Source organism: Stigmatopora nigra, chromosome 14 (genome assembly GCF_051989575.1).
Source record: "Stigmatopora nigra isolate UIUO_SnigA chromosome 14, RoL_Snig_1.1, whole genome shotgun sequence".
Lineage (NCBI taxonomy): Eukaryota > Metazoa > Chordata > Actinopteri > Syngnathiformes > Syngnathidae > Stigmatopora > Stigmatopora nigra.
This window is the reverse complement of record NC_135521.1, coordinates 9,183,190-9,327,368: the sequence shown is the minus strand read 5'-3', so window position 1 is coordinate 9,327,368 and position 144,179 is coordinate 9,183,190. Positions and strand designations below refer to the sequence as shown.

Sequence of the window (144,179 nt, the reverse complement as noted above, 5' to 3'; positions counted from 1 at the left end):
AAGTGTGTTCAGCTTGTATTGCTTTGCACAACACACGCTTGCGTTTTGGCCCATACTTTGATTGCAAATTGCTGTGCTCGCTCCTTGTTAAGCAATTTTCTGTCTGTCCATATATGTGATTGAATTGGCGGAAAATGCACTACGATAAAAAAGGTGCCAAAACAAAACAGTTTGTGTTTGTGTGTGAGGGGGAGCCATGCAGGCTCTTTGAGATAGTCTATTTAAAAGTTTCCCACTTCAACCATCCACTACAATACATTCTAGAACACGTTTTTATCTCATGTCCCAGCGTTAGCGGTCACATTTGAAACCAAGTGTTCCACATGTGAACTTTTGATCTAATTTAATTCATAAAAATGAAAATAAATCATTGTTTTTTTTTAATATTTTAAGACTATCAAGACAGTAAACCGAGATGCTGCGCACACCCTATGTTAAATTAAAAATAAGAGTAAGGCTAATTCAGTGTGTCCGCCGCCTCATGCCCATCGGTAGCTCGGATAGGCTCCAGCACCACCCGCGAACCTTGTGAGAAAAATGAATACATGAGTGAGGAGATTTCAACATTTTTCTGTTATTGTCTGATTTCTTTTTTCAGTTGTTTAAACGTTTTAATCTTGTGTCTGTTTCAGGAATTGCTGGTTAGTCAGCCGAGAATTGTGGAGTAAATCCTGAATCCATTTATGGACAACACCGCTCCAGCCACGCCCGAAACAAGTCGTCATTTGCGGGCGTGTTTCAGGCTCCCTGCCCGCTTGCCAGGAAGTTCAGGAACTCGGTCACCGCCCAATAACCCCCCTCCTTCTCGACTATTGTTGAGAAATAACTCGGACACAGCGAAACCGTCGTCATCGAAACTTTTAAGGTAACATTCTGCCCGATCTCTTTGAATTATTTTAAGTGACCAAAGAAATTCCGAGTCGAGATACTTGAAAGAGTGAAAAAGTCTCGCGATCGCCGTGAAAAGGGAGGAAAACTTTGGAAATGAAGCGTTGTCATTCCTCCATCTTGAAACTTTCCGAGTGAATTGTTATTTGTGAGTTAAATTGACTCTGTGAAGTTTCTTTGGTGTCATCGCGTTTGAGGATCAAACGCTGGAATTTGAGTTTTTTTAATACGATTTTATTGATCGCGATTTTTGCCATTGTTTAACAAACAGTGTACGGAAGAGTTGTGTGGCATTTGTTTGTCTACTAGCATTAGCTTTAGCAAAGTGACGCCTAGGACAGCTAAGTACATTTGCAGGTAAGCTGAATGAGCATAAATATATGAAAACTTTAATTATTTTGACATCACAAACTCCGATCTCGGTCGTTTTTGTGTCAAGCCTCGCGATCGCATTTTATTTGTCAACTTTGATTGTTCCAAGGCCACAGTTTCAGTTGAAGCCTAGTGTTTGTTAGGTGACTAGTTTGACACACCTTGCTATGTTCACTAAATTTAAAACGTTCTTTTTATGCCGATCTTTAGTTTGGTGGTAAAATTGCTGCTTGCCGCATTTGAATGTGTTGGATTGTTTATTTGTAAGGTGTTTGATCCACCAGAATTTCTAATTATCATTAGTAGGAAGTAGAAATATGTCAAGTATTTCTCTGCTATATGATGGTGATGGGCAAATAGAGTGGATGTCTATGACTTAAATGCTGTAACACTGTAGGTACTAAACAAATGTAATAGTTCCTGCAGTATTTTTGTTACAAAACTTTGCAAAATATGATCTGTTTTTGCCTGAAAAAGCACTAAGATCACTTTGACAAGCAAAAATATATGTCTATTTGGAATTATACTTGATGGGGGCAAGCAATGTCACCTATTTTCCAATAAATAAAAACATGTGACCCAAGATATGGTTGGTAACCCATAAATCAGAAAAAAGGTCCTAATTATTCAGATATTCACATAAAATATTCAATGTTTATTGCAACCTCATTAAACATTTTCCAATAATCACCCCTATGAAACAGCAGTCATGAATCAACCTTTTATTACCCAATGATATCAACTGAGACCTTGCATTAATGTTAAAAGTCCCCTTGAATCATTAGGTTACAGAAACCCTAAAAGTGCAGGTGTGATTGCACATCAATTCAAGTTCATTAGAATAGGAAAAAGGACATTTGCATAGATGTGCATGTAAGACCTTCGCAATCTTAAATTTTGTTAACCTTCATGCTAACTCACATGACTCTCATTGCCTTAAATTATGTTTAATTATTTGTTCTTTGATTAAATGTCTTTTGGTTTCCATCGTAGACTTGCAGACATGACGAGCATCAACACACCCAACATTAATTTCAAATGGGATCCAAAGAGTCTGGAGATCAGGACTCTTGCAGTGGAGAGGCTGCTGGAGCCATTGGTCACTCAGGTAATAACAGTGTATACTTGCTTCTGGTTGTTTATCATCCATAGGAAAAAGTCAAGTGGTTAAATATTCAGAATGGATTTCTAAATTTGTATATAAGGCTGCAATATACTCATAGGAGACGTGCATTCCTCTCCCCTTCAGAATAATTAAATAATTGTCGTTTATCCAAACGTGTCTACCCCTTCTAACATAGTGATAATTATAGCCCATAGAGTTGTCAATTAGTCCTCAAAGGTGTTGAAATGTGTGCAATTTTTTCTCACTTTTCACCAATCCACTGTCCTACAAATTTAATCTGGATTGCAACCAGATACTGGTTCTTTCAGAAAAAAACCTAATTGGCGGATCTGTCTGTGCTTTATCAGTTATAACACAAACCAGGGTCCACAGTGACCTATTCTGGAATAATTGCTCGGTTCACAAAAATTGCACTTGGATACTAACCAACCATTCTTTTTGGCACACAGTTGTTCGAACAATTACAAACTAATCTGGTCTGAAAAATACAGGGTGTCGGTTTGCCTTCTACCTTGCTACCTCTAGTTCACATCTTTTTCCATGTAGAGGTTAACATCATATTTGAATATTTTTCTGACTTTTATTCTGGTCATCAGTTTTCCTGTTTAACTTGTTGTTTTCTCACCATAGGTCACAACTCTGGTCAACTCAAGTAACAAAGGCCCTTCTAACAAGAAGAAGGGACGTTCAAAGAAGGCACATGTCCTGGCAGCTTCAGTGGAGACTGCCACTCAGAACTTTTTGGACAAAGGAGAGAAGATTGCAAAGGAGAGTCAGTTTCTTAAGGATGAACTGACTGCTGCAGTAGAGGATGTACGCAAACAAGGTATGTTGGAGAAATAGGTTTTGGGACAGTTTGTTCTCTTGTCAAGTCTTCTTTCAACTGGATATTCAATCAATCATAAACCATACCTTCATAAAGAGTAATAAACTGCAAGAGGCTTTTGCTAATAGGGTTGTTGTGAATTTACTTACTAACAGTCATGACTGAAGTTTTGTGAAAAAGAGGATATGAATCAACTTTTGCAGGCATCCGGGGTACTACGTCAATAGTATTTTAGTTGAGCAGGGATATTTTTTTCTGTGGCAAATGTGGTTTTTGGAATGCGTGTATGTTCAGATGTTTCGCAATCCTGTAGTATGAAGTTCGAGATTGAAATCACATCACCCCAAGTTTTCTTTACTATTTCTTAGTCCGAGAGAAGAAAGGCTTACACCACCTCATTTGACGCTATTTTTTTGTTTTGCAGAATTTGATAGGAGTTTGTTGTTGCACTTGATTTGAACTGCACCACCTTATGAATGAGAGCTTTATGGTGAAACGTGACTTAAATCACTTCATTACAAGTAGCAGTTTCGCTGATAAATAATTCTCAAGGATACGTAATCTTTTGCCCTCTCCGAAGGGCAAATATACATCACTCATTGTCAGTTAGTGTGTAGCCATCAACGTATATCTCATTGTCTTTTTTTGTCACAAACAAAAAACAATGCTACCTTTTAGTGTGATGCCCACTGGAGCTATCTGCTAAGCGAAATGAAATTGGACACCCATTTGCTGAACAGAGAGCTGGCTGTGCACATAATTTTAAGTGAGTTTTCTGCTTCACGAGGCTTTGAGAAGAATATCTAACGTTATTTTTCACCTCATGCCAAGCTTAGCATACGCACACCACTTTTACTTCTCTGTGCCTCGAGCAGAACTTCAGGGAGCCACTAATAAGCTAAAACATGCAACAGCATGATATCTTTTCTGTTTAGTATGCAGTGGATAATGGAAATGAGCAAATCTTATTGGAGATGTTATTTTTCTATTTGGTGGTTTAAATTTTGCCTTTTTATGCCGGATTTCTTTTTCCAGTTGTATATTTACAACACATTTGGAATTATCTTAAGTGAAATAGTCTTGTTATGTCAGGTTCCAGTTAGTTCCAATTTATTTGAGCATGTACTCTGGTAATGGGTTAGCTATTTTTGCATATTGTGACTTGAATGCAGCCGTTATCTCCATTGAAGGTGACAGTTGTGTTATTGTCTTTGTTCCCTCCAGATGCCCAGCAAGTTAAATGTGCCCCTGTTTTAGCAATGCTCTCAATACTTTGGAAGTCGCTGACATGTGGTTAGTTAGCCTGTGTGACACCCACTTTGCAGTGTTGTTACTGTAGTTGGAGTTAGCTGTCACGGGGCTGGAATGTGAACGCTGCGCTTGTGCCTTGTGCAGGTTGTCAGCTAGGCTATGCTGCTCAGTGGAGCGTGACTGGACTGATAATGTAACCATTGAAAAGCCAACATCCCCTCCATCCCCTGGATTCATGTAACCTTTTCCACCCAGCTGTGACCTGCCAGCTGTTAGAATGAGCTGAAACTTTGATGACTTCATCAAGAAATGCTGCACACTTGTTAGATGCTTGTCTCTCAAGGTCTATTTGTTCTATTCCTGCTATTTCAAGTTTAAACGGGAATTTATTTCATTTGCTAGGTTTACCCTAATTTATAGACCATAAGATTATAGTTGAAATGTCAGCCAAATTATTTGTTTTTATTTCATTTAGAATCTTAGTTTATAGTGTTAAAAAGATAAAAGCCCCTATTCACCCAGTGTTTTGTATCGAAGAATAACCACACCTAATACTTAAAGAACTAAACTAAAGCATAATTTTAGTGTTTTGTATCTTTCTCTATGAATGTAATCTATTGACAGATGAACTGGTGTTCATAATGTGAGCAGACAAAGTCAATATGTGCCCAGTCAACCATATAGGCCAAAGTAGGACAAGTTGTGGTGCTGGACAAACAAGATTGAAAGCCTTTTGTTGGGCTTTTTAAACATTACCAAAAAAAAATTCCAAGATATAAGATGTCCCCATGTTGTCTACTGTGCACATTTTAATTTCCTGATAATCTCTCAAACATATATAAATAAGATGCATAATGGGATGATACATACAATGTCAAAAGGATAAAAGAAACGTGTCTCTCTAACCTTGCATGGAAAATGTTGATGCACAGATTTTTTTTTTTTTTTTTTAAACAACTTTTTTTGACGATGTAGGCTTTCTGGTGGTGTAGCGATTCATTCACCTGATTTTGGTGCGGGCAGGCACGGGCTCGATTCCTGCTGCTGGTGGTGGTGTGATTGGGAGTGCGAATGGTCGTTTGCCTCTGTGTGCCCTGGGACTGACAAGCGACCAGTCCGGGGTGTAGTCTGCCTTTCGCCCAACGACAGCTGGGTTTGGCTCCAGCAACCCTTTTGAGGATGGGTGGTATGGAAGATGATTGAATCAATGAATGTAGGCTTTCTATTACCGCCTCAATATTGTGTAGTGATCTTTAAATGTCATGCGTTACAGCTTCCAATTTTCAAGGCAACTTTAGTTGAAATATTACAAAAGTAGACTCCTATTTCTATTTCATTTTCAGGTGATTCAATGAGGCAGGCTTCTGGAGAATTTGCTGAAGATCCCTGCTCTTCTGTAAAGAGGGGCAATATGGTTCGAGCTGCGAGAGCTCTCCTGTCGGCAGTCACTCATCTCTTGGTTCTGGCTGACATGTCTGATGTATACAAGCTTTTGGTCCAACTTAAGCTGGTGAGAGACTCCATGCTCTTTTGATTTTTCTGTTTTGTGTTTAGCAAGTAATGAACCATTGAAGGTGTATGGGCAGGTGCAACAGCTGATTGACATGGTAAAAATACTGTAAGTAAAGTTTCTCTTTTTAAAATGTCATTATTTGTCATTATTGTTCATCTCAGGTGGAGGACAGCCTTGTGAAAGTGCGTAATGCAGGTACAGAACAAGAGTTGGGGATCCAGTACAAGGCCTTGAAGCCAGAGGTGGACAAGCTGAATATCATGGCAGCCAAAAGACAGCAGGTACAGTACGGTTGGAAATATATAGTTTAACTCAGTTTTTTGTTCTTTTTTTTAAATTGGGTCTCATGAATTCACTTAGGAGTTAAAGGACTCCCAGCACAAGGACCAAATGGCTGCTGCTCGCGGTGTTCTTCAGAAGAACATTCCCATGCTGTACACGGCATCCCGCGCATGCCTGCAGCACCCCGACGTGGCTGCCTACAAGGCCAATCGTGACCTCATCTACAAGCAGCTGCAGCATGCAGTTTCGGGCATTTCCAATGCCGCTCAGGCCACTGCCACCGAAGACTCTGCTCTCAATCAGCCGGCTGGTGGTGGAGAGCTAGCGTACGCCCTCAACAATTTTGATGTAAGTACAAGTGATTGTAGAATGATCGTCTATTACTTTATAATCTTCACGGAGAGGGAAATGCTTAAAATATAAAATCCCATATTGTGTTGGTTGTTAAAATATTCAGAACAGCCGACCGTCTTTTACCTAAAGCAATCTATTGGTAAATCTTCAGGGATCCAATTTAACTTGTCATTTACATGCACTTTTAAGCACGAGTGTGGGGCTGCAGTTTGTCAACGCTATAAACATTGACAGCAGACATTATATCTTTGTATATGTACACACATATACATGCATACAGAGTAAGAGAAGTTAGTCTAGGCCCCATGTTTTAGTGGCCAGGATTAGAATACAGTTTCATATCTTGTTTCTCGCTCTGTGATTTGTGAAATGATTGTTATGGATGTGCAGGGTAAAATTAATAGATGAATCATCACAACCTTTGTAAGCATTGCATCCCCATTTTTTTCCTCTGTATTGTCCTGGTTATATTGACAGAGAAGGTCACATTGGATGAAATGCATGGGGTTTGATGTGATTGTTATTGTGGGTGACTAATGAACTACAATTGTGACAGCTAAATAAAGCGCAATGGCATTTTTTTTCATCCTTTTCGTTTCCCCTCCAGAAACAAATCATTGTGGACCCCCTGGCGTTTAGTGAGGACCGCTTTCGTCCATCCTTGGAGGAACGTCTTGAAAGCATCATCAGTGGTGCTGCCCTCATGGCTGACTCTTCATGCACCCGAGATGACCGCAGAGAGCGAATTGTGGCTGAATGCAATTCAGTGCGCCAGGCTCTTCAGGATCTGCTATCTGAGTACATGGGCAATGTAAGTGCACTTTTTTTCCCCTTATTTAAAAAAAACAACAACCTACAATCAGGTTACAAAATTATCTATATGCTACCAACATTATTAACTTTGTAATTTGGTGTAATGATTGTTTTTTTGTTCCGATTTAAAATTTGCAGGGTTTGATCATTGGTTGCAATAATTCCTGAAAGGTATAGCTCTTGTAAAACTGGCAGATTTGAAGTAATCGTTTTCCTCTTGAAAAGCAATTTGCCATTCATCTACCTACCTACGTACTTTGCGATTGGTACCAAACCACTCAACTTGGCTCAGAAGCAACGATCATGCAATACATTTGTGGTTTAAGTGCACTAGAATCGGCAGCTCGGCCCCTCCTAGTCTCCACTTGGTGCCCTAACCCTTCAACTGGTATGAGAAACTTTACAAGCAGGCACTTTACCATCCATAATCGAATGAAGTGACTATAAGTATCTCTATTTGAACGCCTGGTTTCCGCTGCAATAATGTGCAGTTCAATTTAGCATGCCACATATCACTTTTTCTCCATGACTGGTGGCTGGAGGTACTCTTTAACATGAGGCCCCGCTAGATCCATCAGGAATCATTTCGCGGCTGAAAGAAGTCTCTTTGCTTTATGGATCCATGAAGCAAATGCTGTTTGGTGTGAAATGGTGCCTTTAAATGGCTCAAGCCTGTTTTTTTTTTTTAAAGTTCATGTCAGCACACATTGGAACATAGATGACATGTGCGCAAGGGTGTGACAATGTCCAGTTGTAATGTATTGGATAACTTACATGCACTATTTTTTTTTTTTTAGCTATTCTGTACCAAATTTTTTCATTTGTGTTGAATATTTCTTTTTGGTTATATAATGTAACCAACACGGCCACAAATGGAGATAGGTGATGTTGTCCCTTGAAGTGCCACTTAACTATAACCTCAATTGTGACAATGTCATACCAATTTGGAATGGAATATTTGGAGTGTACACGCTTCTGCCACTTTATTTTAGATAAAATCTGGATCTCTAGCTCTGGATCTTGGGATTTTGTGCAAGTGAGGGCTGGTTAAAAACCTATCAGTTACAGAAATGATACATGTTAAAATGGATCAGAGAATACGTGAGAAAAACTCAATCCAAGTGTCTATGTTGGGGCCCACATTTTCTATATGCTTAATGCATTTATGAATTCTTCTCCACTCCTAAAATTTATACTCTGCAAATGACATAAAATCAAGCTTTCAACAGCAGCATTAGTTTTAGTGCGCTTTTATCCTTGAGTATGTTCTTAATACTTGCATGCAACTACCCATGTCCTTTCTTGAAACATATTGTAAAATAAAATTGCAGTATTTAATGTATCACAAAACAATTACATTTATAATTAAAGTAATTTTAATATTTTAGGAAATGAAGCACCAATAGTTAAAAAATGTCATCTTTCCTTAAACAGCTAACGGGGTCATATCTTAATCAGATGATAAATATAAACACTCTCTCCCTTCAGTCCACTGTATATATTTTTCAGTTTTTAAATTGACAGTCTTTCTTTGGATAATAGTTAAACGAACTTAAAATTTGAGCATTCATCAAGTACACTTAGTTTATTCATTTAAAAAAAATCCTGTATTCTTGAAGGATACCTTTTTAATGATTGGCACATCCTATGCACTATACATATATGAAATTTTACATTTACAATAAAAAAAAAAGATGCAAAGCATTCAATTTGCACAGAGATACTGGGAATGAAAGGATGGGATGTCTTTGCTTGTTTTTTTTTCCTTTTATTTTTTTTTCTGGCAGAATAGGGAGCTAGAGGATGACAACGAAACAAAAACATTTTACAAAGAGCCAAAGTGCAGAGGATGCATATTTCTACAAATGTTGTGGCTTTTCAGTCACCTGGTACAACCATAGCTTTTATCAGTGAAATGTTGATCAAACCTTATTGGAATGCCTAAATATCCTTGCTTTTTGTTGTACCATAAATGAATTTCTGTCTCCTGGATGGCACTTTCAAACATGCAAGACGGGTAAAAGATTTGTTGTAATACCAGTGCAAAGCTGAAAGAAAAGCAGAAACAACAGGACCTGCTTCATTTCGGGAACTCATTTTTCCATTGCACTTAAATAAAACAATTTTTGGTGTATAAAAACACTCAATCTATCGTCAACATCTCATGACAATATGCTTTCACACTGACACAAACATGTATTTGGATATGAAATCAAAATTTGGTTGGTACAGAGCCAGAAATGCTACCTCTGGGTTTTTCTGGTCTAACTCGGATAAAGTGAACCATTGATCTGTCACTAGTGTGGAAACAGATTCCCAAGTTTAGACAGGAAAGCCAATTGTAAAATGTTCAATGAAAAACCAAGTATGTTGACATTTAGTATTCAATGTTTATTTAAAGATCAGAAATGTTCGCATTAGGTAAATTAAACAAATACTCAAGAGTTTTTACCTTTTCATGCTCGGCATGATACCTTCTGTGGCACCCTCCATCACCCTGCCCCCCACAACCAAAGTGAGCACAAAGTGCAGAGCTGCGGCAGCAGCAGCTTTAGTCTGATGCTAATGCACATCCTCTCCCTCCTGCATACAAATGTCTCCTGACCCAAGCTTTCTGTTTGCTTATCACTTGATCTCCGTTTGTTTTCAGGGTATTGACCACAGATTTAGACTGAAAACACAGTAACTGTCATAGTGTAGAAGTGTGTACATTGGTTATCTCTGAATAGAAAGTTTTTTTTTTTTTTTTTAATCAAAAGAATCTCATTCGTTTGTGTCATAGGCATGGAGTCTAATACGAACTTATTTGTGTCTGAACAAGCCAAATGTTGCTGGATCACTGGGGTGGATAACAGAATATTTGATTCTTTTGCCTTGCCCTAATTGGTTTAATCTTGGGGCTGTCAGTCCTGATTAGTGTGTTAGCAGTTAGGCGCCTCGGGAACTGAGAAAGGTTTGATTTTCACAATAAAATAGTCCCTTATCTGCTATGTGCGCTATTTAGTAAGTAGACTATCCTTGACTCCATCGACCAATGCAACAACAAGATAGAATTTTTGAGATTGCATCAGCAACTATTGTCAGAATCAAATGAAATAATTGTATTCTTACATTGACAGCATTAACTTTTTTGTTTTTATATATAGCTATACTTGGGTGTACATCAGCGTTACTACAAACATAAAATGCTTAGGAATGGGCTAATCTTTCGAATATCTTCCCCTCCAGATTTTTTTTTAATGTGTTTTATCCCCTAATATACATTTATCCAATTTGTTGTTCTAAATGAGTGTTGACTGCCTTGGTCATAGTGCCTGTGGTGTGGTTAAGACCTCATTTGAAATACCCTTAAATGAAGGACACAATGTTTCCACTTGATGTAGTTTGCAAAGGGTCATTTGACTGTTTGCTTTGTGCTGAGAAAAATTGACAAGGTGGAGACAGATCTCACATTTGACGTGTTTGGTTAAAATGATTGCCCCTGCCTTTTATGAACAACTTCCATTCATAGAAAAATAAATGTATGCCTATGTCTACGTCACCCTAATACTCTCATATGTCATTGGATCAATAAGCAGTTGTCATTGTTTTTTTTAAATCCCAGAAAGTAGAAATTCCTTTTTTTTAATTATTTTTTTTAAACATGATCTGGAAAACGAATTGAAAAAGCAAACCCTGTTTCATCAAATGGTCAGATGGCAAAATGTACGCCATAGAAATAAATTAGTTTACACTTCACACTCTTTGTAAGGCAGTTGCTGACACTTGCACTGCCCATATCCGTTAATGATCACAAGTGCGCCTTCTTCATGGCTGGGCTCGTACTCATTATAGGGCACCTGTGTAGCTAAATCTGCCATAGGCTGCCGCTGCTGGGTCCTCATCTGTCTGCGGTTCTGAATAGCGGAACAGTGGCGTATTCGGCGCAGGGTCGGAGGGCAGCACTTCCGTGAGATATATACAACAAAAATGATGAAAAAGAATGAAAACAGAAGAGCCATAGTCCCCATAATAACCCTATGAGTCATTACAGTGTTGTCCATGATAGAGAAGTCATCTGTCACTGCTGCCTCATCCATTGCAGTGGTGGGTGGTTGAAATATGATAGGTGTTTGTGTTGTGGTTATTGTGGTTGTTAGTGTGGTAAAGCTCCCAAAATCCTCTGCGTAGTCCTGTGTAGGGGTTGGCTGCATAATTCCAAAAAAAAAGCTTGTCATCTCTGCAGCTGTGGTAGTGTCTGTGGTTGTGTAAGTGGTCTGTACAACTGGTGCTGAGAAATTCTGGCAAAGTTGGAAGCCATATACAGCATCGAGAATTTCTTCACCTTGGGCATATTCAGGGCTATGGCAGAGAATTGAATGTTCCCACCTTCCCTTGAAGCTGCTTAGCCAAGTGGCTAGAGAGCAAATCCTTTTGGTACATTCCCAGAGGTTACTAGACAATCCAATAGTACTTAGAGATTGCCACATATCCATGACTTGGACATCCAGGCTACTTAACTTGTTGTTATCCAACAATAATATTTTCAGGTTTGGCAGCGTTTGAAAGACATCCGGTGTCAAGACACGGATTTCATTTCCAGTAAGGTCCAGCTTCTCTAAAGTAGTCCAGGTCCACTCCATGCCACAGGTTATGTTGTTGATCTTATTCCACTGCAGATAGAGAAATTGAAGAGCAACAAGGCGTGGGAAATGGGCCAAGTTGATCTTTGTTAACTGATTGTGCTCCAAATGGAGCTCTTTGAGTTTAATGAGCCCGGCAAAACCATTTCGTGCTAGACTCCGGAGACGGTTACTACTCAGGCCAAGGTATTCCAGGCTTCGACAGTCCCAGAATGCACGAACAGGTGTTGTACGAAGTAAATTGGATCGTAGGTGGAGTATTTGGAGCTTTCTTAATCCATGGAACAGTTCTGGTTCCAGTGCTGTCATCTGATTGAAAGACAGGTCCAAAATTTGCAGATTGATGAGGTGAATGAAGGTTGTATTTGGCAACTTGGTGATACGATTGGAGCTCAGATTGAGGTCCTTCAACTTGTAGAGCCCTTGGAAGGCATCTTCTTGAACTGTTGTAATCTGGTTGTGGTCTAGATGTAACCAGGTGAGTTGACTAAAGCCATAGAATTGATCAGGGCTCAGTTCAGTGATGCTGTTGTGCCGTAAAGAAAGCCCAAGGGCCCCTTTGTCCACGCCATCTGGAGGTGCCTGTAGTCCTTGGGTGTCGCAGTAGAACTGCAGGTCCTCACAGCGGCATTTTTGAGGGCAGGTTGTACATGATGCAGAGGGCAGCAGGCACACAAGGAGCATGCTGATCATATACAGACACAGAGCCGCCGGTGCAGGACCCACCAATGGCCACCTTGAATGAAAACCTGAATGGATTTGAAAATAAGAAAATGAGCATCGTGCATAAGGGCGGGGGGATGGGGGGGGGGGGGGGGTATTTTGACCTAATGCAGAGAATTCAGCAGTTCTTTCTAAATTTGTTTCCATTACCATTCTGAAACCCCATTTTTCAACTTTTTTTGGTCAAATTTTTTGCTAAACTTTTTGCAGCATTCTTTGATTTTACCATAGGGATTTGACCATTAAGATTTTATGATGTTTGGAAAATCTAAGAATCATTTATATATTTAGATTTTTGGGTACATCTTGGGTAACATAGCTGTATAAATAAGCAACCACCCTACCACCCTAGTTATCCCTTAATGCAGATATTATGTTTGAGAGGCTGTCGTTACCGTTTTTCATCTATCAAAAATCGATGCATTTAAAATCAAAGAAAATACAATACCCCTGAAACATCTAATAAATTAATCACTCCCCAATATTATTTTGCATGACACATTTTGTCAAAAGGCCAACCTTTCTTCATTAAAGCAGCATATCCTGTGGTGCAGTTCTATTAGAAGGTTGTTCCAACCAATACGTTGATGACTGTGTGTGCGTGTTTGTCGGTGGATAAGGAAAGAGTGCAAGGATTGTGCTGAAGATATGTCAGTTTTTGGATACTTTACCTTTTGTCTTCCCTGTTCTTATGAAGAGCTTTTATATAAAAAGAGGCAAACTTACCCATTCTTTTGCGCACATTGGAAGCTGCATTCAACTGTCCTTCTCTGCCGCTCTGAGCATTCTTATGGAAGAAAAATCCAAAGGGAATGAACCTTTTTGGAAAAGCACAAAATGAACCAGTCTCTTTTGAAATGAAGCAATGCTGATCCCACGCAAAGGAGAGAAAATATAAATTTCCATGTCCCAAGATGTTTATTCCAGTTTTTCTTTGCTGTCCCATAAAATCCAATATAGCTTTGAATTGACTTCTTTCCAACAATTCCTTTCTATAGCTGATATACATATATGTATATATTTACATATGTATATCTATTTTTTTCAAGTTGAGCAGTCCCTGTGATTCCAGAAAAGGTTCTCCTCCCTTTTTAGTCCTTTACCCTTTCTTCAGCCTTTTTCTCAAAGATCAAGCCTTTTCCCATTCATGACTTAAGTCTGCAACCCTTAACTTGTTGATGGCATCCAAAAATTTTGCTCCTGACGCGGCCAAAGTCCCAACATTGCATCCGCAGAGCCGTGAGCAGAGCCCTCATCTGCTTGCTGAGACGCAAGGAGAGAGGGGAAAAAATCGCCGAGCAGGGATCCGGGGATATTATTCTGTGCTTTCTGTTGCAGCCACTCACTGCTACAGAGTGGTGGCAGCCTGGCGTCGACCATCACTACTCGTTCTCTCTCTCTTTTTCTCTCCCACTCGCACAGCTACTCTCTCTTTTGATTGCGCTCGCGTTCGCTCTCTCACTGGCTCAGTCACTTGCTCCCTGCCTCATACCACTGCTTGAGTGCCTTCAGTTCTCCCTTCCACTCCTTCAGCCTCCCACTGACTTGTCATGAACAGAATATTGATCTTTTGAATGTGTGATGACCTGCTATTCAAACGACTTGCACCTAAACATTCTCATGTTTGTTACTTAGTGCAATATGAACACTGTTTTCCCTTATAAATCATTGGTTCAAACAGTTGCTTGACGTATGCTTAAGCACAATAGGACAAGCTAGCTTCATTTTGGAATCAGTTACTGTGTTCTGATGAAACTAAAGTGGAGTTTTTTGTACATAGGTGGTATAAATCTTAAAATGTACCTTTTCATTTTTGGCATTTAAATCTCATTCCCAATGCCACATGCTCTTGAGTGTCTGATTGGAGGTCTAGGTAAAGAACAATATTGCCTGAAATATGTACTGAGTTTCCCTAAAGGTTTATTTTAATCCTTCCCTACAAAATACAATAACAATAAACACAATACATCATATAAACAAACTCCTTTTCAACGTGATGAGCGACTTTACTAACCCTGGCATGTGTAGAGCGTGAAATTAGCAAATTAATAGACTTGCTTTCTTTACTGGAGTGTACAAAACAAAGCTATTGAATTGTAAGCAGAATACTTTTTATCTTTTTGGTAATATACAACAAGTCCTGTCCAATATTGTTCTTTACCTACTTAAAAAAATTGTCTGTAAATAAAACAAATCAAGCTATAAATAATTTTCTCCCAGTTGGCAGCGAGGCTTAGATTAGCAGGCTGCACTTTTTGCCTATTCAGTTAAATGTCTAATTTACGACTCACTGACTATGGGGGTGTTTGTCTTCGACCAGCATGTAACATACACTCTTTGAATTATTGTCAAAGCCCTAATCACCAACTGTGATGCCTTTTTGAAATGGTAATCGTAATATTAGGAGATTAAAGTAATATTTGGATAAGTCATAAAATTATGCGATTAAAAACATGACTTGACTGACCTGCTGATAAAACTTTGATGAGAATGACTATTGTTAATATAGGCAACATTGTTTTAAACTAAAAGATTTTCAGATGGTGTTGTTCCTTGACATTTTATTTATGCAAAAAGTCTGCCACAGCTCAAAAAAAGGTTGGGAAACGCTGATCTAATAAATAAAAATAGGGATGTTTTTAAATCTCTCCTAAAATATTTGTAAACACAAAAAGTGTCACAAAGAAATTGCCTCCATAAAGAGCACCTCAAGTGTTTTTGAGATCTCTGGTGTGGAAATGAAATATAGGCTAAGCTTGAATAGAGTTGCAGGAATAGGGTCAGTGAAGACTAAAGCCCCTACCACTGAACTGCATCCAACTGGGTTTTTAAGCAGGGGGTTCTCTTGATTAATGGTTCAGGAGATTGCTAGTCTACTTGTGCTCCCCGCTGGGGTGTCCAGATGGTGTCAGTTGCCACTCCTACAATTTGCCTTCCCACTTTAGTTGCCACCCCTACTGTCATCAATGCATATATCAATAATCCATCAGCAATTCAAAGTTTCAAAACTATGCATTCCATTGTCTTTGTAGTTGAAAATAATAATTAGTACCAGGAAAAAAAGCAATATTTTTTCTTGTTACCCTTCGTTTCCATCTAATTTCCCTGTAATGTTACTACTGCTTCTCTGCCTAGCGTTTGCAATTTTGGGAGCCAACCAGTTTGCGGCTGAGTAAGAAAGTTTTAGTTCTGGTACCTTCCACTTGAACAGTCTGGCGAATGAGGCGGAACATCTCCTTACTCTGTGGGGAACAGTGGTTAGGGTTTGAGGACTGCTTGCCACTTAGCTTAGACCTCTGCCAAAAACAGATGAAATGTTTCTGTACATAATTCAAATGCTTCTATTAAGTTGTAGGTTTAAAAATATAGTCAGGAAAAAAATAGGGAATATGATGATAAGATGACTTGCCAAAAATTTACTGGCTCATTTAAACAGTTGCCGACACAATTCCAAGGTAATTTTCCCCTCTTGGAATAAGTTATTTATTGGCTTCAAAATGTCACACCACAAATAGGTCTGTATTAAAATGTTAATTGTTGACTAATAACTCATTACTTTTGTGAATGGTTGACTTATGGGAACCAAGACATTGGTCTTGCATGAGATTGAAGTGTATTCAATAGCACTGTGTAAAAAATTAATTTAGCATCAGGGGACTCGTCATGGCAACGATTGGCAAAAATCCAGTACATTGTTTACACTACCTCCTACTAGTAGTCTGCTGGGATAGGCTTCGATGCCCCTTTGACTCTCGCAAGGATAATGGTGGATGAATGAGGCTTAAATTGGGTAGTTCTTGCAGATTGGCAATTATCTCACAAAACCTTTTGTTTGCATTTTTTTTTTAAACAGGCTGGAAGAAAAGACCGGAGTGATGCTCTAAACACAGCCATTGACAGGATGACAAAGAAAACCAGGGACCTCCGCAGACAGGTATTTTTTCCCCTTTGTTTTTAAACTGCATTATATAAGAACTTGCCGTTTTTTTACATTCTTCAATGAATATGTGACATGCTTTGAAAACTTTTTCTCTTCTATTTCTTACCCTTTAGCTACGCAAAGCTGTTATGGACCATGTGTCTGACTCATTTTTGGAAACCAATGTTCCCCTCCTGGTTTTGATTGAGGCGGCAAAAAATGGCAACGAGAAAGAAGTAAAGGAATATGCACAAGTCTTCCGTGAGCATGCCAACAAGCTTATTGAGGTGAAGTACAATGTTGACTCTTCTTTATAAAACACCCTTAACAACTTTGATTTTCATCCTCTGCTTTCCAGGTTGTGACTTGAACACTGTTAATTTAAAGTTTATTGTGTGTTTATATTTTTTTTCTACTGAGTTAACCAGCATTTGACAATGTTCCTAAATAGTTTGAGGTTCCTCGTGGATAATGACAGAGTTAGGATTAGGGTTATCACATACAGTAGGTCAGATCTTGGCAAGCTATTTATTGACATTTTTCATTTAATATCTTTGGAGGAGCAACAAGCCAGTGTCAGCACTACCTCATCATTAGTGTACTTGACTCAATTCCTCAAGGCACATGTCCTAGCATCAAATGCTGACATTTGAAACGGGACAGATCTCCGTGGGCAGTCAACCACAAGTTTACTGCATTGACTCGTCCATTGAGAACAGAGTAGCATAAGCGTTGCCAAAAAATTTGCTTGTGAGTTGAACTAAATGGCTCACCACATCAGGGAAGGAACCTTTTAAATTCTAGTTGCCTAAAACAGCTTTGACTGAAAGTGTCTTGTATTATTTTTTTGGGAAGGGCTGTTCAAGATTTATATACTATCAACAGTGATTTCCTAGTTAAAACATGACTAATGTTATTTAGCCAATGCATTACAAGCAGTTCCCAATGTTTGGTAGAAATCTGAATTTCTCTTTTAGATGGTCAAAATATGATTTGATAGGTTGCTGGACAAATTTTAAAATCAGTGAGATGGAAATGACTGTTGTTGGTTGGTCATTTCAGTTAAGGTAATTTTGTTTTCATGCCATTGATTGGTAATTTTATCCACAAGTGTATGAAATAAGTATATTTGAAAGTGCTTTACAACAAAAGTTGTTTAATCTGTGCTCTTAAAACCGTCCTCTAACAAAACAGAATCAGTGTTCCACTATTTTGGTCACATGATATGAGCTAAAGAGTTGGTAGCCTAAAGGCAAATGGTCCATTAGTTCATACACATTGTTTAAAACCTGACATTAGGACTGACCCACATTTATCTTTAGATACCATCTAAACTAATCCCACTACCTTCTTTCCTGTGGCTTTTAGTAGGTGGGTAGAGTGAATATTTAAAACTATACACAGACGATCCAGATTTTGCACTTTTCCCCATCATCTGCTAATAAAGTTATGAGTTGTATTAGATTACATTTAAGCACATTGTTGCCTGTATAATCCAATTTTTGCGCAGTTCCTCTCATCACAGACATTCTCTTTATGCATTGTTGTCCTCATATCCAACAGTTGCTGACCTACATTTTTTGGCGAAGCGCAATTTCTCGGGAAGCTGTGAATATTATCTGAAAAATTGGGATGTTTCCATTTTTAGATGTCTTTTCTCATTTCTTTCTCGTGTGTTTTTTTAGGTGGCCAACTTGGCGTGTTCGATCTCCAACAACGAGGAGGGAGTCAAGTTGGTGCGGATGGCAGCATCGCAATTGGAAACACTTTGTCCTCAGGTACTACTGTTTTTAACACTAACTTCTATTAAGATCATCTAATTGTAAAACACAACCAGACATAAAAATGAAAACACATTTCACATAACCCCTAACCCCATTACTATGGTGGCATTAATAAAATGAAAAAAATATATAATTTATTTTCCTGATACAAAATACTTGTACTCTCCAGCCAGCTTTGGTTTCAATGTAGAAAACTCACGTAGACTTGTAGGCTTTTTTTCCCATCAGTTCATTCTGAAATTGTTTCCTGAAAAGGTTTATCTTCAGAGTGCAGTTTCAACACTGGAGTTGTAGATTAGGGTATTATTAATTGCCCAATTAGGCCAAACAGTAGAATGACGTAAACATGTCTGTTGTGATTTGACGATTATAGGTGATTAATGCAGCCTTGGCCCTAGCTGCAAAGCCCAACAGTAAGGTGGCACAAGACAATATGGATTTGTTCAAGGACCAATGGGAGAAGCAGGTCAGAGTCCTTACGGATGCGGTTGATGACATCACATCCATTGATGACTTCCTTTGCGTGTCAGGTAAGTCGTACTTAGGAGATCCCCATACCAAAATGAATGATTTAAATCATAGTTTCTTGTAGGAAAATCTTACTGGAAATACTGTTGTCTTGTTCCCCAGAGAATCACATCTTGGAGGATGTGAATAAGTGTGTTATCGCTCTGCAAGAAAAAGATGTGGATGGTTTAGATCGCACTGCTGGGGCTATTCGAGGCCGTGCTGCTCGAGTAGTCCATGTGGTCACTTCTGAAATGGATAATTATGAACCTGGAATCTACACCGAGAAGGTGTTGGAGGCTACCAAGCTTCTGACTGACACAGGTGCGACTCAGATACAACAACAACAACATTTACTGCACTGTTTAATTTGTTTGCTGTACAAAGGAATATTAATCATGATAGATTGATAAATTACTCCTGGTTCGCTGTTGAATTAGTTGTCGCATGATTACAAATTAATAGAAACATGCATTATATTTCTAGCGCTATTTGTTTTTTTTTTAATTCAGTCAGGCATAATAATAAAATAATTAAAAAAAATGCTTAGACCTCGTTAAAGAAAATTTAAACAGTCGCCTTCAAATGAACTCTCCTTAAATTGACCACACAGTAACAAAGGCATATTACCACTTACAAGATTGAATGAGAAAGGAAACAGACCAACAAGCTAATTAACAACTTGTATTTGTGACCTTGTTTTTGTTCTTGGTGTATTTTTTATTTGTCAATGCACACACTGTGGTTGCCATGGTTTAAGCTCTGTGGTTTCTTCAAAGAAATCTTCCTTAATATTGTATTTTCCACCTTTCATCTCTCCCACCTTCAGTGATGCCACGGTTCACAGAGCAAATTGAGTCTGCAGTAGAGGCCTTGAGCGCAAACCCCACGCAGCCAGTTGATGAGAATGAGTTCATAGATGCTTCTCGTCTTGTATATGATGGCATACGAGACATTCGCAAGGCTGTCCTCATGATTAGGGTAAGGTTGTACACATCTTTTCCTTCTCTCAGGGAATTTATAATGTATGTTATTTCAGAATGACTGTTAGATTCCAATACAGTAATACCTTGAGAAACGAGCTTAATGTGTTCCAGAATCGAGATTGTATGCCAATTTTAGACATAGAAATTAATCCGTTCTCACCCTCTGAAAAACACAAAAAAAAGGATATTACAACGGAAAAACTAATTTTTATTTGTTCTAATTCACCACATATTCACAAACTAACAAATAGCTAGATGTTATGATCAATTATAAAATGTGGCATTCAGTACAGACAGATGGTAGTTTTAATTATCGAACCAGGCATGACTCGCTTTGAAGGGTTTCGCTGGTGTCTTTTTCAGATGCTTGCTTTGCTTTCACATCCATGTAGATTCCGTAGACTTTTTTCAGTCGTTACATTTTCTAACCAAATGTTCAAGAAGAATTCAAGATGGTCAACCTTTTTCAATCTTTAAGATCCATCTCTATAATGTTGCTGCTAGCGTTTAAGAGCTTCTCATGGTCAATTGTCTCAGGGACGTATTTTTCTTGTCATATTTTTATCTTTGAAGACATCCACGTTATACAAATAGAAGTGCAGTGAATTCACAGGCAACATAAACGCCACCATATTATAGCACTACTATACAAAAGGGTTGTATAACAGCTATTTTGTTTGAAAGGAACCTGGCCAGGCAAAGCAATAATACATGGTAAAGAAAACATTGTTTTGCAATGCAGATAGATGTACTAGAATAGTGACTCACATGTGGACTGAAGCAGTCTGAAGCAATAACAGAAAAGTGGCATTCTTTTGTTACTCTTCAGGGAAGCCAATTTCTCTACTCTGTAGGGAAATTGCATAGATACGGAGAAATTCTATGCATGCCCAGAATGTAGGTTGCACCACCACTAAAAATTAATTTCTGTCTAGAACGCTTAGGCCTCAGATTGTTGCATTATCAGCCTTGTCGATCCAAACTCTACAGATATCTGGAAAATAATTTCTGCTTTTGCTACGTTACATTTCTCAAAAGGCACTATTTGGACTGAGCACTTCAAACACCTCAAAATTCTCCATAAAAAAATACAATCTGGAAAAACACTTAAGTGCCTGACATTTGTTTTCCACCTGAGTAATTGCTCAGACTATGCCAACAAATGTCCTTCTACCTCCCAAAATTGGTGGTCAGACTGTATTTGTCAAGCTGAACTGAACACTCTGCCCCCCAACAGTGACATCAGAAAATATACCCCCCCCAAACATGAGCGTACCATGAGAGTGGCTGACAGTTAGAAACAGGTTTTTTCCACTTTCTCAAAAGTATCAAAAAGAGCCAGCAAAAAAAACTGTTCTGTCCAACATAACAACAACTTAAGAAAATGGCACATTATAGATTTTATCCCTTGTTGTAAAAAAAAAAGGAAAATAGAAAATCCTTTTTTTAAGTGCACTATGGTACTCCGATTGCTTAAAAAGGGGCCCCATTTGCTGCCAAACATGAGCTACCATTTGTGAGCCTCCCACATTCATCTGTTGCTCAGGCCATGGCAGGTGATATCTACGCCCCACTGAACAGCATAGTCTAGCTTGAAAGAGATGCTTGTGAGTCAGTACAGCTTTGTACCTGAAAACATATTCATATTCTTTGTGCAAGAATATCACTACATTCAATAAAACAAGAGACTCCCCTATTTTTAGATGGAACTACTCAAAAGCAGTTAACTATGAAGTTAAATCCCCCTAGGTAAACCCAGTCTTGCAATCAGCTTTTTTGGACCAACTTTTAATAATGTGGCTTCCCAAAAGTGCATGAGTAATGAAGTTATACTGTGTTTTGAATGTTTGCTTATAAACAAAAGCATATGGTCGGATTTATATTAAAAGATAGAAGTGGATTAAATTTGAACCGGCAACACAACTCGCACCTCCTTTCTCTATTCCAATAATTCCAGATGGGTCTTTGAACTATTTTCCTCTATTGTTCTACCTATTTCTTCCATTTTCTCTGTTAGCCTGTCTTTTCAGTACTACATGGACTTTTCTCCATAGACAAACTTATCAGAAGATGACCTCATGTCAGTGTTTCTCGTAGATGGTCGGAATTCATGTTTTGGGTAAATTCTCCTCACATCTACATTCCCGTTTTCTTATCTAGACTCCAGAAGAATTGGATGACTCTGACTTTGAAACCGAAGACTTCGATGTTCGCAGCAGGACCAGCGTGCAGACAGAAGATGACCAGTTGATTGCTGGGCAGAGTGCAAGGGTAAGTGTCAGGAATCTGCTTGTAGGAGCCAATGCAGACAAACCAAACAACATTACAAAATTATACAGTGTCATATCTTTATGTAGAATGGTGTCAAGATGCAGAAAATCAGCAGTAGATCTAACTTTCTGTTTGGGAGCTGTCCTTCAATTATACACACACTATTGGTCGATTGGAAACATTTGTGCATGGTATCAAATAGTGTTAAATAAATCTCCATGTATTGATCTTGTGTTGCTTGAGGCAGAGTTAAAATGTTTACCCGCAAATGCTGAATATTATTGATGTGGATTAATGGCTTCTTTTTTTAAACTTGTTCTTGTATATTTTACACTATCTAAAATGTGATAGGTAATAAAGTAAGAGAAAACAATCATAGTGAACTGTCTCGATACACTGATTCTAGCCTCTTATCTCCTGCAGCACCATGCTGGTGATTTCTATAAACTGTAAGAAGGCAGCCACCGTCTGCAATTTTGACCTGTTATCCTTCAATTATTCCTTGCTTTAGGCTATTATGGCTCAGTTGCCACAGGAACAGAAGGCAAAGATAGCAGAGCAAGTTGCCAGTTTCCAGGAAGAGAAGAGCAAGCTAGATGCCGAGGTATCCAAATGGGATGACAGCGGCAATGACATCATTGTTCTGGCCAAGCAAATGTGCATGATCATGATGGAAATGACAGACTTCACCAGGTGAGTTGGATTCTGATTTCTCAAAAACAAATTGAAAAGTACTGTTTTTAGATGGACTCATTTTCTGACCTGTAAATGTGGTCTAAGTGCTTGACTTAGCCGAAATGTTGGTCTTTAAAAACTCTGTTCTGGCGTAACGTCACAAGCAATAGATATTCACTTCATCATATGAACTTCAAATCTGTGGAAAACATTGATTTTATTGGACAGTGCCAATCCATGCGTATGAACATGGATGGACAAAAATACTTCTAGTTGTGCTTGGCAAAACAAAGTATCAAAGGAGAACAAAGATGAAATGAACTTGCATGACACAAAGACATACATGAAAGATTGTGTGATTGAATATATATGTTCATATTAATCTTTCACGCTTTCATGGTATAGCAGCAGACAGAAGGTCAGTAGCTAGCTAATTTCACTTTGCCCAAATTATTGCCCCTATAACCTTGAGCTGGCACAATACCTTGCCAAGGTTAATGCTCTGTGAGATAATTGATCTCGACCTCTCATGACAAATCTGTAGAGTGAGAGTGATTCTTGTTGACTTCCTCCATTGCTTATGGCTCTCTGTTGGCCCTTATGAATAAGGCATTTTGTGGCTTGGAGACATGTAATATATTTGGGGGCCACCTGATATAGAGTTTCAGCTGTCTTGATCAGCTTTTCTCTATTGTGTCTTCCTGTCACAAAGGCTTCTAACTTATCACCATAATCCTCAACTTTAGTGAAGTACCCTTTTAAAAAAATAGGGTTTTGCAGTTAATGCTGAAGTTCCTGCTCAAATCAGACTTTTTTGTGTGTGTAATATTTTGACTTATTTTAGAGCAGCCCACTGGAGAGTACGCAATGTAAACTTGACTCAAAAATCTGTCTTGGATTTAGTTTTTTTAAAACTCCAGTGAGTTGTTTTGACTTGAATTTATGCCTCTTCAACTGTTTCTCTGAATCCCATGTTGGAACAGAGAGGGAAAATAACATTGTTCAGTGATAGACTGGATCAAGGTGCCCGGTTGATGGTATGTAGGGTCAAGAAGTGTTACAATCTATTCTACTGTTGTGCATTGAGGCAGATAAAGTTTAATTAATTGTTTTTCATTACACCAGTGAATATTAAATAGTTATTTCTTTTTAGTTTTTGCCGGCACTGATAACACTTGGATTAGTTTAAATGTGTGGTGTTCAAAATTATCTTTGTTAAATAAATTAATACTATAACAGTACAACATATCAAAAACTGACCTTTCAACTTGTTGTCTCCAGAGGAAAAGGGCCATTGAAGAATACATCTGATGTCATCAGTGCTGCCAAGAAAATTGCAGAGGCCGGATCCAGAATGGACAAGCTGGGTCGCACCATCGCTGACAATGTGAGTTTCTATTTACAAAAAAAAATCCACAAGCATTCGTGCATTGTGACTTTAACAGTCCCACTCTTGAAATATTACTATAGGAAAATGGTTATTGCAATGAATGTTTGAATTTTTCTCTTTTTTTTCCCTCTCGGATTGTTCATGGTATGATGTCATACCCTTACTAGTATTGACCTCTAATTCATTTTTCTTGGGCCTTTTGCCTCCCTACTCCCCAACTCAATTCCATCATCCCTCAGCATTTATTCCTGACCTCCGAGATGATGGCTTTCAACATAGGGAAACATGCATTCAATTATCTATGGCTTCATATTTCACTTAAACACTTGCGTTATACTACTCCTCAGGGAGACACTGTACATGATTTATCCCACAACATATGCATATTCTCTGTCGTGTCTTTAGCAAAATTTTCCATTTTTTCCCTGCAATAGTTACGTTAGTAACGTGGCTAATCTTTTCTGTGACATTTTGTCTAAAAATAATATAATGATACCGATGAAGGAAAGAAGTGATGGCTACATTTCGTAGTGGACCGTACTCATCTCGATGTGGCCATTCCAACTAGTCTCAATTCATTTTTGAGAAGTTTTGTCACAGTGCTATTCATTGTATAATCACAGTATTGACATGGCTACTTGTCAGATTGAGTTCCACTGAGACTGCCTGAGTGGTTAGGATGGACCCACTGGGTTTCCAGTGTCTTTTTTTTTCAGGAGCATGTGGCCACTTAGAATGGACGAGAGTAGCGAGAAAGGCCACCACGGAATTTCAGTTTAGTCAGTCTTGAAAGTGTTGACTTGTTTGCACGACTGAAATCGGGAATGGTGGAAAAGTTCAATTTTAAAATTTAACTTCTACATCAGGGAATTCTACACCACTAGAAGTTCTTATGCATCTGTCACCCTATATAAAATGTTACTATTTTAAAATATAGGTTTTCACAAGCATTTTCTTTAGTTGTCAATTTGCCTTTTAAGAGGCACAACACATACAAATGTTTGCTAAAATGCAACCTTATAACATCATTATATATTAAAAAGACTTATCTATAACTAAGCCAGATACATTATCTCTTAGTACCTTTTTTTAAAACATTCTCATAGTGCCTTTAAATCCGTATTTCTGGTCTACATCGATCGTAATTTCACTCTTCCTAGTATGTCACTTAGTTTTATTTGAACAGTTTCAATTTAAAAGAGCTTCATCTGCTGTGTGTTCTTTTTATGCATCACTGCCACCGTTAGGAGAAGCATATTCACTTATATAAAAACATTATAGTCCCCAAAGAAAACAGATGGGCAAGTGTGCAGGTGTGCCCTTATCTGTGTGTCTCACGTGTTCGACTAAGGTAGCTTGTTTAGTCTCTCATTGACCCGCAATTTATTTTATTTTCCATTTGTGATTAGAATATTTTATGTGAGGGCAATCTATTTTTTTCTGTTCAGTTTGATTAAATGCATCCAATCATTGAAAATGTGACATAGACCTATATAGCACAACCCTATCATATTTAGGCAAAGATTGTAAGAATGGGGTTCCAAAATAGGAAAGTACAGAGAATGGACAGTGCAGTGGATTCCTTTGTAGGAATGAGCATTTCTCCTGAGGGATGAGTCTATTAAGTGTGTGTTGCCCTTTTAATTAGCAGTGTAATTGCCAGGTGGCACTTCCTAAACTGAATGCATTTACTTACACAGTATATGTATATTTAGGACATTTCCCCAATAATGAATGTGGATGCTTCAGGTCTATTTAATAGCAAAATAAAGGGCACCACGTACAATGTCTGAATTGTCCAGCAGCAATTGTTAAGCAAGCGAGTAACCACTAAGACACATACAAAGTGACAGCAGAGCTAAGGCAATGCTGGGCCTGCTCATTAACCTAGGCATATTAATCACATGCACTCTGCGCTTCTGGCATTGAGAGCCTTGAGATTTTACTCATATAAAACATCAGCAGATGGTCCCAGATTGATAGCATAGTATCACACCACTCATTCTCCATCATGAGACTTTGTTGTGCTATATTTCTCCAATCATGTAATTATGGTCAAGTTTTTGTGTATGGGAAAAACAAAAGCCTTAAATGGAGCCCAATTAAAGTGAATAGAAGTAAGACATACTGATGATTGGATTCAGGTCAGTGCCGTCTGTAGGGTCTGCACTGCAGTTTATTAAGAATTTATGACCCTCCTATGCAGGGCATCTTAGAATTCTATCAAAGTCTATTGGTAAACAATAATGCTGTCTAATTTGAGATTTACTTATAACTAGTTTTCTGCCACTATAAGTATGCTGTAGATGTCTGTTTACCACTTAAACATGTATATTTGTTTGTGGTAAGTGAATGCAAACAAGGCTTATCCTCATGATGTATGCTGACAGACATAGTGTACTTTTCCAATTTGCATTCGATCAGTGGAGATTTATAGTCATCCACAGCCTATGTTTCTGGACACAGTCTAATCCTGGCTCTGGCTTGCAATGCTTAACAGCAGACAGGGTTATAAATTACCCACTGCATTGGAGAAGTAAAATCACCCAATGAGCCCATAAATTCTCAGCTCAGCAGTTCAAGGGTCATCTTTCAGTCAGTTGGCATTCAGTTCTACTAAGAGCTCCCCGTATTTGTTGTTTCAGACGTTCATCAATGTACAATTGATTGTTTTGAAAGGTGTTGACCCATACTAATACAGTCTTGGAAGTTTTATGCTAGGGGGATAAAGTCCTAACACGCGCCAAAGCTCCTGATATGGCGGGTTATTCATTGATCTCCCTCTAAAGCAACTTCATCTGGAGTTGTACGTACAATGTACTAATTATGTTAGGAATAAACCATTTGAATTAGAAATGTATTGTATATCGAATTGGTGGATATTTTTATTTAATTTTAGTTTTTTTGGTTTCATAGGCATCCATTTTTGTGTTTGTGTGACCACAATATTGCTTTTCACTTAATCTTAGCAGATAAATAAATTCCCCCACTATAGCCAATAACAGACATAACTATAGACTTGATGTGTGTCCATCATTGTTGATATCTCTTTCACACAAAACAGACCCATTTGACAAATAATTGATTAAATACCTGCTCTGAATCAATGTATTTTAGCGGAATCAAATGGATGCAAAATGCCATGAGTTCCACGTCTAAAAAAAAAACGATAGGTCTAATAGAATAGTGAATAATAATGTTATGTTAATGCCATAGCTTTAACAGATATCTGACCGAAAACACCTTTGGTTTGCTTCCCTGTAACGCTCAACAACAGGTTTTTGGCCGTGGTTCATTAGAATGCTGCTGTGTCAGTAAATATTGGAAATTGGCATTTCCTCTGGGTGAAGCGTTCTTAAAGGTCAGCAGCTCTGCCTCTCTCTCTGTGTCGTATAATTCAGCAAAACTGCGTGGCATTACCAATGATTGGACCTGACCTTCCTGATCATCACTTATATTATTGGCATTAGCCCAGTATATGGCTCAGTTTTATTTCAGTTTTTTGTTTATTTAGTTGATTTTCTTAGTCATCATTTGGATTTTCTGTGTTAACATAACCATGTGAAGTGATTTTGACAATAGTGTTGCGCTTATTGGTACACTTATTGGTCGTTTTGTTCGGCTGAATTGAATTTAGTCTACTTAAGTTGTATAGTGAAGGTTGTCAGAATGCAAAAGACGCGCAGGTACACACACCAACCTTTTATTTAAATTATCCAAACAATCTTAGGGGATCTTGTCGCTTCTGCGCAACTTCTCAATGTGCTTGTCACAGCGAGGGAAGTCTCGCAGAGTGAAGCCAGCAGCTGAGCCGAGCCTGAGCACAAGTGATGCTTTCACAGCGCTCTGCCCTGAGCCGCCCAGATTCTTCCCCAAGCCCTTATTAGCATGGCTGCTGCATTCAGCCTCATTGCAGGTCTTGTCGAGTGAATGTGGGTATGTTTGCACGCACGCACACATGCGAGCATACTATACGCAGTATTCGTGCAAGCTGGACTTGAATCCTTCCCGTTTCCTTTCTCTCCAGTTGGATATTGCTCTTATTTACTCCTGCGTACAATTTCCCCTCTGGCTCACTCTTCATTCTCGTGCATTCTTTGCCTGTTTTCAGTTATTTTTGTTTTTTGGTTCCACCCTGCTTTTTAACCATTTTGTTCATTCTACCATCTATGTATTAGTCCTCATCTGTAAAATGATCGTTCCCTGCAGCTCTTGTTTGCTTCATCTTCTTTTATGCTCTTCTTTAATGGAACTGTAACTCTTACATATTCCTCCCCTCAGCCCATATTTCTTCTAATCAGAAAGAGAGGGTGATGATGAAAGATATTAAGCCGATTTCATTCATACTGTCACAGGGCATCAGGAGAGTGCTCTAAGGGCCTTCAAAGGAATATACTGTTGGGTTCATTTGTTTAAATATCATCCTTTAGGAAATATTAATAATTCCAATGACAGGTGGTTGATAATATCATGTTTTGTCCTTTTTTACCATTTTTTTTCCAACAACCTGTTTGTAAAATGTACTTGCTGACTTAAAAACTGCAATACAAGGCATCCTATGTAGTTTAGAGTTATAATGGTGGTGATGCACTACTAAAATAAGAAAATATGTACACAGCTTTAGATTTTGATGGTGTTATGATGGTTATATGTATTAGCTCCAGAATTGCTACAAACATGCAGGTAAGAGCAGCACCATTGATATAATCATTGATTTTAATTAACAATTCACAGTTACACCGTGTACTTAGATTTGCCTCGCTTAATCTTCAAAATTACAGTGATACTTAGGTATGATCAAACAGGTGTTCTCCTCGGTCTCAGGGGATATGCTTGGCCGTTTTGTGTAATTGTATCCTAGTTTGTCTTGTATATGACATTCTAAAATTTTCATTGTTATTCTCAAGTCAGAGGACTTTGCTACACCATGCATGCCAATGAGTGTTAATGTACTTTAAATACATGCATTAGTTAAGTTTGATTGTTCAGTACATACAGTGAAAACATGGAGTTTGACAGCACACTTCTGCGTTAACTGAGTTATCACCTAGACTTAAAAAGACACTAGAATATAATTGCCTTGATACATGTATTCTAAAGAATGAATGTTTCCTTTTGTTGTCTCTTAAGAGAGACAAATCTTAAATTGTAAGAGCGTAAAAATTCACTTGAGACGATGTTTGTTTATACCACCTACATTGAAATGATAAAATGTGCACTCTATTATTCAAGCCATCTATGATGAAATGAATCATTTCTGTGGGTGTTTTGAATTTATCATTTTGGCTTTAAGCTTGTTGCCAAAGCCGGTCGGTGTCTACCCTACCTGTCACACAGCTGCCAAGTCGTCGTGATAGTGCTGGATTCGTGTGTCTTTAGAAAATCATATCAAGCTTAAAGTGCGAGTAAATGGCCCAAGTGACAAATTTGATTGATTGCAACCACCCACAAGCTGTTAAAATACTAGCAAATATGGAAGTTTTTATATAAATGTATATAGCAGATTTGTGAACATGTTATCTTTATGTTACGCAGTGCCCGGACTCGACCTGCAAGCAGGACCTCCTCGCCTATCTGCAGCGTATTGCCTTGTATTGCCACCAGCTCAACATTTGCAGCAAAGTCAAGGCTGAGGTTCAGAATCTGGGAGGCGAGCTGGTTGTCTCAGGGGTAAGTTCACTATTTTAATCATGGACACCAGGGAGCCTTGTATAATTTATTTTCTTCAATGTACTCAGCCACCCAAATAACGAAAGGCCAGTGGAGCTGTTAAAAAGGTTGAATGACATGAGAAATAAGCTTAACTGTTGGTTGAAATGTTTCGACAACTGCTGAGAGGAGGGAGATGTTGAGCGTCCAAATTTTAAATGTAGCCCAATGAGCCGAAAAATCCAACTCCTTCACCAAAAGATTCTCAAATGCCAAGCGTCGCATATGCTAGTATGGCAAATAGCAGGTTGACAGATCATTGTTTGGCAACTCGAGCTCCTGTCACAGTCATACCTTGCAATACAAGCGTATTGCCTTCCGGGACTGAGATCGTATGTCGATTAACTCTTATCTCAAGTCAACATTTCCCAGAGAAATGTACTAAATAAAAGTTAATTTGTTCCCACCCTCTGAAAAAACACCAAAACAGAATATTTCAGTAGCAAAAACATTTTATTGGTCATCTACTAACAGAGGGACATATAATTTGGTTATGATGTTTAATAAATGAATGAGACATTTTATACAACGTGTAGTTTGTAGATGGCTGGAGGATTGATGGATAGATAGACAGACACAGTTACAGACAGGCGGACACAAAGACAGATGTACGGACAGACAGAGACAGGCAGACTGACGGACATAGAGACAGACAGACGGACAGATAAACGCAGAGAGAGATAGACAGACAAATGGACGCAGAGGCGGACGGACAGACACAGACTGACGGGCGGACAGACGGACACAGAGACTGAGGGGCGGACAGACGGACACAGGGACGGACGGACCCAGGGACGGACGGACACAGGGACGGACGGACGGACACAGAGACGGACGGACGGACAGACGGACACGGCGACTGACGGGCGGACACAGGGACGGACAGACATAGACTGACGGACGGACAGACAGACAGACACAGAAACTGACGGGCGGACAGACAGACGGGCACATTCCAAAAACATGCATGGTAGACTGATTGGACATTCTAAATTGCTCCTAGGTATGGGTGCGTGTATGGTTGTCCGTCTCTTTGTGCCCTGCGATCGGCTGTCCAGCGTCGCAGGCCCGGAGATAGTTGGATCGCCGCCAGCACTCCCTGTGACCCTAATGAGGATAAAGCGGTTTAGAAAATGGGATGAGATAATTCTGAGAATAGAGCTTTTAAACAACAATCCAGTGAAGAGGCGGTGCTTTTAAATCATTGTGGAGAAAATACTCTAGCGGCCGTTCATTTGCTTGTCTGGATTTAAACCAAATTTATCTTTGGTTAAATTGTCTTTGCTTTGTATTAACTAATAAACTAGCAAACTGCTCTGTATGACAGAAAAAAATGAGATACTGCCCACACGCTTCCCCAATTTTCAAGATGAGCAATGTTTACAGGGTTATTAAAGCATTAATTAGCCACTTGCCAGTCAACCTGACTAATAGCAAGCCTTTATGCAAGAAATAATGAATCCTTTTCTCCTTTCAGCAAATGTGAAAGAAGACAGTGCTTTCACACTTAGCATAAGTGTCACCGAGGTCTCTGAGGCTTTTAAATTGTTGGGATTAAATTAGTCTGACCTTTTTCCACTATCCTCCAATTCCCTGCATATGTTTATATGTTCAAATGTGAAAGGTTGTTGATTGGAGGCTCTAAACATTGAAGCCTTTGCTTTTCTCCTTTGCTCCAGCCTCACCTTTTTTTAACTCACCTTGCTTTGTCTTGTGTGATTCAGTTGGACAGCGCCATGTCCCTCATTCAAGCGGCGAAGAATCTGATGAATACTGTGGTGTCCACCGTGAAGGCTTCATACGTGGCTTCCACCAAGTACCAGAAGAATAAAGGTATGGAGGCCCTAAATATGCCAGCTATCTCCTGGAGGATGAAGGCACCTGAGAAGAAGCCTCTGGTGAAGAGAGAGAAACAGGATGATGGCCAAACAAATCGGGTCAAAAGATCTTCTCACAAGAAGCACATCAACCCGGTGCAGGCGCTCAGTGAGTTTAAAGCAATGGATAGTATCTAGATTGGCCCTAATTTGATTTTTTTTTTGTAGAGATTAAGCTTGCCATTTTATCGAAAATATCTTCTTCTTTTTTAATGACAGTGTATGTGTCTGCACATCTCAATTCCATACCACTGCTGTATTCTTGTGTGGAAAATAGTAAAGGGATCAAATTAGATACAGGCATTTTTTCTTTTCATTTACTTTTTTTTTAATGTATATTATCTAATTCCACAATACTATTACTATTGAGGTTATATTACCATATTACTTTTTTGGGGGGAAGGCGTTTTTCCATTATTGGAGGCTAATTGTTTTATCACAAATGTTCAACTATGCAATCTGATAACTGCCTTATTTCAATTTAAGCAATAATTATCCAATACAAAGGGCTAATGTAAACTATAACGAACCAAAGTTTGTGCAATTTTCGTTGTAAACGTTTAGACATATTCTCGATTTTGAGACTAATTGGTGAAGTCTTATAAAACCTGCAGTAGACTAAATAATCAGTTGCTTGTTCTTTCTTTTTTGTCAATAAGAACAACCCTCCACTGACCGAGAATGGGTCCAAATTGCTGTATCAATACCCATCTTCTCATTCTGAGAGGAAGGCATTGAATGAAAGGGTGAGATATCCTCTATTATATGGTTTGTTTGTCCAGACTTGAGGTTTCTGATTCATCTGAAGGAACTCAACAAGCTTTAAATTTGTCCCTTGATCAAAGTGCTTTTTTTGACGATGTCAATTGTGATGTTTTGTCAAAATTTTATACTTTAGTTTCCCACTCAAATTCTATTTTATTTGTGTGGCATCAGCAAACTAATCCCGGATGGCCATGTGTGCTAACTTTATAAATTTTGTTACGCACAGTCAATCATCTCAGTTTTTTTTCTCCTCTAAACCTTGGTTTGTTTGTCTTGCTGTATTTCAGCTTTGAATAGATACACGTAAACAACTTTGCTGTGGATTTTTTTTATAGCTCAAATATAACGGTATTGAATCTGACTGCTCTATTTTGAACAACTGAATAAAGTTATTCTTCATGTATTAATTCTCAGATCAAATCTGTTGGAGAAATTTATATACCATGTCGTTTTTTTTAAAGAAAAAAGCCTAACTATACTATGTCGTTTTCAAGCCTAACTATACTATGTCGTTTTATAAGAAAAAAGGCTTACTATATATTATGTGGTTTTTTAAGCCTTACTATACTATGTCGTTTTTTAAGCCTTATTTTACTATGTCGTTTTTAAGCCTAACTATACTGTCGTTTTATAAGAAAAAAGGCTTACTATATATTATGTCGTTTTTTAAGCCTTACTATCTATATATTATGTCGTTTTTAAGCCTTACTATCTATATATGGCGTTTTTTAAGCCTTACTATATATTATGTTGTTTTTTAAGCCTTACTATACTATGTCGTTTTTTAAGCCTTACTATACTGTGATTTTTAAGCCTAACTATACTGTGTCGTTTTTTAAGCCTTACCATACTATGTCATTTTTTAAGCCTTACTATACTAAGTCATTTTTTTTACCAAAAAAAACCCCTAACTATACTAAGTCATTTTTTTTACCAAAAAAAAAAAAAGCCTAACTATACTATGTCCTTTTTTAAGAAAAAAAGCCTAACTATACAATGTCATTTTTTAAGCCTAACTATACTATGTCGTTTTATAAGAAAAAAGGCTTACTATATATTATGTCGTTTTTTTAAGCCTTACTATATATTATGTCGTTTTTTAAGCCTTACTATATATTATGTCATTTTTTTAAGCCCTTACTATACTAAGTCATTTTTTTTACCAAAAAAAAGCCTAACTATACTATGTCCTTTTTTAAGAAAAAAAGCCTAACTATACAATGTCATTTTTTAAGCCTAACTATACTATGTCGTTTTATAAGAAAAAAGGCTTACTATATATTATGTCGTTTTTTAAGCCTTACTATATATTATGTCGTTTTTTAAGCCTTACTATATATTATGTCGTTTTTTTAAGCCTTACTATATATTATGTCGTTTTTTAAGCCTTACTATACTGTCATTTTTGAGCCTAATAACAATACTGTGTCGTTTTTTAAGCCTTACCATACTGTCATTTTTTAAGCCTTACGATACTAAGTCATTTTTTTACCAAAAAAAACCCTGACTATACTAAGTCATTTTTTTACCAAAGAAAAAGCCTAACTATACTATGTCGTTTTTTTACGAAAAAAAGCCTAACTATACTGTCATTTTTTATAAAGAAAAAAGCCTAACCAGACTAATAGTTTTAACAGACAAAACAATAAATCTTACTACTTATTTTTGGGAGCCTGTGGCCCAGTGGCTAAGTCATTTGCTTCCCACCTCTTTGCACCAGGGTTCAAATCCTCCTTTGTAATCTTACCTAACTTTTCCCCATTTGAAGTTAAGTATAAAGTACTACGTATGACCTGGGAGTGAAAAGAGACAAAACTATAAGTACTACAGCTTTCTCTAATAGGTTGGTGGCCCAGTGGATAAGTCATCAGTTTGCCAACTCTTTGGTCCCTGGTTCAATTCCCAGTGCCAGCAAAGATTTTCCCACAATTGTTCAGGTAAAAGTATAAGTATTAATGCCTAAGTGTCTAACTGAATAAGTCTTCAATGATGGATGAAGCATTTTATCCAAAAAATGACTAAGTGTTTAACCCCATTTCCTGGATAAAACTATAAGTACTACTGCTTTCTCTCATAGGGTGGTGGCCCAGTGGGTAAGTCATCAGTCTGCCAACTCTTTGGTACCTGGTTCAATTCCCAGTGCAGGCAAAGATTTTCCCACAATTGTTCAGGTAAAAAAATAAGTATTAATGTCTAAGTGTTTAACTGAATAAGTATTCAGTGGTGGATGAAGCATTTTGTCCAAAAAATAACTAAGTGTTTCACCCCATTTCCTTGGATAAAACGTTTCAACACCTATGTATAAGTGGGGCACGAGTTGGTGTAGTGGGTTGCATACTCGCCTTTGCACCGAGAGAACGTGAGTTCGCTTCCCGGTGTCGGCGGTTCACTGACCAAGCAAGCGGTCGAGGGTCGGCCGAAGGCCGACCCGAGAACGCCTTTCGCACAGACAGGTCCTTCAAGTGTCTTCCGAACTGCCGAAGGCAGTTCGGAATATAACCTTTTACTAAAAAGTATGACTAAGTGTTTAATATAAATTAAAAAGTTTTTTCTTTTTTTTTTTCCCGTCTTCTTATTCCATTGACCAATTCTTCTTTCCAAGTATTTTCAGCCAAACGACGGCCACGGGAATCGAACCAAGGTCTCCCACACGGGAAACCTGTGAACTAACCTCTGCGCCAACCAAGTGACTACACTTTCCTTAGTAATCATTTGAGTGTCTTTACAAGAAGTACACAGAAACAACTAAGTGAAAATGTGTGCCGTGCCCGGGAATCGAACCAGGGTCTCCCAGACGGGAGTCCAGTGAACTAACCTCTGCGCCAACCAAGTGACTACACTTTCCTTAACAATCATTTGAGTGTCTTAACAAGAAGTACACAGAAACAACTAAGTGAAAAAGTGTCACAACCGGGACTTGAACCCAGGTCTCCCAGACTGGAGTCCGGTGAACAAACCTCTGCGCCAACCAAGTGGCTACACTTTCCTTAGTAATCATTTGAGTCTCTTGACAAGAAGTTCAGAGAAACAACAAAGTGAAAAAGTGTCCTAACCGGGACTTGAACCCAGGTCTCCCAGACAAGAGTCCAGTGAACTAACCACTATGCCAGCAAGTGACCACAGTTTCCTTTCTAATCATTTAAGTGTATTTAGAAGAAGTCCACAGAAACAACTAAGTGAAAAAGTGTCACAACTGGGATTCGAACCCAGGTCTCCCAGGCGAGAGACAGGTGAGTTAACCACTACACCACCATGCTATACTAGACTCAGTAGTTTTCAGCACTATTCATGGTCCATTTTTCAATGAAAGAGCTTTAGTAGTGTCATTTTTTAAGAAAAAAATTCTTACTATATATTATGTCGTTTTTTTATGAATAACAATTAAGGAAAAAAGCCTTGCAATGCTATATTGGCAAAATATACATTCTTAATTATCGGTCCTCAATTGCAATGCATCCTCAGCACAATTCTATTCCACAATTTGTACATTTTGTTATAGCGTGCTATTCATGTAAAATGGTTTTAAGACTAATCCAGATCCTGATGACATTTTCGAGGCCGTGTACTGTGAAGAGAATTAGTATGTGTTGGCGTAAAGCTGACTTAATGTGTTGGGGCAGACCTAATTTGCATGCGCTGTACATCTCTGCCTGCTTTTTCAGCTTGCACCTCACATTAATATGGAGGAGTAGATTCCCAAAATGTCCTATTGAATCTGATTTGTATTCATTTCTTTGGACATAATTTTCAAACTCTAATCCTGTGCCACATCTACGCTATGTGTTAAGTCGTTCTTATGAGTGTGCACGTCGCGGATAATCTCTTTGCAGAATAATAATGTCCAGTGTGGTTTGAAATAGGATACGCACCTCAAATGCGCCGATTCAAAGCATCTTAACTCTTTCAATGGCGTTGACATTGATAGATGTCTCCAAGCTGTGGTTCCAGAGCCACATGTGGCATTCTGCTGTGATTCCAAAATGGATTGGACGTCTAGAATGGAGATGAGAGCCAACGAGTTAAAATGTGTTCTCTTAAGCACATTACTTTTGTGCATGGTCAGGTCAACCGATTGAGCCTATTTTTTGCTAATGGTCATCTATTCCTTGAAATGACAAAGCTCAAGAATAAAAACATTTTTTTTCCTCCAGAAAAAAAGCTTGGAAGAAAAAGACGATGTTGAATTCCAGGCAGTACATTGTGCTGAGTTCTTACATGCATCAACCACAAAATGTCAAATATAACTACATTTATATCCTTGTACATTTTCTATGTTTTACATTGCATTTGTGGTTAACTTCAGATCAACAGTACATTTGTATGGTGTTTAATGTTAAAAGCAAGTCTGCCTGAGGAGTTTTAAGTGAACATTATTGTCAAAGTGGCCTTGGTGTTTGTGTTTGTGCGTTCAAATCCTATTTAAAATGCATATACTTTCTCCGTTGTCGTTATAGTGACAGTTTGTCCCTGGGAGAGATGAATTCCAATTACTCACTCTGTGGGAAATAATTGTATACATTTAGTCGCATCTCTTTTCAATTATGTTTGAAAACATTGCCTTGATCCTATCAGGGTTAAGACCTGTATTATTTGTTCACTGGCACTCTCTTTTTTTGTCATATCTTTTCATCGACAAGATCACAATAAACAGTATATGTATGTGGAACAAATAGAGATGAACTTGTCGCGGGAGATCTTGTCACCCCGGTGATTGTTCCCAGTGAATTTATGATGGCTTTGTGGTGAGTGTGGCAAAAGAAGTGGGGTTCCTGTTTGACACGACTACCTTTGTGCATGTCAAGTCTTTAGTTCACTATATTTATACAAAGGCTTATTTGTTCTCTAGGTTAAGTGTTGGTTTTTACTGTCAAATGAAGCCAGTTGCTGCTACAATCTTACATATTTACATATACACTTTCATTAACATGAATATAAATATGTTCATTAATGTGCTCTCCCTTATCAAATCAATCTATCAATCCGGAAATAACATAATGTAATGAAATTAAGGGGAAAAATACTTTTAAGCATCCAAGCTGCCCAGCATGTTGAAATGTCTTTTTAATCTTGCGTTATTTAAATTTTTCACATATTTAGGATGTGGCTCTTAAGTATTCGCCTGAATTGATATGAAATGTTGTTTTAATCAGCAAGAGACGCTTTATGGTAATTAAAAACAGAGCAAACTTTACCCTTTTGAAGATAAGCGGTATGGCAAATGAATGAATTCATTTAAAAAAAAAAAAGGCGTAAATCGTAATCGGGTGTGAAGAAGGTTTGTGTGATTAAGGAAGTTGTTAGATAGATGGAAAGATAATTTTAAGAGGTGATGAAGGAGGAAAATGAGAGGAAGGAAGTGCTCAAGAGGCAGTTCTGGTGGACCTGGAAGTAGCATTGATTAATAAAAGGACAAAGTAGAAAGGCAGGATGAAAGATGAAAAATGAAAAGGCAAATTTTCCAGATGACATCAATGAAGAATTTCAGTATATAAAATACAGATGGAAAATACAAATACCCTGGATGGACTCGATTGGATTTAAACAGAGAAAATATAGCAATTAGTTGAAATGGCAGGTAGGTGAATGGAAAAAAAACTGAATAGCAGACATGCGTATGTCTAGGATAAAGTGTTTAGAACTACGTGGAAATCTCATCCTCCTTCAACCCAGCAGCTCTGTAAATATGGCTGCTCCCCAGAGACCACTTGAGACTTGACAGATAATAAGTAGATGGGCTCCTGTGATGTGAAGCAGGAGAGTTAAACCTGCCAAGGCCTTGAAGAGCTAACTGAGGCAATGAAATGCAGATGGGATGCATAAGAAAGCACATGAGCTACTTAGTCTCTTCATGTCTGCCCTGATGTGTCACCCAAATGAAGATTTATCAATCACAGTCCTCCAGTGTGACATTAGAATCCATAGGTTAGGTTTTCTCAGGCCTTCTTGTTATATTGCAGTTAATGGGCCGAAGTTTGTGTTTTTAAGAAGAAAGTATTCATGTGTGTGTGGAAGGCGAGGAAACTCAAGATTGATAAAGTCAATCCTGAATCAAGGGTTTATTGCATGGAAAATAAAATAAAACATTTTAAAGTGTTTATAATATATGTGGAGGGATCGTAGCTGTGGTTATGGACGTCCGACTAACAGTTCTTAGATCAAGAGTTCAATCCCGGGTTCAGGCCTCCCTGTGTGGTGATGCAAGCGCTTGAGTGCATTTTCTATGGGTACTCTAGTTCCATTTCACATCTCTAAATTTGCATGGTAGGCTGATTAAACAATCCAAATTGTTCCTCAGTATGAATGTCCAACTGACTGCTTGTTTCTCGCCTTGTGCTCATTATAAACTGGGATGGTCTCCAACACCCCCGTAACCCTCGTGAGGATAAGCGAGGTGGAAAATGAATAAATGCGTGCAATATTTGCAAAGACAAAAGAGCCTAGGATCAACAACTGCTGCCAAGTCTAACATGGTAGGCAGCCAACCGCTAGCCAATTACCAAAATATAACAATTCAATTTAAACACACCAATCAGTCGTCATTGACAATGTGTGATAGTGTTGCTTACAAATTGACTGCATGTCTCGTGTTGAGGTAAAAGCCTAACTATGCTAAGTCGTTTTTTAAGCCTAACTATACTATGTCGTTTTCAAGCCTAACTATACTATGTCATTTTATAAGAAAAAAGGCTTACTATATATTATGTCGTTTTTTAAGCCTTACTATACTATGTCGTTTTTTAAGCCTAACTATACTATGTCGTTTTTTAAGCCTTATTTTACTATGTCGTTTTTAAGCCTAACTATACTGTCGTTTTATAAGAAAAAAGGCTTACTATATATTATGTCGTTTTTTAAGCCTTCCTATCTATATATTATGTCGTTTTTTAAGCCTTACTATATATTATGTTGTTTTTTAAGCCTTACTATACTATGTCGTTTTTTAAGCCTTACTATACTGTGATTTTTAAGCCTAACTATACTGTGTCGTTTTTTTAAGCCTTACCATACTATGTCATTTTTTAAGCCTTACTATACTAAGTCATTTTTTACCAAAAAAAAACCCTAACTATACTAAGTCATTTTTTTTACCAAAAAAAAGCCTAACTATACTATGTCCTTTTTTAAGAAAAAAAGCCTAACTATACAATGTCATTTTTTAAGCCTAACTATACTACGTCGTTTTATAAGAAAAAAAGCTTACTATATATTATGTCGTTTTTTAAGCCTTACTATATATTATGTTGTTTTTTAAGCCTTACTATATATTATGTCGTTTTTTAAGCCTTACTATATATTATGTCGTTTTTTAAGCCTTACTATCTATATATTATGTCGTTTTTTAAGCCTTACTATCTATATATTATGTCGTTTTTTAAGCCTTACTATATATTATGTCGTTTTTTAAGCCTTACTATACTATGTCGTTTTTTAAGCCTTACTATACTGTGATTTTTAAGCCTAACTATACTGTGTCGTTTTTTAAGCCTTACCATACTATGTCATTTTTTAAGCCTTACTATACTAAGTCATTTTTTACAAAAAAAAAAACCCTAACTATACTAAGTCATTTTTTTTACCAAAAAAAAAGCCTAACTATACTATGTCCTTTTTTAAGAAAAAAAGCCTAACTATACAATGTCATTTTTTAAGCCTAACTATACTACGTCGTTTTATAAGAAAAAAGGCTTACTATATATTATGTCGTTTTTTAAGCCTTACTATACCATGTCGTTTTTAAGCCTTATTTTACTATGTCGTTTTTTAAGCCTTACTATACTATGTCGTTTTTTAAGCCTTACTATACTGTCATTTTTAAGGCTAACTATGCTGTGTCGTTTTTTAAGCCTTACAATCATACTGTCATTTTTTAAGCCTTACTATACTAAGTCATTTTTTTACCAAAAAAAACCCTAACTATACTAAGTCATTTTTTTACCAAAAAAAAAGCCTAACTATACTATGTCCTTTTTTAAGAAAAAAAGCCTAACTATACAATGTCATTTTTTAAGCCTAACTATACTATGTCGTTTTATGAGAAAAAAGGCTTACTATATATTATGTCGTTTTTTAAGCCTTACTATATAAAGACAAAAGAGCCCAGGAGCTGCCAAGTCTAACATGGTAGGCAGCCAACCGCTAGCCAATTACCAAAATATAACAATTCAATTTAAACACACCAATCAGTCGTATTGACATGTGTGATAGTGTTGCTTACAAATTGACTGCATGTCTCGTGTTGAGGTAAAATAGCACTGCTTGAAGTGTTTACCGTAGCCCACTTTTTACTCCGAGGAGAGCCGCTACTCGGCATTGGGAGGAAGTGGCTCGGGTATCTGAAATCAATCTCACTTAAATAACAACAACCAAACCCCAAACAGATGGGTGCAAAATGCAAAGCATGCAAATTCTTGCCCATCTATAATTCCATCGAGTGTTGTTTATTTTCAACATGATGGTGAGTCGTCATGGTGGGGTAGTTGTGCAGATGCCAGGGAACAAATGAACTCATAGTCATCTGAGAAATCATTAGCGCTTTAAAAGATGCACGAGTCCAACTGAACACTTTGAGAGATATGAATTTATATCCGAGTTTGCAGCGTGCCCACAAACATACCCAACTGATGTTATATTTGCACTTAAGGAGCCAAGTGAATTTCTCCAGATACAGCTAACGGTGATGAAAAACAGCACACGCATCTGCTAATCCGGAGCAGTACATTTCCAGCCAGTGAATTATGTAACCTACAGTCATTTTTTTCAGATATTTCTGTTACTATGAATGTTACACAGTAATCACATACTATGGGTCAGTAGGCCATATTTGAATGACGTGATGATGGTAATTACATAAGGATGCCTTGATCTGTCTCAATTTTATTTATTTTTTTGCCAATACTGAGCCAATGCCAGAATTTTTGGTCCAGTAAAAAATATGCAAACAATGTTATCATTAAATGACACTGACTACCAGAAAGTATCAGATTTTGTCAATAGATCAGATACGATCAATTCGTAGGATACTAGTACCATAGGCAAACTACTGAGTGGGACAATTTCTGTTTAGAAACTAATAATGATAACAAAGCATTGTATAAACATTCATTTTTTCATTGGGCTTCACATTAACACTAAAATATTATCCATATCATGCTTCCATAGCAATATTGAGTATCAGATTGGGACATCACTAGTAATATTTGACCTGCAAAATCAGGTCAAAAGTACATTTATTGTTAATAGTACAATTTCCAGAAAACTTTGAATGAGTATGTTGGTGCATCAGTTGAGGCATGGCAAGTCTTTTCTTTTTCTTACATTATAAATCACCCTAACACTCTTCTCTATCAAATTCACACGACTTCATTAAAAAAAAAAAAATTGTACTCTCAAAGCATGTTAATGCCGTTTTAAAATGTCATTTTCAATCAAGGGAATTCTCATTTGCTTTTGTTGGATTTCTGTTTTGGGCTTGTGGAAAAAAAAGATTTCATTAAAAATAAATCATAAAGCTAAGGATGGTATAAAATGAATTTGATTTAAGTTAATGAAAAAAAAAACATCACTGATGCTTTTTTTCCCCTCACGTTTGGTGCCTCATCAGTTTATTTTGCTACTTTCCTCATTAAAGATTTCATGTCAAAGCTTAAATGTAATGTAAAAAAAGTTCATTGATATGGAAAGTTAAGAGAAAATATGCACAACTTCACATTATCAGTATTATTTAATAAGCCAGCCAATTGATAATTTAGAGTTCATTATTGTCCTTGCTTCAAATAACAGAATTCTTATTCATCATAAATATCAAACCAATGTTTATATGCTTTTTACTTCTAAGATCATGCTACTTAATAATTGGGAACACTTGCCTGCCATGCTACTACTCATCGAAGACAAAAAAATGCTGCTTTCCTAAAAATGGCGGTCATTTTGATACCTTAAATAATTTTCAGGTTTGGTCCCTTTTGGATATGTGGTCGTTTGTGTGGATCTGGCTTGGTGCAATTTGCTCGGTGACAGAGGTAATTACTGCAAGCAGTGTGTAACATTGATTTAGTTTGCACAAATCAATGCTCTGTACACATCCAACCACTTGCCTCAATGTTCCATATATATATATATATATATATATATATATATATATATATATATATATATATATATATATATATATATATATATATATATATATATATATATATATATATATATATATATATATATATATATATATATATATATATATATATATATATAGTGTTCTAGAACACGTTACACGGTCACATGAACAATCCCTATACACAGAGATGTAAAAAAGAATAAATAAATAATTCTCCTGCTTTGCATTATGAGGTATTGTCAAATTCTGAAGAGAATTCTAACATGAAAAAAATTCTCTTTAAGCGGATTGCAGCCTTGATTGGAATATTTCATCTAATTTTTCAATTGGGAACTTTAAAAAAACAAGTTTACTTGTGCTTTTGTTAGAAAATAAGGGGATCTATATGTTCCCTAGAGCTAGTGCCACATTTTGAGTGGCGGGAATTTAGGTGAACATTAATTATCCAGGCATCAGAAGAAGAAAGGTTTAGGATTGCAAGGTGCAGAATTATACCGTGGCGTAGTCGTGACATATTTACAAACGCACAATCGCACTGTGGCCCACTTTTCTTTTTATAATACAAGTTTTCTCTTCAGGGGATTCAATTTTTTTGCAGTGTAGTGCAAAAAGTGTAATTAGTGGTGTGGAAGGAAGGGGACTTTCAAATAGCTCCACATTCACCTGCTAAAGCCAGCGGGAATAATGACGCGTTCAAGTGCAATCGTTCTTCTCTTCTCACTGTTGAATAGACTCCCTGTAGACGTTATACTTAAACCTGCTCAAATGTTCTTAATGATATTTGAAGTATATAAATCTATTCTACAGACCCAACAACATTTTTGGTCCTTTTTTTTTTAACAGTGACATCAACTATAAATTGCATATTTTGAAATCCCCTCTCAGGGAATTTGCATGCAAGATCACGGCGCCAATTTCCGAGGCAAGCTCTGAAAACATTTCATATATGGATGAAGCATCGTTCTGAATAAATGATGCGGATAGAAGGAAATAATTTGAGCTAGTCTTACTACTCTCTACCTTCATGTGTCTGTACTGCGGCACGTTTATCCGTTGATATGAATATGTGAACACAATCCAAGGAGTTTTAATCTAATATTTTATTCTATTGCATGTGTTCTGAGGTGTCTTACTCATTCACGCCGTGTTGGGAAAAAAAAGTTATATCGCTAGACATACTAGTTTACATAACTGTTGGTTCTAGGATTAGAGATATTTGAATTGTTTTGAAATGTATTCCTAGGATGTGATTACATGGAAAAATGCTTTTTAAATAGTCTTCAGTTAACTTTACATTTGAGTGATTTGTAGTTTTCTGGGATTGCTGCATTGTCTAAATCCACATTTCTTGTATTTGAATTGGCCAGTAAAATCCAGGTGAAAAATGGCCTTTTATGCATATTTATTATTATTAATGGATGGATAGGTGACTTCTCTACTGCCTTTCTTTTGTGCATGCATCATGGCAACAGCATAAATGGGCCAGGATACACCTTTTTGCCCGAGGTTATTCAATCATCTTTTATGTATTTTAACTACCCTCTTTAGTGGGACTTTGTGTTTTAATGGTTGACATCACATTGCCGCAATAGAAGTGATTTATATCTTGAAGTCATCAGCTCCAATCACATAGAAGCATCTGTCTTGAGGGAGGAAAAGAGCTGTCTCAAATGTTCAAATCGTAGCGAAAATGTGAATCCTGAATGCCCGCATGACGGGCCTCTCCATTGACACGAGTCAGTGTCTCATCCCTAAACCAATTTCCTTCAACAATACTTCAGGGAACACTCTGATTTGCATCGTTTCCTTTCTCCGAGATGGTGTTTATCCTGTTTTCACAATTAGATCTTCCTCCCCATCCTAGCATTAATCAAATAGCCCGACGTGCGCCCGGCTTGCCGAGATGGAGAGATTGTCGGGGGTATGCGTGCCGAGAGTATTTCTTAGTGGTAACAGGCTCTAACGACAGCATTTCAGGATGTCCTGAGAACACGCCCAAGTCAAGGTTATTTTGATACATGGGCAAAAATGATGAGCGCGTGCCCTACAGTGTGTAGTCGAAGGATAAAATGTGACGCATATCTATCTTGAGACATTTTGCTTAGTGTTGTATTTTCTGATTAAATACTATCAAAATGGGTCCTGACATATTTCTGCAAATATATTATGAGGAAAATCCCCTCCATAGGAATGATATAGAATATTTTACTGTGTGCTATTGTATTAAAATGTCTAGCAATTGTCATTATCTGGCACACTAAAAATCTCAGACTATGCAAAACATGAGAATAATAGTGTAGTTATTTAAGGAGAATGAAATATGTGATATAGTTTCTTAAAAAAAGGTGTTTTCATCATGCTTTTTTAAAAAAAAAAGGATCAAAAACTAATGTTGAGTTTTCAAAATGTGCTTTTGATGTACGAGTAATTAGGGCAAGAGACTGTTGGCCCATAAACATGCATAATTGCTGAGCACAAGAGTTGTACTGAAAAGAAGGCTAAGATACACTTAAGGGGCCACAAAACATTCATTTCAGACACCGAGGGAAGGCCAACTGTAACACAGGCTGTAGGTAGAGAAAGGATAAGGAAATGGAAATTGCACCCTAGGATGCCTCAAATGTGCACAGCTCAACAATTCTGGTATCTTAGTTGATGCTGTCGACAAAAATTACGTAGCAATCAATCCAATTATATTGTTATTGTTGTTGGAATTTAAGATGCTATCAAAAGGCAAAGCTTGGCGTTAGTTCCAAGCTAAATAAGCAACTCAGCAGAAGAAACTGAATCTAGGTGACATAAATCTGGATATTGTGGTAAATCTGATCTTATTTGTTGGTTGTCATAAAATGACAAGTACAAAAAGGTATATATGCCCTTTTGAAAATTATGAATTTGATAAACAGCCTATTGGAAATGCACACATTTATAATTTCATACTAAATGTGTGTTTTTTTTTAGTAGCGCTTAAATGGAATCCGTTGTAATATTTACAAATGTGTTCAATGTGCAACTGGCGGGGAAACTGTTGTTGTAATTTGCCAAAAACGATAGAAAAGCTCCTGAAGTAATGCACACTGGATATGTATTATTCATTTACCACATCTCAGATAAAGTCCCAATTCTATCCAGTGTGAAAATGTCTTTATCTCACCGCTGGAATTCTTTGTGTATTTTGCAAGTATTGAGTTATTTGTGGAAAATTTTAATGAAAACCATTCTTTTGAATAAAATGTCAACAATATTATTTTCTGTATGTTATGTTAACCTGTTTAAGTTAAGCTAGTTATGAACCACTATTTCTTTTTCAAAGACAAATAAAGTGACAGATTCTGTTAAATGTTTGCACTTATTTTGATGTCAAAAATGGTTATGCATCGAAAATAAACGAAAAATGATGCACACAACTAAGATTTGGTGTTTGAGTTTAAGAAAAAATATCTCTGGTCACTGGTACATACCTCGATTTTGACTGCCAAAATGCAAACTCCAATCTTGGATCACATAGTTGTCTCAACTCAGGTCTTGTGATGTCCATCTTAGTGAGGTCGGGTCACAGTTCCATCACACACATGGAGTCTCCTTCACAAGGCTAGTGGACCCTGCGAATGAGGTCAAGTTAGAGATAAGGGCTTTGTCTTGCACTCAGCTCAAAGAGATGCACAAGGACAGTCACAAGGTTTATTGCTTGTTTCTTTGTAAATGGCCAATACACTTGCACCCATCTGTGTCCTCGTAGGCAACTTGCTCTTCAAATGAGGTGTGCTACATTAGTGTGAGCCTTACACTCCATAAACGCATTCGGCAATTGCTAAAAAAAGAGACCAACATTTGCTAATAAAAATGTGGGGAATTCATTCATTCCAGCATTTCCAAGGGTTACAGGGGTGCTGAAGCCTATCCCAGCTGAATACAGGAACTAGGAGGGGACACCCTAAAGTGGTTGCCAGCTAATCACAGGGCACAAAGATACAGAGACAAAAATAACGCTTAAATTCACAACTAACCAGGGTTCAACTAGCCTACCATGCATATTTTTGGGATGTGGAAAGAAACCAGATTACCCAGTGAAAAGCCACACAAGCCTAAAGAAACATACAAGTTCAGATAGTGAGGACCAACGTCGGATCGAACCCACGAGCCCAGAACTGTGAGGCAAACATTAACCTCTAGGGAATATAATTGAAATATTGCAGCTACGTAGTAGGGGTATACTAGGAAAACTTGTACAAAAAAAAAAACAGGAACTGCAAGACACGTGTCCACTTTAAGAGAGGTTGTCATGACTCCTGTTAAAAAGTATACCTGGAACAAGTTACAGAAAGGGCAAGAGCAAGAGGAAGGAAATTCATAGATAGTTGTGAGTTCGAGTTTGTGCTTTAATGCTAGGTTAGAATACCAAGCAAATTATCACTGACATTTTTACCTCCTTTGAGTGCATTTTGTATAAATAAAAACTTTTACTCCTTAACTTGTAATAGAAACTTCTTCTGACATTAAATGGATAAAAGCACAAGACTGAACATTGTACTCCTTGAAAAAAAAATCCAGTGTATCTATCAGAAGTCTGACAAATGTTTGTCACTTGAATACCGCATCCCTGTGGTGTTTGATGAAAGACATTCAGGGACATTTTAAGAATGACTCAGCTTGGTAAAGGGCAGGCTTAAATTTCAGCTCAGCGCCTTCATCAAATGTCTTGGCTTCATCAGTCTGACGTTGTCACATTGGTAGGATTTAGTTTTGTTTTTTTACTTCTGTTATTTAAAAAATAAATGGCTTTTGTTATATGTGTCACCCACCATTGACGCAAAAGGTGCTCACGTGGTGCATGAACACAGGTTTGTGCTTGAAATGCTTTGAATAGAAACACTTTATTTCTAATGAACTCCTGCATAGACTGCACACACCAAAAAAAATGGAATGACATCTGGGATGACCGTCTATTGTGAACTCAAGCCAGTGGAACAGACTTTTCTTCATGGGTGATTTCAGTCACTCAAAGAAAAGCCATTTGGGCCAACGTGTTGGATTTTCATTGTTTCATTTCTTATCCGATCCAAGGTGACATCTTGCGCTACAATGTACTGATACACAGAATTATTTTTGTATTTTGAGAACTTAATCTAGTTTTAGGTAGCTGATTCCGTAAATGAGAAATGTTTAAAGTAAACGTGAGGGCGGGAAGTCTTCAGGTGCTATTTTTTTATGCTTGATTGAAAGCATACTCGTTCAGCTACAGTTCATTTCCTCTGGACGACTTGTAATGTGGCACAGACCTCCACGTGCCTGTACGCACTCCCTAAAGCGCCTGCTCTTGATGGGATGATGCATGGACTCCGGGGGGATTCTGCAGTTCCCCAGACTGGAATTAGGGCAACAGTCATAACCTACAGTCTGCATTTAAGACACATGCAAATCCTATATCACGCCAATATAATGTCTCCTTGAGTTATGGGTTCAGTTATGGGTTCAAAACTCCAAAATGACCGGAATTTTCAAAGCAGCAAAAAAGTACCCCATTCATTTCCTATGGCACAATCAAAATATGATTTTCATACATATTAACATCAAGAATAACTATATTGATATATATGTATCTATCCTATTTTGTGACTAGCACAGCCAAGCCTCAACCAACACACGCAGACAATTACTCAATAAATTACATTTTCTAGTAGGATATTTTTCACGTGTTTGCCACGAAAAAAAAGGAACTTGTAGTTCAAAAACTTGACCTAAAACCAGCTTAGAATTCCAAACCTGTAACTTTCTTCAAAATATCTATCAGACAAAACATTGTTAGTAATAATAAGAGAAGTACCAAAAAGCCTACAAATGAACATTTGGCTAAAATGCAGCCATTTAAGAACCTTTTTTTTTACCCAAATATAGGCCTTCACGTTCTTTCAAGCGTGGATAAAACACAGATGCCCAAAATGTGAATTTTAAACATTGCATGTCCTGCTCCGCCTACTTGCAAAGCGTGAATATAAAGTTTATTCAGATGTGACACGCAACATAAAGTCCTTCTTGTATGCACACTGCTCGACTTTCCTGTGATCCTGACAGGTGTGGGTGTACAAGGACCTGTTCCTTCAATATTTAATTTGGATCTACTGTATATTCATCAACTCGTTCCAAAGTAGTATTTTGTGACTCGAGTGACCGAGTGTGCATAGATACATGTGTGAATGTGCAACTGTATGACGGATAAAAAAAAAATACTGGTGCAGGACAATGCAAAACTGAGCTTTGAATCCCAAGGGCGTCTGCTTTTTTTTTGCCTTGATTGCTCAATGTTCCCCGAAGGGCTCTGAAAAAGAGGGATTTGCTATTACATTCATCTAATGGCTGAGCGAATGTCAGGGCTATGCACAGATGTGTCATCTTATCCTGTTATATATTTTTTTCCATTTATTTTTGTATTCCTAAGTGTTGGATTCAGTCTCATCCAAATAGGCTTAAGACGGAATTGTACATTAGAACATGATTCAGCCTCATTAAATCCACTTCTCACTGAATCAAGTGTTGCGGAAATGGCTCAAAAACATGAAATAAGAAATATTCGGGCTATGAGATGTACATATCACTTGAAATACAGGGTTATAAGTTTTATGAAATAGAGATCAGGTTTTCCAAAGCCTACCATTTAAAATGAACACATTTATTTTTCAATATATCTTTTATGAAGATGCATGATAACAGATGTCTGTTTTGTTTGAATAGTGTAATAGTGTAAAGTAACCATTTTTTTTCTAGTGGTATTTTCTAAGACGCTGCCATCCACAGTAGTGTGCTGACAATGCAATGCCGTCATATGGCTTTTAAAATAGCATGCATCAAGTTTGAAACCCACTAACAGTAGGGAGTAAGTATTATTATTTTTTGGCATGATTCTACAGAAAGAGGAAAGATAAACATGTTTATTTCAGTCGTAATGACTGCCGGATTGTGGTAACTAGTGAATTTGTGGCATCTGTTGAGGTCATTTCCCTCCTCTTTTGTAGGGATAAAGAATGTTTTCCTCTCATAGCAAAACATGTCTAAACTATAGTTGCTTTTTGTAATTGTGCATACCATTGGGTTTTTTTTAAATATTGGTAAAAGCAGAAGAGATGGAGACAATATGCTAGATTTGACATGAGTAATTAATTTATATCTTCCCAGCAAGATTTTTTTTAATTGTCATATCATAAAATAGTGTTAGCCTTGATTGAATGGGATATTCTTCCTCACACATTACTGCTGTGAATAGAATAAAAATAAGAAAAGGACTAATTTAGTATTCAATACTTTTTTTTAAAACTTAAATAGTTTATACTCCTGAGAAAAAACTCACATTACGACTTTTGAACCCTAAAATTATGTCTAATCCACCCAAAAATAATCATGGGTTATAAATTGTAATTTCAATTCTAATGGTTTAAAATGTATAAATGTCTACATTTTTAGAGCAATAATTTCCTTTGCTGCACAATCTGACAATGTTGAAAAAAAAAGTATAATACATTTTACAGTGTGTGAATACAGTCTATATGAAACTCTCTTTTTTTATGTCTATTCTTTTCTGGTTATTCACATGAACTTAATTGAGTATGACAGTGATGTGTGTCCATGAAAAGTCTTGGCTCACAGGGCACTTTGTATGTTCTGCAAGGAGAAAAAGACCAAAGTCTTGGGATTTTGTTTGAAAGGAGCTTTTCGGATGTCGTGGTGTCAGGGGACGTAGACATGAATGGCCCAAATTATTTAAAAGCAACAACTAAGAAGACAGTAGATTTCAAAAACAGACTGCCGGTCAATTAAAATGCTCTTCTTGAGTATAATCCGAGTTTAGCACCATTCCGCCTATGGCAATTTCATTATCTGGGCTCTAGAGCCTCAGCTCTCGTGACCTAGAACTGCCTGAGCCCTACTCATTTACAGTCTTACTCTCGGAGAATGACAGCAACTCATTCGTCTGCAGTCAGCTGCCAATAGTGTTCCACAAAAGCTCTTGAGTCTTTCGTTGAAACGCTACATGGAATTGCACTGTCTTTAGCTTTCGACCAGCTGTTTCTTAGAGCTACTTGGGCTGAAAACAATGGCAACATTTAGCAGTCATGTTTCACTTCAATCAATGTTAAAAAAAATTTAAAAAGTAGACTTTTCAGTCACATTTCAAGGCGACATTTTTTAAAAAGTGAGAGTTTGATTTATCCTGGAAATTGTAAAATATTGTATTTTCCAGACTCTACTTTTGCAGCAGCAAACAAACAACACACACTATCTTCAAATGACTGCCAAATTTATGAATATTTTCCTATATGGTATTACTTAAAGTCAATTTTTCTCTCTGTGGAAATAAAGGGCAAAAATATACATAGGATTTCCAGGGAAGGCGCAGTATTTTTTATAGTTTGGCTGGGCCTGCGACTTATACTCAAGAGTGACTACACAAGTAGCTGCATAATTCTGGAGAGTCGAGACAAGGAAGCTATGCAAACTGAGAGGAGCAATGAAAGACAATCTGGTCTCTGGAAAACTTGTAATTAAAAACATCATCTAATATAGAGAATGCAAAGCTACAACAGTTAATTTAACAATTAACCAATTAATCCTTAAGCAAGACTCTGACCCAGAAAAGACGGAAATTCGAACCTGATCCCAGTATACACACTAAAAGTGCATCACCAAACCCTGATGTACTTTTTAATTATTCCGTAGCACCGTGACTGTTGCCTAGCAATTGCTTATTTCCTCCCACTTGAAAGTGAATGTCATGGTATTCTTTTTCTTTTCATCCTTTTAAAGCCAAAAGGATATCAATAAAGGTTGTATTGAATGGCAGAAAGTCCCTCTGTGCAAATGTATTCTCTGAATGTAAATAGATTTTTGTAATCAATCAATACATTACTGTGAATATGAATTATTCATGTAAACAGTTGGACAGGGAAAGTAGCTTTCTACTGTGGCGTGACACAGAACATGTTCCATAAAGTTTATTTGGCCGTTTGAATGACTGCTATGAAAGGTTGCCTTCCTCAAAACCACAAAAATCAGTGAATTTACCTCAGTTGGAAGAGTCTGTCAAACCTATTTTCCATCAATGTGTTCCACCTTGGAATTGTCAAAAGAGCTGAGGATCTTTGGGGGTAGTTAAACACAGAATGCTGCATCTTTTGTTTATAGTAAAATAAATATTTTGAGCATTGAAAATCATTTTCTTAAATTTTACCGAATAATGACATACTTCCTATTAAGAGCTAAACTATTATCAACTACGCTCACTCTAATTAACACATTTTATGGAAGATAGATATTTCAATAATCCCACCATCTAATTTAGATGCCAACTTTGTGTCTAATGTGAGTGACTGTGCGTGTGCGTATGTGTAGTTTGAACGACTGTAACAAAATGCATCAATCAAAGTGATTAATTCTGCACCCATCGCTTTGTTGCTGGCAGTTGTTCCAGAATATGCTTGCTAAAAAATCTGTAATGTATACTTCACGTTGTTAATTTCTCAATCTATAACTATTACGCTGTTTATTTTATTTGGCAATCAATTTTATTGGAGTGTGTAATTTCTTTCTGCATTAGTCACAATATTTTTATTTTTTTTACTGCATAGGGTTCTCATGGGATTACAATTTTTTTGTGATTTTGAGGCCCAAAAAATGCATAAAAATATATATTTGAATCATAGTCTTGGAGTAAACCTGAGCAGACAAATTCTTGATAATCATAGTATGATAATTAAAATGTAAGATTTGAGGAAAAATGACTTTTTTTTACCAATCAATCACTGTGAGGATATGTTGATTATGAAATTATTGACCAACAGTGAAATTTCGAAATTGATTTGCAAGCTTTAACAAGAAAATGTCAACAAACATAGAAATATAATATAGAATATTGAAAAGATGAAGTTTCTGCAATATGAGGAGTGCACCCAACACCCATAACGCATTGTTTCTTCCATCTGTTTATACCTCTGATATGAATCACATTTCATTTCATACATTTCTGAGATATGCCCAGGTAATGCAATGTTATTCTCCTGTTGATATTGTACCCAGTAGTTTTAACACCTTTTGATAGGAATGGAAACTGGGCATTTCAAGAAAAATAATTGTATATTTGATTCACTAGTATATGACACAGGAAGCAACAGAAAAACATATTAAGGAAAGTTGATGTCAGATAGTGAGCAATTAATTATTTAAAAAAAATAGGTAAAGAGGACTATAAATCTGCTGTTTTGACGAAATTCTCAAGACGGTCTCATCTTTGGAAATACTGCATTCAATACCTTGCTACATGTTATTGCTCTTATATTATTGTGTCAACTGAAGTCCAATAAATGCAAGATTCAATTTTTTGGAGTGAAATTGAAACAAAAGTGATCTCAGGAGAAATGGTGCTCAGTAAAAAGCTTAGTCACACTTGAGCAATTTTCCACATATTTTTACTTTCCTTTCTTCTCTTATTTGATTCTGCCTGGTCATATCACAAGTGCAACACACACATATTAAGAACTGTTCAGTTTTTACGTTACAAGCCCCATTTTGGCCGTGTTCATGTGGAATGTGCTTATCATAACGTGAACTCCTACAGTTCATTACAAAAGTGAGAGTTGGAGGCAAAATACTAACGAGGCTCATCAAATAAAGAAGGCAACCATGCTCAAAAGTTACATTCACATCACTGTGATGGATTACTACATGTAATTGTGATACTGATAAGCTACATATGCTCAGATAAGCACTATCTAGTGGAACAAATAAGGGGTGTTAAAACATACATGATAACAGGGGCTTGTTCAGATGATACTACAGCCTTGGAAAGAAGTCAATATGTGCCCATTTGAGTTGGTAAGATTTACCATTAAAAATAGTAATCATTTTTATCTTGTATCATGTGAGGGACAATCAGCAGAATGTTTGAATGGCCACAAGGATGACAAAGTTGATTTTATCGCAATCAGAATTTTCTCACAGAATGAAAGTTTCCCCCCCAAAAAATCGTGACACTTCAAATTGTCATGTTTTGGCCTCAAGTAGTCAGAGAATTAGAATTGTGATCTCAAGAGGAGTGTGACAGGAGGGTGGAATAATACGGAGTTCGTCATGAGTTAAACTGAAAACGATTTAATTAGACCAGCCTTAACTGTGAAATTACACCATAATGTTTATGAAATAAAGTTATTGGTGAGAATAATTGGATAATTATTTTGAAGTAAGAGCAGCCTTTCCCAGCTGTTGCACCCCCTTCTTGATTGATGGAGAGCATATGTGTCATGCATACGGAGTTTTTCCAAGAGTAATTTTCCATTAGCACATCATAAAGATTCAACGCTACAGATTTCATACATTTGAAGACACCGAGCTCACTCATGGAACATATGATCGGCGACATTATCCTTATTGCTTCTTTTACAATAACAATTTGATTTATGTATTATTCAAAAAAGGTCAAAACCTTGTTCAGTCATTACAATTAATAAGACATGAAATTTAGTCTAGCCAAGTCAAGTTAATTGTGGGTGAGTGACAGAGTAGGTAAACGTTTGGCAGCTAAGAAAACATACAAACGTGCACGTAAACAAAAACTTAAATTTGTAATACGTTTCGTGAAACATCGATCAAACGACAAATTCCTTTGATGACTTTTCATCATTTTCCTGAACTACACAAGGCACACTTTGAAAACTGGTGGATAGCAGATAAGATAGGAAGTAACGTGAACAGAGTTCGCTTCTTCTTTTCAGTCCCACTGGGAATAACTTTCCTGGGGTCCATGATGAAAAAACTAACAATAAAGTTGCCTTCAACACACTTGGGGAAACCCCACAAAACAGCAAACAGCGAGGAATTGGGAGAAAAACTATCAAACACATTTCAAAATAAACTACAGAATCCTAGTATATAGTTTTGGCATTTCACAGCACGTTTGCAATTGTGAGACTTCACCTTTGGTACCTTGAGTTGATTTTATATCACAAGACAAAATTTTAGTGTCTTGACTGTTCTATGTGTGTTGAGTTGAGTTTACTTGGACTCGATCTATACCGTCAACCTATAGAGACTGAAGTGATTGTATGAAAATAGTTATTCACCTTCTCATACTTGGAAAAAAAATCACCTTCGATTCTATGAATTAGTTTTTCCAAGTGTCCGCAATTTAAAGCCACTCTTCAGATCTCAGGCTGTTTTGCACTCAGTTGTATTTGCTGGTAACGCGTCTCATCTGTCCATTGATTGCTGTGTTTCGGAGGCTCTTTTATCTATAAATACTGCAGTCATTTTGCACACCGTAGCTTTCTGTAATCCCTCACTTTCCAGCAGTGGAGAGTAGGTCAGCCGTGCATGGCATGCCACGTCTGTCTCCAATATTTGTTCTGCCGAAAATGATCGCATGTTTATCAATGAGCGACAGTTCAAGCTCCTTGTACTAGTTTTCTTGCACCTGAAATGTTTTCACATCTGTTTCATGACCACTTCATAAGCTGCCTTACTTTCCATTAAACGGACCAGAATGAAAAATTTATCAGTCTTTATAGGAAGATAGGAGTTTGCGCTTCTGCCTTTCTCTGGCGCCTTCATTATCAATGCATGGTTGCATGTGTTACACAGTGTAGTGCAAACACTTTCAAAAGCAATATGGGAGGGCTGCAACAGTTGAGATTGTCATTCTATTGCACATTTTCTCTGCTGGTCTCAAGAGACATTTGGGGCATTGCTGGGGCTCCCTTGAGGTTGGACAAGAAGACCGCGGGCAGTTGGAACTGATTAAGTTGAAAATGGAAACTCACTTTTTTTTTAGAGAGTCCAGAATGCATAAGGCGATTTTTGACAGAATGCCATGGGGTGGAATGGGTGTCTGGTTTGTCTTATTATAACTACTTTTTTTCCCAATTCAGTATGGTTTGCATATAATGAACATTTCCAAAGTGAAAAAATATTTTAGATTGGGATGACTAGATGAGGCAATCACATAGCAGTCTAATTTTGCAAGATGTCTTTGTGTCTGTGAGGCTTTATTCTGATACTATATCACTCACGGTCGTCAGACAGGTGTTCAGGTTGAATGAATTCCTATTTTTCAAGGAATTGGTCAATGTCTGGCCTCGTAATCCATAAAAATATGATTGAATGAGCTGTCAGTCCACCAGTATAAACATGAACATTAATTTTGTACAGAACAGATATTATATTGCACATTACGATGCCTAAAGTAGCTTTCATGATACTAAGAATAAAATATCTCTCGCAGTATGACTATTATTGCGTGATGTGATGTATAAAAAATAATTTCCTGTGACTGTGTATGATGTGTATTCATCAAATAATTTGATCTTATTGATATTACGCTCACGTATAGAAAGACGAATAAAAAATCCTTTCAAGAATTTTTGACAAAGTTCCTTCACTGATTCATCTTCAGCACCACTTATCTTTGCGATATTCGCGGGTTGCTGGAGCATATCCAAGCTTAAATTCGGGGTAAAGGCGCACTATATACCCTAAACTGTTCTCTAGTTAGTCATTGGGCAGACAATAGGAAACACAACCACTGAGTGGGAATCGACCCAACACTCCCCACACAGAATGAGGTGAACGACTACACCGTCAATGGCCAAGGTTAATTCATTGATTTTCATTGATATCCATTTCAACTGTGAGGACTGGCAGCGATGGCAAGGCTGTTAGATTGAGCGAAATGAATGACTGGTAAAAAAGAAAATGATTTCTTGTATGTCATTAAGGATTTTTAAGGAAGGACAGACGGTCAGCAGTGTTACACTTTCACTGGCATTGAAAGACATAAATAAAACATGACTTTTATACAGAGTATGAAACCTATCAACCTTGGTCTCTTTGTTCTCTAACATTAGTTTGCCCATCTGCTGTTGAAAGAAACAGCTTCTTTACTGAATTGGATGAAAATTTATGTGTGTGGAGTTTGCTTGTGAGGATAAGCAGTTCAGAAAATGAATTAATGAAATTGTGGTAGTCTTTTCTTTCATTGTTATGTATACGATTATGGAGAACATCCAAATATGGCCTTAAGCTTGAAAAAAGCATTAAAAAAAAATATATACATATATAAAAGAAAGAAAATAATTTACTGGAACTCGATAAAATGGCACTCTTGCTGCAAATTGAATTTCCTGACAAGCAGGGTAGGTCATTTATAATACCAATTTACAAAAGGAAATAACAGAAAAGTTGTGCAAGCAAAACACTTGGACAACAAATTTGAGAAGGATGCATTACGTCCGAGTGTGTTTGAACATGTGGTAACGATGATGATGCATTTTCATTTCTTGTGTGAGGTCTAGAGGTCAACAGCCGTCCAGGCGCTCATTTTACGCTGATCATGTTTTACACCAGCACCGTAACAGCATTTCAATCAACCACTAACTGGTTGTGGGTTTGCATAAAGAACTGACAATTGGAATGATCTGACCATAACTCCGTTTATCACTCCTAGCCCCTCAGCTCCCGGCCCTTTTTTTACATCCAAAGCTTTCTAATCTATGCCAAGACATGCCGGACATAAATGAGCAGTAGCCTTGATTTCACCCTCTAATTTGTATCTCTCTTTTTATTTTTTTGCTTAAGGCTTTTGCATCCCTTTTCTGTTTTCCGGTCAGAGTGTGTGTGGGCAAACACAGAAGTTCTGTGTGATCCGGCATTGTTAGCTGACCCAGAATTCAGCTTGGACTTCATGGTTCACTGAATCTTTCTGCAATCTACTCCACTGTAACTCTCAAAGAATTGGAAAAGAGAGGGCGTTGTATCTTTTGTAGTGAAGGGGCAAAAGCCAGAAAAACACATCCGAACTTTTGGTCGTGAAAATGTATTGGTTCATCTCTTGAAACCAACAGTTATTAAACATTTGCTTTTCCCCCCTTCCTATTTATACATAAATAGAAAGTGCATGCAAGTTTAGGTTTAACCCTTTTATCAGGTACTTGTTTATACCATTTGCTGCCAGGGATGATATGTCCAGTCCAATTCAAATCGAACAGGTGGTGATCATTGCCAGCCCTCCTAGTCCATTTGGAATAAATGCCAAGCGTTGTCAATAGCACAGAAATATGGGCGACTAAAGCCGGTCCTCACATCTAAAATGACCCGTTAATCCCATTTACTTCAATGTGAAAGTGACAATGTCAGTACTGATTCTCAAATTAACAAATCAAAGGACTCACAGTATATTTTAGTAGCAAGGCAACAAGCAAACATTTGTTTTGGAATGGAAATGGTTGGATGGACAGCTCAATGCAAGTTATGTTGACCACTTAAGGCCGATCTCTCCGGTCATGCATCAACTAAACTATCTGATATGAAAAGAGGCTTGAACTAAAAGGATCCGATTTCATGTGGTTTTCCTTTTATGCCGCCATGGCCCATTATGCAACTTGGAGACAAATAATCCAAAATCGTGCCATTTGAACCATGCAGCGTAACTTGAGTCACTAGTGAAGTGCTCACCAAGGAATGAGGCGCAAATTAGTTTTACAGTACAGCGTGACCACAACAAAAGTGAAGGTTCTGTCTCTGGTTCATCTTCCTTCAATATGTCACTACGAGTGGATAACATGTACGCAGCCCAAGATAAATGATATTGGTTAAAATTGAGCAATGATCTAATATTTGAAGTGCTAAGGGACAAGTGAAGATGGGAAAACACGATTCCTACAAAATGCAATTTTATGACCCCCTCCTGTCACATCGAGTTGCTTTGTCAATTTAGCACTAACACTTTTGCCTCGGGGCATGGTGTTGGGGAAGTGGAGGGGGGGGGGGTTGGCTTACAGACGCACCAGTCTAGGCTCAACCACCAGAGCATGAAGGAATCCTCTTCAAATCACTTACAATACATGGTTAATTTTACGAGAATGACATAAATTCAGGGGCTTTCAGCCCTCCGTGGAGAATTGTTCTCTCTCTCACTCTTTTTGCATAATCATTTTCATACATACAGTATATCATATAAAAAAAAGAGAATTCCTAGCCCTAGGACGTGTTTTGACCAGCATTGTGATTTAAAGTTTGGTCTCAAGGGAAGTCAATTTAGAACGGTCAGTCCTGGATTTGTAAAATGGTGGAAAATAAGAAAAAAGGTAAACTATCTTTAGGGTCATCTGATTTTCTTGCAATCCTTAACACATTACGCATTTGCTTACATGGATGATTAAGTCAGATAGTCTTCATGTTTGAGGGGAGGAAATTCAAGGATTTTGAAGGTTTAAAGGGATTTTAAGGAATGTTTCTGTCCACTGTTGCAGTTTGCACAGTGGTAGCCCATGCGTGACGAGTAGGCAGCAGGGCAATCTGAGATAAAAATAGTTTTACATTTTAAATTGTCTGATAACAGGTTTTCGGCTTGCTTTTGGGAAATAATGGCTTTTCTCCTTTGGAAAAATGACATTTCATGTTTTTTCACTTGAAGAATATACTTTCTGCAGGGATGCACTGGAAAATTAGAGTCTAGCTAGTAGCCCAATTGAATTGAAATTAATTCAAATGCAAAACAAAATTGACCAAAATGGCCATTTTGAGATATGCGGTTTGCTAAAATGAAGGATTCTTAGGGGTCTGAAATATTTGTCTAAAAAAACAATTATACTACGGACTTATTGATTTAATGAGTAAGTAACTGATTCAATATGCACATTTTACACATTTGAATCCAAAGTAGGTCCTCACTGTGTGGAATTTGCATGTTCTCACCAAGCCTGCGTGGGTTTTCTCTGAGCACTACGGTTTACCTCCACATCCCCAAAACATGCTGGGTGGGCTGGTTTAACACTCTAAATTGCCCCTAGGTATGAGCGCGAGTGTAAATGGTTGTCTGTCTCCTCATGCTCTGCGATTGGCTGGCCACCGATTCAGAATGACACCCACTTGGTGCTCGATGTCAGCTGGGAAAGGCTCCAGCACCCCTGAGACCTTTGAGAGGATATGCAGTTCATGAAATGAATGAGAACGAGATTTGTCTCTATTCTTAGTGCAAGTGTTTGTGACAGTAACAGCAACTTTACACATGATAATGGCATCGCCTACCTCACATTCAACACTACCGTTTTTATCTGTTTTGCAAATCATCTGCAGACCCCCCACACACACAGGCACACAAACTTTTAACAAGCTTTATAGCCCACGTGCCACATGAAAAAAGATGAGCCACCTATGGGAAAAAGCAGTTCTGTGCTGACACTGGTATTACATTGTGGTGTAAAAGTTTCAGTATTAAATCTCTACTCTTGTGGCTCAGGCCGTAAATTGGATTCAGTTTGAATAGGGCAGAAGCAGCTTCTCCTGTCCCTAGGGTTTGCTAGAACCTCACCATGCTGATAGACTTGAGCCCGATGGAATTCTTGAAAGCCCTCAGGGGGAGTAAGACCCCCATATTAAGCTTTGTTTCTTTCTCATCCTCCAAAACCATTCGCACAGAGAGTCTCCTATGGTCGTTCTGTCTTTAACCGAGTGGGGTTAAGGCATGATGTCTGCATGCTAAAGTGGTGGCTTTTTGGTGATGGTGACATTTTGGCTGCTAATTATTATGTTCTCTCATGCACTGTTCTTCCAGTGGCTCTCAACCTCTCTTTGAGCATCTCGGGTCAGGAGAGGGCTTTTTTGTCGCTAAGATGAAATTGAAGTCTATTATAACGGCAGAATGCGGTGCAGTAAATCTCAGCACGCTATTAACTGCCCATTGTACCAGCAGACATGTAATTTGGAAAGTGGAATCTCTAATTTTCACTTTAGAAATTGTATCTAACAGTGTTACCTGTTAATTTATATATGACAATCTTGCACTATAAATTAGCTTTTTATCTTTTTCCTTGACAGGGTAAGACCTTGAACATCATTAGGGAAATTCAAACTGCACTATTGGTCCTGGATCTTTATGGAAAATCTTTTGGGTCTGTCTTAAACTACCATCTTGCCTGCCTCACTGCGGGATTGTGACAAAAAAAAAGTAAAAATATACAAGAAAAGGTTCAAATTATATGGGAAAAGTTTTCAGGCTGGCTGCAGACAAAAGTCTTTTGGAACCAATGTTTTCAATCACCCACAGCAAATATCTTTACCCTTTTTCAAAGTTCTCTCTTTACCTATTCCTATTTGATAAAATGTTGACCGCAAGAAAACATTTCTCAACGGGCTCCCGCTGTGACGGATGTTCTTTCAAATATGCAATGACTCCAAATGATGCTATTTGGAATTTCAAATTTTCCGAACATGAAATGTCATTCAAACAAAACCAAAGATGGTCAATACCCAGCAAGAATAAGCACCACATTGTTTAGATCCAGATTTCAAGCCAATGATTCGACACTGCACAAAACCATGTACAAAAGTCTCACACAAAAGTGGAAAAACTGAGAATATTAGTAACCAGAATGACCTGTTAGGTTGAGTTTGGAAAGATGCAAATGGCAAAAAGCCCAAATTTCCAATGTAACAACCTCATAAGACCATGTTATTGGGAACTAAATTCACACAGCATCTCCATGGTCTTAAGGCAGATGTCCTCTGCTTAAATTCATTCCAAAACACATCCATTGAACACACTTGATACCATTCAACCACCAAATCATTTATCTTAAGGGCCTCTCACCATCTTAACCTCAGACCCCAGGCTGGATCAGAATAGAACAGTTCTCCACATGACTCGTGAAATTTGAAGATTTTTTCTTTTCTTTCCAGCTCCATTAAACAGACCGTTATAGTGGGGGGCATTTATTCAACTGGGACCTTTAAATAAAATCAGCATATGGCAACAGCAGTTCGTCGACAAAATTGTTCTGCTTTCAAGCAACACTAACCTTCCATGTGGTCTTGCTCAAGTATGGGTTTGACAAGCCAATCTCCGGCATTGTATCCGTTAACTTAACTAATACTTTATAGTAAGTGCAATGCTGTACTATAGGGCAACTGATTTAACATCAACAGTGCAAAAACATAGATATAAGTCCTTTTCTTTATCCTCTGCAAAGAATGACAACCATTTGTCTCAGACTAATGAGTTTAAGAAAGATGAGACATATTTCTTATGATAGAGCAGCATAAAGGCAACAGGGTGGCCAAAACAGTTTAAATTTTTGCAATCCCGTATGTAGTATTTGTTAATGTACATACATACAGTCATACCAACAATCTTTTCCTCTATTTTTTTTTAATTATTGGTTAAATTATGTGGCTGTTTTGATATACTCCCATGGTCTCAGACCAAATGAAAACTGAATGTGCCATGACCTTAACTTTTTTTCTACCTCTATCACCCATGTGTTTAATTTAACATTTTAGTATCACTGGCACAGATAAACTACTATCAATAGGGTTATTTCCCCAAAAGTATCTTTAGAAGAAAAAATAATTACCTATCTGTATTCCATTGAAATGCATCGATGATATTTCTCATTTTCTCCTCGTCATGTTCATTTACCATAAAATTAAAAATGTTGTCAATTACAAGCTGAACTCCCCGGGAAGTATTCTGAAGTATTTTGAATCGAGGTGTGACTCAATATCCGCTCTAATGCTACCTCCATGAGCCAGAATCCATATCTCTTTCTCTGTGTAAGAATATGTGCTGGTGTTAAACAGTGCATCGACCCAGGTATTTTCACCCTTTGTTGGTATGATCGAACAGTTCAACACTTGTAGGCAGGGCAATGGACACGGGTGTGAAATGTAACATTTGCCACTTTTCTCACCTTGTGTTGTAAGCAATTCCTCTGCAGTTTAACAAGTATTTTATGAGTCATGACAGACGCTGCCATTGACATTGTCATGGTTCTTATTTTCTAATTGCCGGCAGTCGCAGCAAGATCATCCACGACAGCTTGATTGGCAGGTAACAATGTATCGGTGCATAGAATCCTGCCTCTCTGTTCTGAACGCTCTAAAATGCCAATGGGAGGTTTAAACCAAAAGATTGGTTTGGCTTAGTGATTTGTACAGCAGAAAAGACTTGGATTTCATCCAATATTCTTTCTTTGCTGAGTCAGCTGCTGACAAAGCAAAGACCTGCTAAAATAAAGTTAGATTAGCTCTTTGGTTTAAAAATGACACGACTCTACTTTATACGAGCAACATTGGCATTTCAAACTGAAATGTTCCTTTCTTTTAATGCCCAGGTATTAGTCAAATGTTCTCCCATTTAGTAGACACAAGAAGGATTTTCCACTCAATTCTTTTCTTATTTGTAGTTTTGGCATCTGAACCGCATCCAATTTACATTAGAGTATTTTAACATTTTAGGTTTATCTTTTTGAATTTTAGTACAATTTTATGAAAGAGAAGCATCAGTCACGATCATCATTGCCATGTGAAAAAGAATATTATTTTCCCCTGAAGACAAATCATTGTTAGTAACATCTCTTTTGAAATTCAAGCCTATTGTTGCTATCGCTTGTAAAATACCAGCTGACAAAATCTTAAGATAAACGGTTGGTATAAATTCCTGATTCTAGTGGCCCTAAAACAAATGTCTAAGTCCTTGAATGCCACCGAGTAAAATAATGACAAAATATTTCGTTTAGCTGGAGATGATCTTGAAAAGGACAGCATACAATAAGTATTTTTTTCTTGTACACTGTTCTCCAAAGTTGTGCCGTTTTTTTTAATCAAATTATTTCTCAGAAATTAAAACAATGAACAAATACATATTGCAATAGTTTCCATGTACAATATATATTGCATCATTACTACTATAGCTTTTCCCGGCAAAACATAGCCCTAGAATTACAATTACATTGTTTTTAATGACTTCTCTAAAGACTATTTTTCCATGTATCCATTGTATTTAGTGATCTTAAATAAAATATCACACAATAATTAACCACAAGCTACATTTAATTCATAAATGGTGCTGTGTGCAGGTTAATCACTTCTAATCTATTTGCCAGGCTCTAATAATCATCATCAAGCACTGGGTAACGAGTGCGGTGTGAACACAATACAACTTTATCTGTCTTAGATATGTTAAAAAGAAAGGAACAAAAGGAAATAATTCCTAACCCTAATGGATGAGAAAGTATTCCCTTTAAAATAATTGTCATAGCTTCTAGACTAGAAAATAATGGATGGCCTTGTACCTAGTAAATGAACTTCGGTACTGTAAGAAAGCGTCTGTAGTTTCAGAGAAGTAAATAGGGAAAGACAGCAGAAAAATAGTGAGGTGTGCTGTATTTGAGAGAGGAAATAAAAGGTAGAAGTGGAACTGCAGCTGGGATCAAATGACATTGGGATCTGCAGTGAAAAGCAAGTGGTGCAAATTTTAGAATAGTTGAGTCATGCACCGGGAAGGAGAATATATATACTATACTATAAGTCCAAGTACCATGCCACAATGGTGTTCTCTTTCATTAAAAGAGGTGTAGCAACATGTGTGTCTAAGATGAAGGGGGAGAGTTAAGATAAAGTTCATCTTGGCCAAGATGGATTAGAGACGGTCGCACTGAAGAGACAACAGGAAGCAAAGCTGGAGGTGACGGGAAATGAGATATTGAGGATTTCTTTTGCAGTGACAAGGTTGGATAGGATTAAAAATGAGCTCATCAGATGGGAAGTCAAAGTTAGATGTTTTGAAGACAAAGTTAGTGTGTCAAATTGGTTTGAACAAAGCCAAAGGAGAGATAGTGGCTTAATCAAAGACTGCTTCCATTTTTCTTTTTTTTTGTGGTATACATCAAATGCGTTACTATTTAAAATTCACATTATAGTTTAATCCTTACAAAATCTCACGTCTCCGAAAATATGATGGAATTTTCATTGTAGCAGTTTGACAGGTGAAAAGTATAATATTTCAGGCAGGTTTGCCATTGTAATTTTTTGGAACCTTTCTGCATTTCAAGTAATATATGATCTTGGGCTAGGAAGGATTTATATGTATAGTTCATGCAGTAAATTTAAAGCAGGCATCTATTTCAATAAATCGTTTTTACATGGAGAGGAATGGATCTTAGATTCAATTTAGGACTTATGACGCTGAGATTATGAAAGATAATCACCGTCTGAGTTAAGTGCATGAGAACTGAAATCAAAAAGTATTTTATGAGCCCTCTAAGGCAGACTTTTAATTGTTTTTTATAAGTGTATTGCGGCTATTGCAGCCATTAAGAGAGATGAACAATTTCGGTAAACGTTTTCTCGCTAGACTTAGACCAATTGAGGTCAGCATTTGGGATGTGTACTTTTACGAGTTACCCAAATGCAGAATGGTTGCAGCTGCTCTGTGCTGATTAGCACGACACATCATGTGGCATGTACAAACTGCTGCTAGGCTAACAGCTGAGTCAAAGGGAAGAAATATTTAGCATAGTGGTCTTTTATCCAACACCCTTCACAGTTTGTGTTAAAAAAGTTAGGAACGGTCCTTTAAAAGTCTGAAGAGAAATTGATTTTCATTGAATTATTGACATTCCACTTAAGAGCACAATTCTTTCTCTTATTACATGGCACAAGATTTGAGTGCTATGAATTCATTTTCATTCATTTCATCTAGAACGCTGACTGACAAAATGAATCACACAGTATGAATAATTGATAGGCAAACAGATGCAAGATTGTCCATGTACTATTACGATTTAGAAACATAATGGATAGGGTGATTGCCTAGTTAAAAATGTAATATTAAGTGTACACAAAGTGCACATAGAGTACAATTTGTTGTTTCACAGTCACAGTGGAGCATTTAGCAGAAAGTGTCAGCTTGCAACTATTATAAGCGCCATGAGGAAACCACACGAAACCTATCTTGATGGGTCTTTGTAGCATTGAAGAAAGTCATTTAAATTTAGGATTACCTTTCAGTGACCTTAGAATTTTAATTGATGTGATAATCCTCCCCAATGAGATGTGCTAAGTAGATAACAAAAAAATATCTACATTTAGTCTGCGTGCTCACAGTCTGTGTGGAGTAAGGTCACTATTTATTTATGTGAGGCAAACACGCACACTGACAGAAAAGTAGAGGTGATAATTATCTTAAACAGTGCTGTTGCATTTACCAACCATTAAATTGAGCTTTTTAAGGCTAATTGTGATAAACAAAGGTTACACTTTTAGGTATGAAGCAGACAATTTGCATCCGGCCCACCCTTAAAAATAAAAAGGTACTCAAAACTTTTTTTCCCTCTTATTTATAAAAATGCCAAAAGAAAAATCAGCTACTAAACAAGCAGTTTTAGGGCAATGGGGTGGTTCAATCGTGGACTGGTCAATTAGACAAACCTATGTGTATTTTAAATTTTGCCTTGAAGTAGACTGGCAACAGAATGGCAACTCCATTGCATTCTTACCACCCCCAACATATCATTTTTTTCTTGCCCAAGGAGACAATGGCAATTATATAAACAGAATCTTAACCCTTAATCCGAAAGTGATACACACTTAACCACCTGCATCACCGTCACCCATTTATTTTTAAATCTTGCGGAACCTACAGCTCATGAGCCATAGTCTATATGACCTTATAATAAATACATTAACCTTAAAGAAGTGTGAAATACCCAAGAATAAACCCACAATTGCTCACATCAAGTGCATTACTGGAATTTGTTCAACCAGTGCAAAGTAAATACAGCTGCTGGCACCTATTCCAGCAGAAACCATGCAGGGACAACATGAATTGGTGGCCAGCCAATCACAGGGCACAAGGAGTTGTACAATTATTCACACTCACAACCATGTTTAGGTATCATGCAAGTTTTTGGAATGTGGGAGGAAACCTGGGGAAAACCCACGCAAGCCTGGGAAGAACAGGCAAACTCAGTTCAGCGAGGACCCCCTCTGGGATCAAACCCTTAATCCCAGAACTGTGAGGCCAGCACACTAACCACTCATCCCCCAGGCTGAATATGGTACATACAAAAAAATATAGTAGTTGAAATTTTACAGTAGAAAAAAACTGGAGTTTCGGCCGTTACACACAGACATAAAAAAAAAAAAAACAGTTTATAGCATTTACCTTGGTTCATTTTTCAATGGTATTACTGATGTATAATATTTTTAAAAGTCAAATGTCAGCCGTGTTGCAACGAGGAATGGACTTTTTTTTTTTTGCTAAAAGGTTTTTTGTTTTGTTTTTAACTCTGCCAAGCAGGTGTGGGTGTTGTGCAACGGCAGCCTTCGTCGAGAAACAGATGAAAGAAACAAGTAGATAGTGGATGTTAAACTGTGTGTGTGTGAACTATATTTGTAATGGTTAACCACCTTGCACTTTGAGCTGAGGTTATATCTTCACGCTCTAGGGATGCTCCGATACATTCACTCAATATATTTATTCCAAGGTTGCTTATACTGAGCTTGTATCTCATTCTAGACCCACATGCGTATGGCATGGGCTATGAAAAGTAATTCTAAAGTGTTGGATTTTTTCTATGGACTATAATTTACACTACTAAATTGTAATTGCTCTGAACTAGTCCCATTTTTGGAATATGTGTCCACAGTCAATTCCCCAGGATCTAATTCTTCAATTTACTAAACATATTTTAGATGAATTGTTCCAAAATGTACATCATATATGATCAATTAATTTAAACTGGGCCCATTATTAAGCCCTGTGAGTATGTCCCAATCAAAATTGATTGAATTTAAGGGTTAAACATAATTACGGCTGAATTAAACAGCAATTGTCAGCAAGCCGCTCCAAAATTACATTGGAACTCTACCAAGAGTCAAGAGTGACATGTTACTTTTGGATTTTATTAATGAATCACATTTCTAATTTGGTTTCAATAAATATTTACGTGCAAAGCTCATTCAGCAAAAGCATTAAGCCATGTTGAGCTTTGACCAAACATAATTCATGTCATCAAAAATTAATGTGTATCATTGGAATGGCTGTCTTCCTGGTGAATACAAATGAATTCTAATGCTTTTGTGCTGCCCCCTCAAATATAAGTCAAGGAAGTAATGACTTCTTGAAATTCACTTTTACACAAGCTTAACTTTAAAAGGCACTGACATGTTTACCTGCTATCTTTACACTCCGGTATATAATATGAGAGTACAGTCACACTAACATGAAGACAACATGCTTTTCCATGGCCATTAAGTGCCATTGAATACCTATCCAGTTTGCTCACTTCCCTTTTAATTATCATCGGTTGCCACAATCAGCAGTTTCTAAGCACACTCATGGCATTGCTAATGGTATTTTTAAAGCGAGATCTTTATCTACTGTAAGAAGATATTCTAATATGGAAATCTGTTAAATAATTCATTGTGGTTCCTCAAACCGACTCTTGCATTTACCATACAACTGCAAATGTGAATCAGTAAATAAATAAAAGCGCACATTCAGACTGAGCTGTTGCACTCTATCATAGCAACAGGGAAGAACTGGTTTCATTTTGTACTCTTTAGAATATACGTACTCATTGAAATGAACTCACATTCTGCAAAAACTGAATATAATATGTTCCTTTAAGGTGAGGATACATCTTTTCAGGGATGTGAGTCAATAAAAACAATTACAGTTTATACAAGTTTGTAATTAACTCATTTGGATGAATGATAAACATTGCTTACCTTGCTCAGAGTTGAGTTGCTGCTCTTCAGCCTAAAGTGGTGCCAGATGAGGTGGCTTAGGCATTTCGATTTCCTCCTGGATGCCTCCCTAGTGAGATGTTCTGGGCACCTCCTACTGGCAGGAGCCCACACAGTTGCCCCAGGACACACTAGGGAGATGACATCTCATGGCTGGGCCAGGAATGCCTTGGGTATCCTCCCAGAAGAGCAGGATGAAGTTGCTGGGCTTCCATGCTGATAAACAAAAGGAGAAAAGATTAGATTTTTGTCCCAAAAACCTGCATTCTTGTTTTCTTTTTTTATTTGAAAAGGTACAGCATCGTCAAAATCATGACCAGGGCAAAAACCTAAATGATCTCAAGTTGAAGTGTTGTTTACAGGATTTGTTATTGGTACACAACCCATTGTTAAAAATTTGGAAGATTTTGGAATTATTTAATTGTAGTCACCATTTCCACTATAGATTTTGTGTTTTTCCTAAATAGTCCCTTTTTGTGCAGTAATATATTTGGTCTAATTTAGAGACAGAAAGTCTAGGTACTAGCATTCAAGCTGATAGACTATACTAAAGGCAGCATCAACAAATGGAGAGCATGAAGAGATGGTATCTGCTGGCATAAAGCAAAGCATGACATAATGACAAGGTTCTGGGCTTTAAAACAAATACTCTTGATGTGAGGCAATCCAAGTATTACTTTAAGAAAGGCAATGCTCTGGGTATAGCAGGGCTGCAGTATTTCAAAGGGAAAAATAGACAATGCGATGTAGGAATCGGCGGTCGAATCAGCAGTGTTGCTCATCAGCTACTCTGTAATGGAAAATGTATTTAGAATGGGGTCTATTGGATCTCATTTTACGAATCATTAATAATAAATTGGCGCCATCAATCCTAATGATGACGGCTCCTCTATTATCAGACAAGCAACGGGGAAACTTCTGTTCGCTTGGATTAATTAATTTTGTCTAAACATAAAAAATAACATGTTTAGTATCGTGAAATCAGTGTTGCACAAAACAAGGGGCCTTGGGGTCTTGGGCTTGACAGGTTCGATCGCTAGACTACTTAACCTCCTTCTTTTGTTGCTTTTTTTGTTGATACCAAGCACCATAAGCATGGAAAATAAGGGCAAGTCTGCAAACAAAATTTGATATGGGAGGAAAAGGGAGGTAAAACTCACAATGACAAAGTCAAAGACCCATGAATGTACATGCTACAGCCAAATGGCCAAATGAAAAGCAGGGATTATTTGGAGAACAAAAGGACATTGGGATGAAACGATCATGTAAAATGTCCTTCAACCGCATTTATCACACCTGCCATTCTCTCACTTCCTCCCAGGTTTGTGTGTATGCCACACAGTCTTTAAGAGGATTTGCATTCCCACAGACACATCATGAATGTAGGTCACTGAGCATATAGTGTAAACAAAGGTTACCACATAGATGCATAATAAAGAAAAATGGCAATTTGAGAACTGTGAACTACAGATTTCTTTTTATGTCTGAACAAAGCTAAACCAACACAGTTTATACTTGTCAGGATGGCCTTGTGCTGGACTCTGATTTTGGACAAAAGGCAGACCTCACCCTAAACTGGTTCCCAGTCAGTCATATTGCACCACAGAGAAAGACAACCTTTCTGTAATTTTGGTATTTTTGTAAGACATGAGAATTATACACAAAGTATTAGCAAGCCAGATCTAAACCATAGTCAGGGTATTGAGTTAGACATTAGAATTATAAATGATTGCGTTCTCTACAAATGTGTATGATAGATTGAAGCTTTTGTGACATATCCATCGGAACAGAGTTTTGATCTGAGCTTGTTTCCCGCTGCGTTCCTTCCATGACTCAAGAAAGTGGCAATCGTAGAAAAAAAAGGAATAGATTGAATTAAATATGGTGCATTTCATTTTGACTGCTGAATATTGACACATTATTAGCTAGTATATTCAGTGGTGGTGCCAATCATTAGCACTGAGTGATTTTCAGCATTTCCTTGTGCTACACAGTCATGTCGCAACCAAACTTATTATGGCAGATATGAAGCCGGAAGACAAAAATGAGTCACACATGCACACATTCTACTGGTCTCAGTGAAGTGGTTGCAGCCTTTTAGCCTACAGCCTACCTTATGAGCATTTGTAGGAAAATTCATTTATCAATACTGACACAGGCCACAGCATATACATTAAGATTAGTGTTGCGAAAAGTGTTTTCATCGCCCCAAGTTGGTGTGAGCTTTGATGCCGGTAGAGGCTTTGCCCTCTTTTATGTTGCACAACTTCATGCAGGGTGATGTCATGCAGGAGAACTGAAACCAGGAACTTTGATCACCGTTACCAGTTAGGGCAAAAATGACAAGAATGTTTAAATTCTTTCTTTCTGGGACTTTCAAAACCACCTGCGTGTTCTATAAATGCCACCATCAAGAAATCCATTGCTTGATCAAATATTTCCGACAAGTTTGATCATATTTATGATCTAATGTGTTATGATCAATATGGTGATAGGGGCAAAATAGCTTTTGCCATCTGGTCTTTACTTCCAAAGTGAAATATCTTGATGTACTGCAGCATTCAAGTATTGTCTGTCAAGATGGACATCATCTGAAGAAGGAAGCAGTGATGTTAGCCTTAAGGCTTTTATCTTTTCATTTGCTCCATATTGCAAATAAGCCAAGAACAAGCCAAAGATACTGCACAAAGCATATTTGTACTATGTGGATACTGTCATTGGTTCTTTTCATCTTGATCCTTGAATAATAAATCATAAAAGTAGAGACCACTGCAAAGATGCACTTCATGCGGTAGTACACATTTTATGAAAATGAAGAGCATCTCATATAAGACGGAGGCCTTTTCTCAAAAAAAAAAATGGCTCATATTAAAACATACAAGCCTGATTTCTTCCAGACTACAAGCTCAGTTACAAATTGTGGATGCATTTAGAAGATGCTAAGTGACAGCGACCATGTTTTCGTCTTTACTTAGCAATATGCTTAGGTTCTTCGCTGTGTTAATTTATTCTCATCTTTGTTGGACATGCTATTGCACCTCTCTCCAAAGCTTTTAGTGGCATCTCAATTGTTATGCCTGAGCTCTCATCTAGTAAGGTTTTGCTTAACAAAAATTCTGATGGCCAGAAATCTTTTCAAGTCACAAAGCTTTCAGTGCACTTTGATGTCAGTCCCTGATCAGTCCTACACAGTTTTTAATGTGGTGAGAATGTCAACTCTTAAATAAGATCACTCATCCTTAATTGTTCCTTTTACAAAGGGATCTAAAATAATGCTGCATACTGATGACTATACTCTTTAGGGAAAATATGAATATCCGATCATATTATGTGGATGTGACTCATAACTTGTCAGTGCAAAGAATACTGCATTTAATATAGCTTTTTGCACAATATACTTCTACATTTAGACATTCAATGCAAAGACAGGACATTATCATGTTCCAACCTGTTCTGGGGGGAACAACAACATGCCATTGGTATAAATTACAGACCACCAGCATTACTGCCAGTACACTTATTCCATTTTTTTCCCTTGCTGAGGAATAACAGAAGCCCATCTATTGGGGAAAAATGGAACAAAAGGCTTAATTTGCAAGTTAATAGTGCTTAATCAGTTTGTCATGTTGGTGAACATTTATGGTATAACAAAGCGAGAGGGGCACTGAGATTTTGGCAAAGGACTGAATAGAGGTTTTGGTTGTTTACACTTCACTTTCAATTTGTAGGTTGAGTGAGAACGGAGGACTGGCTCAGCAACAGTTTCCGAATTGAGCAGACAAACATACAGCAATTATGCTATAATGCAATAATGAATCAAAACAAAAAATATGAACACATGCAAATACTGTTGTGAGTGAGAGTCATTCACAAAGCACATTGGTGCTCTTCAGGTCAAATGTAAAGGTGACATTATATAGGTATAAATAATGAAAGTGGATCTTCAAATTAGCTTAAGTTGTGAAAGTGAGATGGAAAACCTCTGCACCTTTCATGCAAGTGCAAAGGTTTCAGTAATACTTAATAAGAATATAAAATAAATAAATAATGAAGACATGGGTGAAGGTGGTTAAAGACGGTAGCTCTGTGGAAAACACAGGAGGCGGAGCTAGAAGTACCAGAGATAGAGATGCTGAAGTTCTGCTTAGGAGTGACGAGTTGTATAACATTTAAAATTAAGATAATAAGAGGGACAGGTTTTGGAGACAAGATCAGAGTGACCAGCTGTTTGTCTATATGTGACGTATCTAGTACGTACCTCGTCAGAAAGTCCAAAGTCACCCAGGATGAGGCCATATGATATCAATATTGGATGGATGTCTTCTGGGGACAAAAGGCATAATGCAAGTCAACATTAAATGTTCTACAATTTCAGCTTGTTTTCAATTGAAGTGTATCTCATTGGATATTGTATAGACATTTGAGTACTACTGAGAATGCATCTCAATTTATGGTGATGGATTATCAAATTCCACTATCAGAAAATGTTCACTAATAATTGTCATGGCAAAAAAAAAAATCATAAATTTAACAAGGACAGTCATTAGAAAGAAAAAAAAAACAGCAGTTATTCACATCTTTTGAAAACCTGCACAATCCAAAATGATAAGAAAGCTTAAATATATGTTTTACTACTTTGAGCTGGACATTTAGATATTTCTGTAATTTCAAGTGAAACCTATAGCTGAAGGCAACTACCAAATATTCTGCTCATGGGCAGGAAATGAAAGATAAAAGAAAAAGAGATATGAAGAGAACAAGAGCAATTCGTATATTATGATCTGAAACAATTTACTGTGCACCAGCTACAAAGCCAAATCCGTGTAGTTTGCCCTAATTATGAGAGTGTCTGCTTAAAAATGTGCATTTATTCATGAAAGTCTGGTCTCTCTATATCTTTGTCTCCTACAAAATGATGGCAAAGGCATTTGGTCTTCCTCTTGCACGAGATATAACATTCTGGACATATATGTGTTGCCAACATTATTTTTCTCTAATGCTCATTAACCCAAACCCAAAAAAAAATCCTAAATGCAAGAACTGCAGACACCTTTTTAACATGAATGACAATATCAATACATTTAAAGCAGTTAACCAAACAGCCAAACATCAAAATGACATGCATGCTATTGGAATGATTGAAGAAGTGATGCAAAATGTAAACATTGATTAAACAGTAGAATGCAATGACAGAGCACGCATGTGTCCCCAGAAATGACAGATGTCCACATTTTAGCTTGGCATATGGTATATTATTGATACATCTGTTTGTTATCAAGGAACATTCTAGTAGGTCAGACACCTAATCTAAACAATCCCAATAATTTTTTGACTAAATCACCTCAATCATACATATTTGCTTCTGTAGCCACATGCATTATGGAAAATGTTGAGTGGTTATCATCACAACTCAGCAAGTTTTTACTTCCTTAATTCATCATGGCACCCAGCCTCGGCCATTTTGTCCAACAATTAAACTATTTTTGTACATGCATGGTTTTATATTTCATATAATGTCGCTCTAGCAAGAAATGCAATGTTAAAATGAACATCAGCAAACAAAAAAAAGGTCTAATATATTTTGATCTCAACCAAACAATGCACAATATGGACTTTCTTAGTGCAAAAAGGCCAGAAAACAGCATTTTCTTTTAGAACAAACAGATCCTAGGACCAATCCTTACCTATTTCTTTTATTTCTTCTGTGCAGCTTTGTGTCCATCATAAATGCAATTAATATTCCATTTCCTTTTTAATCAGATTTATTGTTTAATTAGTTTATTTAGCTGTGTGAGCATGAGAAGCACATCTAGTATTATTGCTGGTTTGAACCACCATGCTGCACAGGTGGGGATAGTTAATAATGATGTGGGTGCGGCTTCCTGAGATGCATTGGAGTGAATGGAAAAAAACGGAGTTAAATCATTGTGGCTGCTGACTTGTGGAAAACAATATCCTAACCTAATGGTTGAGTCACTCTCTCCTCTTCAAATCAATAGCAAAAGCCCCAAAATAATTAGTGTAACCATGCATTTAAAAAAATATATCTTTCCACTAAATGAGGTGGCATGAAAAGATGGTAATATGAGTGAGAAATGTTTAATTCATTATATCAAACGAAATTCCCTACTTAGTAAGAAGTTGTGCATTTAGAAAAGAGTGAGAGAGTACTTAATATTTAAAGAGCATAAAGTAATTATATCTTTCCTTGATGCATTCAGGGCTTCATTTGAATAAACACAGAAGGCTCAGAAGCAAGATGCTGCTATGATCTTTAACTCACCCGTTCAGTGGAATCGTGATGTTGGCTCTTCCAGCTTAAAATTATGCATCACAGTTACTAACCAGCTTCCAATTCTCATGTTCTGTTTAGAGTATGCCATATTATGTATATTTGTGCAGTACATTAACAAATATATTACAGATTCCAGGATGAGAAAGGATTTGAATTAAATGCCATGACTTGATTATTCATGTTTTTTTTAAAATAAAATTATTTGGTGATTGTTATGATTTACACTACAACATTTCCTGCAAGGAGGGTGTTCATTTTTTTATTTTTTAAATACCAATGGCTTACAATATTGAATTATTAAAGTTTACTATTAAACCTGAGTTTACAGTTTCACTGTGCTCCAAATGATGAACATTACAATAGTGTAAGAATATGTCCTGGTACAAAATGGCATGCTGAGTTTGCACTTAAATACATTTTATTTGATCATTTTATATTCATGGCCCACAGATGCTTTTTAAATTTACTTCCATCCCGACTTTAACACTGTATTATCAGTTGAATACAAATTTGGCCAACACTTGTATTAAGTTTTTGGGAGTTATAGTCTTTTCTTATATGAAACGCAAGAAATCTTTGGCGGTTTTTTACCCAATTCCATAACATAAGACCATGTAAGGCATGTAACAGAAGACACCTGCCGTAAATCAAAAAGATTATAAAACAGGATGAAGTGCCATTGGAGTTCATTACCAACTTTCCCTGCTGTTCTCGACCATTTTCCTGTTAAGGAAAATATTAAGGCAAACCTTTAAATAGCAATATTGTGTGCTTTGAAAAACAAAATAATGGCTAAAAAGAATTTCTAAATACTCCAAAAGCTATAAAAAATCTTTAAACATTTATATTTTTTTGAATTAATCAAGAAAGAACACTTTTAAATGGTGACACTCAACTATACTAGATGTACATGTCCCTTCAATATTTGATGTATTTTTCTCATTTTTAACAGTTGTCCTTAACAACAGAGAGATAGCAGACATTTTTTTAGGGAATATGCCATGTAAGGCGATTAAAAAGGGATGTCTTGATAACCTTTCATGCAGGTGACTGTCTGAATCACCGAAAAGTATTGATTGTGCAACAAAGCAATAACTGAACATTTGTTTGTCTTGCAGACCAGTAGCCTCATTCATCCCTAGTGGCAAAGGTTTTTAGCAATATTGTAAGCATAACATCAGTGATAAAACAACCTTTACCCTTTACCTACGTTTTCTGTAAAATGGTAAAACATTAAATATTCAAATACAGTTTATCCTGTTGAGACATAAACAAACATCTCTCTAATCAAAGCAATGGAACACACACATTTTTGCAAACTAATGCATTCTGATGTAAGGCATGGTGTTCATAGCTAAAACCCCCCAAAGGTCCATCAAAGGCAAACATAAAATACCAATTAAATCCCTTTCAACTCATATAATTTTATGTTCTTCTGCTGAACATTCTGCATTCGAAGTTTTATGAGGTCATTGATGGCATTATCCAGGAAATAATGACGAAAATATATTTAAATTGTGTTCTGTTGGTGGTGGGATTATTAAAAATTCAAAAATATATATATTGGTCTGATAGGGAAAGCTTCTTAAGAAAGTACCATGGGTTTATAAAAAAAAAAAAACAATTTAGTTGTCATTTTAATTTTCCTTACAGGCCATCAGATTGAAATATACCAACTGTTTTAACTTTAGAGGTCTGATCTTTTGCCAAAGGCAAGTTTCCAAAGAAACATGTTGTCTTTATTCGATAGACCTAGAAAGCTGCAACACATTTCACCAGGCCCTTCAGCATTGATGTCGATGACTCACATTACACTGGCCTGAAAATCTCCTTCGCAAGCATCCTTGGAATTTTTAAATTTGGTGTAATCTTATTTGAATGGGTTGTCTCAGGATGGTGGTGCCTATCGGCTATGATAGGCCCCAGCACCCCCTACAACCCTTGAACCCCATAGAAAATGTATTTTTTTTAGCACTCTTCATGAAAAAAAGGGCACAAACAAAACTTTTGACTTCATATTAGTACTTTGCAGTGCTGTTTGAAACACTTCCTAATTGTTTGCAATGTTTCTGATAAAATCACAGTTTCTTTCTATTGCATCACAATCCTTCATTTGTTTCTGGTTAGGGCTTCAAACACAAGCTCAAAAAATATTGTTTGAATGTGTTTAGAAAATTACTTTTGCTGAAAGTCACTTCTTGCCAAATGACAGTAAAACAAACATGCCCGGAAACAAGGATGAACTTCCTTTAAAAACTGAATTATCTTGTAAACTCTATTTGAAGTTGGCTAAGCTCTTAATTCAATACACTTATAGTTAGTTTACTACAAATATACCCTCTCCACAGTAGACATATGCCAGCTAGTTACGTAATCGTTGTCTTCATCCACAGATCTGCTATCAAAATATATGATTTACTCAGAAATAAAATAAACATTGGCTTAAATATATATATTTTTTTAAAGATTTCATCCAACATAGATATCACAGGATGCACATAGCCGTGTATTTTATTGCACATGCAGCAGGCCAGTATTGGACAAGATTGGCAATAGGACAGGAGGAGGATGCCATATTGTTCAAGGACAAGGAGAAACATTTTTGTAACAGTGAGGATGAAAATAAATGAGGCAGTTATGGGCTGGCTGAATCCTTTATTGATTCACCGAGGTGGTATGAGGTAGACACAGAAAGAGCTGCATATTTTTTCGATCACCAATAAGAGCTCGCCGTTTGTCACTTACTCATAATTCTGCCTTTTTTTATGAAATCAAAAGATTCCTCTGAAAAATTGAGGCAGGTCCATTAGGACTCATGATATCTACATAAACAGGAAACTCAGTATGCTTCCAGGGAGTATATTCCATTTAATTGATTGATTTCCCTTCAAGTAGAGTGTGATTATTATTTAGTTTTTTTTTCATGGAAATTTCAAGAGCAAAACTGGATTGACAATAAATATATAGAGGACAGAAGTCACCATAATCTAAATGAGCATACAATTAGTTTTAAAATGAAATTTGCTGATTCACATTTCAATCTAGCTTTAAATGTGGAAGCATTTCTGACAAGTTGTACTAACAAGCTATCACACAGATTTCTCCGCCACATCTAATATTCCAATGAATGATCCCCCACCTCCGCTGCACGTAAATAAATAGCTGGATTTCTGACTTTTGGCTTTGCGCCACTGAATGGCATGTAGGCTATGTAAAAAGAGGATATTTCAAAGCAGACAAATCCATTCAAGCCATGACTGATAACATCTAATTAAATGTTTCAGTGTGAAGGCATTTTTTTGTATATGACGGAACCTATTATACAATGAATTGCCTTTTCTTTAAAATGGTGGTATGAGTTTTATGGAAAATATTAATTCCACTCTGTTTTTGCTCGTCAGAATGGTTTGCGTACTTTTTGTCATCTTTGTTGTAGCATGCCTGTCATAAAAAGACAGCTCGCTGGAGGTCATGTCAAGAACAATTTCAAATGTATATCAGCTCCCTCAGCTATGAATTTGAGAATGATAAAAAATAAAAGCTTTCACAAGCAAGGAGATCTCAAGAGTTATTAGGTACATGTAAAACATGTACACGTACATGTTCCAACCAGGAAATTTCAATCTATCTTTGTCAGTACTGGAAAATTGTCAGAACACCAAAACACCATCTCATTTTTCTCCACCCACTTTAGATATGAACGTACAAAGTGTAAGAAAGATGAGAGATGAAATAGAATTTTACATTAAACCCTGTCTCATTTCTCTATAGCAATATCAACATGGGGCTAAGCGTGTGTTCAGTTTTTGTAGCAAGTCTTGCGAGGGTTGTGATGCAAGGATTACAAGTGTTGTGAATTATTAGAAGAATTGGAGAAGGTTAGCAGAGACGTGTGGGATGAAAGAAAAAGCAATTGTTTAATTTAAACAAAAACTATATAAGGGAATGCACGACGAAACTGTTTACACGACCTATCAATGAATTTTCCTTTTCCTCTGTGTGAACAACTATTCACCAATTATTCGTCTCCTATAGTTCAGTTATTTCATTTTACTGGCATTGAGTGTTGCATAGTTGAATCCATCACTTCAAATGGCTTCATAATGTAGTCATGCTTATCAAATATGCTCTTCTCACTACTATTGCATCGGGTGTCAGATTACTATTCACAGTCAATGACTTCTTCCTGCAATCTCAGGGGAAAACTCCCACATACAAATTATTGTATTCACTTTCATAGCAAGTTGGAGGAGATTTCTGTTGCTATAGAGAGAGGGAGGAGGGGGGGGGTGGGGGGAGAGATGCTGCTAGGGTTATATGATAAAATGTTCCTGTTGTGTAGGAGGACACATGAAGCATCTTGTGGTAAGCAATGTGAAGCCTAATGAAGTCACAAATGACAGGAATAAAGTTACGACTGAGTTGGCATCCTGTTTTAAATGAGTCCCTTTGCCAAAGTGAAGGGATCATCCGCCTTTCTGCTCCCTATGTTTTGATTTCTTTGAAAAAAAAGTATCTGAAGCCTATTTCAAAGAGGAAAAATAGGACCGAATATTTTTTTTTCTGCACTGTCACAACAGGTAAAAAGAATATGGCTGAGAATATTCTTTTTTCTAGTAAAAAAACAAGAAAGTAATGCATGATTTCAGATGTATATCTAAGATGACAACATAGTATTTGTGTTGTGATGTATGTGTATCCTTATTGTTTCCTAATGATTTTTTTCCTCTTTTTTTGTAATTTGGTGTTCATTGTCCCATAGGGCAATGTCAACTAACATGTAGTTGTCACTTTGTGGCTTATATTACTTTTATAGGGATCATTATAACCATCCATGATGGCTCTTTGTTGTGTTTGGCATACTTGGTATTGAGGCCAGTGCAATCGTGCTGCCCTAAAATAAATGATTGATGAAAATGGGCAGTAATACTGTGGGTGCATATGCTTGAAGCAATGAAAATCCACAATGACTTTCTGAAACTAATGTGTTTTGATACAATGAAATCCATCAGGCATTTTTGTGACAATTTCCTTCATATTCTTTCAGTTCCATATGGGGACTTTTTGACTTCTTTTATTCCCTTCTGCCAGCGAATGAATAAGGAAATGAGTTTGTAAACTACATCCTCCAATCTCATTTTTTTTCTCTATTGGATTATAAGAATTCCCTGCGAGAACTGATTGTGCTTTTGTGAATATAATTTAAACATCACCGTTAAACTAATGCAAGTTATTTTCTGTCTTGCAGAATACCGTGATGTTGTTACAAATCACCAAAGAAATAAAACAAATCATCCCAAAAAGATCCTCCTTAATCCTGCTAAGGCCCTGAGCTCATGTTTAAATGGACTCACGATAGATGCTCTCTCTCTTGCTCTGAGGAAAACATAAAGGCCCACCAGGTTCTCCAACCTAAATAAACATCCGTAGGCAGAAGAAACAGAGCAGAATCCTGTGAAAGGTCAAGCGTTTCATTCTAAAAGGGAAACATTATCAGACTGTAATCCAGTATTTCAAACTTTGCCAAGCAACAACCACTACGTTGGATACCAATGAAAATGTCAGGGTTGGCCACAAAGCCAGCTGGAGGGCCGTTTTCATCACTGCTACGATTTGTTTACATAACAGCCAAGTGGAATGGAAATAAAGGTGACAGTTAGAATAGATGATCAAGCAGTGACCTTATTAACTTATATAGCCGAGATGTTTCAGGCAATTTGCAAATTCCAAATGCAACTGAAAAAAACAAAACAAAAAAAAAAAACAATGCATATTGCCCACGCAAAAAAATGGCACTATGCCCACAATAGTAGTATTGATTTACAACAAAGGTCGATTTGCAACTGAAACAGTTTTGCAACAGCATATACACTGGTAGATCTCGCTTTGTGACGTTACTCGCTACAATATCAGCAAATAGAGATCATCGGTAGTTGTGAAGTTAGACAATAACATTATCCAATTAGATATAAATGCCTACTTAAAACTGAAGTGCACGCTTACGCTCATTTCCGTTGCAATGCAGCATATACGTCTGACTGGCTAATATCAGAACAACAACAATCTCTACTAGAAGACAAAACAATCTTGACTGGTTGACTATTTCTGAGCAGAAATGGACACAAAGCGAGATCTACCAATGTGTATCTACCATTGCAAGTTTGCATACATAGTCTACTTCCTTTAAAATTCTACTACTTCATTTCTGGTGAATTCCATCTTGTGGCATTTACGTGTTTTTCTTTTGCAAACAGTTTGATATTTGCAAAATGGCAGATACTTTCCGGCATCGTTCCAACGTGATACAACCAAATGAGGAGTGTAAAATCATGTGACTCTCAGGTTGGAAGTGAATCCTTCCCTTATAAGTTGAAGTCTTTTACTATACTAGCAGGACATGCAAACTGGCCAAACAGTGGCGTTTCCAATTCCCTGCATAGATTAATTGGCATTTCAGTGATTACACAACTAATTCTGTTCTTTTGGACATGCAAGGGGTCATATACAGTGCAGCAAAAGGACTTGGTCTAAGTTTCCAAGTAAAGTTTTGGCCCATTTATGCCCACTTAAATACAAACTACTGCCTCTCAGTAAAAATGTATTCACTGAGCATATTTTTTTCATCATGTTCCTCTCACTGTCCATAAGGACAGATGCCCACAGCCACGGAATGACTCCTGGTTCACTGAGTCTTTCACTTCATCATAATCTTTGTCTCATCAAATCACATCATATTTATTTCCCTTGTGATGTCGCAATTTGTCATTGAGTTTCAGTTGACTGCGTCCTAAATGCCCAAAATCCACCTTATGCTTACTTTCTTTTTAAAACATGATCAATCTCCAGTGCAAAAAGGCAGTTATTTTTTCATAACATGCTCCTACCAACGACTTTATTAAAAGATTTATCATCAGCGGCAACACAACTAAATTTATTTAATTTACTTCACTTTAAAGATGTTCCGTTTAAACAATTTCGCTTCATCTGTTCATGCCGTTGCCTCTGAACCTGACTAAGCAGTGAAATGAAGGAAACGACTGTACTTTAAACTATGAGCTTGCAGCGGTTGCTAAGCGTCTTATAAATAAAGAAGCGTGTTGTTTGAGCTAACTTTGATCTTCGGCACTCTCTCAGACTCCGACATGTACACACTGACTAACTGCTAAATACTCTAAGGAATCTGTAGAGTTAGAGGTGGTATATTCTAAACAAAGTTCAGTATCAAAGTTCCTCTCTTGACTCAAATTAATTAATGTTTTTATCAAGGCTGGGCAAATTAATCAACACATTTAAATATTCTAATCTCACGACTAAGGACTTTGCTTGTGTGAATACACCTTTAGTCTAGAATTGTGACTGCAGGTTGTCATGGTGTCAGATTGCATACTGAGGAGCATATGTTCACTATTAAATGCAGTAGAACATCACTAAGTGTAGGCTTAAGTGATTATTTAGGTCTAAACTATTCACATGGTTGAAAACAATCCTTTAAAACATTTATTTTATCACAAACCATCGTTATACAAGTGCTGGTGACTTTGGCGCACCATAGTACAGTTTTAAAATGTCTCATATTAGTAGTGCAGTTTAATAGCTAGTTATTTGTAAATGTTTTTTGTAATATATTTAATACTGTAATGCACACGTCACAAGTAAATACATTTTTTGAATGCAAATGTAATGAAAATGATTAGAATAGAATGCATTAGAAGAAAATGGCAAGGAACAGATAGAGACACTTGAACTATGTGCCGCTTATGGTGATCTCAGCCTTATTATGTCTCATTCAATGAAAAGCTTGCCTGCATCAGGCAAAGCGACATGCGGGCTTTGACCCCCAGAAACCGACATGGTTATGCTGGTGTCACGCACACCCACACACTGCCAGTTCTGAATTCCCGCTGAATGTATCTCTCTCCTCATCAAATGGATGAAATCAGCATTGCTACGCTCAACCCACATTGGCTTTTGATAATTTAATGTATTGGCACAGCTGGAGTTCAATCTTCTGAGGGCCAAAATAATCCACCATAAAATAGTTATACGTGGTCATTTTGTACAGATCTTACAAACCTATGTTTTAATGGGAGATTTTTAAAACCATGTTATAGATTTTTAATGAATACTATATCTGCCCTACTGTTACATTGGAACAAGCATACATTGGCAGTACAAAAACCTACTGCAATTGTTCGAATATGCTAGGTTAGAAGGAAATGGCTGTGGAGATTAAAACAATACTTAGGAATAAAATCAAGATGTTTTAAAAATAGGTTTGCTCTGTAAGATATCAGGCAAAAATCTAAACATTGGCTCAGGTGAGCTCAAGATACGCAATGATATTAACAGGATTATTTCCTTGGTGCTCGTGGCACTGCTTGCTTTGTATTTATATGTTCATTTCTTGTTTTTCTAAGCAACTACATGTAAAAAAAACTATTAAAATGTGAAAAATAAATCTGATTTCATACATCCCATCTTTTTTTTAGTATTGCACATCTTAACTTTCAAATGTGTATTAAACTTATTAATATGGCATATATTTAGTTGGAAAAAAAATACTGCAAGGACACAAATGTTTTTTGTTGGCTATTTTACAACCATTTTGGTCTCAGGTATTTTTTTAAGCATGTCACCATAAATTTTTCAAGCATGATACATTTGCTTTGGGCCTTGAATGGGAGTCATTTTTCATGAATCTCTGTTATTCTTTCTCTATTCTGTCCTTTTGATTTATTTGGGAATCTGCGTGTTTACTACCTAGAGCTATAATAGTGCAGAGAAGATAAAAGCTGTGCTTGGGTCAGTTCATCTGAGTTCAACCCCTCTCATTTTCCTTATCTGACACAAGTCCTCACTAAACAATAGTACACAAATCCATACACATTTTTATTTCATGTTATGATCAGTCGCATGAATTCCAATTCATTCCTTGATTGATGTAGTAGTCACTCGAAGCCCAGGCTATGACCGAAATATGGCAACTCTAATATTTGGTTGGTTTGGAAGGTTTAAAAAAATAATTTTCTATCTACTTACTTTCTGGTTCTACATTTTAAACATGCTTGAATTGTTTGTGATTTTTTTCCTGGTGTAAAGCTGACTGATTGTTCAAATTTAAAGTTTTTTTGAGTATCTCATCATTAGTTTCTCTCTTTTCTGTCTTCTCCCTTGCCACTGTGCCCACACAAAAGCTAATAGTGTGCAATTATGCTGTCTGCCCTGTAGCTCATTGAAGTCATATATATTTTACAATGACAATGACTTCCTACACTTTGTGAGAAATGTATTGTTGTGCAAATTACATCATGCATCTGTCTTTTTTATTGCAACCATTAAGCAGGCCTAACATGTCATAATTCTAGGTATTTTTCACCAATTTATCGTTCAGTTGTGCTGCTGATTTTCTTATTGGAACTGTCTCATTTTAAAAAGTAGAGATGACTAAATCACACAAAGATCTATCTTTATCTTATTTTAAAAATGTTTGCTCTTAAATACATTAATATTGCCATAATTTTAATGGCAAGGAAACACTAAAGTCGTAAATTGGATCTAAAGCACCTGATTATAAAGCCACGGTGGCAAAATTTCAAAATATTTAAGAAAAAACAAATATACACAACATACCTGAATGGAAGCTGCACGTGTCCACATTTCATATGGGTTATTTAATCAGAAAGGTGAGGTGATGGATGGTTAACACATTTTCCCTCACAGTTCCGAGATCGAGGGTTCAATCAGCAGTAGTCTCCGAGATTCCTGTGTGGAGTTAATTTTATTTAGTCAATACTGGCAAATGATCTGGATTATTCTAGACAGCATCACATCATAATAAATCAAGTATTCATGCCCCCACATTTTTCAGCACAGCAGGCTGAAATTGTCATATGACTCAGCGACTAACATCCAGTAGGGAAGGCAGCTGTGTGAACTCTACTCTGAGGAGTGATTTGCCCTGTGGAGAGTTTCATGGCAGTCAGTGTATTGGCATGCCCAGTCTTCGAGAGAGCATGAAACCACTTGGCCCGCCGCCTTCAATTTTGAACGTTCAGACCCTCGTTTTGGATTATCTCCTCTGTTAGGAGAGCTTAGCCCCCTTAGTGAAACCATTAACTTGGGTTTCTTTGTGCTCTGACTTGATGAATGTTCTAGTTCATAAACAGTGTTTCCTCTCTTTCCCCAGAGAGGCAATTTTCCAATCCATCTTATGCTGAACATTAACTATCATTTTAATTAATCCATCTTTACAACTTCCAAAATCGGATTTTTGTTTGAAAAAGCCAATTGCTGCCAGTCTGACAAAGAACAGAGCCTTTTAAGCAATTTTTTGATTTGCTATATTAAAAATATTCTTCCTGTACAACTGACTTCATTTCTTCAGATAACTACAATAATGCATTTACAAAGCGTACAGTGGCCGAATATATTGCATATAAAAGAGTTATCTTCCGTACTTTTTTTTTTAGACTAATGCCTTTTGGTAAGAGTATAATATGCTCTGCCTAATAAAAAATAGAGCAGCCAATCTGATTTATCCTTGTAAAAAAGGTCTTAGATTAATAGACAATACCAAGTCTGTTTTGTGTGAGTAAAGTTTTCTGCTTTGAGATGACTAAATATTGTTTTTTTTGTGATACCTAAGAGATTTTATCAAAATGAACAATGCCTGCATGACATTTATTTGTCAATAATCCAATGATTTTTACTTTACTTCCTCAATTGTGTGAAGTAAAAGCTAATAATATTGCATGAACCACAATAAGCTTTTTTTTTTCTTTCCAATAAGCAACCATATGGGAGGCAACTGCTTTTCATCTGAGTGAAATCAAACAACAGGCATGGAGCCTTTTAGAAATGATTCAGGTCTAATAAAAGTGCCAATGTGCATGCATGCTGTGTTCTCCAGAGGTTGTCATTGTTTACAGGCTTCCAAATCAAAGCTTTACTTTGATTTTCTCAAGGACGTTGATTGGTCGTGTTATTTTTGAGAGATCAGCTTGATGCATGGGGAGATTCCTTCTTCCTTTTCCCTAATTGTTGTCACACTTTAGATATCTTAAATGCCGATCAGGCAACAAAGCTTTATTCTGGAGCATTGCCCTCAAAACTCAAATGAGCATGAATCTGAAAATAGAAAAGAAGCATCCATTTCTCTTCCAAGTAGAATCACAAGTAGTCACAAGAAATATGAAGTAACTATTTGGTGAATAAAATGGAGGGAATTTGGGACGGTGGATGTGTGATTACCTGCCTCGTAGTTCTGAGATTGAGGGTTAATTTCCCATATGGGGAAACGCAAAAGTGTGTCCAATCAGTCTACCATGCATGCTTTTTTGGAATGTGGGAGGAGACCGGAGTACCCAGAGGAAACCCACAAAGGCCTAGTTAGAACATGCAAACTCCACACAGGTGGACCACTCTGGATTTGAACCCAGGACCCCAAAGCTGTGAGGCTGACACACTAACCACTCGCTCCACCGGGCCACCCAATTCCTTACAATAGATATAAAAACATGCTTACGTTTGACAGAGTGCTACTAGTATTTTCGGTGCGAAAGTATTATGGGCAATAAAATAAAATCTTGTTCCGTGAGATTATACTTTGCACATGCGTGTATTTATTATTATGGTGTTCGTTGCTGAAAGCACGTGCAGCAGAAAGAGGATTTTATGATCTAAAAAGCCACCTTAAAAGAGCAGTAAATATAGACAATGTGTCAAGAAGTGTATATCCTACAAACCCACAGATCAACACTTTTCTGCTCTTCACTCAGCATCGTCGTCTGGCAGCAAAGTGACAAAAGCAGAAGTTGCTTTCTGCCACTTTATGTTTCAGAACAACATCCCTCTCTCAGCCGCACTCTTCAGACTCAACAAGTGCCACAGTATTATTTTTTGTTTGTATTTTAGTAGTAAAAAGAGAACATAACATTTTGTAAATACCTAAGAAATGCAATTTTTTTTTTTACAATAGTAATGAACATTTCATTTTGAAAAATTATGAAAATGTAAAACACTCACACACACACAGACACACACACGCATACCCACACCCAATTTTACGTAAGGGTTATGTTTAAGTATTATAATTAGGAATTGTTTCATAAGAGAAACCATGGCCCAAGGTTGAAAAGTATGCAACTGCATAGTTAAAAAGTGTGAATAGTGTATGTCTTTGGCAATCATAATGTGTGTTTTTAGAATTGCTGGATGTTCCAAAAAGCACTTTGTGTGAATCATGCAGCAGCACCTTCAGTGATCTTAAATGTTGAGTGCAGCAGTTAAGTTGAATTTGGCCCATCGTCTTGTAGTTCCCAAATCCGTGAAGCTAAAAGATTAATCTTGAACACAGAAGTAGTGTAGTGCACCATAGTAGGTTTGCTTGGAACATAGAAATGTTCTCGATTCATTTAACCATTCCTGAGTAGTCCTTCAGAAGGGTCCCATGCCAAACATTTCTTGCACGTCTTTCCATCAAGTTTGGGAAATAATTTGGGTGGCAAAGATGGCCCTTTTCAGCCTAATCTAGTAGGCTTGTCAGAAAAAAAAGACCATTTCACTCACCAATATTTGATATGTAAACAAGCTGTTATCAGATTGGATTGCTGTTCTCCTTAATGTCAATATAGGAAATGACTTTGTTCTGAATGGAAATTGGGAATGTATAATGGCAGTTATATTAGCTCTCAGCAACATGATGCTAAATTTAAATCATGGAGTTGTTTGCTCACTTCTACAGAACAAGAACTCCAATTTTGCAGTGTCTCGTGCAACTGTTAGTCTTTGTCATCCTGTGAACCAAAACTGGACTGCATGATTACAAAGCATAACAGTTGGCGATTTACACGCACGTTCTGCAATTTGACCTTAGATGCCCTAAACAGTGAGCCTGTAGTATAATCTCTTGAAGCTGCTCATACAGTAAGTCTATAATCACTTTTATAAACCATAAACAGAATTGATTTCCCCAAATTCCTAGACATTTCTCTCAAAATACACTCAAAATATTTATTCATAAACCTATCTGATTATTAATGCATTAATGCAATGTGATTCAGGCATTTTTTTAGAATTCGGTGGGTGTGTACTAGCCACCAAATGAGCAGAATTTATAAGTAGAGTATTTTTTTCATAACAACACATAATCCTGATCTGCTTTCTGCCAACTTTTTCCTTTTGATCGGCTTTTGCATTCAATTATTAAACTGCATTGAGATAAAACTCAAAACAGTTCCGATACTCCTTTTGACCTTTTGTTCGTCTCCCTTACATGTCAGAAAATAAGCATGCTATTGTGATTATTGTTATGTATTTCTCTGTCATTGGTTTGAAGCAATATCTTTTTTTTATTTGGATCAAACAAAGATATTCAGTTTATATTTCATTTCAAGGAAGCCAGAGAAAATATCTGTTCCAACCATTAATAAAATATTTTGTGCATGGCGAGCTGATATCTGCAAACATAACAGTTGTTGTATATTTGCATATTTTAAAAAAGGTACATGTGTCATCTGAATGAATAACAGTTGATTTGCATTTGGTGAGTGCAGATTTAAAAAAGGAAAAGTATCCTTAAATGAGTATTTTTCTTTAAAAATGATAATTAAAACCCAAATTCCACATGTAATTTAAGAGTTAATGTTCATTCAATTGAACTCAACCTTACTTCTCCTATTGATTTATCTGAATGTTGGAGTGATGAGAAAAACCCTGAAAAAATGCTCAAAAGCTATATGATTTGATGAATCTAAACCATATGAAAGAATATGATTTGGCTTTGGAAGAGAGCACTTTTTCTTCCACGTTTCCTTGAACTCACAGGATACGGCTGCAGTGAAATACAGTTTGCAAGCAAATAGAACAGGTTTGCTATCAGTGCTGCTAAGCACCACTGTAACACAAATCCATCCATCCTTGCAGGGCCTCCCTGCAGTTTACCGTTAATAGTCCTCCTCTCCTCCTCCTCTCTCCTTCACTCACTTGCTCTCTTCTAAACACCCCCCCCCCACACACACACACCTCTCACACACACTCACACACACATACACACTCCACAGCTTCATGCTACAATATGATGTATGAGCTGATTTTGTCACTAGAAACCCACTTTCACATTCACTTTTTGTTGCGATTCTCAGTGCTTCTCTGCTCTCTACACTACCAAGTTTTTAATACTGTGATGTAGCAACTTATTTTAACAGCAAGTTCAGATTACTGACTAGCATATGAATGAAGTACAAACTTGAAGCATCCACCACCATCCATTGACTTTCTTATGAACCTTTTTTATCATCAGTTTACCAAGATGGAATACTTTGTTACTGTCTAATCCTTTGGTCTGCGCGTCTGTGTATATGTGATAAATAGGTTGGCCAGGGATGGACAATTTGCAAATGTAATCGCCAATAGCAACAACACAAATGCATGTATAGACATATTAGGGAATTAGACGTTTATAACAAATATAGAGATTTTTTTTATGATATTAGCTGCCTATGTTAAGCAATGGCATGTGGCCCAACAGACTTTTCTTGTCAGAAATAAACATGTATTAACATCTGGCTGGCTGGTTATTGTTAGTGGATTCCATCAGGCATACTATGATCTCAACTGAATGATAACATTAATGGCACATGTCATAGAGTTATCTCTACTAGAATAATTACTTCTGAGCAGAGATTGTCACAAATTAAAAAAAATCTAACATAGTGTACCTAGGGTTGTCGGTCACCAATTTCCATGCTGGTCCTTTTTCGATCATGTTGTGTCTGTCGGCAGTTGTGTTTTTTCTTTTGCAAAACCTTCGATGTTTACAAATTGCGTGACTCTTCCGGGCACTAGAGATGAAGACTTTTCAAAAATGTCTTTTGATAAATCTGTTTTCAATCATGTCACTGATAAAAAGAAATATTGGTGTTTTTGAGTTGTATGATGAGATTTTTGTGACCTAAGGAGAGAAATTGAATTGATTTATTTTATTGTCTTTACACAAATATAATGAGATTTAAAGCCTCAACATGGAGTGCACATATAACAACAAAAAATGTGTCCAAATTAAGTAGGGAGTTATGTCATCATATTTGCTTGTTGTGGAAAATATTAGGTAAAAAAAATTGACCATCAGAAGCAGATACTGCAATTAGCTCTCCAAAGTAAACTCCCAAAAGTAAAAGTTATTCAAGTATGAAGTGGATAGGAGCTCTACTGTCTGAAAGTACATTTTTCTTCTGCATCAAAAGTTATTTCCTTCGTTTTAATGCACACATTTTTGTAAACAGTAATAAAATGGGAATCACTACTTTGGGAAACATTCACTGGCCCATAAACTGCAATTATTATAAAGCAAGAAAGAAAGTTAATATTTGACCAAATCAAGTTTGAGCAAGTTTTTGGGTACTTGCACATGCCATCTTTAAACTTTGCCTCATTGTACGTATGTGTTTGCATGTGTTTTAGTCTTTTTGTTGAGATAATTTACTCTTAGTTCATGATGGATGCTCTATTGATATGGCCTTCATTTTTATAATGTTTTTCATTATGTAGACTTCAATGAGTTACCTTGTATATGGAATCTGCTTTGGGGATGAAGCTGCATTGCCTTGCCTACAATTTTGAAGAAAAAAGTACAGCACCATTAGTCATCTTGTACTGGTATTGTCAGCCTTTGAGTTGTCCTCATTTGGCCTTTAATTACTTTGCACTTGGAGTTATTTGCACATTGACATGTATTCATGGTTAAAATGAAGTGAGGTGCTTTTGTCAAGCTTCACACTTTGTATTGAAGTAAAAAATGCAATTGAGCAATGCCAACCTACTTTGTGTTATGTGCTTATAAGCTTGAGCTGCTCTGTATATCAAATAACAGAAATCCTAGCTTGTTATCACCAACAATGAGTGCAAATTATTGAAGACCACAGCTTGATTCATTTGAAATTTTGTACGGAAATTTTGTCCACCAAATGAACAATGGATAGTTCACTAATGAGGCAGAGTTTTTTTTCCTGCTAAACTTAAAATTTACGAAAAAAAAAGGTTTATGTTAGTTTAATATTATATAGTATTGGGTATTTGTTTGTGATTGAACTAGAACATTATGTTTTGCATAATTGGATAACATTTAAACAAAAGCATTATTTTTGGCTGTGAAATGTTTCCTAACCTCACACATACTGTTTGTTAAAGCAAAATGGAAATGTTTACCGTGAGACAGTCAGTTTGACTGTTTGAAAAGAGCACAAAATGGCCTTTTGATTATGCCCTTTACTCAAGTTTTAGTCATTATATGTGAGGCACGCAGTGGCACATGCGGTGGAATATGCAAAATGAGGCTGTTTCACAGGAGTTGTGCAAAAACATTTAGTATGACCCTTCAAAAGAATACAATGAAGTATTTATGTTTAGAATTTGATTGGATGCAAGGACTGACATTGTGCTTCACTGCTGGCAAACGGAAATGCAGTCTCAGTGACTCATTCACATATAACAAAACAGATTATAATTCAAATACCTAACGGTAGTAGTATGATTTAACTCATTTGCTTCCGTGATACTATATTGGTGATAATGAAAAAGAATGACTAAAACTTACCTGAGTAAGGTAAAAAATGGGCACTAGGGATTTTTGCAAAGACAGTTTGATCCACTTATTCAGACTTCAAAGACATCCAAAGGTTGTAATTCCAATTAAAGCCAATAACCCTCCTGAATATGTCATCAGTTGCACTTCAAACTGTGTGGGTTGGCACACAGAACTTTATGTTCTGATAATGTGGTCCTGTTAAGCACAGTACTGCCCTTCTGCTTTTATTCCAGCTGTTTTTCCACCTTCACATGCAAATCAACTGTTGCCTGTCACAATTACTTGGTTTAAAATAAGGTCATTGTGAAAAGCTAGCTCAAGTAATCTCTATTTCAAACCAGATACCCTTTTTTTTCTAATATTTTCTTAATCAAAGTCCCCACAGTGAAAACATGTAACTTCTAAAAAGATGCAATGTGTTCTGGGCATTAGAGTTTTGTCAGTGTTGACAGAATCTCCTCAGAGGAGTGCCATTGGTTGTGCTGGCTCGGGCCGGTGGCCCAAATGTTTCAATTTACTAGGTAATCACTTGCACAGTTTGAGACGTGCAGTGACATGTAGAAATGTTCATCAGTCCTGACACCCTGATCTTGGAGAAGAACTTTTCATTGTTGTTGTGTTGCCCTCTCAACACTCACCCCTCACGAGTTTGCCCTAAATAGGACACAAACACCATGTGATTGCATGTCCGCTGTAATGTCATCAGCAGGAGAGCATCTTTGGCCCCAGATAGCTTGCCGTGGAAGGACATTGAACAGCCACATAATGCTAGAGGATTTAGCCATTAGTTCCTTCCTTTCCCCCCAATCAAAAATAAAATAAATCAAAGTAAAGAGGTGATGAATAAAGCTGTCAGTGTTTCGTCCTCTATGACATTTAGGAGCATTCTCACATTCTCATTAATAATCAGTATGTGCTACTGCTTCCTTTTTTTAATTATTATTTTGTATGCTCGGCGTAAACATTGAAATTTGAATTTCATTTTGAATACAGTCTGCAGAAGCAGCAAAATGGGAATCTATTGTATTCCTTTATCCGACATGTTTGAATCTGGTTACTAAACAAAGTGTAATTGAAATGAAATTAGCCAACAAATTAACCAAGGAACATTTGATTGTTGGTTTTCAACACTAAATGTGAACAAGTTAATTGCTCCTTGTCTCTTTTTTGTTCTCTTCTCAGAGAAACACAGCTAGCTTTTGCTACGGTGTATTGCTCTCTTTTTGTTTTCGCAGAGTTCACCATGAGGAGGATGGTTTAACATCCTACTTGTGGCTGTCAGGGCCTGATTCAATTTCCGCCACTTGAGCCTCTGAGCTACAAAGATTCTGAGAGGATGTTGAAACCCTGGTCAAAGACTATTTCAGTTGCACACTCGGGAAAATTGGGGAGTACTCCGATCCCTAGTATTCAACCATTAGTGAAATTATTTACATTGTAAATTGTTCCACTTTGATATCTGGATTGGTATCACAGCCTCTGAATGATAAACGATTTTAGACTTATGTACTATAGTAGTTTGGATCACTGTTACTTTGCCTATCTTTGCAAGTGTGTGTGGTCTGGCAATTTTTGTTTTGTGCATTGCAAATAGTACACGGAATACAATCATTCTTACAAAATGTTAAAAACTATGGCATAATAGAATTATTTCTGATAAATTAAGCATTTTATATTCCGCAAAAGCTGAAGAAAATGGTTAACATCTGCTGCCTGCAGCGTTTAGTACAAAGCCTGGGGAAAAAAAGGCTTTCAGACCAAACAAACTATTATTTGTATGCATGTATTCAGCAGAGCATTCATAAGAATAATAATAAGAAATCAGCTGAGTCACGCTAGTGGTTATCAGACTTAGTCCTTTAGCTTTCATTTCGACTGTGTTCTAATGCCTTCTTCTGCTCGGACAAACTGCAAGTTTCATTGTGAGAGCCATAAGATGTGTCAGGATATTTTATAAAGGTTAAAAATAGAATCACAACAGATGCTGGTTCTAATGTAATCTTGAACTGTTTAGGAACAGGAGGAAGGTCATGTTGGGTTATTTACAAAAGTTTAACAATTGGCGTGTTTGCAGTTATGTATGTCACAACATTTAAATGTGTTTAAAATAGTGACAAGCTGTGGGGTGGGGATTTTGATGACGAGGAATCTTCAGAGTCAAATCTTATACCTAGTAATCTTGCATTTTAAGATGTAACTTCTGCTTGACTTTTGTTCTTTAATTTTTACTGTGTGACAGCCAGGCATCTTCTTGACCTAAGGCAATGTGTGTTCATCTGAGCGAATCAAATTTTCCATTTACTTTTGAGTGAGCTTGCTTACTTGTTTTGATTTAAACGGGCAGGGGTGAAGAAATCTCGTCAGTGTGTGCGGGGTTGTGCGTGGATGTGGGCATTTTGATGCGTGCTGGCCATGGCCTTCTTTGTAGCAGAAAGGAAGTTGTTAATCTCGGAGTGACAGGACTAGAGTACAGCTGCTGTTCATTTAGTGACCATGCACGGAAAAGCTTTTCTTCTGCAATAAAACTGGGGAGGTAATGTGACTACTTTGGCACTTTTGAATCACTTAAATACTCATTAGAAAGCTAGTACAATTAAAGTGCAGATAGAAATATAAAATATTTTATGAGCTTAAGTTTAAAAATTTCTCCTTCTGTGAATCAATCCATCATACTAATTAATTACCTATTATTATAAGGCAATTTCAAATGTGAGTTTCTGATTTTCAGAGTATACTTGTGTCTTTCGGCCATTGTCTTCGGACCTAATTTAGATTTAACACATATATTTCAAATAAAAACACAAATGTTTTTCTTCAAATTAGTGATATTTGATAATTTACCACAACACACTGGTTAGGAATTAATGCTTTAGGCACCTGTATCATAGATCTCAAAACATTTAATAGGGCTTCTTTTCATTTCAGTGTACTATTTTTATTGCCTTGTTAAGTTTTCCCATTTTTTTCCCCATTATTTTTTTTTGTGCAATGATGATTGCCTTTTTATCATTGTATTATATTGTAAGGGAGATTCCATTTATATTAGATGATGCACAAATGGTTTGCCTTTACAAATTGAAACTCAGTGTTGTCATGAATCATTTATGGGCTGGACAGCGGTCTGTAGGATAGGACTGACTTTTGTTCCTTTGTTCAACCCATTTCTATAATTCTTTTTACATGTACATTATATAAATGATAGATTGAACATCAGACCCCTGTGAATGACACTGCTTTTGTATAGTAAATTACACAACAAATCTAATCTAAGACAATAACTTCCCAGAATATTTTGTTACTGCTGAAGGCATTTCTCGACAAAACTGGTAAATTATGTAACCTGATAAACTGCAACCATCTTGACTATCGTTATTTTAGTAATATAACGTTTAAAAAAAAAATAGGTGTCAAATTAATTTTGTCTTAAATCTTTTATACAACTTATCCAATATCATACCAGCGCATATGGATATATATGATTCTATGAGGAGAAGGATGCCCACACTCACAACTCAGGGCAATTTACAGGGTTCAACCAACCTACCCTGCATAAAACTGTAGTAAGTAACCGGAAAGAACACATGAAACCAGAGAGAACATGCAAACTCCACACGATGAGGACCAACCTGGGGTTGACCCCACCATCCCAGAACGGTGAGGTCAACATGCTACCCACTCTGTAGCGTGTATATAATTAACCTATATATTATTCCATAATGGAGATGAAAGGTGGTAACGACATATTTTCACCTCTTATTATGACATATTGCGTGTTCGCTCCCAGCCTTATTGACAGCAGACAGCTGCATGAATTATACACATAATACATACAATTCTTGCTGAGTGCAATGCCACTTCAACGGCACGGAGAGAGCCTCTAGTCATGACCCTATTTAGATTCCAGTAGGTGCAACACAACAGAAGTTACTTCATGGGATTGGCTTGACTGCCTTCTGCCAGTTTAGAAAAAAAATGCTCTTTGGAAAGTCTCCAACTAAAAAGGAAAAAAAAAGAATGAAAGCGATAAGCAGGGCAATAAAGGAAGAATAGCCTTTGGTGCAGCCTGCACTCCTCGGCAAGCTTCAAAGAGCAGTATGTCAACAGAACAGATGCAGTAGCAGACATGACTTGCATAATAAGTTACTGATGCAGAAATCATTGTTTTCATCGGTCATTATGAGCAATTCGACCACATGCTGTCATTTTGTGAGTGTAGTAATGGCAATTTTTTTTTGAAACGCCAGATTTACAAAGTCACTATGTCTCTTTCCAAACTGATACTCTAACATGGAACATTTCAGCTCTTAACCCCAAAAGAACACGCAGTCAGAGTTAATATATTAAACTCACCATATATCAATATATAATCAATACATTTTCAAATAGGAGACATAGAAGTTCACTCCAAACAACATTTGATCCATCAAGCTCCAGTTAAACAAACTTTCTTCCTTTGCACATGTTGAAAAACATAGTATCAACTCTCCAGCTATTTTTTTCATTTATATTCCACGCTAACACCTCATAAAACAAACAATAAATTATTCATTCAATTTCCGTACCGCTTATCCTGTCAAGAGTTGGGCAGAAGGCGGGAGACACCCTGAATTGTTGGGCAGAATATAAAACATGACATGTTCAAATATTTTGCCTTCAGTCATGCTGAATTCAGCTACTTTTTGTTTTTCATGTAGAAAGGTATACATCATTATATGTTCCTCAAATAAGCATTCCACGTTTGGGTAGATCTGTCTGAACTAGCCATTCCTTCATATTCATTTTAGATGAAGTGCCTGGAGAGATTCTGCCTTAATATTTATGCACTGCTAATTGCAGGGAGAAGCCAAATATATCGCAGTGCTGTTAAAGTGAAAAGCAATGTCAAATGTAAACATGTACAATATGATCTCCTAAACCATTAAACATGCTCCTGCAACACCATTAAATACTTGAATATTTACCTTTGAATACATCGAGCAATACCCAAGGACATTAATTTAAAACAAGCCAAGTGCTTGGTGATGAATTTATAAAGACTCCATGAGCTCATGTTGTTCTTCATTACACTCTGAAGTATTTAAAAGTGAAACACAGTTATAACATTCTTCTTGTTTCAAAATCACTTCAATAAAGAGTGAACTACATGCACCCTGATCAAGCTTTCCTCTTTAAAAAAAATCAGTTTTTGTCCATCTTAATTAGTTCATGATTAAGACATTGATCTTACAACTCTATATCTAAATTCTGCGATTACCTGGCATGACCAATATAATGACATCAAATTATCAAGAGAGCAGCCTCAATGTGTTCCTTACTGGGGAATCAGATGCTTTACTATTTAGATGCTATTGTCACTGGCTGTTCAAGTCTGATAGAGACAAGCAAGCCTGATGAATGGCTTTTGTTTGTCACATCATTAGAGCAATGCCAACCTGGCAGTCTCATTACAGGAAACCACCTCCACAAACAATGACAGTGAGTTAATTCATTTTAATATGCCTTAGAAAAAAAAGAATAGATGATAAAAAGTTGTATTTTATTTTTGTATTTGTTTTGTCAACAGAATATGAGTTAATCTACATTGAAGTCTATTTGTGACCAAACAAGCTCTTTGCCCAATTTTATCATTAGTTTTGAAAACACATTTAACACAATTTTCCCCTTTTTTTTCATGGCCAAAATTGATATGCTTCTATGTCTTGGGCTCATGAAGGACAAGAAATTTTCAAGAGAGCAGTATGTAGTATATTATGAATCCGCAGTCTTAGTTAAAATTGATTTTGCATAAAATATCCATAATGCCTTTCAAATGGTGGTTAAATTCAACATTCTAAAATTTGACTTACAATCATCCTTGCATTATAGCTTGAAAACTGTTGACACTATTTAGAATTTTAATTTTAATGTTTTATTTTAGAGCAAATTTCTTTTACAACATCAAATTTCATAATCATAGCATATGTTTCCCCCTCTCCCTCAAAGAAAATCCATATTTCCCAAACAACCATTAGTACATTAAAAGAGGTGTTAGTTGACTTTCCATTCCCTGACAATAAAACTACGAATGAACGTAATCCTAAAGAGAGTGGACATTTGTACAAGATGCTGCACATGCTTTAAAAAGCAAACTCACACAGTGTGTGCTTTCTTGAGTGTAACTCCATGTAAGACAATCATAAACATAAAGAATGCAACGACTTAAATATTGATGGCTGTACTTGGCGAGAAAATGCGCCATTGCATTTTGGAAACAGAGTGAAAAGAATACAGCTTCAGTGCAGGTGAATCAGACTTGCAGACATTACACAGACCAGTGAAAGCTGTTTTCCTGCTGCTACTCATGATTGCCTTGTCTGTGCTCACTGTTAAAGTCTCCACTATGATTATTTATACGAGTCCTGCCTCACAAAGTGATTTGACTTCCGGACCAAGTTAAGACTTCCATCCAGTACTGAAACATTTGGACAAAAGTAAATGAAAAGTGGTGTACGAGTGCTCTATTCACAGCGCAGATCTACGATCTCCCCTAGCTAACTTTAAATCATCTTCCCATGAGGTCTGCTTATATTTGCTCAGACCAAGAGCGCAACTCCAAGTAAGAATCTTTCTCCTTCATGTCCAAGAATGAGCTTGTTTATCGGTGCAAAAGCCGTCAGCCTCAAGAGGTGTAAAACGGCTTTCAATGTTTTCTTTCTTTGTGTTTCCCCCAAATGTCCAAACCTAGTCGGAGACTTTTACAAAGCGGGCCATCTGGTCTACAAAACACCAAATGGCACCACCAAAATACAAGTTTATTTTTTTTGACCCCAACAAAGCATCCAGATGCCCTGGTTCATCTGGAACTGTATGTATTGTTGTATGCTTCAAGATAAAAAAAAAAAAAACAAGAGAGATGGCATCCAGTTATGCTTTTGGCAAAAAAAAGAATATGAACATCTGAAGTGTGCTCGAAGTCTGCTCATCTAAATTAAGTCTAAAACTGCTTTTGTTTAGTACAACTTACTCAATTTCCATCACAGCAAGGTCTAAGAATGACAAATGTGCAACCTAATCGAAAATGTGAAAATGTAGTGTGACTAACTGTTGATATTTACACATTACTATGGTATTTTTTAACAGACTAAGTGACATTGGGATATACAGTGAGGATCGCTCAATTCGTGCTTGCAGTTGAGATGGGCAGATAATCATTGTTGTTCCCTTGAGGCAGGACGATTCGTTTACCTCTGTTTGTGTACACGGTGTCGTCTTTCATCACTTTAACGTAATGCGTGTTGGCGACTGAATGTTAAATGTCCTTCTCTAGCAGTTCTGCAAATCTCTTCACGAACTGAGAAACAAAATCATAATGTGGAGTTGTAGATCTAGGTAGGATTCCATCTATTAATTTGTTTCTCATACAGGTCGTCACTGTTTAGTTTTGCACCCCATTTTACACATCCACCAACAGTTAGAACATTCCAGTGCCTAACCATCAGACGAACATAGACATCACAGTAACCCTTCTTCCCTCCCTATTAGGCACCGCTTAATGTAGCAAAACTTCAAATGGCTGGACCTCAGCCCAGATTTACCCAAGCATGCAGGTCCAAGGGTATTAATGCAGGTGTGGAGGTTAATTGCTAACAGATGTTGATCCCATTTAGTTCGTTAATCAGGTGAAATTATCATTCTGGCGTGGTGGATGTCCAAAATATAGTACAATTTTATTCACAGCACGTACATTGCGCTGATCAAGCAATTGCATTTAGAGCATTCTTATGTTAATTGACTTGTACAGAAGAATTTCTACAGAAGAGGATTAGGGTCACTGATGGAAAAAAAAAGGTGGCCAAGATATTGCCACCTTTTTTTTCCTTCAGTGGCCCTAATCCTCCTACCCTAACTTTTACTTATATGAATAATTCATGGTTCTAAAGACACGTTTTGCTATTACTCTCCATGACAGATAAAAATCTGATTTCTCTTTATTGATAAAACAATAAGGATGTGTTGTCTAATTCACCGAGATAACCATGAGCAGTTTCTTATTGTCTCAATGTCACTATTCTTTTCTTTTAAACGATCAATTTGTCATTGCCAACTAGCATGTGATGTTGTTGGAGTTGAAAATACCTTGAAAATAGAATTTCTATTAAAAATGCAATATGCATTGTAGTTTTAGTTAGAGAGAGATGGGACAATAAAGGTCATGATTCATCAAAGAATTTACCTGAGGCTCTGGAAACCAATAGAATTACTTTTTAGAGAAAATAAATTAATCAGTGCTCTAGAAAGGGTAAAGGCCTTATTTTTTATAATCACTCACACCAGATGGTTTGGTTCAGAAGAACAAACAAATATAAAAAAATAGCTTCACTGATTCATTCTGTTGATCTCTAAATCGTGATATAAGAGTCCTTGAGTGTGACGCAAATGGGAAAAACTGATAGTTGAATACCCACTTGCTGGTACAATAGATATTCTCTCGAATGTTTTCTATAAATAGACAAACAAATACTGAGCCCTTGCCTTCTGACAATGTCAAAACAATGCATCAAGATGGAAAAAAGTGTCTGAGCACACTGCACAAAGATGGTAAAAAAAGTATCTGACCACACTGCATATGTCATGTTTGATACAACCACTGGGGTGCAAGTACATCTGCTACTTGAGCGTGGGCAATGGGTGAGAAAATGACAACTGCCGCAGGGAGAAAGCACTGTAGACACTACTCCAAGTGTGCTGTTTAAGAAAGTACTCTTAGTGTTGTGTTTGGTGGTATGGAAGAGTTGAATGGGTTTATTACTTATTCAACAAAGGCATATTCACACCTGCACTGTTTGGTCTAAACCAAACCTGAAAAGTCCGTTGTGCATACCTTTTGGGCTGGTGTGAATACAAAGCAGAGAACTCTGCCGTGTACCAAATTGAATTCATACATTGTGTTTTTATCTCTCTTACTTGTGTTTTCCCAAAGTGGCCTGCACGTGGAATAATCGCAGCTGCATTAGGTATATAAACACAAAAGCACTTTCACCAGAAAAAAGAGTCCTGATGATCATATGTTTTAGATCCTAGAAATAGAAATATTACCAAGTAGGGGTTTTTAAATTGGACACCAATATATTCATGCAGCCATATGTGTTACCACTTGTCCTGATTAGTGTTGCCAATGAGCTAATGTGAACCTTTACGACAATAGGACACTCAAAACTGCAGTTTAATGATTGACTTTACGGTCATGTCATCTGATTTGCAGCTGTATGTGTTGGACATTCGGTGGAAGAGAGCGGTCAAGCGATTAGCTGGTCCACCTGGGGGTGCATTGGCCCAGATGATGGGTACTTTTCCATCAACAGTCAGGCTTGACAGACCAAAACGTCTTGTGAGGGTCTGCTGGGAACACCTACCAGAGGCCTGTGTCAGAATGACTTTAAATGCCCACCTTTGATAGAACATCGCATTTAGAGCCGCATTGAACATTTTTGTCAATCCCTGACACATCTTTGTGTCATTTTAAGTTTTACACTAAATTAGGTATTAGGAGCTTGAAGTCTTCTAATATTCCAAACTTTGAGTCTCCAGACTGACTGTTTTCTCAATATACTCATGGTTGGCAAATTGATCTGAATGAAATTATAATTTGAGTTTCAATTTGTCTTTTATGTGCACTGCCGCTGTTTAATTAAAGAGGTACCTTCAAAGACAGTCTCCTTTTGGACTCACCACTACCAGTTTAACTGCCACTCTTTGATCCTGCTGCTTCTTTTTGCCTTGTGCTGTCACATGGGATAGAAGTGACAGGTAAACAAGGAAGGAGACTCAGCCAGCATGAATTAGATATCAGCATACTGTACATGCCTCAAGCAGCTCACATAGAAATGACCTGATAGTGGAGAGGTATAGAAGCATACTTTGGGTTTATTTCTTAGACCAATATGATAGAATGGCAAAATGTAAAAAGCGAGATGTATTTAACTATGTAAGAAAAATAGGGTGATAAATCTCCCACGCCGCATTTATTGATAGTCTCCTCATGAATTTATCTTTAAAGGGGTGAAGTACTTATGTTTTGATGATAAACAGTATTTTCGTTGTATTCGTTGTTAACATGAGACTGAAAACTGTGGCTTCTTAAAGACCATTTGATGCAACATAGTTTAGATATAGTTCTCTATAACTATACCGAAACGAGGTCCAAGTTGGACAAGAACCTTGCGGTTTAGATGAGTTTAGCTGAGTAAGGGCAATTGCAGACAGAGGTCTCTAATACACCTGAAAATGTGGCTAGTAAAACACTATGGGAGCCCCCTAGCCTATATAATGTATCAAATAAAAACAGTTGGACTGGAACAGAAATGTCAATGTGTCTTTGCAGAGTTATAAACCTTTAGTAGAGTGGTGCAGCAGGTGTGCATTAATGGACCCTTGCCCCATTCGATATTTTCAAAGTGTGTAAAGAAGGTTTCCACAATTGTGTATGCTCAAACAACTATCTGAGAAATTTCAGAGTAGGGCTGAGGTCCCATTTCAAAAGGACAACTCCAGAACACCTCAACAGGGAGATGCCTAGGACGTAACCATATGCGCAACCTATCAATAAAGAGGGCAGCAGCTGATCCCCATAGTGATCCTCTTCTATAGGTGACTGAGCTTCTTTCTGGTGCAAAAAAGGTAGCCCTTAGGACATCTTTTTGACTGCATTCATTCGTATTCTTGGTCTTGTAGTTGCAAACAAGATGTTATGACTCATCAGGGGTGGAGAAACTATACCACAAAGGGCCGCAGTGGGTGCAGGTTTTCATTCTAACCCATAAAGGGGACACATTTTCACCATTCTGATGTCCTACAAATGCAGTCAGTGGATTTCATTCAGGTGTTTTCTGAATAAATATCATTGGTTAAAGTTTCAGGACCGGTTTGCCCATCCCTTGCTCTAGATCGACTGGGAAATTAAGAGCTATATTTTTTCCTCTCTCGGCTCCTTCAACACAACCGACTAATGAAGTGTTTGTAACATTGCAGTTGCTTATCGATCCCCTGCTCAAGCATCACAATCAAACCCTTCCATGTTAATATTGAAGTCTCTCAGGAGATGTATAACCAGGTGTCACCTTGTCATTTCTTAAGACAAAGTAACAGCCAAGAATGAGAGTGCATGTCAGTTTGTGATGCAAGCCAGAAGCACTGCTTATCCATTTTATCTTTTAGCTCCCTTATGCGAACCTACTATGGATAGTTTTCCGTTTTTTAACCATGACATTCAGTGAAGGAGAATATGAGAGCTTGATTGCTGCGTCTTACCTCAGCAGCACACACACTGGTGTCGTCTCTGTTAAGGGGAATGGCACTTTTATTCGAGAGTTAACGTCGAAGCCTGATGGCTGCTTCTTGTTTTTACAACTTAATGAGTAGTATTTTTAAACAGCCATTTTTTACTTGGTATCTGATGGGGTCTTTGCAATTGGAGGGCTGGCTGAAGAAGCTAACAATAAAGAGCAATGCGAGATGTGGAGACAAAAGCGAATCAGCTCATGAAGTGTACTCGATGATTATCTTTGTGGTAATGGAGAGTTTCACCAGTCTTTGCTAATGTGTGTAATTTCTATGACTTGTATGAGAGTTTTTTTTTTTAATTCCTCTGCACTATAAGATCAGCTATCATTAAAAAAAATAAGATGCCATATTTTGTTGTGTAGTCTACTTATCTTAATGATATACAATATTTCAGTTACTTTTACTCAACATATTCTTATCAAGGTGAGAACTTGGCAGAATAATTCTAGGAGGACAAAACTGTTGAGTGATAATATGTTAAAATACAAACAAATAGTGTAGGTCTTGATAGGTTCTAAAATAAACTTTGGACCAATGCCACACTTCACATTGAAGGCAATTATTATTTCTATCTCTTCTGCATGTTCCTCCTGTTACATGTAGCTTAAGGGTACTCATGTCTTTAAAAAAATGGGAAAGCAAGCCATGCATGTCATCTACAGCATCTGATTGTCCTAATGTCATTTGTGTGTGTCATACCATTGCTGCCATAACCGTCGCTGGCTGCTAGTCTAGAATCATTTTTTCTAAATATCATCCCAGCAAAAATACAATAACTGGTGCACAATTTCATGCTACCTTGCTCAAACAGGCTGTGATGCAGAAAAATGGGTTCTGTTTCTGTTAGAATTTTTAAAAAAATCCATATTTAAGTAAATTGTCATTTTTTAAAAACATCCACCGTCAATTAATAATAAGGGAAGAAAAAGCTGTGTTTTTCTGGCAGGTGCTTCTTGATTTTTTTATCTTTTTGGTGTTCATTTGCTTTTGAAGTGTTGTTGTTTGCCTGAGGCCATTAATTTCACAATAAACATGTGTGCCAGGCAAAATGAGCAGTTTACATATGTGCCCAAAAGACTCGTTTCTGAGAAGATTTAAAGGATGGACAAGTATAAAGTATATTTATCTCTTCAAAGTAAACACAGTCTTGATCTGAGTAATGCCTGGAGTTTGGGGTATGAAGGAACTCTGAACAAAGAGTTATCAAACAATGAATCAACATCACCGCTGTGAGACTTTCAGAGAGCGACTAAAACAAACCTTTTTATTTCCACGTCAACTCTTATCACAATTGATATTCAATTCAAGTAGATGCTCTTTTCCAATTAATCACCCAACCGGGAGAATGGTCTCCTTGGACTATTAAATGCTAAACAATAGACATCAAACAAATAGTCCTATTGATTGATGTGCTATTTTGTGGCACCATTTAGGCTTCTGGTATTAAGTGTGTGTGTGTGTGTGTGTATGTGTGTGTGTGTGTGTTTGTGGAGGGGGGGGGGGGTAAATATTAAAATAACATTGAATAAAATCATTTTGTTTTGCTGATATCTTTGCCTGTGTACATTATCAGCTACAGGAGAAGAGAGAAGCTGTAGGGGGATTATTTTTAAGCCTTCATTACTAAGCACCTCTTAACATAAACACACTAAGGTCTCTGCATTTCCAATGGATTTGGAAAAAGTCAAAGTTTAAGAACTATTTATATTATAATTTAAACATGCATTGCTGGCGGGCGCCTACTTTATACAGGTAAGCATAGTAAGGTGCTTTAAATTTACTAAGGCCAAAGGATATGTTTTGCACTATAAGCAATACAAATAGGGTCCTTTCTGATATCTACATTCGAGTTCTTTAGTTTTCAACCACTTTCATGTCTGTATACCATTTTGATGCTCATTAATATATCTCAGCCTGATTGAACTTCATTATAATACTACAGCAACTGACATGAGTTCCGATATTATTATGTTATGTGGGTCATCGTGGGAATCACAAATGTGAGTGTAGAGAGAAAGTGGAGGATCAACAGAAAAGAAAAGACGCAAGCAAGCTTAATATTCAATTCTCCAATGAAAGATAATCTTCCCTACAAGGGATTTTTTTTGTCCCAGCAGGACTCCAAAGCAACAGCTATGATACGTCTTGGGCTATCATGTGAACATTACTGCAATAAAGGCAGGAGGAATATGGTGTGCTGCGGTAAAATGCAATTAGAGGCTTTCCTTCCTGTTTTTCTAATTGTATCCATTGCTGTTTTGTCAGCCATGTATCCATTTCCATCATCTTTGTAAATCGCATGGAAAATGGGTGAGATAGGACTTGCTTCAATCACGAGAAAATCAGGATACATACAAAATGTACTGTTTAAATTTAACTCCCAAAGTTCCCCTATTATAAATTACTCAAAAAACTTGGCACGTCATTAGATTCCATTTGACCACTGGTATCCCTGTGATAAATAGCAGACATTTCGAGCCTAATTTACCAACATACCGGTTTAGACAAGTTACTCTGCAAAATGTTCCTCTTTTTTTATCTACTGTCTGCCCCCTTCCTCATTAGTCTTGCAACATGTGGCTGAGTGACTCATCCTTTCATAATTACACTTCATGACTGTGTTACAATTGTACCAATTTAATGTGCCTTTGCTTTGTTGTTTTTTTTTGGCCATCTTTTAAAAAAAATCTAATTTAATTCATGTAAAAACACTTATTTTATTTGTTACTAGTTCTTAAATGAGATTTTAATAATTATGCCCATGTGCATCACACTGTAAATCATCTTTAATTTGTCTGACTATGTTTCGCCTGGAAATCAAGTTTGGTGGGAGGGTGCGTTTTTGGTAATTTTTAAGCAATTATTAAAAAAAAGGCCTACGTGGGAAGGGATTAAGCAGCTGGTGGCTGGTAAAATAGCTTTACAGAAACAAAAACATGAGCAACAGTTGATTTGCTCTTTGTGATTTTTATCTCTTTGGAAAATTTACCTATTGAAAAAAAGCAAACTATTTGAAAAGCATTATAAAAATTAGATAATACTAAGTGTTATTTTTTTGTAAACGTCGCTGGTATATGCCAATGGGAAAAAAGGTCACAAAATCTTTACCCACTACAAAATATGATTTTTGACATTTGGCAGTTCTGAAAAGGTGCAAAATGACCATTGTTTTCGAAGTAATTTACATGTATATAAATGACAGTAAAGATATGTACCTTCTGCCGACAATCCCTGTCCAAGAAAGATACATTTATTATCATCAGTATTTGTTCTGTTGATATTTGCATTCATTCTTTTTCCCTCCTTGAGTGGTTTATCGTCAAGGACGACAGACACTTTCCCCGCGGCCAACAAATTAACCTCTCATCTCTCATCCTTAAACCGTCACAACAAGCAAATGTAGATGGATTATGCTTGCATGCTCCTAATGCTCTACATCAAAAACACAAGTGAATGTCAAACTCTGAAACGTTGAATGTCAAACTCAAGTGAACTAATGGTGACTTAACCGGACGGAGGACAGTAGTTATGTTAGTGTGTACAGCACTATACACTTTTCTAGATATGACATGCGGCCTTGGATGTATGGGCATTCCTGATCGGCAGTAACAATATAGTATAAAAGTACAAGAAAAACAACAACAACTGCTACTACTATGACTCTACTTCCTTTCATTCAAAAGGTACACTGGCCACTAGGTAGTGCAAATCACAATAAAAAAATATTATCCACCCAAACTTTAACACCAATGTCAACCTGAATTGGTGGCCAGCCAATCACAAGGCCCAAAAAGACCGACAACTAGCCCTCCCTGCATGTTTTATGGGAGGAAATTGGAGTACTCTGAGAAAATCCAAACAAACTCCATACCACTCGTCCACTGGGGCGGCCCTCCGATCAATATTTCCCTATAAATTACCTCACAATGGTAACAATTTGGAGTCTGAAATAGTTAAGCTACTAATACCATTTCGAAAAAGGTTTGCATGTGCTACGGACCAGAACCTTCAGAGACCAAAAGGTCTTCTCGGACGTAATAGACACCGACAGACGTTTACTACCTCCTTCCAGCCTGCCATGACGTTGCTTGCTGCTTCCTGCTCACTATCAAGCAGTTTCCAATAGCAACCATCTGAACTAAAGCACATTTCTCATTTGACAGATCATTACGGAAGATACTCTTTCTCCCATTCTTCTGCAGCCACCTCTGTTAGATAGATAGGTTGGGGAAGATGATGCACAAATTTGCTCTCTTTCCCGTCATTTCCTAAGAAAAGGACTCTCGAGGTGGATAGGACAGAAGAAGGGAGGGCACACTTTTGCACGTTCCTGTTGCTATGGAGATAGTAGCACAATCACCATCAAGCAATGCTTTAGCAACAGGAATCAAGTGTGCATGAGCTGTAGCCTCAGTGACCAATTAAATGAAGGAGGGATTTATTTTAGAAAAGAAAGAGAGCCCAGTTTCACTTGGTCTGAAAGAGCGACACGGCCTTTGAGACTTTAGATATCCTATGCCAGCATCCAGATTAAATTAAGGATCTGCCACCTCACAAATGCTTGGGAAAGAAAAATCCATTTCAATAAGGGGAAGACAATAAAGAGCTAATGGAGGCTTCATAATTGCATGTACCCAAGATAAAGGTGTTAATCAAATCCTACCCCTGCAAAGAAAAACAGCCATTTACTTTCCACAAAGAGGCACACTTTGCCAATATATCAAAGTTAAATTAGTTTACTGCCATTGGCTGGCTACTGCCTGGTGCTCATATTTGGCTGGGATAGGCTCCAGCAGCCTCCACAAATGAATTAATAATTCATCTTAATTAAAATTTGCTGTATTTCATCCTTTAATTACTCCAAAGTCATTGTTTTTCATTCACCATTGGAAGTGTATAGTATGCAATACTTTACTACACTTGAAACTATATTAAAAGAGTTTGAAGACACGTGACCGGTCAACATCAAACACAATGTGTTTATTAAAAATGACCGTGTATTTGAAGTGCATTTTACTATATCCTCAATTAGCAGAAAATCCTATTGCCCTAACATACACAGCCAATAATGACATGACAGGGCACGAGAACCAGAGTTTACAAGGGGATAAACTGATTATCTTTTGTTTATACGGAACTGTAAGCAGACTTACGCGGCCGGCTCATGTTAAATTGGCTTGAGTTAACAACGCAGAGAACTGATGCGTTGGAGGAAGCTCTTCAAAGATTACTACGAAGCACGAAGGATCAAACCAACTTTGGTCTACTGAAACTGTAAATTGTTGACATTTCTGACATAAAATGTAACTATAATACTTTAGCAGATTTGACAAATCCGTGTCAGTTATTCAAATTGTATATGTAACATAACAAATAACAACATGGTGAGAAAATTCACTTTTTTTGCGTGTAAGTAGTCGAAACGGCATGGTAGAATTGGTCAGCCTTATATTTAATCTAATAAAGTGTGCAGTTCTACTGTAATGCATATGGACTTGCATACTCACTTTTTGCTAGGTTCAAGTCTTCAAGAGTGGGTAAGGAAGTGCCCCATTATTCTTTTCGCTGTTCTTTTCTTGGCTCTTTTTTTATCAGTACCAAATCAGACTATGATGGATGAGTCCAGAACTGATTCAGTGACTTCTGTGCAGAGCTGGAAAAGAAAGAAGGAAAAAAAAGTTAAACTGTCTGGGATTTGAAGGTTCATGTTGAAGAAGGTCTTCCCTTGTGCAAGTAATAAGAGTTGGGTTGCTAAAAACAGTTGTAGGGAAGTGGGTGGGGGGCTGTGAAGGGGAATTGGTCAACCATTCGCAAATACAGTATGAAAGAGAGGGAAAGCAACACAAAGGCAACTTTCTTTGCTGCTATTCAAGCTCCTGTGCCATTTAGTGGGAGAAGTGATGCAAAATCAAGTCAAAGTCAACTTTAATGCCAAACGTGGACCCTCAAAATGACGTAGGATAAATAATATTTTGACAAAGGCATCTAAGGGCCAGCAAATTGCAATCATGCAAAGCCAATTTATAGGCTGGTTCAGGGTTAAGAAGATTAAAGTGGGATAAATACACTTGCAACATAGAAAATTAAATAGAAACGTTTTTCACCACTAATTATCCTTTTAAATATGACATCTGTGAGCATAATATTACAATAGGAGAGCCAACTATTTCACCAATGGAGGTAGTAATTAAAATGTTTAGAAATCAAAGTGGTAAGGCTATTTTGATATAAAGCTGGCTCTTAAACAAGTATGAACTTGAGCAAGAAAATATTTTGTGGTGTGTTTTTGATCTAAAGAGAACACACTCATTTTGCCGCCAACTGAGCATCAAAAATAAACATATGCTATCCCTCTGGAGGACATCCTATGGGAGGCCCAAGCTTATTGCTTTTACACTGTTACATTTCTGGGACAGATGCAATGGACTGGGGACTGAGGTTTTTTTTTTTTTTTTCTGACACAAAAAGATCTCGCTTTAAAGGTTGGAGTGTGTAACTGGTTTTAGAAATGGGCCAGTATGTAGTTGGGAATGTCTGGACACATTTTTTTATTTTTAGCTGATTTTTAGCAATTTATTGCATCAATTTGCTGCTTCCAGGGAGATAAATACAACAATAAATTAACTGAATCATTCATAAATCTCCTTTAAGCACAATCTATAGTCCAGAATTGTATGTAAAATATAAATAAAAGCAGGTAAGACTGAGTTAATTAAAAGCATGTGAGCACAAAGTAGAGATTTTTTTTTAAAGATTTCATATTTCTACTGAGTTATAAGTATTTAAATGAAGTTCTTGCACACAGTGTGTGACTGAGCATTTATTAGTGAGTCCCTCAGCTGGCAATCCAGAAGAAGAACCTACTTGAAACAGGCGAGGACAACACACTATTTGGGCAAAGGGCCACTCTGGAAAACTGTTGATGAACAGATTTAATTAATTCGTGTGCAAATGTAATTTAGAGAAATTTATTCTATGTGAATTGTGTGAGGAATTAATGGTAGATTAATTATATTTTGGAAAAGGATCAATTGCTGCATAAAAAGATCACATTCTATAATGTCAGTTTTTTTAATGGAATTGTAGAAAGTGTCAAATGCAAAACCCAATTACAAACTCCAAATATTTGGAATGTACACACAATATTAATCACAGGTGTCAAACCCATGGCCCTGGTGCTAGATCTGGCCCTCTGCATTATTTTTTTTCTTCCAGCAAAAGTAAATAACGTACTTTGATATTTCTTGCTAAAATAAAATTAATATTTATTTTTCTGTAGCCTTTGCTGAAAGAAATTAGAATTTTTTTCAGTTATTTTCCTTTTAAAAAATGTATTCTACAAATCCAAATGAATAAAAGTGTGATGTAAATTAAAGTTAAGTAAAGAATCCTGTTCATGTACTTTTTAAACAAAATATTTATAACTTGTTTTTATATTTTTTCAATCCACAAATCAGCATTCCATGTACTGAATTAATCAAATTAGGAGAGGATGGTGTAGGCGGCAGTCATATATATTTCCCAATAATCAATTTTGGTTATTCTAAATTTCATTCCAAGTGACCTTACTGTAAGCACAAGTTGAAATGACAGGATACATAAACAGGTGGTGAAAAGCTGCAATCTCAACCAGACCCTTAGGGTTTGCTGTGAGCAGGCTGCACTGTGCATCTGTTTACTGAAGCACTGGACATGTCATACGTTTATCCAGTTCACTGTTAAATGTCTATGTGAAAATAAATTCTAAGCCCAAGGCTTTTCAAAATAAATTCATTGAAAATATAGCACACTGCTTTTGGCTCTGTACTGTGCGTCTTTAACTTCTCGATAATACAATACCGGGCCGCTTGGGAGAATAGTGACTCAACTCCTAGCCAAATAACTTTATAAAAATATAAATATTGAAAGAAAATGATGTCAAATAAGGTTAGCAAGAGATAGAGTCAGAGTCATTAAAACATGCATCTCAAGAAAAAACAACAATACAACAAACAAAAAAGACATGCTTTGTATTTTCTTGTTTTTTTTCAATCCTGTGAAAGCACCTTCAAGTTACTGGACATAAAAATACATTTTGCTTATTTCTTTTAAAAAATAAGTTCACATACGTCCCCTAAATCTGATTGGTTTACATTTGTGCCTCATTATTTTTAATTAGGTCATCTTTTCATTCTCTTACAACCGGATTACCTCTATTTCTGCAAATGCTTTGCTGGCAACTACAAGACTATGTTATTAGTGTCACACCAACTATTTTTCTTTTTTTTATCAAGGCAACTAGTTCTATACATTTCCTCGGCACTGGTGGTGGGCTTGAAGTTTAATTTAAAGCTAAAAGACATACAGTCGAGAAAAATTACATATGCACCTTTGAATATTAAATATTGTGCAAGGTGTCAATTGTAAAATCCTTCAAATATAGAAAGCAATGATTTTTCTTTTATAAATTGGGCTGTACACGAAATTCCCAAAAAGTAGATTTAAAAAAAAAAGGGAGAAAAGCATTCATGTTCTTAAAAATCAGATTTTTCATTTTAAACCCCCACAACCATGAGGATAAAGTGGTTCAGAAAATGAGATGAGACTTTTTAATTCAATTTTCTATATTAATTTTGATGATTACTGTTTTACTTATTGCCTAAAGCTTTACAATGTATATGTTTTATATCTAAATTAAGGTATAACAGAGTTAAACTGTAAATTCATCAAGGATTTTTAAATTCACATTACTGCATCTGATACTACCCTCTCAGAGCCAAATGTGACTGATAAACACATTTGGGGACCGCCCCTTTTATTCCCGATAGCAATATAAATATTATTGGGTTTGTGAGTCAGCTGAGGTTTTGCTCAGCAGATTCACAAACAAAACAACAACAAGCCCAAAAATCAAAGTACATGTGTTTTGGATTCTTAAAGTACCAAGGGGTACATTACCACCCAAAGTTTCTGTGGAATGCTTTTTATAAAGACCAAAATAATGAAGCAATAAAAAAAAAGAAAAAAGTAAAATCACTTTGTTACTCTATTTGTAATATACAGCAAATGCATCTATTTAAAAAAATATTGCTATTCTTTCATTTCAGTTTTACGCAGCTACTAATTTTATCAAAGGACTCTGAAAGGAGTATAGGCTCATTTATTATTTACAATTTATGTTAAACTCACTCCGCCTGTAATATCTTCACTTGCACAAACAGAAATGCTGGGTGGTAAATGGAAGCAAGTTGGCTTCCAAAGAATAATGAATTTAGGAGAATTGGTGAACTCGAGGCTGCTAGTCCATCAGAAGCTCTCCCATGCTCCAGATGGCTAGTCAGTCACTGGCCCACTTTTTTTGGATTTTCCCCTCACAGTGACTCTCTGGCTATTGCGATGTAACAATTAGGCGCACCAAATAGACCCAGTTGCTACAATTCTATTCAGTGGCTGGATGAAAATCAAAGAAAATAAACTGGATGAAGACTTCAAATCAGATGCATGGTTCAGAAGCCAAATCCATTAGAGATTAAGCAGTTTCCCACACAAGCAATAAATCCCCCAAATAAGGATGTGCCACACCCAGCACTGAATTAAATGATTGGAATATGTTTTCAATTGTGGTTTGAAATAATAATTTTATGTGAAAACAGAAGCTCTATGTTTTTTTTTCTAATTCATCAGCGGTCACTTGGTTAACGCATCCTTATGAGGTGAACATCTTGTAACTGACTTGAGAATTATATCATGTGAACGCAAATATACCTGCTTTCTTGTAAATTCAAACACATTTTGTCACTCTCATTTAGGCATCAGAGGCACACAGGCAGGTGCATGAAGCAACAATTTTCACAGGATACTGAAGGTCTTTTTTTTTCTTTTTATGTCTGACTGATCAAAATATGAAAGCAAAGTACACAAGCAGGTTTCAAGGCACTGCAACACAATGCAGTGAGCTAGCATGAAATGAGCAGGGAAACAAAGTGCAAACTGAACACTATGACAACACGTCAGACTGAAGTAAATTAAATAAAAGAGTCTCTCAAGGACAAAAATTAAATATTAGACAATGTTGTTTTTATCCCTTGGCTTAATCCCATTGTGTTTTTATTCAAACTTGTTTCAAATTTAGTAGATTAGACATTTACAGAGGTTATTGTCCGTCAAAGACCATGTCTCTGTTTTTTATACTACTATTTGTTCTCATCAAACTGCCAGTGATGCTGCAGCTTGTCCTGACATACAGTGAGGAGAAAGCCTGCAGGGAACAAGTTGAAAATGCATCTGGCTGTCACACAGCAGGGCTGACCAAAGATTTCTCATCCAGGTCTCAAAACATAGAGGGACGTATTTTATTTTCCCCCATTTACTTGGCTCGTCCACCTTAGCTTGAATTTCAACTCCAAACATCTGTGACTACTGATTCACAAATACGTATATTGATTTTGTCATGAATTTCTTGACAGGGGTTATTAGCAAAGCATACAGTCGCACCACGAGTGTAAGGTTCTTATCGCTCATGTTGTTACGGACTTGCTGCTCCACATCAGGTATAAAGTTATTATTGTGACATACTACTGTTATACTCTGTTGTTTTGGTCTTTCTTTTTTTTTCTTTTTGTTGCAATTTTCTTTTCTCTCGCTATCTCAATCTCTTCTCCCCTCGAATTGTGTTCTGTCCAAATGTATTTTCAATAAATCAAATTCCCAAATATAAACTGCTACATAGGTGCAATATCTAACTCTCCAGTGGCATTAAGGCAAAAAGATCCAGTGTACTGCATGAAAAACATCCAAAGGTAACAACAATCAAATAAAAATGAATAGCACCAGATGGATACAGAAACAACTGGCTCCAATTTCTCATCCTTTGAGGCCAGTGAATGTTTTACATAAATAATATTTACATATGCAAATGTATTAACCTCGAGTGTAAGAGAAAAATAAAAAAATTCTGTTCCCTTTTGATATCTGTCCAGGCTGACTTTGGTGCTTTTGCAGATTTACTCAAAATGTTGATTTATTAGGACCTTTCCATCCCACCTTCAACTCTTCCTAACAACATCAAGGTGTGCTCTCCATGTGTTTGGACATATGAAGTATTTTCTACCTGCTAACAACAAGGTAAAGTGACATAGCATTACCTTTGCACGTGATGAATGGCTTACGATGCCAACACGGCAAATTGCTTTCTTAAAGACAAAACACTACATGAAATATATGCCACAGTGTTGAAGTAATAATCATAATTTTTGAGAGGCATTTTATTCCAGTAAAAGGATTTCTCACAGATCCACCAGGAAGCTGTAATTCGTCGTTCACGTGTGAAATGGCATAGACTCATTCCAACCGTGGTTCATTAAATGCACAACCTTCCCTACTCACCATTGCTTTTCAGCACCAGCCATGTACTCAAGTTGCAAAACTGTAATTTTACACAAATAAGTGTATTTACTGATGTCAATTTGTCCAGTATCAGAAGTGTATTCTGGCATGTCCATTATACACAAACTCCCAGAGACTATCAGCATGCAGGTAAGCTCTTCCACCACCTCCAGTTCAGAGAAACGCTCCGTGATGCAAGATGGTAAGAGCATAGTTTCCTGTACTACAGCCTTCAAGGGCAGGCCAGACTCTTTTGTGTGCCAGACAAGCAATAGAGGCTCACACCACTGCCTCTAGAGAATCTGCTGTTTTTGCGGCAGTGCTCATGTGCCATTCCAACCATGACATTGCCGGTTGTGTACTTGAGTGATATGTTGAACTGGACACACCCTTATGTGTTGTAGCAACACTTTGACACCTTGCTACATCAATTTGGCAGTGGTTAAACTTGGCTTCTTTTCACTGGAATACTGTCTGTTCGTTCTATTTCCCAAGGTGCCAAGTCTCACTGCAGTTACACTCTCACCAAAGTAATACTTCAATAAGTGGCATAAGGATTTTAGTATATCAACCTTGCTGTATATTATACATGACAAAAAAAAAAACAATAACACTCAAATGCCATTTTTTTATAGTTAACTTATTTCTTGTCTATGAAACAGTAGACATTCGATTCATATAAACTGGGAAGATTTGCAGTGCAAGTTCATATTTAAGTTGCATTGACGATGCCAGACTTCCATTCGATTTTGACTGGAGGGGTAGCAGGAATCATTGTTGCCAGCGATTCCTTGTAAAAAAAATGGATTGGATTACTGGCTATGTCAATGGCAGCCAGTAAGTTAAATAACTGCCCTATAAAGGGTTAGAAACTTCCAAAAAGAGAATATTGTAAGAGTACTTCTTTTTTTCGATTGTTTTGTTTTGAACACAACTGATGATAAAAAAGGAAATGTGCAGTGTCAGATTGAATTTGGATTAATGCCACCTTGTTTGTTTACGTTTTTTGCTCTCTGTCGCTGTTTGATTTCTTCAGTTCTTTACCACAGCAATATTTGGTGTCCTCAATATTTTTCTGCTGGAAAGCAGTCTGACTTGTAATAACTTTACCCATTTGTATTTATTGACATTATCATTTGCTTTAATGATAGAATTGAATGAATGAAAGACGTAGTATATTTAAATAAGTGTTTCATAGTCCATATTGCTGAGCTCATACATTTAGATTCAATCCCCCATCATTAAATGTGATTGTAATTCATTATGTGTCACTTTCGACTGGTGGAGTCTGGAGCTGTAGCCGTTTTGACAACTAGTTAATGCACAAAGATAAGTGTTTCGCTTGGCGATTGGCTGGCCACCAAGTCTGGGTGTCTGAAGTCAGTTGGGATAGGCTCCAACAACCCCTGCGGCCCTTGTGAGGATAAGCAGTTCAGAAAACGAATGAATGAATGAATGACCTCACGACCACCTTAACAGAGTGTCAGCAGAAACAGTAGGCTTCAGTTGAGTGTAGAATAAAAGATTGAATGCTTCTTCTAAGGCTCCCTTTAGTTCTGTGGCTAAATAAAGTCAATATGCATATATGTATACAGATCTGGGATTTTTACTAGCTGTCAATTATGAAAAAATATATACATGATGTGACTACATACGCTCCACAATTTTTGATGAGACCTCTGAAAATTGTGTGTTTGGAAGGTAAAAATTACACTTGATTTTAGATGTAGGGAAACCCTAGATATTTTCTGACTGTACTGTAATGATGACCCTTTAGCAGCATATTAAAAATGACCTAATGACCAAGGGGTAGGTCAGCTTCTACAATTTGAAAAAACATGACTCTCTCTTTCACTCATGTCATTATATAAACACACAAAAGGTCATTTTCCCTCAGGCAACAGCAACATCATCAGAACTGTGTCACTGCCCTCTCCCTATTAAAGACCTTTAATCAGGATTTAACCACAATCACTTGACCTTTGGGGAAATTGATGCTTATCCCCAGTTTCTACCACTGCTGCCTGTTGACAAATATGCAGGAGTCATTATCATAACTAATTGCAGTGAGTGTCAAATCATTGTTTTACACCCTGCAATATAAAAATTCATATTTTCAAATGGGATTGTTTCAATAATAATGGAAGTCCTTTTGTCATTATTGCCTAAAATCTTAAGAAGATTGTGTTTTTGGTTAAGCAGTTAGTTTCATTTAAAAAAAATTCTAACAATAGAACATTGTTAGAACATAATATATTCTTTTTTAGGCTGTTATCCAGATGGACTGCAAAGTCCTCACTAAAAGTTCGGATTAGGACAGTTTAGCTGTGTGTCAATAATGCTAAGCATTTGGGCACTGTGACACTGGGTTAGGTGAACCACTGAATGACCTCCAGGTGTCTGAGGCAAGCCTAGTCAGAAGAATCAATAGGTTTCTCAAGGATGGGAGGATTAATTTGAAAAGATCTGCCGCAAACTATAGACATCACTGTGCAAACTCATTCATAACATTTGAACTCTTGCATTAAATTAACTTTTTGCATGAATTGTACTTTTGTACAATTTTTCTACATTCTGCTAAATTCATCCCTACGTTCAGGATCCAATTGAAAAACAATGCTAATGTTACTCATAACTTTTGGATTTTTATTTTCTCACTGAGGATTAAGCATTATTTGGACTTGTATTTAAATAATAGTATCCTGAGGTAACAGTCTTCCTACTTGATCCAAATTCTTACAAACATGAATTTCTTTTGCATTGTCTGATTTCCACACCACATATCATTTGGATATCAATGTTTGAACGGTGCCTGTGATTTTATTCCTTCCCCTGCAGCTTTTCAATATGTCAGATTTGCAGAGAGTTCCAAACTACTCCTTGAGCTGTAGGTTAAGCCTCACAGCTTAGTGAGCCACATTCATCTTTTTTTTGCAGTAAAAGGAACAGGCTCCTGCTTCAGATTCCTGGTCACTTGAGGAAGGATGATTGTGGCTTAGAGTGGGTGATCAGTGAAGCACAGATTGACATCAGTGTGTTTATCTCAAAACGGAGCTGAGAGCTCGGGACAAAGACATTTGAGCCCGAGCACAATCATAGCACATTCACGTCTCATGAGAAAGGACAGAAATTTGCACATGGTCCTTCTCAATTAATTGGTATCTGACATTTAGCCACAATTTGTGAAAGGTTATCATGTCATTTTTATTTACTCCGCCTATAATGTATTCATTATTATTTTCAAACATAGGTAACTTTTCTTAAAGTATCTTAAATGTGACAAACACCCTATTCCTTTCATGTGCCTCAACTTACAGTATACGCTACATTTTCATTTAAGGTTGTGTTGACTCCTTGTTGCTCAATCCCTTGTCATGTTCTGTCCCTGAAATGTTTTCATTAAGATAACTCACGATGAGTTGACTCCCCTTCAGCAGGCAAGTTGCAGGCATCAGCTTGAGGATTGCAAACTGATGTCAACTTCACACTGAAGATTAAGTTGACTAAATAAACCTGTCCATCTTCAACAGTGGAATCAGCTGTCGATCTCTAACGTTTTCCTTCAGACCCACTTCACACACAGACACAAAATCTGTCCTTTAGCTTCTTTACTTTCTTTTTTTTTTTAGATATCCTTGCTTGCATAAATACTAGGTATAAACTAGTCATGAAAGCCTCAAGGGCAAACAACCATTTACAGTTGCATTCACATAGAATATTTCTTAACCTAACAAAGGGAACATTTGAGTAAACAGTCAAACAAAAGACTTGTTATGAGAAAAGCTCAAATGGTAAGGGTTTCATTTCCCAGAGGTGGGTCATAGATTTTGAATGGGCACTTCCCAACCCGGTCATCCAAATATTTAAATGAAAAATGTATTTTATTATCCTTAGCTGTTGATTCCACCCTTTTTCTAGTCACTTTTTAGAGTAGGATGTAGTGTTTTTTTTTTCAAATCCTGCAGAGGAAATTCTTTTTAAAAATTATTATTTAAAAATATATATATTTTACCAATTGTTGTGGGGTCACACACAGAAAGACCAACTTGGGTGAAAGGCCAATTTCAGGTATCAATTTCACAGTACAAATTGGTGATCTCCAATCCTCATGGATATCTCATTTACGTCTGACTCAAGCAAACCAGTATTTTCTTTCTGCATGTCTTGAGTAAGAAGTTCACCTCAAGGATGCCACTTTCAAAAGGGTATGGAAGGAAACACGCTGATTGGTGTGAAAGGTGCTGGCAATGTTCACACAAATCATTCTATTTCAAAATTTACCCTCATGCTCTCATCCATGAAATTACTAAAACCTGGTCTAGCACACCTACGCAATAAGTTGAAAGTCTTTCCTGGGACAATAGAGTCCTAAAAGTTGAATGAAAAGCTTTCTGAAAGTTCAACCTGAAAGTGACCTTTATCCTCTTAAAGTCAAACGAATCCCATATAGCCAAATATATATTTGATAAATTAATTTGGAGAAATGTGATATATTTTCCTACTGATAAAAACAGATGTATTCTATAAATATGAAACAATTATGACAACTTATATATCAAATTTTGCAGTCATTTTGTTCTAGGTGACAATAATGTTAAAACCTCTTTTTGTCCAGTTGCAAGTTCTCAATTTAAAAAAAGATGGTTTAATTCCTCTTTACATATAAAACCGTTCCAGCAGTCCAAGAGCATCACCCAAAGGAAAACATCCAAATTTAGTTAAATCAAATGCCATATCAAAAGCAAACTGCCAAGTATCTTTTAGAGTAAAAAGAGCCATTACTGAATTCTGACCCAGAACAACACACTGAAAGAGCCTCCTGGGAGAGTTCATAAGCTTCAAACTGCATCCATATGTCAATTCCCTTAGGAAACATTGCGGCATGATAAAAGAGTTTTCTCAAAGTAGAGCTATGTTTAAGTAGACAGATGCCCTGAACACCCTCACCTCTGGGTATTGCCAGCTTTGAGTAACATACAATAACTGTATAGCATGTGGATGAAACACCTGGGAAAGAAAATAAAAAAAATAAAAATAATCCACGTAAGGACCTGGTGTCTGTCCACTTAGGTTGACTTAAAATTTTAGATCAAGAATTACACCCGGTCTCAATCATTATTGCATCATAAAATAAATATATATTTTCATTTCCTTCAACTGTCATCTGAAATGTATTGTATTTTCAAAAGCAAAATAGGAGGCATCATATGACATGTTTTGGCCACACAGTCAGTCTTCAAAAGCCTCAATTTGTCCATCTTGAGCCCATATAAAATCTGTCAGTGTTTACAAGCTAAGTGGCAGGTTCTATTTTTTTTTATGGTGCAGTGTACATGTCACATGTATTGTGATAAGAATGAAACAAACCAAAGATACTATGTTGAATGGTTGTACAAACACTCTGCAAATATTGACATTACTGTGCATGTTGTTAAATAACAACAACCGCAATCATTACAATAAACACCAGCTTTTTAAGACACCATTCTTAAAATAATTATTATCCAAAGCTTTATGCCTGCTGCTCCGTTAATCTCTACCAATGTAAAGAGAAGGATTGCCATTTTGTGAAGCTCTGTACTCACTTTGGGATGTTTACAACATGAAGGGCTCCTTGGGAGACGAAAGCATCTATAGGAATCAACCATTCCACAGCTGCTGTGTGCCTAACATAGGGCTGTTTACAACCACCATGATGTGATCTGACAACTCAGCACCCAAGTCAATGCACAGGAGGCAAATTGTCTGCGATCATGCGGGTTGATGGAACCTGACAACATTTTGACCATGTATATGCAAAAGTAAAAATATGGAAGATAAAGAGCAACAACTAGTAGCTGTTGCCTCAAGAAAACATATTTCCCTCCAGGGAATATGTTCTATTCATAAGAGCAGTCGATGTAGTGGCGAGTGAAAATAATTTGCTTTGAAAGTGGTGCTTCACGGTAAATTGGTTGCTGGATTATTTTTCTTCGCTGAAAGGCATTTAAACCATTCATCAAAAAGGATGGACTGGTCCTGTGTTATGGAAGGTTATGACATCAGAACATTAACACACTCCTTGTTTGGTTTGTTGCCCAACATTTTGGATATCAAACAATTCAAACTTCTAATTTCATGCATCCATTTTCTCAACCACTTATCCTTAGAAAGGTCGCTGGGGGTGCCAGAGCCTATTCCAGCAAACTGTGGGCCTGAATTGGGAGCCAGCCAATCCCAGGGCACAAGGAGACAACCATAAATCACACTCATACCTAGAGGCAATTTAGAGTGTTCAACCAGCTTACCGAAATACCCGAAGAAATCCCACGCAAGCCCGGGGAGAACAAGCAAACTCCACACATTGAGAAATGACCTGGGATTGAACCCTCGACCCCAGAACTGTGAGGCCGATGCCCCTACTTCTATCCACCGGGGTGCCCAGTTATGCAATTTTCCTTTACAAATTACACTAAGAAGGATGCAAAAGAATAAACAACTAACTGACAACTTTCTTCACTTGGACTGCCTTGCAGGATTCACTAAGTGGATAACGTAATTTTGAGCTCAGTAGTGGCATGTTTAGAACTGAAAGTAAGCGTGCTTCTTTTGAGCAAAATTCAGTCATTTATCTTGGCTTGGGACCAACACTAGAGCTCTGGCGGCGAAGTGATGGGTCATTGGCTTGGAACCAAACCCGCAGTGACTGGATGAAAAGCGTTGTGTACAGAACCACTTATCTTCTTATACTTGCATTAAGTGGCAGCAACTTTTAGGTGGAATGGGTGACTTTTCTTATTTCTTCGATGGGGGTTGTGCATGTGAGTTCTATTTGTTCATGCCATTGACACAAATGAATATGTCAACTTCTCATTTGCTGCCGAGTGGTTGGTTGGAAGGTAGAAAATAAGATGTTCTACATTTTTAACTTACCACAGAAACCATGCACACTCACTCCCATACTTTGGGGCAATTTGGATTGTCCAATCAGCCTACCATGCATGTTTTTTAGAATGTGGGAGGAAACTAGAGTGCCCAGAGAAAACCCACACAGGCCCAGGGAGATTATGCAAACTCTGCACAGGTGGACATGACCTGGATTAAAACCCAGGACCCGTGAGGCCGACGCGCTAACCACTCGCATCACCAGGCTGGCCAACTTTGATATTATTTCTGAAAAAAAACATGCACTGATTTCCTCTGTTGTATGTGGGATGGCGTAAGACACTCCCATTAAGAGTGTGTTAGAAAAAGTGCCATATATCTGTCAACTTGTGTTAAATGGAGTGAGCCACTGATAAAGTATGCAATCTGCTGTCGCCTTTTGTTAGGGGCAAAACAGGCACTTACCATTCATGACATTTAATATAGATTACAATATATCCAGTATATAGTATACATTGTTTGGATAATGGAAGTAAGGGGACCCAATATATTATGACATCATGTTGAAAAGCTTATGCGTATGACCTTCACCATGAAAAACATAAAAAAAACCCAGATTTAAAATCTGTAAATTTGGCAAAAACAACGTAAACCACTTTAATCCTAAGTAAAATATTTACATACTGGAACGCAGGTCAAGCTTGTATAAAAGTGGATCTCTAATGTGGAAATATTGCCTTTTAAAGCATGTACCAGCTGAAGCATTTAGAGATATGCTTGTGTGCCAAAATCAGTGTGTGCAGCATCGCCGTTGGCAGTAGTTGGCTTCTGTGGCATGCACAGGTATTATTAATGAATATGTTGTCATTGCGATCACCATCAGTAGTTGAGGAAAATCCCACACTGCTATTCGAGCCACAGGTGTTAAGCTTTTGCAAGAAATCCATTACAACCCCCTGCTATGCAACCATGTAAGAGCCCTGTTTCTTCGCTACGGATGCTTTGTTTTGTCACTATGAATAAGAATATGTTCTTAGTGAACTCAGCCAGTAAATTAAGGATTTGGGAAACTATCCATCATATTCATTTGGTGAGAGCAGGTTGTTCTACAGAGCAGATACATATATCTCCCTCACAAATCTGTTCTACTTTGCACTGTCGCTATTTTTTTTTCTTCCTTACAGAGAATCTGAGGTGGAACAAGACTAAAAGACCAAGTGGCATATTGTTTGGGCTAACAGACTCTAAGAGATAGTACTTGCAGGTTTGTATGTGCACTCACTCTCCCCACCTGTGCCTTGTCAGGATGGAGACAGATGGATCGAGGCAGCCAATGCATACTAATCTGGTCTTTAACACCTTTAATGTTGCAGTCTAGGCAGACCTGGTGAACGACTTCCCTGTGTTACACTGTGGTACCAATCATCACAAGAGCTCCCCCGTGTTTGCAAAAAAAACTGTCATTTCAATACCTGACTTGAATTATGCAATATAAGTCAGTTAAAGTTAAATGAATGTCTCTGACAACACATGCTGTGAGAAAATAACGTTGTGCATTTCACAATAAACTATACGTTGTGCTAAAAATCTGCCATTGCAATACAGTGATTGTGAAACAAATCTAACCTCAGATTTTATTGGAACCTTTTTAAGCCTGCAGAAGACGGTTTGAATCATGCTACTATAAATATGGGTGGGACATGCCCCTGCTACTTTCTGCACCCAAGAGTTCACAAGAATGATGCCTGCCGTACTCTCTGACTATTTTCTTTTTGAAATAAGCGTTCTATATATTTCTGATCTAAAGAATAAAACATTCGTGTACCTTGAAATGACACAAATCAGAAATTCATCAGTGGTGAGTACTTTGGGACTTGTGTGGGTATGTGTTGAAAGGGCACTGCTGTTTTATGTAGCATCCCAAAGCGCCCACTGGCATAAAAGCATGTGTCATTACGACGTTCCCCTGGGGGAAAAAAAGTTTGCATCCATCAGCATGAAATGTTTTCAGTGAAGGCAGCTATTCTATGTCCCTTAACACTCTGCTGATAAATATTTACCCTCTGTAAATATTTGAGGGCAGAACATTGTGCACTCCAATTATATTGCAACTTTCATCATTTTTCAAAGGCTTACCAGCTCAATCCATGCACACACTGGCTCAAAATGCGTTTAACTTTCCACTGTTATTAATCTCCAGCCCAACGAGATGATTAATTGCACCGTAATAAAGGGTTGTCATTGTTGGAGCTCAGGGTCTCTATGCAGAATATCCCACAGCCACATTTACATTTAAATGCATTTATTGCTGAGATTTTCTTATCTGCTTCACATACTGTGGGTTAGAGGGCCCAGGATGGGCTCCCGGCAGTGCCAGAAAATGTGGTAGTCCAAGTAATGTCCGTCTGTGAATGGCCTTTTGTGCGTTTACAAACATCTACAGAGCAAATCTCACGCATGCAGAGGTTGCCGGAGCGTAACATTTGTCCCATGATAGTTTGGACAAAAGCATTAATGCAGAGTAGAGCTTTTGTACCAAATGTGCAGTGACATTACTGTTAGGGATTAACAGGGTGTAACAATTCTACGTTAATCGAGTTGAATACCTGCCTTATTTAGTGTTTGAAATACATATTTTACATGACCGAAAACTAATGTCAAAACTTTTTCCCCCGCTATTTTATTCGTTCCAATTGATGCTATCCATCCATCTGCACTCTCTACAATTGAGATGTCGTTTTAAATAAGCAACTCTATGTTTGAATAATGACTCAGAGGCAAGGGAGTACTTAGAAAGGGTAACTTTAGATTTTTTTTTATTTCTTTCATTCATTTGACCTTCAAATGGTTTTAAACAAAATCGCATTGAGCTATGTAAAGAGAAATGGCTTGTGTTAATGCAGAGCTATGATGCATGAATACAAAACAGAGGCCGAATATGTTTGGCTTATGCCTTGCGTACTAATAATGAAGACCTGAGCCACCAGTGCTTTAAAAGAAAGATAGATTGATGCGGTCTGCTTGTCCACCACTTTAATCCTACATTTTTTTACGCTTCCTTACCTCCCTTTTGTTCCCTCCTCTCATTCAATCTTACCTAAGGTTTTTTTCTGTTACACATTCATACTAATTTATATAAATATATATATTATTTTTTTTAAATCACATGAATTGGACAAAATAAAATGAATGAGTATTAATAAGGAAGGGAGGTAATATAAAAAGTCTTATAATGTGTTTGGGAATTTATCAATAACAAGCAGCTGGGATTTCATGCATGAGAGAATTTGGTGTAATTGCCTGCACATCCCTGATAGAGCTTCCTCTTCAACAACAAAAAAAATGCTCTTAATGTAAAAAAGGCTGACGCTACTTACCAACTCCATCCCTTTAGTCCTCTTGAAAGAGTTCAAAAAGAGAAGCTGTCTCTTGTTTTTACCTCTTAAAAGTTCCTTTTTGATTGATTCACGTTTTCATTTAAATTTGGTATTTGTTGTATTGCCCTTATTATCATAAACCACCACGTCTGTATACTTACACAGCTGCAGAACATGTTTTTTTAGAGGATGGTGTTTGTAAGGTAGTGGCCTTTATTTGTATATAAGCAAATTTTATAATGAATGAATGTATTCTTGTACAAAATAAACCATGACATGACATCTATAAACATTGCACATGCCCTATAATGTATGCTCAGTATGCAGTCATATAACTTCCATAAAAACAGGAGCATATAACACCAAGAACAAAGCACTAACTGGAATGCAAATTCCCAGAAAATCTACATAACATCTATTAAGTGAGGTAATTAAAATTACCTTACGTCTTTGAGAGGCATCATTATGGCCAATTTAACATCCAGCACAGAAGCTGCATTAAACATGATGCCTTTAAAATATATATTACTTTACATCTGACATTGTCAGGGAGGTATTAAGAGTACAATACAATGTGGACTATACTGCAATAATAATAACCACCCCCCCCCCTTATCAAATATGAACCATAATGGAGTATTTCTAAAAATATTACCACATCCATTTTTTTCCAGCAGCCGGATCAAAAAAGAATTCTAAATGATTCTTGATTTAAATTAATGAATAGTTATATAAAAATGTATTAATTTCAAACGTCAAGTATAAATCAAATAAATCTAAATAATACACATTTAAATGATATATATTAATTTTAAATAATACTATATCATTAGTTAATTAACATTAGTAGGAGTACGTTAACTCAAACTGACGACTAGTAATGTGAACATTTTTTTTAATTTTAACATCCTTGAAATGACATGCAGAATCCAACCAGCACGCGTTTTGCAACATTTATACACTGAGGCTCTCTAACACTGTAGGGGGGCGCAGTAAAAAGTGTCTAAGTCACATAAACAATCCTACACTAACAGAACAGAACATCTGCATGAACTTCCGCATGGTTTAAAAATGTCAGCAGATGTGTGGTTAAGAATTTATCTAAAACATAAAACAAACAAATAAACAAAGAATACTTGAGTAAGTAGCGGAGTTTGCCACACAGCATAATACACACAACAAACTGGATTCATTGGTCAACTCCCCTGTCTAGTCAAAAATCCTAGTCTAATTTTTTACCCTTAAATCATCATCTGTTAGCACCAATTCCAAAACAAGACATCAATCAAGTTTCTTGTGTTATATGTTCATAGTATGTGTGTAAAACTAAATAATGACCACCAGATGTTGTAGCGATTTGTCTTGTCCTTGTTGACACTCAATAAAAGCTCGGGCTGAGATTGTGCTGCCATAAAACGGTGCATGAATTCTCTCGCACAAATTACATATGAATGCTAAGGTCATGGTGAATAGTGGCGTAATCATCCAAACCAGAGATTGGATGTCTTTCTGTGTGATTATCAAGCAGGGGTAGGTAGGCCCAAGTCTTTCCACAGCAAAGGGAACACGCTTAGACTTTCATAGTGAATTAATGAAAGAATAACCCACACTGCCACCCAGGCTATCAAAATAACTTGGGAGGAGATTGCTGGGGGAGGTTGTGTGTCTGTCTATGTGTCCCAGTTCTATATTTTGTTCCCTGCCCAAGGTGTTTCACAAATTTTGGGCTTAGAATTGTGTGAGAAATTCTGCCAACTCATAGAAGATGATTTCTGGGAGGAGGAGGAGAAATACATGCAATTCATTTCATCGGAGAGCAGGAGAATAGAAGACACTATGTAGCTGTATTTAGAAAAAAAATACATAAAAAGGATTTTTGAGAACCAAACTAGATAAGTCCCTCATATATATCTCTTGGAGGAAATATCTGCGAGAACTTCTCCGTTAGCTATGCTTCTGCATGACTGGCCTTTGGACCCAAGAACACTTTTGTTGCCTTAAATATATGTTGTGGGGAGAAGTTCAACTGGCTCGAAAATGCAGAAGCTTAAAGGTCATATAGTCAGCAATTATGCATCCATCAGTAAACAAGCGTGCCATCAAAGTGTGCTCACGTGCCTGAATGGTTAGCCGCCTGCTCAGCCAAAGCCACTTTACATTGGTTGTCAGCTGCTGAATTGTAAATAATAGATGTTTACAGTGCTTAACAAATTTATTAGACAAGCACCCCATCTATAGTTTATGCCAAAGCTACCGTAAATTAACAGCATTTGCTAAATACCAAAGTTCCAAAAGAGAGAATTTTTGTATTTTATTATTTCAGGGGATTCATTTAGTTGAAAACCTACTGTAATTTTAAAAATAATGGTGCAGTTGTATAATAAAAGATGCATGCAATCTGTTGTTGGCTACAAATACACCTTTCGCCTTATTTTATTTTCTTTTATTGATAAAACCTTCACTTTCTTGTTTTTTTTTTCCATATTGACCATCGGAAAAAGGACCAATATGTTCTTCAGGTCAAACACTGAACTATGAACTAATAACATATATTCAGAAAGAGCCCAACTTGAGTCATTCAACTCTACAGCACTTTTTTCAAGCGCTAGTGCACTTGAAATCATAAATACGCAGGGCATCACAAACATATTGGAGGCCAATGTTATCTCAGGCACTGATGTGAAGTTTTTTTCTCATGGTGTGGCCAATTGGAAAGTACGATTTTGTCTCGAATCAGGGAAGATTGAAAAGCATTACCGCCATGCAATGTGCTGCTCAAAAAGGTTACCTTTGCAATATGTCTTTATAAAGAAGCTGGCAACAATCCACAGGACGTAAATGTTTTGCTGCTGCACAACAACTGCCTTTTTGCTGTTGGTTGTTGTTTCAATAGCCAACTCAAAAAAAACACTCATTATAGATTATGAGTTAGTTTGAAAGTAATAACAATAACATTGAGACACTGTTGTATATGTAGTATGCTATTTTGGTTGATGTTTCTCTAAATAGAGTAAGCAAAAGACAGTCTTATTGCAAGATTAGAAAGTTGTAGACACACATTAAAAGGTAAAAGCTAGAGAAAACCTTTCAAACAACTTGATGCTCCTGACACAAAAGTTCCTGATATTTTAATAAATGTATTTTATTGTTGCCAACATGGCTGAAGGGGGAATAATAAGATAGGATAATACAAAGAAATAGCCCAGAATTTAGTTATCTCACAAGGGTCAACTTTTATTTTATAATTTAGCCTGCTGTTCTATTGTTATTTTAAGAGATTTTATATTGGTTTCTGATCAAATGAAAAAATGGCCCCACCCCCCAAAAAATTGGATTAATCTGAAAAATACAGTACACAATTTTATTCGTTTATTTTATTTTAGTTATGCATTTTAATTTATCAAAAATATACTTTTATAAAAAAAATATCTCGAAGGAACCTTCAGAAAAAACATTTTATGGTTGTTTTTCTTCCCCTTTTGATTTTTTTTATATAAATCCTTACCAAACAAGATGTTGAATGGTGCTAGGTTTGTTATTGATTGAGCAAAGTTGAAAGCTAAAGCTTCTATCAAGGCCTCTTTGTGGCTGAAGCACATCATTTTTTGTAAGTCTTTTCTTTCGTTTTGAAGGGCATGTGGTCAACCTTGTGTAATCAACTTTTAATTTCAAAATGTTTTCAATGTGGAAATGCAACAATGTTCTGCAAGCAACCCAACTCTAAATGGAGCCATTGACATCCATTCATTTAATCTTAGTGAAGAGTTACATATGCGTCCAGCACTTTTCAGCAATGGTATAAATTCTCATCTCATACGATTCTGGCAAAATGTCGAAAGATATTGCTTGAGAACAGTCATAAGTTTTTAATGATGAACAACATCTGAGATTTACGTCACTGTGTGAACTCAAATTTCCATGTTACGCAGCATATGAATATTTCTATTAATCCTAGTGATTTATTATCAAGGCACAACTAGTCTGAAAAACACACAGATACACACTAATGCCCATTCTTTTACCTCAAACCACCAAAATGTAGCATTATCAGATTAAACATGAAACAGTCTACCATCCAAAGAGAAATACGTGCAGCAACCAAAGGATTTCTTTAACATTGTTGATCTTTTGTAGGATTTTCATCTACTAGTTTTATAAAGGGACCACAATTGAAGGTAGAAAAGTGAGTGGGGGGAAAAAAAGAGAAGAATAATACAAAGTACAGCATTACAAAAAGACTTTTGACCACTTCAACAATCCAGTGCTTTTCAAACCAGAGCTAAAACATAAGTCTATGCTGTCAAGTACAGTGAGTGAGAATTGCCATGATGTATCTGTTGGGGAAATCAAGCAGTGAGCAAGCGCATGTCACCACATAGATGGGTTGACTCTTTAGGTCAAGTCTCAGCTGTCTACAACGAACTGCACCTCAAGGAAAAACAGCAATGTTTTGAGAATAAAATGTGTGTTTTCTGGACAGAGACAGATGGTTGGAAAGAGGAATGAATGATTCCATTTATGTTAAGGTTGGAAAAACGGTCTCTAAACAGAGTAGGAATATGACAGCACCAAATTCTGTCTGTGATAATTTTATACTTTCTAAGAAAATTCAATAGTTTACCCTGCATAAAAAAACAAGGAACATGCCACATTTCATATTAACTTTCAATGATACTAATACTTTTTTGCACATGAATTTAATGGTCAAATAAGGGATTGCGAATAAAATACTTTTATGGGGTAGTATCCACTCTTCAATGTAACTAAATATCTGTCATTTTCCATCTCTAAAGATTCATTTGTGGTCTGAGAAGTAAAAATAACTCTAGTCATCCTTGAGGAGTGAGTCATTGCACATAAGTAAAAATGTCTAGGTTCAATTTTGTATGTTGACTGCAATCAGCTTTAAGAGGTGATCAACAATGCTATAAGCATCATTATCAGAACTCATCTTATTTTGCACTTAAATTTCTCCACTTACCATTTATTGCCACATTGAAGTACTTCCTTCCGTTATTTTAATCAGTCTTGACGAGAGGAAAGAACACTTGAAGAGGAACTTTCACCTATGATGAAACAACAATTAATGACATAGTTTGCAGATTATATTAAGGTTAAAATTCAATATTAAATCATGACCCACGATGCATAATCAAATAAATGCATTTTGAAATACACCTCAGTGACACATTAAAACATGGATTTAAAGGTGATAAGATAATTAAATAAATTAACCTTTTATCTCTCTTATAAGTAAGATATCCATACTCCAATGACAAAAATCCAGTACGAAGAGAAAAATAAAAATGTTGATTTGAAAACAATAAGAAGAGGACACAGAAAATGTGACAGTACACATCTTGAGGTCAGAAAGATAGCATAGAACCAAACATTTGCAAGATAATGATGAACACCTGCAGAGACAACAGCTGGAACACTTAAGACAATACAATGACACGTACAAGAAACCAGGAAACAAAACCAGGAAGAAACCAAGTAAAAAAAAAAATCAAAACATTGATATTTAAAGTCACATTACCCAGATTTTTACACACCAATTAAACTTTGTCAAATAGTATTTATCTTAGTATGGGTATAAATCTCATGCCTTGCACAAACCCCTACTTGCACATGTTTGACTATTTGAGTAAAGTAGGTCTATTTTTATGATTGTCAAATAGTCCTGATTCTAAGAAAATAACCTTTGCATGAAACCTCTTAAATGTGAATGTGTCTGAATTTTCTTCTCAATGATTCATTCAAATAGTGAAGCAAATCATACAAAATAATTAATTTGACATTTATTCAATGGGTCATGTTAACATATTGAACTTACCTGCATATGTCTTGAAATAAAAGTGTTTTTTTTCCTCTGAATTTGGTACTTCACATAAATGTTATCTTTTAATATGGTTTTGTCCTGTCAAAAACGGAGTGATTTTTTCCCCATTTAAATCCTGATTGAAATAAATAAAAAATAAAGTAGCCAGGAATCAAACCTAAGATAAAACCCTCATTCTTTACTTGGGAGGTAATGACATGCTTGCTTTATTCCCATGTGGCAAACAAAAGAAGCACTTTAGCAGGGCTGCCAAAGGACCACTTTCCCTTTTTTTCCCCCCGAAACAGGAGTTAGACACATTTGAATTCTAGGAAGCAGGACAGAGTAATACATCAGGCCTTGATCAAAGCGTTCTCCTGAAGTCAGCACAATTGCACAGTATTTCTCAGTCATGACAGAGAAGCAAAGTGAAACGTTTTGAAAACAAATTTGTCACAGGGGATTCTTTTAGTCTTCACAATGACCTTGCAGTCCATAAACAAGCCGCATCGCATATTAGCAATCTTTCCATTCAGTTTCCCTTGAACTTGCATTGGTGCCACACCCCAGATGACACATAAATCAGACACACCTTTTCCTAAGTGTCTTTTAGTTTTTATTTCCCTAAAAGAATAGCAAAAAATAGGTAAATACATACATATTAATTATATTTGTTCTGCAAAATGAGTTTAACTCGAACTTCATTTACCTGCTATTGACAATATTACATTTAAGGTGTTCATATTTAATTCCTAGCTGTCCAATCCATTTGATGGGGAGCGAATGGCAGCCACTCACAGTCAAAATAGATTTGACCTTTTGCACTTTGAATGGCAGCTTGTGGGTCAAATGAGGGTCCTAAAAAAATGTATTTTATTTGATTTTTTTACTTCTACTATTCTCCTGTAAATAGACAGTTTATAAGACAAACCATGAAGCAATCCAGGATTTATTCACACTTCTCTTGCTGTCTGCTTACTGTTGCACTGAAACCTGATAGATTCGACTTTGGCTCACAGTCTGAGTGTGATTTATGATCAAACAATACCTGAACCAGGGATTTATTATCCATTACTGCTGTCCGTCAGGCAACATTACATTACACTCGGCCGTTCATCTCGCTTTACTGAGCAGCGGCACATTGGCCGAGAAAAATAGATTTTATTTAAAGCATGCAAACTATTGGGTATTATTGCAATGAAAAAAAGAGGTTTTCTTGTAAAGCTGACTGCGATTTAGTGTGTTCTTGCAATGTCTCCCAGGTTTTATTTTGCTGTACTACACTTGCTACAAGTACTTTTTTGAGGTTGGCATTTAAAAATGGCTGGATAATAACTATATTTAGCCCATTGTCCCCTTTTTATAGTGCATTTGTCAGTGGGCTGCAAAATGTTGATGTGAATTTGAATCAGCACATTAAAAGCTATATAATTCCAGATTCTATAACAAGGAGAAGTTTCTAAATTTAGGATGTTGCTCCCTAGAAACAGAAAAACAGAAATGATCCGTTCCTCCATTTGCCTCTGCCAAAAACACTGCAACTATTTACATGTCTGAATGGTTCAGCGACTGAGCGCAAACAACAGATTCAGGATGCAGCACAGCTTCTGAGAAATGTTCCAAAGAGCTATTTTAGGCCTGCTGCACTGCATTGACATTCAGCACATTTTTAAATCCTATAATTTTCTTTTCTTCAACAATTCAGAAGAAAATATTGGTGGTCTACTTAAAATTTAGTTCACTATCAGCTATCAAATGAGCAAAATCAAAGTTTAATGTTTGTATTTTCAGCGCAAGTTAAGCTTGCTCTACTTTTGCAGTTTAAATATAATGCATGTGATTATTTATTAACCTATTTTGGAATGGACTTAGATTAAGTTCTGACAGAATTATTATAATCACAATTTGTATATATACCATTACAGTTATTATTTAATTACTGCTCACATTTCAATTTATGTTACAGTAAACCTAAAAATAGGTAATTGTGAGAAAACTGTGTATTTATGTTTCGGGGATTTTTGATGTAGTTTGTCTAAAGTTTTTTTAATATTTTTTTATTTGAAGGCTAATTCAGTCTAAGAAATTATGTCTATGTAAACATACTCATTGTCACTAATGATAAATGCAATAGTGTTTTATACAGTCCTTCTGCACTCTTTAAAAGTTAGTGGTCTTTTCGTAACTTTTTTTTTCTCGCACTAACCATAACCCCTTAATTGTATGATGTTATAAAAAATCCTTCCACAATTTCTGCCCCTGTGACATTTTATTTTTCAAGCGTGGGTGCTTCAAATAGAATGTGGTATTCAAGAATAGCTCCTCTAGTTACCAGGACAACCTGCTTCTTCAGTTTTGCCTTAATTCTACAGCTGATGGGAGGAAACTCCTCAGAATCTTTGGAATCTTTCCAAGTAGTTGAAGCTCTCCTCTTTCTCCTCTAAGGAAGTATGTTGGATCATTATTAAATATTTCATGCAAGTAGGTGAATGGCAAAAGCATTACATTTCCATGAGGCAGAAAGAAATAGGCTGATCGAGGAATATGTGTGTGTTGTTGCCAAGACGATGGGATTTTCTGAGTGTCTGTTTTAGCTTGTGATCAAACATGCACGACAGGCTACCTTCAAAGCCAAGACAATATGTGCGCGCACCATGCTAGTGCAGACAGACCATTAACGCGTCCTGAGGAAACACACACCCTCGCAATTTATAGTTGGCAGTCTCGTTTCTTTCCTTACAGAAAAGATGTCTAACTCTGCATAGTTTATAAAGCTGAGGTTAATACCCATGTTGTTGAGACTACTATTTATCAATAATGCAATGCAAAGAAAAGATGCCGATTTATGTGTGATATCTGTGAACTATGAAGAATAGCTTGCGCTTGAAATTCTTTGTGGAAAAGTAACATGTATGTTATATCTTTAATGTGTATTTTTTTGGAGAAAAAACTGACTTTCTTAGACTAAAAAAGCATTTTTTTTAACGAAATGTAGCAGCTAAGCCATCATTTAGGCATTTTATTCATTTCTGATCTGACTATTATAATGGAAATATGGTATAATTAACATCCCTTTCAAAATAATCCCAAAATGATTAGGAAACTCCTTTGATTATTAATAACTTGACAATCACATACTAATTAGAGCAGAACAAAGCAATGACAGGATTGTATTCGACATCAATTTTTGTAAACACCTCACAAGAATTGTACACAGGTTGCAACAAATCAGCAGCTGTGCCTTGGAAGTGCTTCCAGCTTGAAATGTGACATAAAGCAGACAGGAATAATTATGTGTGCACATCCCCACTGAGGCCACCTTCCCTCAGGCAACTTTGCCTGAGGTGTGAAGATTTGTCACAGTACACTTATATCTGGACATAGTGACCGATGCAGTCCATTTTCGTGTTAGACAAAGCATTGTTCTCCTCTGTGATAAAGTTCAGATCACAGTATAAAAGCACAAGGAGCAAACATCTTCTTTGATTAAATAAAGAAATAAATAAAACACTGGTACTGAATCTTAAGAGTTGTAATTGACTAATCAATAATGAGGCACTTTCTGCATTACAAATAGGCCAAACAGCTCTGTCTCTTGCAAATGATACAAGTTCATCCTCAAATACATTAAAAAAAAATTTAAACTGAAATAGAATGACAAAAGTTTAATAGTGAAAAAATAACACTGCCGCACTGTAGTGAAAGAATAATTCTAATATCTATCAAGTTTGGACTGTTTTATACATTTACTATGTTGCCACATTTCAATCAAGTATTACGTACTTATTTCTTCAATGTGAAAATTAAGCCACATTATGGAAATGTGGTGTCAATTTATATAGCTTTATAGGCATTCAGTAATTTGTGTTTCACTTTCTATCTCTCTGGCCATTTGTTTTTCTCCCTCTATCTCTCTCGACATCCATTTTAATTACAGTGATGAAAAGTGTGGTAATCAGTAGTATTTTTCAGTACTTAAGTATATCTGAAGTCCAACTAATTTTTCATTTTTTACCAGTTGAATTTTTAGTTTCCCTGGAGCAGAGAAGGTTCCGGTTGCCATGGTGAGAGGAATCGATAAAACAGCGCACACTGGTGTTTTCAAATTGAGGCACATTAGAAAATAAATAACATTGCATCCTCGAGGTTAACAATCTTAATACAAGGTAAGAAGTAATTAATTCCGTAATTGGAAACTAAACAATGCAATGCCATGTTAAATGAAATATCTGCAGTGTATACTGCTATACATTAATTAAAATACAGTTTCTACCAACAGTTATATATCATCTATGGGTGGGACTTGTGAGTCAAGGTAAAGCAACCAAATTATTATTTTTTAGATGACCATCTCTTGTTAAAAGGTTATAGTCGGTACATATGCCAAATGTATTGATCTATTATTATTACTATTATTATTGTTAGAAGCTTTGTTGGCCTGAAGTGAGTGTGTAATTAGACAGTTGCCAATTTTTGTTAGTTTCCCCTTCAGGATTAATAAATTACATTTGACCTTTACTTGTTTACATCTTATATCATATTTATATCCATATTTTTCATTACTGTAAAATGTAAGATGGTTGCCAAGTGCATTTGACATTAAAAAGTAAAGCTAACATTGCTTACTTTTAATTACTCTGAACCAGTTTGAGCTAAGGAACCAACTTTTATTAGAGTTAAAGTGACGTTACGTTTAGTGATGAATAAATACGCATTTTGCCTGTGTTAACATCTCTAAAATTGCATTAAACAAATCTTTTGAAGCACTTTTAGCTGTAATATGCCAGGTGTCACATAAAGGCAATACAAGAATTGAGTGTTGGGGCCTCAAGGCTACAATGTTTGGCCTCACCTTGTCACTCAATTTGATGGCTAGTTCAGACAACACTTAGCCTGTTGTTGGCAGGACTGGAGACACAGTGTCCTGCAACAGAAAGTTAACACACAAAAGGAGAATGTTGGTTAAAATGTTGTACTTTTAGTAAAATCAAGCATTTCCATGGGAATTTAAGCCAAATAAAAATAACAACACCTAAAATTATATATTGATTGTCATTGAATGCTGGTAATTTGTTCGAAAATCCACAACGCTATGAAAAATGCAATTTATTTTCAAAACGTCTAATTGAATAATAGGGACTCTACAGCAATGCATTCTCATTTTAGAACTGCAAAAAACTAGACACATGTTTCTGGCCAGTTTGGGTCAATACAGTCAATTAACAAGTAGCTGAAGCTCTCACTTCAGAATGTCTTTTTGGCTTACTCTGCAACATTTCTACTTGTCATTCCGTCTAATCAATGTCTGACTGTGTGTTTTACTGATTATCTTTCGCATGTATCAGTTTGAAAACAAATCGAGGAAAAAAGATGGATGCTGTGTTAAAAGCAAACTTGGATGTTTGGTTTTATTTCATTGTGACATTTAGTATCTGAAAATGGTCCCCCCCTTGACTCAACAATTCCAAATGATAGGAAAGTGTTTTTCTTACTCTAGCACCTATAGAAAAAAACAAAGACGAAGATGACTAAAATTGCATCAGTTGTTAAGTGTGTCACTTACAATTTTTCCTTGGTGCTTGTACTCACTTTAGACTGGTTTCCAGCCAATTTTGCTCTTATATAAACAAATAACAATCTATGCCACATCCACAATTTTAGAATGAACAATAAAGCTAATATGCATGTTTTTTTTATGTAGGAGGGAAAAACAGTGCCTGTGGAAAATCAATATAAACACTGGAAAAAACATGCAACCTCCATATAAGAAGGCCTGAGTTGAGATTTAAAGATTTAAGCTTAGAACCTCACAACTTTAAGGCACATATGTAAAATCCAATCTCTCTATGCCATCAATTATTAATATAGCACCAACTATTATTAAAGAAAAAAATATATATATATATATATATATATATATATATATATATATATATATATATATATATATATATACATATATATATATACATATATACATATATATCTATATCTATCTATCTATCTATCTATCTATCTATCTATCTATCTATATATATATATATATATATATATATATATATATATATATATATATATATATATATATATATATATATATATATATATATATATATATATATATATATATATATATATATATATATATACATATATATATATACATATATACATATATATCTATATCTATATCTATCTATCTATCTATCTATCTATCTATATATATATATATATATATATATATATATATATATATATATATATATATATATATATATATATATATATATATATATATATATATAAATGTGTGTGTGATTGTTCCGTAGTTTAAGTGATTTGTGCTTTTATGATTGAGCAACAGAATAGAATAAAAATAAAATAAAAATATATTTGGGATCATGTCAGCAGTGTTACAAATGCAGAGACATCCTTTTATATGTGGATGGGCTTACCTAGTTCAGACACTAAATCCCAATAGGGGGTGTTTGGTGCACACTGCAGAAGTCATCAATACAAGGTTCTGGGAAAAAAAAATCAATACAACCATGAATGGAAGAAAATAATAAAACATATTATTATGTGTCAAAAATAAAGCTGTACTTTTTTTTCTCGAGTCAAAGATAAAGGCAGTGTTGTTTTACATGTACATGGTGCAATTCATTTTTACTTTGATTTAAGAAAAAAATACGTATTACCAATCAATTGTTACTTTTGCAACTAAAGAAAGGAAACCCTATTAAATCGACATCAACTGACAGCAATCCAGGGCAGCATTTATAAACTTCCTGTCATCCTGCTACAAAGGTAGTTGCAAAACTTCCACAATGATACTGATCTTCCTTCTCCAATTACACACTGTGAAAAATGTCTACAAGGCTATTGGTGAGGTGGAAATGTTGAGGCAGCAGGATTCCATGAGTGAAGGGCAATCTCGTCTCATTCAGGCAGTTTAATTTCTTCCCAAGTAGAAGTCTTTATAGTCACTAATACCTTTATACCTTGGAAGGTCATCTATTGACATCCATGTGGACATGTTAAGGTCCCAGGTGTGAGTGACCTGGACAATATGGTCCAAGCTCATTTCTTTTAGTATAAAAACATGTAGAAATATATGAACACTTGTCATATATGGCAACACACATGACAATTTAAATCAGTTATTGGTCACATTTTCTGGAATGTGCCATGTACTACAAACTGCCCCCAAATCAGAATTCAGGCCAACAGTGATTAAATCAAATCAGTCTCACTTTAACTATTAAACGGAAATAAAAGTTGTGATACTTTGCTCATTGGTTTTCATGCCAGAGTAGTCACTGGAACTTGCTGAATCCAAATTGCTGGACAAACCTGTTTAAGCTCTAATGTTTTCAGGTGACTACTCATCAGTGGACTTCAGATAGCTTTGCCAAGACATGTTGTTTAGACATCTGATTAAGTACTTACTACCATTGAGCTAAATCAAAATGGAACTCAAAATTCAAATAATGGACACACATTTTTGGTGGATTCAGCAATTCTAAAGCAAAATACCTTTCTTATTAACTTCATTGAAAGAAAATGTGTTCTACCTAATTTAATTACAAGCATGTTCATATTAAAGGGAAATTAAGGATACAGGCTTTTGGAATATTGTGACATGTGTTTTGAGCTAACTGTAGATTAAAGTTGACAGGATGATTTTATAAGATTTTTTATATGGGCCAGAGAATTTTTATCTCATTGTGTAGACACCAAAATTAGGTTTCCTTTGGCTTTTGATATGTCAACCTAGATTCAGTTTAAAGCCAGCTGCTTTTGATGGATCTTTCACAGGTTGTTCTGAGAAGGATTACTTATATTGCATATAACATAACACACCTACCCTCTTATCTAAAATTAGTACTATTGAAAACAGTTGAAAACATGACTGACTAATTAAAATCCTATTACCTAATACAAAACACTATATGTCAATGTCAAGTAAAGTGGAAGGAATAGCAGATGATTGCAGATTATTGCAATGTTTCAATGTAGCCAATCCATTTTGTTGTTGTAGGTTTCAACCATGCAGCCTATTGTATAAGAAAATAAATGCATCAGCTATACTATCCCTAAGAAACCCGCTGTCTACAACTGAGGACCAGCAACTCCGATTTTGTGCGGTTCAGCAAACAGTAAACAGAAGCGTCAGCCACCCAGATGCAGATTGATGTGTGGGGAAGGTCTCTCAGAGATGGAGGGCATGCTGTTAGATGTGTGAGAGTGCGATTTTGAAGCACAGAGCCCATGTGCGACCTTTGAACTCCTCTTGATGGATTTCTTCCATCAAAAAGCTGCCGGCTGTTGCAGTGCCAGAACCAAGACATGAAGGTCTACTGCAGTCTTACATGCAGGTGAAATGAAGGTCTTGGCTTTAGAAAAAGCAAGATGATTGAATTATGATTGATTCAATAGAGAGAGTTTATGAGCGCCATAAAAAAGGTAAATGGGGTAAAAAAAAAAGGAAATGATAATAAGTGAATGGCTACATCCCATCTTTTGACTCTCTTTTATGGAGTGTAAAGTGTCACATATCTGTATATGACATATGAATTGTGCAAAGATGCTAAAACTATATGTTAATAAATTCCACAAGGGTGAACTCCTCACTGGCACAGTTGCTGAAAGACATTCACAATGTCTCATATCTTATACGTATCATATCTACATTTCATAGAAGGCTTGTTGTTATTAAAATATATTCAAAATGTGGGTGTTTTCTATTTACGCTGAAATGACGCACATCTATTACCCTTTGTTTTACTTAAAAAAAATCTCAATTGTGTCACTTGGAGCATGCAGTGTGAATTTAGCCACACAACCCTTTGAAATCATTTCCATACCTCTGGGCGGTTAACATGCATATTCTGAGAATGTGGGAGGAAATAGGCATACCTGCAGAAAACAAACACTTGGAGAAGAAACACTCGCAAACTCCACACTGAAATATTCAAGCCGTTATTATGATTATTACATTGCTGATTGAAGAGAAGCAAATTTCCATTGAGTTTGGCACTGAAACCTTGCAGAAGAAATCCCCCAGCGCAGTGCACATTGGACCCAAATGAACTGAAGTAGACTTTGTTTTCTAACCCTTTCATTTGACTCTTGCGGTCATAAGCACAACAATCTTTGCTTGCCTTTGCTCCATGTCTTGCTTCAGTGCACTCTAATGACATTTATATCGTTTTGCGACCTGCCTACTTGTGCTACTTGTAATTCCACACACTCAGAAATGCCTAATAGTTTATGCCGTATACTGGAGTAACATTGTGATGATTATAGACTGAATTGTAAAATGGGCAGAATCTCATAAATTGCCCATCACCGCTGGCTGGTAACTGTGTTCTGCTCCTCGGTCGGTTATCATTAATTTTCTTGTAGCGTATGCCTTTAAATAGGAATTCGCTCACAAAGTGTTTAATCAGCACTGCTTGTGCCTGGAGTGCACCTATAGGCGCACAAGGTGTTAAATGAATCATGGACAGCAGCCGCTCCTCTGGTTTAAGAACCCAGAAGGTCATATCAGACTCAAAGAGTTGAGGGCCAACATAGTGCTGGTCCAAATTACTTTCTTTGTGAGAGAGAGGGCCACATATTATCTTAGGATGTCTTTTTTATAGCCACTGGACCTGGAATTTCATTCCTGCTTTAATTAAGCTTTCCGGGGCTTTCAGTATAACTGGAGAAATATGCACTTTACCAGCTGTCTTCCAGTTGGGATACTGGAAAGAGCTTGTGATTTAGTGTCAGAATGGAGATAGTTTCAAAATTTGGACATTTTCCATGGATATGATGAAAATGTAGATGAATTAAGGCCTGTGAACTTGAAGTCTGCTCAATTTTACAAGGGCATTTTGGTAATATCACAACAAAATTAACCACTGGGGGGCCATTTTTTTCATTTTTCATTTGAAATGTGATTAAATAAGCTCACAAATCTTCATGTGTTTTTAATAATTAAATGTGCTTGTTTCAAATTCAGGGCATAGCCAAACTGCTGCAGCAAAAATCTAAATAACTTGACAGTGAGTATTTAATAAGTCCACAAACGTGTTTGTTGTACTTCTTTCCTTCTCAAAAACTTCTATTTCTGCATGAATATCATTAAATTTTTCCTAAACCTTAAAAAAACACCACCAAAAAATAGGCATACATTGTAGAGTCTGACATCACATTTTTGAGACATTTCCAAATGTAGGCATTTAACTTTACAGGTATTAAATGTTTTAGACAAGAAACCTGATGAGGTTTTAATTGAAATGGAGCCTAATAAATCAAGACCTCTATAAAATAAAAGTGGAAAAGGAATATACTTAGCCACTAAGCCAGATGCATCTGTCTCCTTTAAAGTGTTAGCAGAATAATGAGACACACATATGCCATTCATGCACAACTCAGTCAAAAAAAGAGCAAGAAGGTCATGGATTTATAGAGTAATCATCAAGACATGCTTTACGCTTTAACAAGGAATTTGTCAGGTTTAGCATGTAGTAAAATATTTAAACTTCAAGCTTTTGCAGTGTCCTTCCCAATTGTAGGCTATAGACGGATATATTAAAATGCATTTACCACTTTTGTCCCAAAAATATTGCGTCAGGGATTTAAACACTGTGAGACTGTCTTTCTACGTGACATTTATGTCCATTTCACAATATATCTGGTAGCAGTGAGTTTATGAGGTGACATGATGAGAACACTGAGGGAAAATCTTTACTGTGCACTCTCGTCCCCTTCAAATGGCCCATTGAACCATGGAAGTCAGCTCTCAGCCTTGCGCAACACGCTCACATATTCCCCCGGGGAAATACAGTTTGTAGAGAGTATCTTCTGTACATGTACAGTAGGGTCAGATGTTGGAGTCAAAAGTACACCCATTTGTATTTTTTACTTGAGCTACTCAATGCATATATATAGCTAGTGCAGAATATGGAGCATGCATTTTTTTTTTCTTTTCAGTGGAAAATAGAATAAATAAACATGTGTGCTTTAAATGGACAGTATTTATATTTCTTATATTAGGTTAGGTAAGGTTAGAACTTTATTTCATCCCGTATTCGGGAAATTTCTTGGTCAGTTTCTCCATGAATGTAGTACTAAATTGCTGAAATCTCATTAATCTTTGGCTTAATTTGGAAAATCCTTCATCCGTATTTTATTCTGCTCATCCTCACTAGGGTCACAAGGGTGCTGGAGCCTATCAAAGGGCAGTAGGCAGAATATAACTTGGTTGGTTGTCAGCCAATCGCAAAGTACTAATGTTGAAATTTCTGGGAGATTTGAAAATATATACTACATTGTTGCCATGTCTATGCTGCAGTTGTTCGGAACTTTCCGTATCTCGGCAGTGTGCTTGCGTGTTTTTACAAGAACATGATTAGCCAGAATTTGAAAATTGCTGCGACAGCAAACTCTATAAACTTAAGGTGGTGTGCTATGGCATCCATGACTTGCCTCCTTTTCGCTGAGCTCCACTGGGAGAGGAAGTGCGACAGCGTTGTGTTTTGCTATTTCTACCCACCTTACTGCTAACAACAGCTCCTTATGTGACTCCTGGGAGCTTCTCTTGGCTGTTTTAACTTTAGCAGACTTTATTTTGCTTTAATTGTCTTGTCCCTAAGCACAGGGATATCAGCTTTCTTCTCACAGTTGCACTCTCTGTTGGGTTTACATTTGCTGCATCTCAAAAACTAGAGCAGACTCCCTCCGCAGCAGATGATTAAAGAAAACAACATCTCTGAATAAACTGTCAACCGTGTCAACCCTTCTTCGACAGTTTTGCGGAATTGCGGTAAATGAACTTCTTTTAAATCATGATCTGTATGATTTAAACAAACAGAAGCCTGTTATACATCCGATGAGAGCTCACTTTGAACATCAATTTACAAGTAAGATATGCTGCCATGTTCTGCAAATGTGTCTCAGAGGATTTAGTAATCACTCTAAATATGTATGTAAGTATGTGAAAAGTGGAAGGTGTCATTGGAAAAAAAAGAGAAATTAAGTGAGAATGCTTTACATGGTGGTTTATACATTTCCATGGATTTTAGGTCATTTCCTATTGATTTTGTATCACTTTGTGATGATTTTGGGGCAACAAAATGACTATCATGAGCACAAATGCATATTTGTCAGGAAACATCAATTTTATCATTGTACTAATTGAAATTCTAAATAAGCATACAAGAGTTTGAACTATACTCGTATCTTTAGACAACTGGTAAAATGTATAAATAAAGCAGAATCATCCAGATGTTTACTGTGTCTACCAAATATCCTAAAGCGTGCATGCAATCACCCACTTGTTACTTCCATCCTTAGGACAAGCCATCTGTTTCTATAACTGACCTTTCTTTCTAATCACACCTAAATTAAGGGGAGTGAAAAAGGCTGGCTTACACACCCACCCGGTTCAATTTTAATATTGAAGAAACAATTGTTATTTACAGTGACAAACAGTGCATGGATGCTGCCTCTGTGTCATCTGCCTTGCACCTGGCAATGTTGAACACTTGCCCAGTATCACTTTGCCTAAGCACAGATGGCTATAGTGACTTTACAGTCCATTCTAAACTTTTTTCACAAAGGGCCCTAAGAGGCTTGCTCTATCTAGGTATGACAATATTTCAATAATTAGAAGTAAAAATAATTATAATTTTAAGAGACACTCATTTTCCTGTTAATTACAGGTCAACTATTTTTAATGACTAAGTCTAAGAATGCAGAAAAAACCCAAATTATTCATATGTTTTAAACTCTGAAGGCGATCTAGACATTTTTGGTTCAAACTCTGATCTATTTCCATGCCGTTTGAAAACAAAGGTGTCAAGAGGGAAGCCATGACTTGTCTGACAAGCACTAAGATGCACAAAGCACAACATTTCCTGCCTGTTGTTGTCGTGTTCCCTTTTTAGTGGAAACAACAAGAGTGCGACTTTTTACAGGTTTGCAAGATGTAATATAAACTATTAAAGCTTGTCAAATAAAGCCAGGTACTCTTTTATTCGTCTTTGAAATGACACTAAAGACATGTTTTTCGGCCAAAAAAATGTCACTTGGCCAGAGTGGAGGTCAGAGCCATTGTTGGGACTTTAGTTCAGGACTTTGCTCGCGGACATATGAGCATCCAGTGGCCAGAGGTTTTGGGGTCATGCACTGACAGGCCTCAAGGAAGGGGTGTAATGAAGCATCAGACACAGCTGGTGCCTGCCAGGGCTTGCCTATAGTGTTGCTTGCAAAAGGAAGGTCAATTCAAAAACAATTTGGAATTCAGGATTGTTTTAGATGTGACTCTCTAGACTGTGGATAAAAGTATCAAGCAATCTTTAGCAGGTGGCTCGTCACTAGAGATGATATCTGATCGTCAAAAGGTAACGCTTAATAACTTCAAAACCTTTATAGAGCAAGTGGCTTGTCTTTGGAACTGTCATTCATTTTCCTCACAAGCGTCATGGAGGTTGTGCTGGAGGCTATCCTAGTTGATTATGGGTACCAGCCGGGTGACACCTAGGGGAAATTTAGAATGGGCAATCAGCCAAACATGTTTTTAGAATGTGGGGAGGAAACCAGAGTGCCCGGAGAAAACCCATGCATGCATGGGGAGAACATGTAAACTCCACACAGGAATGTGGGAACCCACTGGGGATTGAATCCTTAATCCTAAAACTGTGAGATATATATGCCAACCACTCAGTCGCCGTTCAATTATTATTTAAATTTTAAATACATTTAATACAATGTCAATCGAAATGAACTTGTTAATTTTAAAATAAAAACACATACACACCGGTCACTGTGACACTCTAAAGTTATTTTTATAGTGTTTAACTACTAGTGTGCAAGTCACTGATGGTAACAGACCATTCCATTTGACTGTCAGAAAAAAATTGGACGTCTAGCGACGTTAATGGCAGGCGAGGATTTAACGAGTATCCCTTAATGGTTAAAAATGATGCCTGAAAGAGTTAATCAACGATTTTCACTTAGACAAATCTAAAAAAAAAAAAAAAAACACAGAAGGCACTTCTCATGAAGAAATGCATAGCAGCAATACAATGATGAAAGGAAGCCCTGGGCTTATCGATAATTTGAACCACCAATCTGTTCTAGGTGCTTTATGATGTGACTGAGGTAATTATCATTCGATCAATGAAAGAGTTTGTTGAGTAAAAGGGGGGCTTTGGTGGGGGGTTGAATT

The 144,179-nt window shown here is 36.8% G+C and overlaps 2 protein-coding genes and 2 long non-coding RNA genes across 6 annotated transcripts; 1 reads left to right on the top strand and 3 right to left on the bottom strand.

Annotated features, from left to right (window-relative positions):
- The first annotated feature begins 700 nt into the window (after positions 1-700).
- ctnna1 (catenin (cadherin-associated protein), alpha 1) lies at positions 701-33,056 on the top strand. Of its 2 annotated transcripts, none has more exons than XM_077733357.1 (18): positions 701-865; positions 2,254-2,368; positions 3,017-3,212; positions 5,807-5,973; positions 6,138-6,257; positions 6,337-6,606; positions 7,220-7,423; positions 16,624-16,704; positions 16,824-16,976; positions 18,375-18,467; positions 18,847-19,003; positions 19,104-19,304; positions 19,810-19,961; positions 22,127-22,237; positions 22,749-22,930; positions 24,194-24,299; positions 29,838-29,972; positions 31,736-33,056. In XM_077733357.1, the coding sequence occupies exons 2-18, from the start codon at positions 2,264-2,266 to the stop codon at positions 32,024-32,026; spliced, it is 2,724 nt and encodes a 907-aa protein (XP_077589483.1). In that variant the 5' UTR covers positions 701-865; positions 2,254-2,263; the 3' UTR covers positions 32,027-33,056. The 2 variants fall into 2 exon arrangements, with proteins under 2 accessions (XP_077589483.1, XP_077589484.1); XM_077733358.1 differs by lacking the exon at positions 701-865 and adding an exon at positions 977-1,245.
- lrrtm2 (leucine rich repeat transmembrane neuronal 2) lies at positions 8,842-14,172 on the bottom strand. Its single transcript, XM_077733359.1, has 2 exons — positions 13,497-14,172; positions 8,842-12,796 (listed from the first exon to the last, which is right to left on the bottom strand). The coding sequence occupies exons 1-2, from the start codon at positions 13,777-13,779 to the stop codon at positions 11,154-11,156; spliced, it is 1,926 nt and encodes a 641-aa protein (XP_077589485.1). The 5' UTR covers positions 13,780-14,172; the 3' UTR covers positions 8,842-11,153.
- A 3,453-nt stretch (positions 33,057-36,509) lies between the features above and the next one.
- LOC144206988 (uncharacterized) lies at positions 36,510-68,538 on the bottom strand. Its single transcript, XR_013328533.1, has 3 exons — positions 68,319-68,538; positions 46,232-46,372; positions 36,510-36,646 (listed from the first exon to the last, which is right to left on the bottom strand). It is a non-coding gene; the product is annotated as an uncharacterized LOC144206988 (long non-coding RNA).
- A 4,056-nt stretch (positions 68,539-72,594) lies between these two features.
- LOC144207813 (uncharacterized) lies at positions 72,595-129,561 on the bottom strand. 2 transcript variants are annotated; one of them, XR_013328797.1, is made up of 6 exons: positions 129,373-129,561; positions 129,119-129,203; positions 108,040-108,185; positions 90,193-90,237; positions 84,262-84,393; positions 72,595-72,659 (listed from the first exon to the last, which is right to left on the bottom strand). It is a non-coding gene; the product is annotated as an uncharacterized LOC144207813 (long non-coding RNA). The 2 variants fall into 2 exon arrangements; XR_013328798.1 differs by lacking the exon at positions 90,193-90,237.
- Positions 129,562-144,179: the final 14,618 nt, after the last annotated feature.

What these genes read in the sequence shown, in the direction of transcription:
- ctnna1 (XM_077733357.1), top strand. Translation starts at nt 2,264, where the DNA reads ATGACGAGCATCAACACACCCAACATTAATTTCAAATGGGATCCAAAG. An exon ending in TGGCAGCCAAAAGACAGCAG is followed by an intron (nt 6,258 to 6,336) that starts GTACAGTACGGT and finishes GAATTCACTTAG; the next exon opens with GAGTTAAAGGACTCCCAGCA. An exon ending in GTCGCACCATCGCTGACAAT is followed by an intron (nt 24,300 to 29,837) that starts GTGAGTTTCTAT and finishes TATGTTACGCAG; the next exon opens with TGCCCGGACTCGACCTGCAA.
- lrrtm2 (XM_077733359.1), bottom strand. Translation starts at nt 13,779, where the DNA reads ATGTATATCAGCTATAGAAAGGAATTGTTGGAAAGAAGTCAATTCAAA. An exon ending in CAATGTGCGCAAAAGAATGG is followed by an intron (nt 12,797 to 13,496) that starts GTAAGTTTGCCT and finishes AAATCCATTCAG; the next exon opens with GTTTTCATTCAAGGTGGCCA.